The following is a 136,658-nucleotide window of genomic DNA, read 5'->3' on the forward strand; positions in this document are numbered from 1 at the left end:
TGTCCTGTGTTTTTTTTATCTGTCTATTAATGGACACTTAGGTTGATTCCATATCTTGGCTATTGTAAATAATGCTGCAGTGAACATATGGATGCATGTCTTTTCAAACTAGTGTTTTGAGTTTCTTCAAATAAATACCCAGAAGTGGAATTGCTGAGTCCTTGTTTGTCTCTTGTTATAGCATTTGTTTTAAAATCTGTATCGTCTGATGTAAGTATTGATTGCTACCCTTGCTTTTTTGTTGGTTTTCCTTTGCCTGAAATATCTTTTTCCATTCCTTTACTTTCAGTCTATGTGTTTTAATACCTAAAGTGGGTCTTGTGTAGGCAGCATATGTATGGGTCTTGTTTTCTTATCCATTCAGCCACACTCCAGCTTTTGATTGGAGCATTTAATCCACTCATGTTTAAAGTAATTAATGATAGGAATGTAGTTATTGCTATTTTATTATTCACATTTTTTACCTTTTTTTCTTTTTAAAGAAATCCCTTTAACATTTCTTGTGATACTGGTTTGGTGGTGCTGAACTCCTTTAGCTTTTTCTTGTCTGGGAATTGAGAACCTTTTTCACTGTGTGGTTTAGGGAACACTGGTCAAGTCTGGAAAGCACTGCATATTTAATTTCCTTTTACTCAGAACACTTCTGATACCATTTGTTTGGGTTTTTTTCTCACACCAACCAGCTCTCCAACTTTCTGGACACCAACTAGGTGTTCAGCAGTCCAGTTCCATTCTGATACTAGTCCAAACCCACAGGCGAAGGGCTCAGTTCCAGATGACTCCCTACCTCAGACACCAGTTGCAAGTCTCAAGTTCGGCACCTGTACTTCTGACCAACCAGCTATGAATTCAAATTTCCTGCAATCCTCTTAGGTTCAATAATACGCTAGAATGACTCAAAGAACTCAGCAAAGCCTTTTTACTGTAAAAAGAAAAAGTGCAAAAAATCTGTAAAAAGTGCAAAAAAAAATGTGCTATTCCTAGGTCAGTCTGGACAGAGCAGTCAGCTTAAAATCTGTAAAAAGAAAAAAGTGCAAAAATATTGCTGTTCCTAGGTTAGTCTGGACAGAGCAATTAGTATCAAAAAACAACTGTTTCCTATGGGTTCTCTGGGAAACATTAGAGGTTCACTGTAGAGGAACATGACAGGCTGTTTCTGTGTCTACAGTGGCCCGGTTAGCATCTCCGCTTTTAATAGACTAGGCCATATTGTTCCCTTCTTGAGTTTCTTAGTTGGTTTAATATGGTGGCAGACCTTGGTAAGTAGTCTGGCAATTCAAATACTTAATAGTCCTTGCTTTGGTTATGACTATGGTTAACTTTAGGTCACTATTTTAGAGTGTAACTTAGGACTTGCTGGAGGGAAAGAAGTTCATGGGAGGAAGAAGCCTCAGCGATGGAGAAGGGGCTGGTCTTTCATCTTCTCCCATGTCTTCTGGCAGGGCCCCCGCCACAGAGGAGGACAAGAAAGCGGCTGAGAAGAAACGGGAGGACAAAGCCAAGAAGAAGCACGATAGGAAATCTAAGCGTCTGGATGAGGAGGAGGAGGACAATGAAGGCGGGGAGTGGGAAAGGGTCCGAGGCGGGGTGCCCCTCGTTAAGGTGAGGATTTTAGAATTAAAATGAATTGGGAAACAGTTGGGGAGAGCATACAGGTACAGTCTAGTTGGGTTGGGAGAAAAAGAAAGAATGGTTTTCTATTGGCTTGCACATGACAGGCTATGTGTTGCCTAGGAGAAACCAAAAATGTTTGCCAAGGGAACTGAGATCACCCATGCCGTTGTCATCAAGAAACTGAATGAGATCCTGCAGGCACGAGGCAAGAAGGGAACTGATCGGTAAGATTTGTGGGCCTTGGCTCTGGGCTTGCAGGGTGAAAGCTGTAAGAAACAGGGTAGAGGTTTATGGGCAGACAGTGCTATTTGGGGAAGATCTGTGTGTGGCTATAGTGGAAGGAATGGTATATTTGGAACATTCTGGTCCATTTTCTGCCGTTTACTCTATCTCTGACCTTAAACCAATCATTTAACCTTTCAGGACTGTTTTCCCATCTGTAAAATGGGAATAATGCTCACCTTCAGTCATTCAGTGACTGAAGAGGATGGTAGATTGTTAACATTAATGCTGTTTCTATTTTCAGTTTCTAAAGGAGAAGAAAGTGGGATAAAGGTGGGGAGGATAGGAATAATAGAAATGAGCCCACCTTACTGGTCTGAAGGGGTTGTGCTGCATGACAGGATGAGGCTTTTTGACTTGTCTCTAATGCCTCACCTGTTTTGTACCTTTCCAGTGCAGCCCAGATTGAGCTGTTACAGCTGCTGGTTCAGATTGCTTCTGAAAACAATCTTGGGGAGGGTGTCATTGTCAAGATCAAGTTCAATATCATTGCATCTCTCTATGACTACAACCCCAATCTGGCCACATACATGAAGGTGAGGGCAGCAAAGAGGAACATCCCAGGGCTGAAGCTGGTGGGTCAGGGGAGGGTACTTCATGTCTTAAAACTCAAGGGCTGTGGAAACAGCCTTGGCGGTTGAAGGCCCCAGGGATTCCTGGTGAAGGGGCTCTTGGGAGGCATCTGCTTATTCCACCTGCACACCTCTGATTGCCTTCTGATTTCTCGGCAGCCCGAGATGTGGCAGAAGTGCCTGGACTGCATCAATGAGCTGATGGACATCCTGTTTGCAAACCCCAACATCTTTGTTGGAGAGAACATTCTGGAAGAGAGCGAGAATCTGCATAATGTTGACCAGGTAAAGAGAGGGATTAGCAGGCTAATTAGAGAGGTATATGTTGTCTGCTCTGGGAAAGCTCAGTAGAGATAGAAGGATTAGCAGGGCTGAGATCAAGGCTGATATGTTTACTCCTCCTCTACCTTTTCAGCCGCTGCGTGTCCGTGGCTGTATCCTAACTCTGGTGGAACGGATGGATGAAGAATTTACCAAAATAATGCAAAATACTGATCCTCACTCCCAAGGTAAGCCTGCGCAAGTGTGGGTGTCAGTGAGAGGAAAAGTGCAAGGAATTATACTAGAGTGTTTGGAAAGCCAGCCCTTCCTTACCCCCGCATTCACACTGGAGGACCTAAGACACTGGGCCCCACCCCCATAGCTTCTAATTCAATAGGTCTGGGTGGGGCCCCATAATTTGCATTTCTGACATATACTAGGTGGTGCTGTTGGTCTGGGGACTGCATTTTGAGAATCATTGTCCACTTGGCTTGTTTTGCTTGGATTAGAGGCATTGGGATGGGGAAAATAAAGGACATTACTCAGTAAAATGTGAATGCCCATATGTGCCCACTGAGTCAAGGGTGTAATGGTGAACAAGACAACTAGGGATGTCCTTCATGCTCATAGAATTTACATTCGGTGCTGGGGAAAGGCAATTCGAATAAATAAACGAGGTAAATGTAGGTGATATGAAGTGTGAATTAGAAATTCAAATTGGGACGTAGTAGAAAGCGACTGGAGTAGTGGCTGCTTTAGATAATGATCCTTAGTAGGGGCCGTTTGAAGTGAGATTGGAATGAGGAAGAGGAGGAGTTAATCAAGGGAGGAACTAGCAGAAGAGAACACCTGACAGGAGGGACAGAAAGTGAGCTTGGCAAGTTTCAGGCAGGATGGTGTTTTCAGAGCACAGCAAGTAGACTTCCAGTGGGTGCAGGAAACATATACAGAGGCACCCGGACTGATCAGTGACAGATGGCTGGGAACGCTTGGGTGCTTGGCTGAGCTGAGGGTGGGTGCTCTCCTTCTCAGAGTACGTGGAGCACTTGAAGGATGAGGCGCAGGTGTGTGCCATCATCGATCGCGTGCAGCGCTACCTGGAAGAGAAGGGCACCACTGAGGAGATTTGTCGCATCTACTTGAGGCGCATTCTCCACACCTACTACAAGTTTGATTACAAGGCCCATCAGCGGCAGCTTACCCTCCCTGAGGGCTCCTCAAAGGTGTGTGCTTGGCCAAGTGTCACAGGGAAAGGAGTGTGTCACTCTGTTCTCCATGTCTGTCAGGACTTGATGGCAAGTCTCCCATTCCCTGGGGACTTCCTGAGGTGGAACAAGGAGGGAAACGGGGGACTAGGGTGAGGCTGGGTGGAGTCTCATCTTTGGTCGCTAAAGCCTGCACCATTTAGAGCCATTGTCTTTGCCTGCTCTTTTCGTCCAACGACATCACCCCCTCACCAAACCCTGTGCCTTGCCTCCCCCCCAGTCTGACCTGGATCAGGTAGAAAATGAAGGTGAGGACTCAGCTGTGCTGATGGAGAGATTGTGCAAGTACATCTATGCCAAGGACCGCACAGACCGTATCCGGACGTGTGCCATCCTCTGCCATATCTACCATCATGCCCTGCACTCCCGCTGGTACCAGGCCCGTGACCTCATGCTTATGAGCCACTTACAAGACAACATTCAGCACGCGGACCCTCCAGTACAGGTAGGATAAGAAGGAGGCACTCTGGCACTGGTGGCAAAGGGAAGACCAGGCTGGGCCCCGTCTTCTATTTGGGCAAAGTGGCTCAACCAGATTAGCCATCTGTCTGATCAATGCAGCTATAAATAGACATTTCATCAAATGCCAGCAGACTTTGATCCTCCTGCACGTTAACAAATTTCCTACTGTTCAACAGCATTAGAGTCCTCTGGGATAGAGATTTGGGTTCAGCTAATGTTTATTATATCATTAAATGTCTGCTTCAGCACATTAGGAGATCATCTTGTTTTCAAAAGATGAAAAAAAAAACCCTTAAGTTGTCAAACTAATTGTAAAGTCAGAGACCCAAATGTAACGTGATGTGTTGGGGCATCACAATGTGTATAGAGGCAGTTTTATTGTTCTACTAATGTTTATGACTAATGTTTATGACAGTGGAACCACTAATTTTGTGTATTGTGATTGTGAGGATATTTTTACATAGGAGTACTAACGCTGTGTCTTTAAATGTGAGTTTAAATAATTGAGAAATATTTGTGTGGAACATTTGAAGAACTTATCTGGTGGTGGTTTTTAAATAGCACTCCCATTTCTTTTTTATTCCATTGTATGAATCTGTTTTCCTTCTTGATAGATAGCTGGTTTGGGACTATTATAAATGAAGCGGCTCTGAACATTTACGTTTAACTCTTTGTGTGGGTCTATGTTTTCTCTTAGGTAAATACTTAAGAGTGGAATTGCTGCATCATAGAGTAGGTGTATGTTCAGTTTTATTATAAAACTCAAAAGTGGTTATACCATTTTATACTCTTACCAATGTGTGTTTATACTGCTACCAATAATGTTTGGTGTTGTAGGTCTTTTTAATTTTAGCTGTATTGGTGGCTGTATAATGGAATCTCATTGTGGTGTTAGTTTGTATTTCCCTGCTAACTGTTGAAATTGATTAATTTTTTGCCTGTTTGCCCTGTATATATCTTATTGCATGAAATGTCTGGTCAACTTTTGCCCATTATTTTCTATCAGGATTATATTGAATCTATAGATCAATTTTGGGAGAATTGACATCTTAACAACATTGAAACTTTTAGTTTTCCATGTTATCTCTTCAGTTTCGCTCTGCAGTGTTGGCAGTATTATACATCTTTTTAAAAATTATTCCTGAATATTATGTGATTTTTGATGCTATTGTAAATGCATTTTTTTTTCATTTTCCAGTTGTTTACTACTACCATATAAAAATACAAGTAATTTTTGTACCTCTGTATTTTACTGTTTTGCTAAATTCATTAGGTCTAGTACAGTCATGCACTGCTTTGACAACGGGAATAGGTTCGAGAAATGTGTCATTAGGCGATTTTGTGGTTGTGCGGACATCAGAGGATGCTTACGCAAACCTAGATGGTATAGTACTACACACCTAGGCTATATGGTATACCACCGGCACATGTATGTTCGTCATTGATGAAAATGTTGTTTTGTGATATGTGACAAAATATTAAAGAACCTATTTTATAGGTTCTTTAATATTTTCTACTGAAGTAATCATGTCACCTGTGTATAGAGGCAGTTTTATTGTTCTACTAATGTTTATGACTTTACTTTTTTATTTCTTTTTTGCCATGGTGATGACTCAGCTCTAATGCTGTGCAGAATAGAAGTAGTGAGAACAGACATCTTGCCTTGTTCCCATTCTTAGCAGCCAACATTTCACTATTAAGTATGTTAGCTGCAGTATTTTTGTAGATGCCTTTTCACAGATTGATCCTAAACAATAAGTTGATCCCAGGTCTCAGATCCTAGTTAGATGAGAATTTTTGTTATAAATAGATGTTGAATTTTGTCAAAAGCTTTTTCTGTGTTTATTGAAATGCTAGTTATTTCTCTTTTATTCTGTTCATGTGCTGAATAACAATGATTTTAGATTTTTATACCAGCCTTTCATTCCTAAGATATATTCTACTTGGTCATGCTATGTTATTTCTTTGCTATGTTGCTGGGTTCTGTTTGCTAATATTTTTTTAAGGCTCCTGGCATCTATGTTCATGACTGATATTGACCTCTATATTTTTGTTGTTGTCAATACTAAGTCTCACCCCCTCACCACCAAAAACAAAAAAATCTGGACTGCTTATAATATTCCCTACCTTAATTAGTGGCAAGTCCATCTCTTCAGTTGCTTAGGCCAGAAACCTTGGTGTCATCCTCGATTCTGGTTTTTCTCATGTACTAGATCAGCTTCCCCAGCCATTTCTATTCAGAATCCATGTCTGAACACTTATCACTTCCACTGCTACCCTCTGGTCTAAGCCACTATCATCTTGGTCTCTCTCTGCTTCTGCCCTTGTATCCTTTCAGGCTATTTTTAACAAAGTAGCCAGAGTAACCATGTTAAATTAAGTCAGATTATATCATTTATTTGCTCAAAACTTTCCTGTGGTTTCTCATCTTAAAATTCTTAACATACGCTTGCCCATCCTGCCGTTTACGATCACACCTTTTATCAGCTCTAGCCATATCGCACTCTCTGTTCCTCAGATACACCTGGCACAATTCTTGCACAGGGTCTTTGCATTTGCTTTTTCTCTTTTCTACAATGCTTTTCTTTTCCCAGTTATCTTCACAATTTGCTCTCTCCTTTTTTTATTCTTTATTTAAACATTCTCTTCAAAATGAGGGCTTCTTTAGTTATCCTACATAACTAAGCTCCCAACACTACCACCACCACACAAATTCCTTTCTTAATTCCCTCCTCTGCTTTATTTTTCTCCTTAGCACCACCTGCATATTGTGGTTATTTTGTTCTCTATACCCCACCCCTAGAATGTAAGCTCCATGGATGGACAGGGACTTGTGTGATTTGCTCTCTGTCCCAGGCAGCTCAGCACATCAATGTATCATTTGTTGTGTGTTTGTCTATTAGTTGAATGAATAAACAACTTGCTTCGTGGTGGTCAGCTCTGAGTGCATTTCTGTTTCTTTGCTCCCAGATCCTATACAACCGCACCATGGTGCAGCTGGGCATCTGCGCTTTCCGGCAAGGCCTGACCAAGGATGCCCACAACGCCCTGCTGGACATCCAGTCAAGCGGCCGGGCCAAGGAGCTTCTGGGCCAGGGTCTACTGCTGCGCAGCCTGCAGGAGCGCAACCAGGAGCAGGAGAAGGTGGAGCGGCGCCGGCAGGTTCCCTTCCACCTGCATATCAACCTGGAGCTGCTGGAGTGTGTTTATCTGGTGTCTGCCATGCTCCTGGAGATTCCCTACATGGCCGCTCACGAGAGTGATGCCCGCCGTCGCATGATCAGCAAACAGTTCCATCACCAGCTACGGGTGGGCGAGCGACAGCCCTTGCTGGGTGAGTGTGAGGTTTTGTAGAGGAGCAAAATTTGCTTGTTCATCCCTTGATTATTTTTAATCAAAGGATTAAGAGAAGCTAAAGGGAGTAACTTTCCCATGAGATGAATCCATTTGTTTTAGTCACATCTCCATGTAGAACCTAAAGGCATCCTTTTTACTAACTAGTCTCTGTGGTACCATAGGCTGCATTGTTCTAGCCTACAAATTAAGCTCCCTGCTTCCTGTTTTCTCCCTTCAGTCTCTCTTTGTCAGCATTATCATGCAACCAAATTTATGATGTTATACACCCCCAACACCTTAGAAGTTCTTCACTGCCTACAGAATAAAGTTCAGTCTCCTTGGTCACTGAGTTAAACTCATGACCTGACTCTAATGATATTTCTTATTTAACATAAGCTTACATAGTACTTTTTTTTCTGTCCGGCACTGTTTTATAAATAATTCATTTTCTCTTCATTAGTAACAACCTTGTGATGTATAGGTACTATAATTACTCCTTTTTCTTGATTAAGAAACAGGCACAGAATTTAACTGACCTACTCAGCTTTAACATAATAACATGGCTTCTCTGAGTTTTTTTTCTATTTTTTCCCCTTCATGCATATTATTTTCCGCCAACCTAAGCATTCAGGAATCTAGCATTGGCTCTTATCACTTCTGAAAGAGCTGATCAGTCAGTCCAGGGGCTGGGTGAGTTGTGATTTCACAGGGAAAGGGATGTGCACTGTGCTCTTCCTGTGGGGTTGGCACATAGGAGGCTTGGCAGGTGAGCCAGACTTAACTCTCCACAGCTACATTCCCTACAGATTTGTCCTCTACTGGTTGGGTGTGTGGTTGTGTTACGTGTAGGTGCCCTTTAGGCAAATCTTGTTGGGCTTGTGTAGTGACACTTTGTTTTAGAAATTTTCCAGTGAAAATCTCTGTTTCCATCACCTCTTAGGGCTGTCTGGTTCACCACAGTTTCTGCCTCTCAGTTACTGCAGTGGAGCCAAAAGCCAGGTTCTGTTTCAGCTGTGCACTGCTGTGTGGTTTGTAGAGAAATATTCTTTGAACCTCTGACCTTTCCTTTTTCAGAGTGATAGAATGAAAGCTAATCCACAAGGGTCGTGTGCCTTTTCTTATACTTATCCCTTTTCATACATTTCTACACGGGCCTGAACCATGTACATGGTTGAACTTCTTGTCCCTGTTACAGGGTCAGCCATGTTCATGTTTCCATACACCTGCCATCTATTCCAGCCTTGGAGCTTTTATACTTTGTCTACCCTGAATTCAAGCTACTCTTGTTTGCCACGTCTGTCTTCCTGGCTTCTCTCTCAGGACAGTATTTAGGGGCCCAAGTCCATAATCAGCACATGAAACCTGTGATTTCACAGAAGTAATTTAAAGTGAAGCTAAATTTTTTAAGGAAAAGGAGTGAGCCACTTTAAAGAAAAAAAAAAAAAACAGTGATACACGGATATGGCAAAAATCATGAAGGTAGTATAAGATGGAAGGAAGTTGCATAAATACTGTTCCAGTTGAGATGTTAAGTTTTTTTCAGGTCAAGGAGCCTTACAAGAATCTGAAGAAAACTGTGGACCTTTCTCTAGAGAAATGTACATGAGGAGACACACAGCAGTTTGTCAACTTTTTCAAGGGGCTCAACTAGTCCATTGAAGCACATCATGGATTAATTTATTAGTCTAAATCTAAATAAATTTCTTCTGACATTAAGGGACTTTGTACAATCACAAAGCTGTTTAGTAGAGAGATAGGAGAGTCTCCAGTCTGGTTGTTCGTGCTCCTGGCCTGTGTTCTTCCTTGAACAGTGCTCATCGGGGCAGGAGCCCTGGTCCCAAGTGTCCCCAGGCGCTACCTCATTCCCAACCTTTCAGGTCCCCCTGAATCAATGAGGGAACATGTGGTCGCCGCCTCAAAGGCCATGAAGATGGGCGACTGGAAGACCTGCCACAGTTTTATCATCAACGAGAAAATGAACGGCAAAGTGTGGGACCTTTTTCCCGAGGCTGACAAAGTCCGAACCATGCTGGTTAGGTGAGCAGAGAGAGACTGTGATGGGGGGAGAAGAAAAGAGTGGTTGGTCTCCTTCCCTGAAGATCTCTCCCTTCTCCCCATAGAAAGATCCAGGAAGAGTCTCTGCGGACCTACCTTTTCACATACAGCAGTGTCTATGACTCCATCAGGTGAGTTGAGTGCTGAGGAAGCAGAGGGGCCCCAGCTTTGTGGTCAAGGGTCCTAAACTGCCTCCTGCTGCCTTTCTCCCCAGCATGGAGACACTGTCTGACATGTTCGAGCTGGACCTGCCCACCGTGCACTCCATCATCAGCAAGATGATCATTAACGAGGAATTGATGGTAAGGGCGGGTGGTAAATTGGCAGGTGGAGTCATGGTAAGTTCAAAGTCGAGGGGTCTGATCCGTGTCATGTCCCTTTCTCTGGCTCATTCCCATCAGGCCTCCTTGGACCAGCCAACGCAAACAGTGGTGATGCACCGCACCGAGCCCACTGCCCAACAGAACCTGGCTCTGCAGCTGGCGGAGAAGCTGGGCAGCCTGGTGGAAAATAACGAGCGGGTGTTTGACCACAAGCAGGGCACCTATGGTGGCTACTTCCGAGGTGAGTGCTTCCATCTCCTCCATTCTCCCAGGGTCCTGGCTCCCTTTCTGCCTCCCCTGGCATTCACTCCCTCCCCTTCTCATCTCTCTCCTACAGACCAGAAGGATGGCTACCGCAAAAACGAGGGCTACATGCGCCGGGGTGGCTACCGCCAGCAGCAGTCTCAGACAGCCTACTGATCATGCCACTTCTGTCCCCATGGCCTCGACCATTCAACCTTTAAGTCCTGAAACATCCCAGTCATTAAAGGTCTATTTAGAGTCATTATAGTTCCTGTTTGTCTGCATGTCACCACAGAGGTGTGTTGCACAGTCATTTGGTAATTGTATTTCTTAGCTTCTACCACATGACAGGCACAGGGCTCAGGATACAGAGATGACTTGTACATATTTCTGACTTCAAAGAGTTTTCTGCTCTTTTTTATTTAACAGAAAATCATAAAGACATTCAATAAGTTATAATAGGAGCATAAATAGTGGTGGATATGTTGAAAGGATGTGAGTGTGGTGCATAAATATCAAGAAAAAGCATGATGGAGGAGGCAGTAGGGATGGTTGGACCTTGCTGGTGGATGGCTGGTGTTTCACCAGGCAGGGAGAAGGGACAGTGTGTCTAAACCCGTGTGAAGTGTGCTCTTTGGACCAGTGTGGACCTGGAGTTAACCTGTCCGTGACAAAACAGGCTCCACAGTTAAGTGTAGGCACTGAGGAATTTTGCTATTGCCATGACAGCTAAGCATGATTGTTTTTCTAATTTGTGTGTATTTTCAAAAGTATTGATCTACAGTAGATTGGAAACTTTTTATAATCTTCACATTTGTGAAACATTGATGTAGACAAAGGACTAAGAGCAAGAGCGGAGTGCTGGAGGAGGAAAAGAATATGGTTGGTATAAATGTGTGGATTATGTGTGGGATAGAGACTTAAGCTGGGGCTATGTCACGGAGACTTTAAATGCTTTGGACTTTTGGAAACAAAATGCACAAATGGATCCAGTTTTAAGAATGGTAATGGAGTAGCATTGTAGAGTATGGAATTGGAGGCAGAGAGTCAACCAGAAGGTAAAAAGCATCTGAAGCCAGGGTGGTTAGGATCAGAGATGAGGAAGGGATTAAAGAGGGATGTTTGTAACAAGTGGTAGGCTTTCTGTGACCAGATGAATCTGGGAATAGTAGGAGTCACAAATGACAGATTCTCCTGACTGGGGATAGGTAGATAATAAGACTTATGAAGAAGTAGTTGGAATATCCTTTGTGTTCAGGAATACAAGAACAACAGGTATGCGGGATGGGCCGAGACATTGAGTTTGAGGTTGTTTGGGATACAAGCAAGGCACCTGGAGATTATAAGAGTTTGGGATGCATATTAATTAGGCTATAGGCTAAGCTGCTATAACAAAGGGACTTCAAGAATGTTTCAAACAAAATACAGTTGACCCTTGAACAACATGGATTTGAATTGTACAAGTCCAGTTGTACGCAGTTACCAAGGGATAACTTTAGTTTTGAGGAAGTCAGAGTTATGTGCGGATTTTCAACTGAACAGGGAGTCGGCGTCTCAACTCCCATGTTGTTCAAAGGCAACTGTAGTTTTCTTCTCGTGTGGCAGTCCAGAGATGAGATGGGTGAGTGGTCCAGGCTTGGGGTTAAGCAGCTGTTCAAGATCATCTAGGGACCCAATATTTCATTGTTTTACTGCTCCCATTGTTCCCCCTAAATGGTTCTCATCTACATGGTATAAACTAGGTGATCAGCCCCATATCCTTGTCCAAGCCTGGAAATTGCACTGATATCATCGGCTAGAACTAGTCTCATTATTACCACCTTGTGGGGAAGACTAAAATGCCTCTAGCTGAATAGTTGTATGTTCATTTAAACTTGGGGAGTTCTGTCACTAAAAGACAGTGCATACTGGGATGGTGGGGGGAGCAATTACTAGTCTATCACAGAAGAAAAAGAAGATTTTGAAGTGAATGGCTTTTTAAAATACGGTAGTAGGTAAATTTATCAGCCTTATTGATATTATCGACTGCCTACATTCTAGGTGTGCCTTACCTCATTTAATCCTCTTAGGATAACCCTATTATTATCTACATTTTATAGATGGGGAAACTTGAGGCCCAAAGATGTTAAAGTGATTTCCCTGAGATCACATGGCTAGGAAGAGAGGAAAATAATGCATACCTGACTCTAGCTCTTAACTATTATACTTAGAACTAATTATTTTTCTAGAATGGGCAGCATAGAGGAGCAGAGAGCTAAGGACCAGACTCTCAGTATGTGAGTAGTGGGTGAAAGAAAAGCTAGAGAGAGAAGTGGCCAGAGAGGTAATAGAACTAGGGAGGCGAGGTGAAGGAAAGGCCGAAGAGCTTATGCATCCCTGGGGTGGGCTGCCTTGTACTAAATTTGGTCAGTTTAGCATTTCTGGACAGGAAGCAAAGCCACTGTGTTGCCCAGTTCCAGGGAATACCTTTCATTTTCCAGTCTGTGAATAGTAACCATCAAAGAGGGTTGTCAAAGCTTTAGATGGTAAATATTTTAAGCTTGGCGGGTCACATATGATCTGTCACATATACCTTTTCTTCTTAACCCTTTAAAAATGTAAAATCCATTCTTGGCTAACTGATCATACAAAAACCATCCACAGACCAGAATTGGCCCATTCTCTGTCCTAGATACTGGGCTGGCGGTTCCTGGAATTTTACTGCATGACATTGACAGAAGCCTAGAATATGTGAGACATTGTTTTGCCTCCACTGTGGCCTTTTGGAGAAAGGCAAAAAGATAATCTCTCCCAAAGCATACCTAACTGAAACAGTAGCTTTCGTAAACAAAACAAAAAACCTCAGATTCAGAAACTTGAAGTGTGAGTTTGAGCACACCTTAGATGAAATGTAGCAGTTTTTGTAAAAACAAACCCAAATGCACAAATGCTTAGAAGTATCTTTCCAGCCAAGTTTAAGCAAATTTAAATGAAAAAAAGATAGTGTTTTGAAAACAAACTCTGAAAATAATTTCTCAAATTTAAGTTTGAGCTTATCTACCTAAAACCCAGTAATTACTGTGCAAGCGAACAGATACAAATGTTCACAAAATTAACTTTTCACGGTGAGTTAATTGTACAAAGGTAGCTGAAACAATAGTCTATGAAAACAAGATCAGATTCAAGAGTTCTCAAAACCAGCTCCCCATCAAATCTAGGAGATAAAGACAATTACTGTTAAACTCCAGTCTAAAAGATTATCTCAAAAATATGTTCAGGCAAATTTGAATGAAATAAGAATAAAGCATTTGTTGTGAAAATTAAGTACAGATTATAAATTCTCAAAACTTCCTACCATGAATTTGAGCAAATGTAGCTGACACAGCTGTTTTGTGAAAGCAAGCTCAAATTCAGTCTTCTCAAATGTAACCTCCCAGCATCAGTTTGAGGAGAATTAAATGGAAAACAGTATTGGCTCTTGTGAAATTGTGTGAAAATAACAGGTTCATGAGTTAGCAAAAGTTGCTTCCCAACTTGTGCTGGCCAAGATTCAAGCCCACTATAGCCTCTCCTACCGACTAAAACTAAAAATTGGAAAAAATAGAAAAAGTTACCTGAGGACTCTGGAAAATAAAAACAGAGTAGGGAGGGGAGTCCTAACTTAAGCAATCCATACAGAGGTGTTTCTTGGTATTTTTACTTTTTCATGGCTTTTACCTCAGATCAGGCTTCAAAAACCCGGAAAGAACCCATCTAAGCTCTGGCCAGACGACCTGGGAAAAGAGACCCTATGAACTGGAGAACAGGAAATTTTTTTTCCTTTTTTCCCCTCCTGACCTTCCCTCTAGGACAGGTGAATGTTGCAAGACTGTAACAATTTGGTTCTGGCAGCTAAAACTGGGCAGAGGAACCAGGAAAGGACACTGTCTGAAGAAGGGTAATCACCATTTAATTTTTCTTTTCCTGTTTGGCCCAAGCGTGGCCCTTCCGTAGAGCTGTATCTGTAGTGGTGGTACAGGCAGCTTAAACTTCTAAAGAATCCTACCTTTCTGAAACAAAATTATTCATGAGTGGATTTCAACACAATCTCATATTTCCAACATAATATTCAGTATGTCCAGGATACAATCCAGAATTACCAGGTGATCAGTTCTCAAGGAAAAAGTAAATAGATAGATGCCAACCCATAGCAAAAGTGTAGAACAACTATTATAACAGTACTGCATGAAATAATATAAACACCTTAAATGGAAAGATAGCTCTTATTAGATCCTCAATGAAATAACAAGCAAACTAAATCTAACGCCATATTAAAAAGTTTATATACCATGATCAAATGAATTTATCACAAATGCAAGGGTGGCTCAACATAAGAAAAATGAGTCAATGCAAAATACCACATTAATAGGACAGAGTTGAAAAACCCATATAATCAGGTGAATTGATGCAGAAAAGTCATTTGACAAAATCCAAGACCTTTTCATGATAAAAACACTAGAAATAGAAGGCAACCTCCTTAACATGATAAAGGACATTTCTGAAAAACTGACAGCCAACAACAACAAAAACTCAGTAGTGAAAGACTGAAAGCTTTTCCCCCAAGATCAAGAACAAGACAAGCATATCCACTTTCACCATTGCTATTCAACATTGTACTAAAAGTTTGAGCCAAATAATAGTACAAAAAGAAAGAAAAAGGTATCCAAATTGGAAAGGAGGAAATCTCTATTCACAGATGCTAAATATAGAAAATCTGAAAGAATCCACAAGAAAACTAGAGCAAACAAATGAATTCAGCAAAGTTACAGGTACAACATTAACATGAAAACTAATTGTGTATATATCAAAGGACACAACAAGGTGAAAAAGCACACAAAAATGAGAGAAAATATTTGTAAATTATATCTGATAAGGAGTTAATATCCAGAATATAAAAGAATTCTTTAAAACTCAACAACAAAAACAATTTAAAAATGAGCAATAAGACTTGACATTAATCCAAAGACACAAATGGCCAATAAGCACATAAAAAGAAGCTCAAAATCACTAATCATCAGGAAAATGCAGATCAAAGCCATAATAGGATACTACTTTACACCCATTAGAATGGCTACTATCAAAAAGAAAATGTAGGTGAGGATGTGGAGAAATTCGAACCCTTACACATTGCTAATAGGAATGTAAAATGATGCAGCTGCTGTGGAAGAAAGTTGTTCGTCAAAAAGCTAAACAATTACCATGTGGTTCAGCAATTTCATTCTTAGGTATGTACCCACGAGAATTAAGAATGGGGGACTCAAATTGATATTGTACACCAATATTCATTGCAGCATTTACAATAGCAAAAGATGGAAACAACTCAAGTATCCATCAACAGAAATGGATAAATAAAATGTGGTATATTCATGAAATGGAATATTATTAGCCTTAGAAAGGAATAAAGTTCTAGTACATGCAACATTGTAGATGAACCTTGAATACGTAATGCTAAGAGAAATAATGCAGACAAAGGACAAATACTGTATGATTCCACTTATATGAGGTTTCTAGAACTGGCAAATTCATAGAGACAGAACAGAGGTTACCAGGGGCTGGGGCAGGGAGAAATGAGTTATTGCTAATGGTTACAGAGTTTCTATTTTGGGTAATGAAAGAAAAAGTTTTGGAAATAGATTGTGATGGTTTCACAACATTGCAAGTGTACTTAATGCCACTGAATTGTGTACTTTAAAATGGTTAAAAATGACCAAAATCCAAAACATTGATAACACAAATGCTGGCAAAGATGTGAAGCAACAGTAAATCTTATTCATTGCTGGTGGGAATGCAAAATGGTACAGCCACTTTGCAAGAGTCTGGCAGTTTTTTAGAAAACTAAACATATCCTCCAGCAATCATGGTGTTTATACTCCTGAGTATTTACCCAAAGGAGTTGGAAATTTCTTTCTACACAGAAACCTGTACATGTAGCTTTATTCATAATTGCCAAAACTTTGAAACAACCAAGCTCCTTCAGTAGATGAATAGATAAAATTGGTACATCCAGACAATGTGGTACACCGGAATTACTCAGCACTAAAAAGAAGTTTACTATCAAGACATGAAAAAACAGAAGTAAATGCATGATTCCTAAGTGAAAGAAGCCAATCTGAAAAGGCTACATATTGTTCTATTCTAACCATGACATTCTGTAAAAGGTAAAACTATGGAGACAGTAAAAAGATCAGTGATTGCTAGGGCTCAGAAGGAAAGGAGGGATGAATAGATGGAGCACAGGATTTTTAGGGTAATGAAACTACTTACTCTGTGTGATACTGTAATGGTAGATGCATGTCATTATACATTTGTCCAAACTCACAGAATGTATAACACCAGAAGTGAACCCTAATGTAAATGTGGACTTTGGGTGATAATGATGTGTCAGTGTATGTTCATAAATTGTAATAAATGTACTACTTTGGTGGGGACATTGATAATGAGGGAGGCTGTGCATGTGTAGGAGCAGGGGGTATAATGGGAAATATTGGTACCTTCTGCCCAATTTTGCTGTGAACCTAAAACTACTCTTAAGAAATTAAGTATTTTTTTTAATGGTAAACTTCATCTAATGTATATTTTACCACAATAAAAAGTGGATCAAAGACATAAATACAGAACTTAAACTGTTAGAAAACACATTGGGAGAAATCTTTGTGACCATGAGCTAATCTTTGTGACCATAATACTAAAAGCACACTCCATTAAAGAAGTGATAAATTGGGCCTCATCAAAACTGAGAACTTGTATTTTTCAAAAGCCACTGTTAAGAGAATGAAAAGACAAACTACAGAGTGAGAGAAATTTGCAAATCACATATCTGATGAAAGACTTACCCAGAATATCTAAAGAACACAAAACTCAAGGAAACATCCCAATTTAAAAATTGGTAATAGGTTCGAGCAGACACAACACCAAAGAAGATATATTGATGGCCAATAAGCATATTAGAAGGAGGCTTGGCATCATTGGTTATTAGGGGAATGAAAAATAAAACCATGAGATACCACTGCACATCTATTAAAATCTCTAGAGACTGGCAGACCTGTTTTTGGATGGGGGTGGCTACACAGCCCAAACCTTTGCTCCAAAGACCACATGGTGTGTCTAGGTCAGGCAGAGAGAGAGGCTAACAAATGTCAAACCCCTACTTGGGTTGAGGCCAGGCTCCGGGGCTACAGGAGGCATAGAACGTGGTAGGAAGGGGCACGCAGTCCAAAGTTGTGGCAGGCCCACCGATATACACAACCTGAGTGATATTTCAAAGAACACCTTTTTTTCTAACTATGAAAGTCACTCTTACTGTGGAAAACTTGGAAAATACTAGAAAGTGTAAAGATAAAAAGTCATGTAATTTAAAAATAAATTCATATCTCACTACCCATAGGAAATAATCACTGTTAACATTTTGGTGTTTTTTTTCTGGTATGTACATATTAATTTATTACCAGATTGAGATCATTCTGTTTATTCTGCTTTTTTTTCCCTCCCCGGACATAACATGAGCTGTTTTCTAAATTCCAGCTGATCTTCTGGTTTGAGAGGTGAGAGGGCATAACTGGCCAAAGGAAAGGCCTTAAGTCATCTGAGTTCAAATTCCAGCTCCTTTTCTTACAAGGTATTGCCTTTGGGCAAATCATTTCCCCTTTCCAAGCCTCAAGCTTTTTCATTTGTAAAAGAGAGAATCCTATCTCTTTATTGTAGGCGCTGTGTAATATAAATGAGATAGCATGCTGTGTGTGAGTTCGGTTCCACATACAGTGAAGGGCTGGTGTTGACATTTGTACTTCATCACATCTTCAGAAGGATGCAGTGTTAAGATGGGGGCCCTCATGGGAGGGAGGTGATTACATGGTGACCATAACTGACACTTATGGGGCCCCTTGTAGAGCCGCATCAAGTGCCAGGCTAGAGGATGTGGAATGTAACCCAATGATGACCAGTTTGGTGTTGCTCTGTGCCGCCAGGAGTCCACAGCCTAAGTAAAGGGAGAGAAGGCACAGACTGTTGCAAGCGTGGGAACCAACCTGCCCTTTGAGGCTTTCTTCCACTAACCTGCCCTGGGAGTCACTTCCTTTCTCAGGACCCTACTTTCTTCACCTCTCAAATGAAGAAGATAGTTTTCAAAAGATGAAAACAAAAATTGTTTCAGTGCCCATTATGTCTCATTATCTAATTTTTATTTACTTTAAAAAATTATTGAAGTGAAAGTAACCATTTTAAAGTGAACGAATCAGTGGCACTTAGTATATTCACAATATTGTTCAGCCACCATCTCTATCTAGTTTAAAAACATTCCCATCATTCATTAGCATTTTCTCAACCCCTCAACTCCTAGTAACCACGAATCTGCATTCTGTCTTGATGGATTTATCTATTCTGGATATTTCATATCCTTTGTGTCTGGCTTCCTTCACTTGGCATGTTTTAGAGGTTCTATCCATTCTGTAGCATTTATCAGAATTTCATTCCTTTATTATTGAATAATATTATATGTATATACTAGAATTTTTTATCCATTCCTTGATGGACATTTGGGCTGTTTCTACCTTATTGTACCTAATTTTATCCATTATCTTTTTTTATCCTCACCAAAACCCATTTTTAAAAGGAGGAAACCAAGGCTCAAAAGGTCAAGGATTCCCCAGAGAGCTGGGGGGAGGTGGGGCAGGGCAAAGCCCAGAGCTGGCCTCCTCACATCATTATCACGTCATGGTGAGGTCTGAGTTTTTGATGAACTCTGATGGAGGTGTGGCCTGAGTAATGAGAGACGGCTGACCAGGGAAGCTTTCTTGGAGTATGTGGCATCTGAACCATATTCCCTTTGAAGGAGAGATAGAGCCCCTCCCTCCAGGTCTGCCGAGCCAGGATGGCTAAGAACCCAAGCCAGCAGGTGGGATGGATCAGCAGGAGGGTCTTGGTACACATATGAGTATGTTCTGTTGACCTCTGGGGAGCAAGCCACGGATCTTTTCGGGAGAATTTCTGACCTGGCTATTAAGATTCTTTTGGAATGAATCACATTCTTTTTAACAGGTAACCTTGTTTCCTTGAGACCTGGGGATACCTACCTTTGGGACTGATGTTTTACTTCCCAGTCAGTTTCTTATTGGGGTTCAGGGGGGATTCTCCTTTGTTCTAGTCTAGGAATCACAACTAATGCCTACAGGGGCCAGTAATAAGTAAGTAATGCAACAGAACAAGATCAGTGAGAAAGGGCAACGATGTTCAACTAAGAGGCAATAAGGAAATGTAGAACGTGAATAAAGAGTTTATACCCTATTTCAGGAGACAGCCCCTCAGAACATGGGCCCAGTGTTGCCAGAGCTGATTTTTCAAGAGGCAGAAATCTGGATTTTATTGTGAAATCTCCTGATCTTATGTTGCTTTTTATAAAACACTTTACTGATCAGCACTTTGAAGGACAAACAAAACATCTGCTATATGTTCAGCCCCAGGGCTCTCAGTTTGTGAGCTCTGCTCTTATCACAGTTATTAAGTGTCAATGAAGTGTTCAACCACAATTTATTGAGGATTTCATGCAAGCCTTTGTGGAAGGCATTAGGGAGAGTCAGTGAATGTCATTCATTCAAACATACATTTATTGTGTACTTTCTCTATGCTAGCCCCTGATCTGGGCCCCATGAACACATATGAACAAGTCTCTTAATTAAGAGACCAGGGAAAGGAAGTGCCACCTCAGTGCTCTGGAAAACAGACCCTTTAGTCAGAAGAGAAGAGAAAGATATTGTGAGGATAGTCCAGATGGTTGTCACAAAGCCTTTGGTCCCCTCTTCGGGACCAAGGAACTCTCAGATCCAATCACCAGGCCCCAAGTGCCCCCAAGTTTGAGTGCGAACAGGTATATTTTTCTGCCTTTTAGTCCTCCCTCTGACATTCTTGACCTAGGATCTGTCTTAATCCTCCGGGCCCCCTTTATTTCCCTGGGGGCGCTATTCCTTCACAAAACACAGTGCAGGGGCCACTCACCTCTTCCTATAGAAGCAGCAGAAGGCCACATCACAGCAGCTTCTGTGACTTCAACCAACCCTCCCTATCCTCATAGCCCTCTCAGCCTCCCCTACCAGCAGGGTTTCATAGTCTCAGCACTCTCTGTAAACAGAATCCCTTGGGAATCTTTTAAAAATACTGATGATTCAACTATTTATAAGAGACATAGTTATATTCAACGACACAAATAAGTTGAAAGTAAAAAGAAGTTATACAAGAGAAAGTCGGAGTGTCTATGATGTCAGACAAAACAGACTCAGAAAAAAATTGTCACTAGAGACAAAGGACATTTTATAACGATAAAAAGGTCAACCCATTAGGAAGATATAACAATTATAAACATATAAGCACCTATGACATTAGAGCCCCCAAAATACACGAAGCAAAAATTGAAAGAATTGAGAGATACAGACAATTCAACAATAAGAGTTGGAAATGTCAATACCCCACTTTCAATAATAGATACAACACTAAAAATCAATGCGAAAATAGAAGACTTGAATAACACTATAAACCAACTAGACCTAACAGGCATTTACAGAACACTCCATCCAACATCAGTAGAATACACATTCTTCTCAAGTACATTTGGAACTTTTCTCATGATAGAATGTATATTAGGCCATGGAGCAAATCTCAATAAATTTAAAAAGATTAAAATCATGCAAAGTAAATTCTCTACCCATGATGGAATTACATTAGAGATCAAGAAGAAAAGGAAATTTCGGGAATTCACAAATATGTGGAAATTAAATAACATGCCTAAATAATCAATGGATCAAAGAAGAAATCACAAAGGAAATTAAAAAGTACTTGGAGGTGGAAGAAAACAAAAATACAACATACCAAAAGTTAGAGAAATCATTTAAAGCAGTACTTAGAGGGAAAGTTATAGCTGTAAATACCTACGTTTAAAAAAAAGAAGAAATATCTTAACTCAATAACCTAAACTTCTACCATAGGCTATCAGAAAAAAGAGAAAACTAGACCCTGGGCAAGAGGGAGAAAATAATAAAGACGAGCAGAAGTAAAACTAGAAATAGAAAAACACTAGAGAAAAATCAATGAAACCAAAAAATCTTTAAAAAAATCCACAAAATTGGTAAAGCTTTAGATGGATTGACCAAGGGGGAAAAAAAAGAGGACTTAAATTACAAAACAGGAACAAAAGAAGAAATCACTACCAGCAGTACAGAAATAAAAAGATTATAAGGGAATATTATGAACAGTTGTAGGCCAACAAATTAGATAACTTAGATGAAATGGATACATTCCTAGAAGAACCAAAATGAACTCAAGAATAAATATAAAATCTGAAGAGATCTATACCAATTACAGACATTGGACATTTTTCATAAGGAAAATTCCAGGCCAAATGACTTCACTGTGAATTGTACCAAACACTTAAAGAAGAACTAATATGAATCCTTCACAAGCTCTTCCAAAAATCAAAAGAGGAGGGAGAAAGATGGCAGAATATAAAGCTTCAAGAATCCATCTCCCTACCTAGACAGCAATTGTACTGGCACAATCTGTCTGATGTAATTATTTTGGAACTCTAGAGTCTATTGAAAGCTTTCAACTTCTAGGGGAAGGCTTGGGTGGTACATTGCATTTAATTTCAGTCTATTTCAGCTCTTAGCTTAGCAGCAGCTACCCCTACCCCACCCCCCAGCCCTGTGGCAGGCAGCAGTGCACATGTTCCTGGAGCAACTTGCATGTAGCTTGCAGGAGCCAGGTTGGGCAATAAAGACCCTGTTTTTCAAATATGGGGGAATCTGTGTTCTTATCACTCATTGGTGCTTCTGACCATGAAGTGCACACACGGAGGCAAGCAGCTATTATGTGTGCACACGCGCGCGCGCACACACACACACCATTGTTGCAAGCCCCTCTCTCTCTGGCTGAAGCAACTTCCAGAGGATTTAAAAGATAATTATCTTTTTCCCCTTTTATTTTTCTCTTTTTCCTCTTTTGGGAGCCAGACATTAAAGATGAGGACATTCAAAAGCAACCACATATTCAGGAAAAATTAGAAACTCATCTTGGAATCCCAGGGAAAGGTGCAGGATCAGAAAAGACCTGAGGAGACCTTAAATTTACACCTCAGGCTGATTCTAAGCACAGAGATGGCATATAGCAATCAAAAAACAAAAATAGGATATGGTTCCATAGTGTAGCAGTTAGCACGTTTGCTTTACATGCAGAAGATCCTGGGATCACGCCCCAGTGGAGCCACAGTCCATGGTCTGTGGCCATCTCACCCTGAACAAGCCTTATGTCTGATTTTGGAAGCTAAGCAGGGTCAGGCCTGGTTAGTACTTGGATGGGAGACCACCTAGGAAGACCAGATGCTGTAGGCATAAATAATAATAATAAATAATAAAAAAATAAAAATTAAAAACAGCAAACTCTAGGGAAGGAGGAGAATGTGATTTCCAGTTACCACATTATTAGATTCAAAGGTCCAGTTTCCAACAACAACAGAAAAAATCACGAGGCATTAAAGAAACAGTGAACAGTAAACTGGTCCATTCATGGGAGGGAAGAAAGAAAACAACCAAAACTGCCCCGGGAAAGACCAGATGGAAGACCTACCAGACAAAGATTTTTAAATAACTGTCTTCCAGATGCTCAAAGAACTAAAGAAAGATGTGGGGAAAGTAAAGAAAATGATGTATGACCAAAATGGAAATATCAAAAATGATAGAATCTAAAAAGAACCCAAGATTAAATTCTAGAGCTGAAGAGTACATAACCGAAATGAAAAATTTATTAGAGGAATTCAAAGGTAAATTTGAGCAGGCAGAAAAATTAATCATAAAATTTGAAGATAGGACACTTAAAATTATTGAGTCGTTAGAATAGAAAGAAAAAAGATTGAAGAAAAGTGAATAGAGTCTAAGGGACCTTTGAGTCGTCATCAAGCAGACCAATATGTGCATTGTGAGAGTCTCAGAAGGAGGAGAGATAAAAGGACACAGAGATTATCCGAAGAAATAATGATTGAAAACTTGCCAGATTTGATGAAAAATATGAATATAAACATCCAAGAAGCTAATGAACTCCAACTAGGTTGAATTCAAAGAGACCCACACCAAGACACATTATAATCAAGAAAGACAAATACAAAAAAAGAATCTTGAATGCTGCAAGAGAAAAGTGATTTATCACATACAATGGATTCTCAATAAGATTATGAGCCAATTTCTCATTAGAAACTTTGGAAGCCTGAAGGTGGGATGAGATTACTACTAAAAGAAAAAAATTACTAAAAGAAAAAAAACTCAACCAAGATTTCTATAGCCAGCAAAACTGCCCCTCAAAAGTTGGAAAAAATTGAGACATTCCTAGACTTTTAAAAAAGCTTAGGGAGTCTATCCCCACTAGACCTGTCCTGCAAGAAATGCTAAAGGGAGTCCTGCAAATTGAAGTGAAAGGACATGAGACAGTAACCTAAAAGTATATGAAAAAATACAGATATCAGTAAAGGTTAATATATGAGCAATTATAAAAGCTAGTATTAACAGTGGTTTGTAATTCCACATTTTGTTTTCAACATGATTTGAGACTAATGCATTTAAAAAGCAATTATTAATTTGTTTTTGGACCATAAGGATGTAATTTTGTGACATCTATAACTTGAAAGGAATGGGAATGGAACTGTAAAAGAGCAGAATTTTTGTACTTTAGTAAAGTTAAGCTAGTATACATCAAAATGAGTATTCTAACTTTATAATGTTAAATTTAACTTTACAGTATTAAATCAAAACAGTAAGAGGGGCAGAGATGCGAAATGGGAGGGCTATTTTGGCTGTAGAGCCACCTCCCCCACCTGAGGAAGGAGGGGTCCTGGCCACACACTGGGCTCCCGAGCCCAGGGTTCTAGTGCCAGGAAGAGAAGTTCCCACAACCTCTGGCTGTGAAAACCAGTGGACATGGCAGCTGAGTGAGACAAAGGCCTGTGGGAAGTGGATACCTCCCTCTTAAAGGGCCCATGCCCGGCCTTACTTGCTGACAGACTTGCTCACTCTGCGCTCCAGTGCTGGGGAAGCTGCTCGGGGGGTGCCAGGAACATACGGGGAGGCACTGAGCTGTCGAGCTTCAGGACAAGGGCTGGAGGGGCAGCTGACTCCTGGACAGAAGTAAAGGCAGAAGCCATTGCTCCTTTGTTGAGCCCTCCCTCCTTCCAGCCTGCACGTGCAGGTGCCATCAAACTGGGTAACACAGGTCACTCCACTCAGAAAATACCCTGAGACTCCGGCTCTCCCAACTTGTGGGCCCACCCAAGCCACTTCCAGTAATTTATTCCATATAAATGAGCTGTCTTGGCTCCTGCTGTGAACTTTCATAAAATCTCTCAAATGCCCACAAAACCCAAAAAAGCAGCATCTGGCTTCAGCGTGCCCCATACCTCTTGTTGTGAAGCTCCAAGGCCCGCACCAGTGGCAGCTGGCCTTGCTTTCTGACTTGGTCCCTTGAGGCACCTATAAGCCCAGGACAAGTGACAGCCATATGTGGACTCTTACCAGGTGACCCCAGAGGTGCACAGTGGTGGCTGAATTCGGGCTGCAGCTGGACCCCTCCCAGATCTATGCCAAAGGCCCTTCAGCACACCAACTACATAAAGCCACTCTATTAAGACTGGGAGACTTAGGAACCCTACCTAATACATAAAAACAGACACATGGAGGCAGCCAAAATGGGGAGAAAAAGAAGCATGTCCCATTTGAAAGAACAGAACAAAGCTCCAGAGAGAGTTCACCAAAATGAAAACAAGCAATATACCAGATATAGAGTTTAAAATACTGGTTATGTCTACAGCCATGCCACCCTGAATGCATCCGATCTCATCTGATCTTGGAAGCTAAGCAGGGTCGGGCCTGGATAGTACTTAGATGAGAGACCACCTAGGAATACTAGGTGCTGTAGGCATTAAAAAAAAAAACTATAAGGATGCTCAAGGAACTTAAAGGAAGAGTAGATGAACTCAGTGAGATCTTTAACAAAGAGATAAAAAGCATAAAAATGGAGATGGAAAACATAATAAGGAGTGAATCAGAGATAAATACAATATCTGAAATGAAAAGTACATTAGAGGGAATCAACAAAGTGGGTAAAATGGAAGACTAAATCAGTGACATACAGGATGGGGTAGCAGAGGACACCCAATCAGAACAACAACAAGAAAAAAAAATCCCCCCAAAATGAAGATAGTTTAAAAAGCCTCTGGGACAACGTCAAACTAACAGCATTTGCATCATAGGGGTACCAAAAGAAGAAGAGGTACAAGGAATTGAAAACCTATTTGAAGAAATAATGATGGAAAACTTCTCTAACTTGGTGAAGGAAATAGACATGCAACCCCAGGAACTTCGGAGAGTCCCAAACAAGATGAACCCAAAGAGGCCCACACTAAGACACAGGTTAAGTTCCAAGAGAAAATCAATTAGTTACATACAAGGGAATGCCCATAAGACTGTGAGCCAATTTCTCAACAGAAACTACGGGCCAGAAGGACTTGGCGCAAAATATTCAAAGTGATGAAAACCCAGGACCTACAACCAAAATTACTGTAACCCAGCAAAGTTATCATTTAGAATCGAAGGTCAGATAAAGAGCTTCCCAGACAAGAAAAAGCTAAAGGTTTTCATCACTACCAAGCCAATATTACATGAAATGTTGGAGGGCCTTCTTTAAAAAGAAGAAAAAGATATGTATCAAAAATCTAAATAAAGAGTGGCAATAACGACATATCTATCAGCGGGTACTTCAAATGAAAAGGATTAGATGCTCCAATCGAAAGACAGGGTAGCTGAATGAATAAGAAAACAAGACCCTTACATATGCTGCCTACAAGAGACTCACTTCAGACTAAAAGACACAGAGAGACTAAAAGTAAAGGGATGGAAAAAAGATATTTCATGATGGACCTAGAGGGTAGTGTGCTGAGTAGAGTAAGTCAGATAGAGGAAGACAAATGCCATATGACTGCACGTTCAGATGGAATCTAAAGAACAAAATAAACAAACAAACAGAAACAAACTCATAGATACAGAGAACATTTTGAGGGTTACCAGACAGGAGGGAAGGGATTAAGAAGTACGAACTGGTAGTTAGAAAATAGTCATGGAGGTAGAAAGTATAGCATAAGAAATATAGCCAATAATATTATAATAATTATGTATGGTGTCAGTGGGCACTAGATTTATTGGGGTGATCACTTTGTGAGTTATATAGATGTCTAATTACTATGTTGTACACCTGAAACTAATATAGTATTTATATGCCAACTATAACTGAAAAATAAAGTTATTAATTTAAAAATATATGAAGTAAAAACTGACAGCATTAAAGGGGAAAATAGACAATTCTACAATAATAGTTGGATATTTCAATACATCACCTCAATAATGTATAGAACATCATACAAAAGATAAGTAAGGACATAGAAGACTTGAACAACTTAATAACTAGATCTAACAAACATATACAGAACATTCTACTCCACGACAACCGAATACACATTCTTCTCAAGTGCATATGGCACATTCTCTAGGATAGACCAATGCTACACCACAAATTAAGTCTCAATAGATTTTTAAAAGTAAAGTATCTTCTCCAAACACAACAGGATGAAGGTAGAAATCAATAACAGAAGGAAAACTGGAAAATTCACAAATTTATAGAAATTAACATTGTTAAAAATGCATTAAAAAATCAAGATAAATTAGAAAATACTCAGAGATTAAGGAAAATAAAAACATAACATACCAAAATTTATGAGACATGGTGAAAATATTAAGAGGGAAATTTATAGCTATAAATCCTTACATTTTAAAAAAGAGTAATCTCAAATCATCAACCTAACTTTACAACTTAAGGAACAAGAAAAAGAAGAACAAACTGAACCAACTCAAAGCTAGCAGAAAGAAAGAAATAATAAAGGTTAGAGCAGACATAAATGACAGAGAATAGAAATACAATAGAGAAAATCAATGAAGCCAAAACCTGGTTCTTTGTAAAGATTAACAAAATTGACAAACCTTTAGCTAGATTGTCTAAGAAAAAAAGAGAAAATTCAAATTACTAAATTCAGAAATGAAAGTGGAGATACTGCTACCAATTCTACAGAAATGAAAAGGATGATGAGAGTACTATGAACGATTTATGCTAACAATTTGAAAGAGTTAAGTGAAATGGACAAATTCCTAGAAACACAAAACCTACCAATGCTGAATTGTGAAGAAATAGCAAATCTGAATATACCTATAACTACTGAGGACATTGAAACAATAATAAAAAAAGTCTCCCAACGAAGAAAACTTCTGGACCTGCTGGCTTCAATGGTAAGTAAATTCTACCAAATATTTACAGAAGAATTAACTGCAATCTTCATCAATTTTTTTCAAAAAATTGAAGAGGACAGAATACTTCATAACTCATTCTATGAAGCAAGCACTGCCCTGATACTAAAGCCAAACAAAGACACTACAAGAAAGGAAAACTATAGACCAATATCTCTTATGAATGTTGATGCAAATTCCTGGACAAAATATCAGCAAACCAAATTTAAAAGCATATTAAAAGGATTATATGCTACGACCAACTAAGACTTATTCCTGGAATGCAAAGATGGTTCAACGCTTGAAACTCAATCAATGTAATACATTACATAAAAAGAATGAAGGAAAAAGTCACATGATCATCTCAATTGATGCTAAGAAAGCATTTGACAAAATTCAACACCGTTTTATGATAAAAACACTCAGCAAACTAGGAAGGAAACTAATTCGATATAATAAAAACCATATATGAAAACCCACAGTGAATAACATGGGTCAGTGATGAAAGACAGAAAGCTTTTCTTCTAAGATCAGGAACAAGGCAAGAATGCCTGCTTATGTTACCTTAATTCAACATTTTAGAAATTCTAGTTAGAGTGATTATTATAGTTATAAGTTATTATAACTATAAAAAAAGAAATAAAAGGCATCCAAAATAATAGGAAGAAGTAAAATTATCTCTGTTTGCAGATGGCATGATCTTATATGTAGAAAACCCTAAAGATTACAAACACACACACACATACTTATTGTTTGAACTACTAAACAGTTAATAAATGAGTTCAGTAGCATTGGAGGATACAAACCCGATATGCAAAAATAAGTTGCATTTCTATATACTAACAATGAACAATTTAAAAAGGAACTTTTTAAATTAAATTTATAAAATTCCTTTTATAATAGCATCGAAAAGGAGGTAAAAGACTTGTACACTTAAAAGTACAAATTATTGCTGAAAGAAATTAAGAAAACATAAATAAATGGAAATACATCTCATGTTCATGCATTATAAGAGTTAGTATTGTTAAGATGTCAGTACTACCTAAAGTGATCTACACATTCAATGCAATCCCTATCAAGATTCCAACTTTTTTTTTCTGCAGAAATAGAAAAATCCATCCTAAAATTCATAGGGAATCTGAAGGGATTCCAAAGAGCCAAAAAATCTTGAAAAAGAACAAAGTTAGAGGACTCACATTTCTTGATTTCAAAACTTACTATAAATGGACAGTAATCAAAACAGTGTGGTAAAAGCATAAAACAGATGTATAGACCAATAAAATAGAATGGAGAGCCCTAAAATAGACTCTCGTATGTATGATCAATGATTTTTTCTCCTTCTTTAATTCTCCCCCACACTTCCACTCCTGATGCATGGATGTTGCCATTTCCCCTTAAAAACTGGATCTCTGAGGGCAGGGCATCTCCTCCCACACGCTCGAGGTGTGCACCCAGGGCCTGAGGCACCCGGGGTATGGTCTGTGGCTCTACTTGGGGCATGAACCTAGAACCTTCTGCGTGTGAAGCAGGCATACTAACCACTACACTATGGAGCCACCCCCTGGTTAATGATTTTTGACAAGTGTTCCAAGACCATGCAATGGAGAAAGGGCAGTCTTTTCAACAAACTGTTCTGAGAAAACTGGACATCCATGTGCAAGATAACAAAATTGGACCCTGACCTTATATCATATTCAAAAATTAACTCAAAATAATTTTAAGACTTGTTCTTATTGCTGCATGTACTGCAAGAATGACCATTCTCAACAAATAGACTGTCGACATTCCAGAAAATGTAGGCATCACTCTGAAGGGACGCACAGTTACCGTTAAGGGCCCCAGAGGCACCCTGTAAAGGGACATCAATCACATCAATGTAGAACTCAGTCTCCTTGCAAAGAAAATGAAGAGGCTCTGGATTGACAAATGGTGGGGAAATAGAAAGGAACTGGCTACTGTTCGCACTATCTGTAGTCATGTACAGAACACAATCAAGAGTGTTACATTGTGCTTTCGTTGCAAAATGAGGTCTGTGTATGCTCACCTTACCCATCAGCACTGTTATTCAGGAGAATGGTTCTCTTGCTGAGATTTGAAATTTCTTGGGTGAAAAATACATCCACAGTGTTCAGATGAGGTCAGGTGTTGCTTGTTCAGTAGCTCAAGCCCAGAAAGATGAGTTAATTCTTAAGGAAATAACATTGAACTTTATCAAATTCAGCTGCTTTGATTCAACAAGCCCCAACAGTTAAAAACAAGGATATTAGAAAGTTTTTGTATATTATCTGTGTTTCTGAAAAAGGAACAGTTCAGAAGGCTGATAAATAAGGTCTAAGATATCCAGCTACAGAAAAGCCAAGATGTCAGAAGATTCCTCAGACTTATCTGTGATATTTTAAAGGTACAATAAAAGTTGTGTATTGAGAAAAAATAATTTTAAGACCTAAACATAAGAACCAAATTTATAGAACTCTTAGAAGAAAACATAGGGGGAAATATTCACAATACTGTGTTTGGCAATGATTTCTTGGATATGACACTAAAAGCACAGGCACCAAAGAAAAGTAGGTAGACAGGACTTCACCAAAATTATAAACTTTGTGTATCAAAGGTCACTATTAAGAGAATGAAAAGGCAACCCGCAGAATGGGAAAAAGATTTGCAAATCATTTATCTGATAAGGAATTCATATCCAAAACATATAGAGAACTCCTAAAACTCAACAACAAAAACAAACAACCCAATTAAAAAATGGGCAAAGGACTTGATTAGACATTGCTCCAAAGATGATATACAAATGACTGATAAGCACATGAAAAGATGGTCAACATCACTAGGGATCATTAGGAAAATGTAAATCAAAACCACAATGTGATACCATTCACATCCATTAGGATGGCTACTATTTAAAAACAAAAACAAAAGCAGAAGTAGAAAATAGGGAGTGTTGGGGAGTATGTGGAAAACTTGGAACACTCATGTATTGCTGGTGGGAATGTAAAATGGTGCAGCCATTGTGGAAAACAGTATGGCAGTTCCTCAAAAAGTTAAACATAGAATTACCATATAATCTAGCAATTCCATTTCTAAGTATATACCAAAAGAAAAAAAAAAAAGAAAGAAAGAAAAAGAAAAAGAAAAAAAAGAAAGAAAAAAAAAGAAAAGAAAAAAAGCAGGGACTCAAAGAGATATTTGTACATCCATGTACACAGCAGCATTATTTACAGTAGACAAAATATGGCAATGACCCAAGTGTCCATAAATAAATAAATGAATAAACAAAATGTGTTACACACACACACAATGGAATATTATTCAGCCAGAAAAAGGAATAAAATTCTGACATATGCTTCAATACGGATGATCCTTGAGGACATTATGAGTGAAATAAGCCAGTCATAAAAAGACAAATGCTGTATGATTCTGCTTAGATGAAGTACCTAGAGTATTCAAAATTATAGACGCAGAAAGTAGAATGGTGGTTGCTAGGGGCCTGGAGGGAGGGCAGAATAGGGATTTAGTGCTTAATGGGTACAAAATTTCCGTCTGGCAGGAAGAAAAGAGATCTGGAGATGGATGGTAGTGATAGTTGCATAACAATATGAATGTATAATACCACTGAACTTTACAATTTACAATAGTTATGATGTTAAAAAAAAATAATGAGGAAACACAATCCAACTTATGCTATGAGACCAGTTTTACCCTAGACACAGACATCACAAGAAAAGGAAACTACAGAGCAGTATCCCTTATCAATATAGATGCAAAAATCCTTAAAAATATGTTAGCAAACAGAATCCAGCATCATATAAAAAAGATTATATTCCATTCTGACGCTGTAAAGAGCTTGAAAGTCATCACTCCCATTCTCACGACAAGAAAAGAAAAGCCAAATAAACTGAAAATTAACAACTCTTCTTAAATCCATCAAAGAATAGAGGTCAGAGGACAAACTAACACTTCGAAAACTGGAAAGACAGGCAAATACAGAGAATCACAATTTACCAAGCATAGAAGCAACTGGAACCAGGAACTGGTAGGAAAACTTAAACTGTAATCTATAAACTGCTAGAGGCTGAGTGTGGACTAGCTTGAAGTTTAACTCCTAGAGGCTCAGTCTTGGTAGCGGGGGAGGGGCACTCCTACACTTGGTGACTTTTACCTCTAGGAGCTCACCAAGTTTTCATGATGAAGACTGGATAAAAATTCCCTCCTGCTTCCAGGAGGAACAAGAGAAAAGTAACAGAATGCCCAGAGCATTCTGTTCTCTATCTGCCCTCAAGGGAAACCACTTTACCAGAGCCTAAACTATGTTGGGGAATGGAAAGACCCAACTTAAGCCCTCTCTGACCTTCCTGTCTCATCTCAATGTGGGGAAAGCTGAGATCTTATAAAGAACACAAACAAGGCACAGACCCAGTAAAATATTGAAACCAAATCATAGAATTATAGACTACTTCCCCTCCCACCATACCTTACCACTACATCAGAAAGGCTCCAGTATAACAGGATTACAGCTGAAAGGACTGCAAGGCTCAGACTCTATTTTAGGAGTTTAGGAGTTCGAAAAACAAGAGGAAAGACTGCCTCCCCATCCCCCCGCCCCAAAAAAAGGACACTCAAGAAAATTGAAGGCTTGGACACCTACAACTACAGCAAGCAATAAACACAGCATAACTCCTGAACACAAAACCTTACACTAAAGGCCTGTGTATTTCAGTTTCATTAGCGAATACATCATGTCTGGCTTACAACATCATGAGGCAGGATAGTTAGCCTAGGGAAGTTCCTCCTCTCCTCCAGGATGTGGCTCCGGAATTTTTCCTTAGTCCTTTACTCAGTCCTTTCCCTGTGGCTCTGGAATTTCTCCCTTGTCCTTTATTCAGCCCTCTCCCTGTTTTGATTTCAGGTGTGAAAATTCAGGCATGATAAACAAGCCAAGGCCAAGAGACAAGGTAGATGGTCTTGGACTGCCCCCTCCCCTCCAAGGTAGCATGGAAAACAAGCCAAGACTGGGAGCCAGGACAAATGGTCTTGGGACACCTCCACCCCCCAAAAAACAGAAGCTCATAATTCAGACAGCTTGGGGCAGACTCTCCTAGAGTTTGCCCACACTTTAAAGTATGTACTTTAAAGCTTTGCGCAGTGGCAGGATCGTAACCAATGAGGTTTATCCAAGCATAATTATTGCTAGTTAAAGTGTGTACTTTGCTTTAATAAAACTTGTGCTTTCCTGCTTGCTGTTTGTCATGTCCTTAAATTCTTTCTAGCAGCTTAAGACAAAATCTGATCACCAGAGCTCCAGGTCAGGGTCCCTGTTTGGATTCCGCCTCATCGAGCTCTCTGGCATCACTAAGATTATAAGGCATGTTAAAAGGCAAAAAACAGTCTATGGCCATGCCACCCTGAACGTGCCCGATCTCGTCTGATCTCGGAAGCTAAGCAGGGTTGGGCCTAGTTAGCACTTGGATGGGATTCCACTTTGGAATACCAGGTGCTGTAGGCATTTAAATTAAAAAAAAAAAAAGGCAAAAAACAACAAAACAAAACACAGTCTGAAGAGACAAAACAAAGAACTAGACTCATATGTAGTAGAAATCTTGGAATCAGATCAGGAATTTAATGACTATGCTAAGGGCTCTAATGGAAAGAATAGATGGCAACATGCAATAACAGGTAGGTAATATAAGCAGAAAGATTGAAACATTAAGTAAAAATTAAAAGAAAATACTAAAACCAAAAATACTTGATGAAAATTAAGAATACCTTTGACGGGTTCATCAGTAAACTGGACACAACAGAGGAAAGAATCAGTGAGCTTGAAGATATATTTATAGACACTTCCCAAAAAATGTGAACAAAAAAATTATGAAAAAAAAAGAGGAACAGAATATCCAAGAACTGTGGGACAATCACAAAAGATGTAACATACGTGTAATGGGAATACCAGAAGGAGAAGAAAGGAACAGAAGAAATATCTGAGAATTTCCCAAAATTAACAACAGACATCAAACCACAGATCTAGGAAACTCAGAGAACACAAACCAGGATAAATACCAACAATTCTATACCTAGACATATATTGACACTGCAGAAAACCAAAGGCAAAGAAAATCTTGAAAAGCCAGAGGAAATAAAACACCTCACAAACAGAGGAACAAGGATCAGAATTACATTAGACTTTTTTTCATAAACATGCAAGCAAGAAGAGAGTGGAGTAAAATAGTTAAAGCACTAGGGGGGAAATCCTACAATTCTGTATCCAGTAAAATTATCCTTCAAAAGCGAAGGAGAAAAACGGTTTTCTCAGACAAACAAAAACTGAGATAATTTGTAACCAGTAGATCTGCTCTCAGGAAATGTTCAAAGAAGTTCTTTAAAATGAAGGAAATGATATAGGTCAGAAACTCAAATCTCTGTTAAGAAAAGAAAGAATGTTAGAGAAGGAGTACATGAAGGTAAAATAAAACCTTTATGTTTTTTATTCTTAATTAATCTAATAGAGAATTTTTGTTCAAAATAATAATAGCATCAATGTATTGAGGGATGACAGCTATGGAGAAGTAAAAGAATGACAACAATGATACAAAAGGATAGGAGGGCGGAAGTGGGAATACTCGGTTATAAAATACCTGCATTATCCATGAAGCCATATTTGCAAATGGGCCTAGATTAGTTGTGACTGTATACTAAAAAGGCTAGGGAAATCCTAATACCAAAACCATTAATACAGGAAAGAAAAACTATAGGCCAATATCTCCTGAACATAGACGTAGATACTCTCATCCAAATATTAGTGAATTGAATCCATCAATGTTTAAAAAGAATTATACATTATGATTTATTCTAGAGATTCAAGCCTGATTCAACATTTGAAACTCAATTAATATAATCTATCACATCAATAGGATAAAGAAGAAAAATCATATGATCATGTGATCATATCAACAGATGCAGAAAAGGCATTTGACAAAAACCCGTTCACTCAGCAAACTACAGAGAGGAACAAAAACCTGTAGCTAACATACTTAATTGTGAGAAACTAGATGCCTTTCCGCTAAGACTGGGATTTAGGCAAGGATGTCCCTTCTCCCACTAGTAGTCAACATAATACTGGAAGTCCTCGCTGGTGCTATAAGACAAGAAAAGGAAATAAAATGTATACAGATTGGGAAGGAGTAAAGCAACTGTCTTTGTTGCAGATGACGTGATTATCTATATACAAAGTCCCAAAGAGTCAACAAAAAACTCTTAAATAAGAAATGATGTAGTGCCAGGTGGGTGCTGGAGTAATCAAGAAGATCATTTCATGGATTGTATAAATGTCTAACTTTTTAAAATTTTAAATAAAAAATAAAATAAATGATGTCCACTCTTACCACATCTATTCAAACTAGAGTTTCTAGGCAGGGCAATAAGATGAGTTTGAGAAGAACTGATGTTAATTCTTCTGTTAATGTTTGGTAGAACTCACCAATGAAGCCATCTGGTGCAGAGCTTTTCTATGTTGTGAGGTTTTTCATTAGTGATTCAATCTCTATTCGTTATAGGTCTATTCAGATTTGCTATTTCTTCATGATTCAGTTTTGTTTGATTTGTGTTTCTAGGAATTTGTCCATTTCATCTAGCTTATCCAATTTGTTGACATACAGTTGCTCATAACACATTCTCTTCTCGAGAATTTGAAATTATAATATCAAGCTGATTCTAACTTATGCTTCCTCTTCCTCCCTCTTTCCTTCCTCGCAGTTCTATATCTTTTCTCCCTATCTCTTATTAGCTACTTTCCATTTTTCAGCCTTTCTGGCCCTTCACTCATCTTCGACTTGTCTCTTTTTCTTCTTTCCCCGACTTCCCTTTATCCGTCCTTCCCTTCCAGGTTCCCACTTCCAGATATACCCAGAGCTTCACTCATGGATCCATGGAACTTCTTTGCACTGCACATATGTTCTTTCAGCATAAGGGCTGTCATTGGTCTGGTTTATTCCAGATACACTGGCATGCCCCAGACACATTTTGGCCTAATTTCTAGAAGTAGAGCAGAAGGAAGAAGAGGAGAACGGTTCTAACAAGGCCTTTCTTTCAGATTTTATTCCCTATTGATACCCCAAAGCAGTATAAGAACTCCACGGTTCCAGCGGCATTTTCAAGACATCGATATAACCAGTAAGGAACAGCACATTGAGACCTTCTTCTGGGTCACTGGTAAGGAAGCATCCCCATACCCACTCCCTCTGGTTTCTTTCACATTTTTCTCTGAGTCCTCTTAATTACAGTCAAAGGCTCTATTTCCTCAACCTACCTTGTCCCCAAGAGAAGATATTTCTTGGGGCTGACCACTCTCAAGCTTTCAGATCCATCTTTCTATCACCCTCAACTGACCCATAATCCCACATCCCCTGAGGTGCCTGCATCTGAGATAGAAGATTCCAGACAAATGGGTGGAAATGTTTAGAATAATATATTCTTCCTCTTTCTCTTTTCACACTCCTCTAGCTGCTATCCCACCCCATTCCCTTGTTCGCAGTCTAGGTATTTTCAAGGGAGACTACCATTCTTTTCTGACACTTCAAAGGTTTCTATGTACTAGGGGTCCTCCAGGCCTGGTGGCTGTGGAATGGGAAGGACTACCTAGTGACCGATGCTGGATTCTCCAAACAGACCTGGATGATACCTCTGACCTGGAATTGCTCTAAGCCTGACCCTATAGCCCTAAGATAAGGAGCTAACTTTATCTTTCATGTGGTCCACCCTGGGGCATACCTCGAAGCAGATACTGTGATTGAAGTTCAGAGAATGTGCAAAGCAGTTTACAGAGCCTGCAGATGAGGTTAAAGAAGGTATGGAAAGGTCAGTGAAGAGTTCAGAGAAGGTACAGAGCATGGAAAGGAGAGATACAGGAGAAGGTTATTGAGAGAAAGTCTACATGAGGAGTTTGTAAGATAACAAGTTTATTTTCAGCTTCTAATTCTCCTCTGGCCTATAAACATGAGCAGTCAAAATTTTATACTGTAAAATGTATCCTCTCAGCTCTGATCCCAGCTCTAGCTTTTATCTTCTCCTTCCTGTACTCTGGTTTCTCTTCAGATCGCATAAATCTTTTGCCTTTTACTATCTTCTCCTTCCTTTGCTTTATTGCCAGATTTACAGAGAACAGTCTCCACGTGCTTAGCTAGCTCCATCACTCTTCTCGACCTCCCACTGCCATCAATTTCACCCCTTCATGCCTATAAAATTGCTCTCCAAATTGCCACATCAAAATTCAGAATTGTTAAAACTCCTTGATTCAACCCACACTTATTGAACTCTTTGTGGACCAGACACTTGACCTGTAGCAGTGGTTCTCAAATTTTTTGTCTCAAGTGGTTCTCAAATTTTTTATACTCTTAAAAATTATTGAGGACCCCTATAAACTTTAGGTTATGTGGGTTATAGCAATCGGTATTTATCCCACTGAAAATTAAAATTAAAACTAAGATGTTATTTAAGTGTTAATTTATCATTTAAAAATGCCAATATAAAATAACTACATTAACGTAAATAATATAGTTTAAAAAAATAACAACTATATTTTAAAAAAACAAATTTACTGAAAATAGCTTGTTTTACATTTTTGTAAATCTTTTTAATGTTTGGCCTAATAGAAGGGAACTGGCTTCTCATATCTGCTTCTGCATTCACTGTGGCTTGCTTGATTGTGTTGTTCTGGTTGAAGCTTACAAAGAAAATCCAACCTCACTCAGATATGCAGATGAAAAACAAGAGTATTTCTCAATGTGGATATACTTCTTTGATATAACACCAAAATTTGACAGTTGTTTTTTAAAAGGTTAGTTACAAATGTGGGAGGTAAAACCTTATCAATGAACATATCATACTCTGTCATATTAAAAGCCATTGGTCTATCTTTACAACCAATTTTATTGGGGGAAAAAAGTATTGGGAAGCTGTTAGGATCTTGAAAATGGATATGTTTTTGAAAAAAATTCTAATTTTCACTTAAAAGGTATCACTAGCAACACCGCTGGTTTTTTTTCTTGGTGTGCCAGGCTTACTTGGTTCATTTTTAAAGACATGTCTGCCAGATACCCAACTCTAAATAATAGCAATTTGTTCTTCATTCTCATAAGTAAAAATAGTGTTTTATTTTTTTTAAAAAAGTGACTCGTTCGGCTCACAACTGCATCTCACAAGTGACTTTCCCTGAGATAACCATTGCGACTCACTATGCAGCAGAAGTGCTTTATCTGTATTTCCCACTTTGACATGCAGAATATTAAAAAGATAGGCATTCAAGGGGTGAGACAATAAAATTGATCATTTTTAATGCTTCGAAAAGGTCACTGAATTTTTTTTTTTTTTAGGTGAGGCAACCCTTGATTGACCTCACAGATTGCAAGGACCTCATCAGTTTACAATCCCTTATTTTTTTATTTTTTTACACCTACAGCACCTGGTCTTCCTAGGTGGTCTCACCATCCAAGTACTAACCAGTCCCGACCCTGCTTAGCTTTCGAGATCAGCCAGGATCGGGCTTGTTCAGAGTAGCATGGCTGTAGATGGAGGACTTTTTTTTTAAGTGCATACCGGTGAAGAGTACTATTAGTATAGTGTGCCAGTTATCAATTTTTTGCCTCTCAGCTGCAAATCCATGAATTGCTCTGCTTTCTACTGAGTTGGAACTGGCAAACATTTCTTGACAGTAGAGGGCGTTGGAGTGATTCTGGAGGAAGAAGGTTCTCCTGGTTCTTCTAGGTTTGTTTGTTTTTTTTCCCTCTCTGCTGATTGTGGCAAGCAGCACCACACAGGACTCCTGGTGGCATTTCACTTTTAGCTTGCCAGTCCCAGTTCATGGTTCCTTGCCTCACACTAGCACCCCAATGAGAGGGTTTTCTGCTTCTGGTTCTCTGGCCACCAGCCTGGGTCTGATGCCTGGGGCATCCCAACAAACTTCTCCACTGGGCTGCAGCCACATCTCTCCAATGAGGTCTGAATCCCAGACTTGGAGAGGGCACTTCCCTTTCAAGTTTGTTCCTTCCTTGGGTATTATTCCTCTGGCTTTATTTTTTAGAGTTTTCTTTTATTCACACTTAGTAGTAATTCCTATAAATAAACTTCCTTTTTACATTACTGTGTGGTTTCTGCCTCATGATTGGATCCTGACTGATACAGAATTAGTACCAAGAGTGTTGCTAGGAGACAGACCCACAGGATGGAATTTTGGGATTGGTTTGGTCATTCCACTGGGTTTGAGCACTGTTCTGAGCTCCTTGACAATAGGAAATAAGATGTTGGTAATCCATGACATGCAGTGGCATCACAATTAATCAGGCTATCACCTGTGGCTTATTTCGATGAAGTACCAACTAAAGTACCTGCCTGCTACAACTGGCTGCTGCATTTGACTATTATATCAGTAATGATGACTGTGGTGTGGATTCTTCTTCAAAGTGCACTGGATTGCTTACAGAGAGAAAATGGCAAATTCAGGTCTTTTAACTGTCAGCTCACGTCACAATCTCAGAACCAGAGAGCTTCCATAATAGCCCTAAAAGTATCTATTATTTTTCATGGCCACAGTGCTGATTTTGCTTGCAATAAAAACAAAACTTAAGTGTATAGAGAAGTTCTCTTTCCAGCCAAGATGGAGTAAAAGGGACCAAATTTACCCTTCCAGGAATAAGTAAAATTCTTTTTTCACAGAATACATGATCATCATGTATAAAGTCCAATGGAATCCGAAAAATGATATTAGAACAAATAAGTGAGTTTGGAAAGGTTATGGAATACAATATCAATGTACAAAATCAATTGTATTTCTATATTTTAGCCACAGAAATAGAAAATTAAAATTTAAAAATACCATTTACAACAGCATCAAAAATATGAAATACTTAGGAATAAATCTAACAAAAGTTGCGAAGACATATGTGCTGAAAACTATAAAATATGTCAGAAAAATAATCTCAATAAACTGAGAGCTATACTTTGTTCATGAATTGGAAGACTCAAATATTAAGATAGCAATTCTTCTCAAATTGGTCTATAGATCAATTTTCAAAGTAATATCCAACTAAATTCCTATAGACTTTTTTTTTTTCGTAGAAATTGACAAGCTATTTCTAAAATGTATATGGAAATGAAAACTCAAAGCAACTCTGAAAAAGAAGAGCAAAGTAGAGGGCTACCACTATAGTAATTTCCAGTATCATTATAAAGCTACAGTAATTAAACCAGTGTAGTTTTATTGTAAAGATAGGTAAATTGGGTTCAGTCCTCGAGGCATCAGTGCTCTGTGGTTTTGGAAGCTTCTTGCGTGTCGGCCTGTGCGCGCATGCGCCGACATGGCCTCAAACAACTATACCCAACAAGCAACCCAAAGCTATGGGGCTTACCCCACCCAGCCTGGACAGGGCTATTCCAGCAAAGCAATCAGCCCTATGGACAGCAGAGTTACAGTCAGTCAGCGGACACTTCAGGCTATGGCCAGAGCAGCTAAGGTTCTTATGGACAGACCCAGAAGAGGTATAGCACTCAGCCAGCTCCCCAGGGATATGGCTCAGCGGGTGGCTATGGCGGCCAGAGTTCTCAATCTTCTTACGGGCTGCAGTCCTCCTACCCTGGCTATGGCCAGCGGCCAGCCCCTAGCAGCACCTCGGGAAGTTAACAGTAGCAGTCCTCAGAGCAACAACTATGGGCAGGCCCAGGGTGGGGGCTATGGTCAGCAGTCTGGCTATGGTGGACAGCAGCAAAGCTCCTATAATCCTCCTCAGGGCTACGGACAGCAGAACCAGTACAACAGTAACGGTGGAGGTGGCGGAGGTGACAACGGTCAAGATCAATCCCCCATGAGGCGGTGGTGGCAGTGGCTACGGGGGAGGCCAGCAGGAGTGAGGGGACTGCGGCCCAGGAGGGGGTGGTTACAACCACAGCAGTGGTGGCTATGAACCCAGAGGTTGTGGAGGTGGCTGTGGAGGCAGAGGAGGCATGGGAGGAAGTGACCGTGGTGGCTTCAATAAATTTGGTGGCCCTCAGGACCAAGGATCACATCATGACTCTGAACAGGATAATTCAGACAATACCATCTTCATACAAGGCCTGGGAGAGAATGTTACAATTGAGTCTGTGGCTGATTATTTTAAGCAGATTGGTATTATTAAGACAAATAAGAAAACTGGACAACCTATGATTAATCTGTACACAGACAGAGAAACAGGCAAGCTGAAGGGAGAGACAACGGTATCATTTGATGACCCACCTTCTGCTAAAGCAGCTATTGACTGGTTTGATGGTAAAGAATTTTCTGGGAATCCTATCAAGGTCTCATTTGCTACTTGGCGAGCAGATTTCAATCGAGGTGGTGGCAATGGTTGTGGAGGCCGACGGCGAGGAGGACCCATGGGCCGTGGAGGCTATGGAGGTGGTGGCAGTGGTGGCAGTGGTGGTGGTGGCCGGGGAGGATTCCCCAGTGGAGGTGGTGGTGGTGGAGGACAGCAGCGAGCTGGGGACTGAAAGTGTCCTAATCCTACATGTGAGAACACGAACTTCTCTTGGAGGAATGAATGCAACCAGTGTAAGGACCCTAAACCAGATGGCCCAGGAGGGGGACCAGGAGGCTCTCATATGGGAAGTAGCTATGGAGATGATCGTCGTGGTGGCAGAGGAGGCTATGATCGGGGTGGCTACCGAGGCTGAGGCGGGGACCATGGGGGCTTCCAAGGGGGCTGGGATGGTGGAGACAGAAGTGGCTTTGGCCCCAGCAAGATGGACTCCAGGGGTGACCACAGACAGGATCGCAGGGAGAGGCCATGCTAGCCTGGCTACTGAGGTTCTGGAACAGTTTTTCTTCCATACCAAGTGTTACTCTCATTATTTTGTAACCTTGTAACTCTTGATCACCCACAGATTTTTTGTGTCTGACTATGCAATTGTAACCATATCTCTGGGTCACATTAAAAACTATCATTTTAGTTTAAAAAAAAAGATAAATTGATCAGTGAAACAGAATAGGAAGTCCAGAAACAAATCCACACATAAATGGACAACTGACTTTTGCCAAAGGCACTAAAGCAATGCAATGGAGGATAGCATTTTCAACAAATGGTACCAGAATAATTAGATATCCATGTGCAAAAAAAAAAAAAAAAAAAAAAAAGACTTTTATCCATCCATACCTCACACCATATACAAAAGTAACTCGAAAATGATCATAGATCTAAATGTATAAACTAAAACTGAAAATTCCAGAAGAAAACATAGGAGAAAATCTTTGTGACTCTGGATGAGGCAAAAATGTCTTAGATTCAACAGTAAAAAGACAGTTCATAAAAAAACAAATGTTTAAATTCGATATCATCAAAATAAAAAACATATGCTCTTCAAAAGGCACTCTTAAGAAAAGATAAGCTATCAACTAGGAAAAAATCTTCTCAAAGCATATATCTGATTTAGAATGAAGAACTCTCAAAACTCATTAATGATAAGCAAATAACCCAATTAAAATATGGGCAAAAGATTTGAACAGACACCTCACCAAAGAAGATATACTGATGGCCAATAAGTACATGAAAAGATGGTTTAATTGCAAATTAAAACCACAATGAAATACCACTCTATACCTATTAGAGTAACTAAAATTTAAAGACTGACCATACTAAGTGTTGGCAACGACATGGAACAACTGGAACTCTCATACACTGTGGGTAGAAACAATTTGGCAGTTATTCTGATTTTAGGTTTTTATCCAAGAGAAAAGGAAATATATGTCCATTCAAAGAATGGTACATGAAGGTTCATAGAGACTTTAATAGCTAAAAAACTGGAAATAGCCCAAATATCCATCAACAAGTGAATGGATAAACACATTGTGACATACCCATAACATGGAATGCTACTCCACAATAAAAAGGGATGAACTACTGACTCACAACAGCATAGATGAATAATTGGGCTGAATTATGAATAAAAGAAGCCAGACAAAAAAAGAGTGCAAACTGTATTATTCCATTTATATAGAACTCTAGAACATTATATGTGACTTCTACCTTGGAAGAAAAAAAAGTATTTAGGCTGAAATGAACTTAGTTACCTTTAAAATGCGTCAAGGAACTATGACTGATTAAAAGATCAGTAGAGGGATGGAAAGACGGATAACTATGTGATAAGACAAGTATAATAAAATGTTAATGATACAATCCTATTCACCATAAATTTCAACCATTTCATACTTTTGAAAAATTCTATAATACAATTTTTGGAAAAAATGACTAGGACTATGGGTTGAGTGGCTTATTTTTGAAATACCATAGACTCCAAATGGAAATGTCAAGTAGGCAGTTGGATAGATAAACATAAAGTTCAGGATACAGGTTACAACTTGAGATATACATTTGTGAGTCGTCAGGGTTTGGATTGGAGATTGGCAAACTATAGCCTGCAGGCCAGATCTAGCCTACTGCCTATTTTTGTATGTATCTGAACTAAGAATGGCTTTTATACTTTCAGTTGGTTGAAAAAAGTCGAAGAATAATATGTGAAAATTATATTAAATTCAAACTTCAGCGTCTATAAATTTTATCAGAATACACCCATGTCCATTAGTTTACATACTGCCCGACCCTGCTTAGCTTCTGAGATCAGACAAAATGGGGCACATTCAGGGTGGCATAGCCGTAGACATGCTGTGACTTTTTAAAAAGTTACCAGGGCATAATAAGAAAAGTGGCACTCAAATGTAAATGTAGTGTTTATTATTTAATAAGGCTATTGGTGTGCTAGATGAATACAATATACACTGACCTTACCAGATTAAGGACTCATCATAATATTCCTCACAGGAAAGCAACAGTCATAAAAAAATAGAAAATTTAAAGTAGAATATTTCACCACAGCAGAATTTCTTTATAAAAATAAAAAATAGAAAAGAGACTGGAACCAAATCTAAGTAGTTCATGTGCTAGCCAGGCAAGGGAATCTATTTACCAATGTGAGTTCATGAAATCATATTCAATTGCAGTAGCCAAAGAAATGTGTTTGGAGAAAATAAAACTTGCTTAAGACTATTAACCACTGAGAACAGTTGCTCAAAGAGGTGAAGAAATCAACATCAATAACTAAAAACAGGTGAATGATTTCAAGAGGTTTTTCTTGGCTCTTGATGACTTAACAGACGTTACCAACATTATTGGTGTTATTTGAGGAATCAATGATGAGTTTTAAGTGACTCAAGAATTAGCCTGTCTATGGCCATGCCATCCTGAACAAGCCCGATCCTGTCTAATCTCAGAAGCTAAGCAGGGTTGGGCCTGGTTAATACTTGGATGGGAGACCACCTTGGAATACAAGGTGCCGTCGGCATAAAAAATTTATGTGGAGCAGAAGAAGCCTTAGTTGGACAAACTTAGAAAGCTTGTGAAAATGTAAAGTGTATAAAGCCTATAATTATTATTCATATTATTCATCAACAGGTACTTCACAGAAATTATTTGAATCGATTATATGATATTGAACTAGTATTGTCAATTGTGAACTTTGTTTTTGTGGGCTTAATCATCATCAGTTCCAGGATTTGTTGTTAGAAATAGAAGCTGAATATCCTGACTTACCCTACCACATAGAAGTTTGATGTCTTAGCAGTGCTAAAGCTTTACTGTGGGTTTTTGAACTTGGGGCTTAGATTGAAATTTTGCTGAATGGAAAGAACCACACTCAGCTACTACTAGCAACCACTGAATGGCTTTGATAACTAGCTTCTGTTGCAGACTTGACAATGTTTCTTAATGAACTCATCCTAAAATTACAAGACAAAATAGCACATACATCCATAACTTGTACTGCTGTAAAGTGATTTTGATAACATTGTTTGAATCACAAGTAATGTCAAGCTGCTTTATGCAGGATGTCAAAAGTTAAAACAAGAAACAAGATCATCATTCCCACATAAACATGTAGTAGCTGTATTTTCCAAGCTCAAAAAACAGTTCCAGCAGCATTTTCAGGACATCGATATAACCACAAAGGAAATTTTCATATTTCAAAATCCATTTAACTGTGCAATTAAGCCAAGTCTACCTAACGACTGGAAGTAATCAAACTGCAATGTCACAGTGTCATGCTAAAAAGCAAATATCAAGAGAAGAATCTAATAGAATTCTACAGATGCCTTCCAAACGATGAATACGCTTGAGTAAAATCATAAGTTTGTGTATTGATTGTATTTGGCAGTACTATCTGTGTGAAAAAACATTTTTAAATCTGAATTAAGAGGAAAACGTTTGTGATAGATTTTAAAGATAAGGGACACTTAACTTTGAACTCCAATTAAGCAAAATGTCATACCAAAAAATATCCATTATTTTCATTAGTAGATTTGTGTTACAAAGATTATTATATTTTTAATTTTAATAATTTTTAATTATTATACTTTTAATTTTACCAATAAAATTTATTTTCTTTGTTATACAAGTACCTATATAATATTCTCATTTTTGTTTGTTGTCCCACCACACCCAAAATTATTTACTATTTGGCCCTTTACAGAAAATGTCTGCCAACGCCTGCTCTAGAAAATGCAAAAAATCTATAGAGACAGCAAATTAGTGGTTGCTTGTGGATGGGGGGCTTGCAAAGGGGCAAGTGGGAGAGATTATAAACATCACGAGGAAACTTTTGGGGGATGGATATGCTCACTATTGTGATTGTAAGTAATGGTTTTACAGGTGTATACATGTCAAAACATAAAATTTGCACTTTAATCATGTGTAATTTATTGTATTTTAATTATACCTCAATTAAGCAGTTTTAAAAAATTAATTTTGAGTTGATAAAGTACAATGACTTCAATTCAGTTTCACAACTTTCTTATGTGTTTTTCTGGGCACTGATTAGGAAAGAACGGGATTCTGAAACTTGGAATAGGGATGCCTAATTGAACCACGATGAAACTGATAATCTTAAATACCCAAATTTTCTGAGCCTCTCATGCCAGTAGAACCATCTCAAGGGGAGCAGTGCTCCTTCCTTGAAAACTCTGTGACAACCTCTTCTGAGACAGATTCCTTGAAAGGGGATGATTATCCTTAAGAGCACAACTACTGCTGTTGCCATTAGACCCATAACGAGGGTCAAATCTCCGTGTGCTCCAGAGGATTTAGGTGCGCACTATAACCCAGGAGGAAATAACATATAGCAAAATAAGTGCAAGACTTGCTAGTATTTATCAGCAGAAACCTGGGGAATGTGTGTAGAAAACGACCCTAACGGTGTTAGACCAAGTAGAGCAAAATGCAGCACTAGGTTGCATCAAATTCATTGATATGGGTGTACTTACTAGAGACTCTGGATTTAATGCATTGACTCATGCAGCTGGAGGTGGCCCTAACAGTTTACTTGGTAAGCTGACTGAAACCTGAACTTGACAGTGGCCTACCTTTAATGAAGTTGAGATGCCAGAACTTCCCTGCCATGGTGTAGAGTAGAAAACCCAAAGGCTTAGGGACATAGGAATATTAGAGTATATTTATCATGTGAAATGAACATACTCACCCCCTAACTATATTCCACAAGAAGGCCTATAAGACACTTCCTTCACTAAGGCATTGAGAAATGCATTGGTGAGAAAAGCACCTGCATTTTTATTTTCAAATAATTTTTAATTGCAGTTGCCATATATTAGTTTCAGGTGTACAACATGGTGATTAGACATTTATATAACTTACAAAGTGGTCACTCTGCTAAATCTAGCAATGTCACAAGTAATGTCAAGCTGCTTTATGCATCTAACACCATACATATTTTTACAATATTGACTATATTCCTTATGCTATACTTTATCTCATCATAACTATTTTGTAACCACCAATTTGTGCTTCTTAATCCCTTCCCTCTTTTCACTCACCCCCACAATCTCTCTCCCATATGGCAACCATCAAAAAGTTCTCTGTATCTATGAGTTTGTTTTATTTATTCTTTAGAGTCCACATTTAAGTGAAATCATATGGCATTTGTCTTTCTCTGACTTACTCTACTCAGCACAATAACTCTAGGTCCATTCATGTTGTTCCAGATGGCAAGATTTCATTTTTTTATAGCTGAATAATATTCCACTGTATATATGTACCACTTCTTATTCATTCATCCATTGATGGACACCCAGGTTGCCTTTATATTTCAACTATTGTAAATAATGCTGCAATAAACATATGGATTCATATATCCCTTTTAAGTAGTGTTTTGGTTTTCTTTGGATAAATACCCAGGAAATGGGATAATTGGGTCCTTCTTTGTCTCTCGTAACAGCCTTTGTTTTCAAGTCTATATATTTTCTGGTATAAGTGTTGCTACCCCAGCTTTTTTTGTTTCCATTTTCATGAAACATCTTTTTCCATCCCTTTACTTTTAAGTCTGTGTCCTTCGATGTGAAGTATGTCTCATGTAGGAAGCACATGTAAAGCACCTGCATTATTAAAAAGCTCTGTTGTTGCTCTTTGTGTAAACCAGGTATTACTGTGGAGGATGGCACCACTGAAATGGGCTCCTGATTTCAGTGGGGATAATAGAAACCTTCATTAGCAGAGGCCACATGACAGCATATTGCCGCTGAAGATGGGTGTGTCTGCTCTAAAGGGCAGCAGAGACATACCAGTTATCAGAATGCCTTAGCCCCACTGGCAGTGGCTAATTGATCAGCATGTTTCTAAAAATGAATAATTGGCCAAACTACTGTTTACTAGTGACTGTATGTTAGGGAGAAGAAAATATCCAGACTTTTTGAGGATACTAGATACTAGCTCTGAACTGACACTAATTCCTAAGGACCCAAATGCCACTGTGGCCTACCAAAGTGGGAGCTTACAGTGATCAGGTAATAGATGGAGTCTTAGCTCAAGCCCAACTCAGAGAGGGCTCAGCTGACCCACGGTCCCACCCTATGGTTATTTCCAAGTTCCTGAGAATATAATCGGAATAGACAACAATGGCAACTGGCAGAAGCCCCACATTAGTTCTATGATTCATGGAGTAAGAACATTATGGCAGGAAGGGCTAAGTTTTCACTTAGCCCTGCAACATCCATTTCCTATCAAGACAGGAATAGAAGCAATATCACATCCCTGGAGAAACTGCAGAGATTAATGCCACCCTCAAAAACTTGAATGGCAGGAGTTTGACCTGCGCAGACATCAGATGGATCTTGGAGAATGACTGTGGACTACTTTAAACTTAATCAGTTGGTGACTCTAACTGTAGCTGCTGTCTCAGATGCAATATCCTTACTGGAACAAATCAACACAGTCCCTGGCATGGTGGAATGGCTTACTAAAGATTCAGTTATGGTGTCACTTGGAAGACCACACCCTAAAAGGATGGGGTTCTATTTTACAGGATAGAGTATATACTTTAATCAGAGACCATTATATGGTGCTGTCTCCCCTACAGCCAGAATACATGAGTCTGAGAATCATGCAGTAAAAATGAATCTTGCTCTTCTCACTATTATACTTAATTACTCACTTGCAGAATTTTTGCTTATCTTGGCAACTTTGAGCTCTGCTTAATTTGTGTGTGTGTGTGTGTGTGTGTGTGTGTGCGCGTGTGTAGTAGGTTACATATATCACGTTCTTTTCCCCCATACTACTTCAGTGTGTATTTACTATAATATACTTTTACATATCTATAGAGTTATCACATTCAGGAAATTTATCAAAGATGTAATACTTTATAACCTATATTCCAAATTCATCGATCTTCCCCATAATGTCTTTTGCGGGGAAGGAACAGTGACTATCTTTTATAGCACTTTTTTCCTAGATCTAGGCTAGGATCAAGTATTTCACTTGTTAGTTGCTTTAGCCTCTTTTTAAATCTGGAACAGTTCAACTTTTCTTTGGCTGTCATGCCACGGACATTTTTGAGGAATACAGTCATTATTTCTCCTGTATGTTTCTTCTTTTAATGTGTACATGTATATGTTTATTAACAGTATTAATGCATGGGTTCTTCCTTTATTCAATGAGTTATAATGTTACTATACTTATTTTGATGCTCAAATTGTGACAGATTTGGCCTCTTTAAGATGGCTCCTGTGTCTCTTTCATGCCCTTATAATTTTTTTTAGTACTTATTTTCTGGCTCAAGCTCATCTTCAAGCTCATTTGGTACCTTCTTTACTCCTGCCCAGGCTGCAATCAGCCATTTCTTCAAGGAGCCCTAGGTCCTTTCTGTAGAATGATATTTAGAAAGCAAGATTTGGAACTAGATATGCGTAAATCCATCTATCCGTCTATCTTATTTTTTCCATAAATTCTATACTGATAATTTCCATTCTGATCCTCACAAAACTTTTGGTCACTTTTCTCATTCCATATATGTTTCTCCCTACTTCCCCAGTGAGAACCCTGGCTCTCAACGTCTATATATTTACTCATGTGCTCAATCCACAACACAGCCAATAGTTTCAGAATGGTCAAAGCCTTGCCCTACAGCAAACCTAAGAATAATTCAAGATTTATTTGCTGTTATTTTTTCTTTAGACAGAGGGTGCTTGAAAGTTCCTTGAATCAGTCCTATTTTTTCCCCTTCAGTGTTATTTTTATTAATTTAAAATAGAGTTGGGTTCATTTATTTACATCTATATTCGGATTTTAGGTACCCATAATCTCTGTTGATTTAATTTTTTGAATATGTTGACCATTAACATGTGTTGAAAAGTCAAAACCATATGAAAAGGTATACTCAAGGAAGTTTGCCTTCTCCTTAATCAGAGCTCTGTGGCTTCTTCCTTCAAGAAGAATGTAACCAAATAACCAAGGATCTCTCATTTTCTCTACCCATCTTAAGTAATCAATTTTGTTTTCGGTTTAGTTGAGTTTTTCTTTGCAAAAATTTGCAGATACGTTTATGTTTTCTTATTTCCCCTTCTTCCTTGCACAAAGGTACTTTGCTTTCTTCACTTAACAATATATTCTGGAAATCACTCCATATCAAGTCAGTGGTATAATTTCTAAATTGCATATAAGACATTTCATTCATTTACCAATTGAGTGACTGTGTGCCAGCCGAGTTGGAAATGAATAAAATACAGTGGACTCTAGTGGAAAGGAGAGGCAAAATTATCACAGTGCTCTGAGAGCCCAGAAGAGGGAGTCAATAACAGGATGTTTGAAAGGACTTGACAGCAGAGCTTGAAGAATGAGAAAGTAGGTGAAAAACAGCACATGTAAAGGCAGAGTTGAATAAGAGCAAAGCATGTTGTGGAAATGGAAGCTTAACAGGGCTAAAACTTAGAACTGAGTGTGGGAAGAGGCTGTGGGTGGGGGAAACAGGAGTGTCCATAATGAGGCTGGAGAGGTGGCATGGCACCAGGTGGTACAGGTAATGCCAGGAAAAAGCTGGACTGTTATTTAGCTATTCAGGTCTTTAAAATACCACTCAGATCCATTCACTTCAAAGTACCTAATTGACTGCCTGCATTGTGCTAGGTACTGCAGGAGCAGTAAGATCCCAACCCTTAGGGAGCTGCTACTAGCAAGAAGACAGAATTCAAGGAGCTCTTAGAGAAAGTGTGGAAAATTGCAGGGCAAGCACACAGGAAGGGAGCCTAACACACTTGAAGCTAGAAGTGAGGCAGGAGTGAAGGAATACTTCACGAAGATTAAGGCAGATTTTTATCTAGGTGTGTGCATTTTGTGGGGGAAGAGGGTTTGAGAAGAACTCCAAAGCTAATGCCCAGAGTGAAGTGAGTCTGATATTTGAATTAAGTCCACAGACTTAATTATTGCTTTACTCCATTCTCCACGTGGCAAAAAGGCTTTTAAAATACAAATCTTACCTCTTCGTTTTCTGTAAAAGGCTCCCCACTGCTTTGAGGATAATGTCCCTCTTAAAAATCTGGTCCCAGGTTACTTATGTCTCCAGTTTCATTTGTTTTTAACCTCCACCCTCTTTAATTTTATTCTCTAGCCATGCTGAAGTTTTCTTAGCTTGTTCCATTCTGTTCCCCCTGCCTAGAAATCCATCACCCAAACCTGGATTAGGTGTCACTCCTGCTTTCATCTAACTGAAATCTACCACTAGCCTGAACTGAGGGCAGGAAGTGGTTTAATTGGTTGTATCCAAAGCATCTAGCCCAAATAATTTTAAATGAATGAGGGCAGACGGGTGGAGCATTTTGAACTAGACCCTAGGAACTTTGTCCTTCAGTCTCTTTATTACCACCACAGTTTAAGGGTTCATTCTAGCGGATGGAGAAATCATTTAGGTTTAAAATAATTAAAGTTTAAAATAATTTGGGATTAGGCGCAGACATCTGCAAAGATCGGCGTCCTCAAACCGATAACCTTAATGCCCAATAGTCTTATTTAAAATAGATAAGGTAGAGAGTAGCTCCTAATGAAACCCACCATCGCCACGGAGGAGCCACTTGTCTAGTCCCGGGATTTTTTTGCAATTTGACTCCGCCCAAAGGCCTCCAAATGGCGGAAGAACTGCACGCTGTCTTGATAGCTCACACTACTGCGGAGGCATCCTGACGCTACGCCGGCGGCGTGGGCGGGGCAGCCGGCTCTTCCTCTCCGCTTCTTCGGCTCCTCCCCCAGCGCTTCACACGCTCATTGTGAAGCGACAGCGGCCGGCCGCCTCTAGGGCTGTGAGAGACCTAGAGACCCTAAATCCTTGGCGCGCGTGAGCGCCCGCGATGCTCCTTCCCCATTCCAAAGCCTAGGGGCGCGAGGTTCACCTTTCTCTATTCTCCCGCCCGAGCTAACCGCCTCGGTGAGCGCGGACAGCGCGCCGCCGCTCCCTCCCCTGCCCCTCCCCCTTCGGGAGCTCCCGCCCGCGCGCTCTTCCCCCTCCCTTTCACCGGCGACGCGCACGCGCGCCAGGCCGGCTCGCGCCCTCTCGCTTTCCTCCGGCCCGCGAGACCCCCCTCCCCTTCCGCCTCGCGGCGCTTTCTCGCACCGCGGTCTTCTATATCCAACCCCGACGCCGCGGGGCTCCCCCCCGCCCGCCAACGGCGGGTCCCCAGCTTCCCAATTCCCCTTGCTTCCCGCGCTCTCCGGCAGGGGCCTAGCCCCGGCCTCCTCTCTCCCTCCCTTCCCCCTAATTCCCCTTCCGGACGCTGCCATCATGTTGAAGCCTCAGCCGCCACAACAGACTTCCCAGCCCCAGCAGCCGCCCCCCACGCAACAGGCCGTGGCCCGCCGGCCTGCCGGGGGCACCAGCCCTCCCAACGGCGGCCTCCCGGCGCCCCTAGCCTCTGCCTCGGCTCCCCCAGGGCCTCCCGCGGCCGCTTCCCCCTGCCTGGGGCCTGCAGCCGCTGCCGGGAGCGGACTCCGTCGGGGACCCGAGGGCATCTTGGCACCGCAGCCGCCGCCGCAGCAGCAACATCAAGAGAGGCCAGGGCCAGCGACCATCGGCAGCGCCAGGTGAGAAGGGGTGGGTTTCTGGGCGCGGGAGCCCCGGCTGCGGGGCGGTGGCGACTCGGTTCCGGCCCGGTAGCTGAGACCTGATTACAGCCGCGCGTGACGGGCTCCTAGCCTGGCTGCTTTTGAGGGGTGCCAGGGGGATTGGGGAACCCTCCGTGGGGCTGGGGGGTGGGCCCCCTCAAATCCTAACAGGTCGGAAGAAAAGGGTTCCCCGGCAGCCACTGGGACATTTAGGGGCCCTGCTCCACTCTCAGAGCCTAGTCAGGGCTCGCAGCTGGGCCTAGAGGGCAGGCAGGGCGCATCCCTCCAACACCGTCGGAACGAAGAGTTGGGGGGGTGAAGAGATGATCGGGGTCCCCGGCTCCATTACCAAGGAGGGTCTCGCGGTCCCGGTTTTCAGCCAATGGGGAGTCAGCTGTGGGAAGGGGTCCCCGGCCATAGCCAATGGAGGGGGGCGCGCGGCCCACAGTTTGGCCAATGGGGAGGGAGGGACTTGGGAGCGGGTGGCCACCTCCCCTTTCCTGGTCTGGCCAGTAGGAGGGGAGCGGGGTGGGCGGGGGGACGGAAAGAGAGGCAACTGGGAGGACTGCGGGCCGGGAACCTCCAACGCGTGCGCGCGCTCATTACGTACGTGTGCGTGGATGCTCTTGTCTTATGACCCAGGCGTTCGCGAGCCTGGGGTAACATGGGGCAGTGGCCAGGAGTGTGCATGGAGGGAGTTCGTGGCTGAGTGGTGGACACCCCACTCGGGTTCTTCTGAGTATGGGTTAATGGAATTGAGCGTGGCGATACACGCAGGCGCAGAGGGTTCTGATAGCGGGAGGAGGGTTTTTGAAGAGGCCCGTGGGCTTTAGTGCGCAGGCGCAGAGCGGGCGAGGCCTCCCTGTGGATGGCTCTTGCGGCTGCGCTGTCCCCCAGCCCCGCCAACGGCCCTCTCATCACCCTCCTCAACCGCCGGTTACATCAGCCAGCGAGGAGCAGGGTTACCAGGCCATTGATGACCCCTCCCAGAGTGGGTAACGGGCTGAATGAGTAAAGAGGTCGAGGGGGTGGGCTATAAAGGGAGTACCCTCCTCCCAGTGCTTGAGGGGTAAAGTTGCTGAAAATGATTGTCTTTCCTATTTCGGAGGTAATGTGCTTGAGCTAGGTACTTCCGAATCTGCACTCTCTGTTTTCACCTTTATATTTGAGGCGGGTTATTGGTTATTGAATACTTTATCATTGGTCTGTTGGAAGCATGCAGCCCTGGCCTCTTGGAGAAAGTGAGATGGTTGTGTCGAATATGCTGTTAAAGCAGTTGACAACAGTTGTTGAGGTTTGTTTTACTAGCATTAGGAAGAAATGTGTTTAATGGCTTGTAATGCTTATTCCTTTATGGGATGAGAGTTTGAAAATCTTGTTAATTAATCGTAGCCTAAATCAGCATCTTCACATGGTATGGTTTTGGGATACAAAGTCCTTTGTAATTAATTGTGTAAGAGGGATTGAACAAATTTAACTTAGTTGTTTCCTTACAGGGGACAAAGCACAGGAAAGGGACCCCCACAGTCACCGGTGAGTGCCTTTTCCTCCCCAAGTTAGAGGTGTAAAAGACACGTATGTTGAGGTGCAGAAATTGTCAGGTGGGTTCAGAAGACCAGGGGGCCCAGCACATATAGGTGGGTTTATATGGAGTGTGGGCTTTTAGAAGGAAAGTGTGGTGTTGACTGGCTATTCCTCTGTTTCTCTCTACTGTGTTACTGACAGGTGTTTGAGGGTGTCTACAACAATTCCAGAATGCTGCACTTTCTTACAGCTGTTGTGGTAAGTGGATACCTAACCACTGGGTTGTTTGAGGAATGTATTGCATCTCTTTGCTGGAGACACTTCTTATTTTTCCCACTCTCCCAGGGCTCCACTTGTGATGTAAAGGTGAAGAATGGTACCACCTATGAAGGTATCTTCAAGACTCTGAGCTCAAAGGTCAGTATACTCAAATTAGCTTGTTTTTAGAGTTGCATGGAAGGAGGATGATGAAATAGTCTCATTGAAGATGTGGATTGAGTGGTGTTGGTTAGTGTTTTGGCCATTAGTTATTTCTGTGCTGAAAATAGTGCTGCAAGCTTTGAAAGACATGGGTGTGAAATTTGAGGGCTGGATGCTTTCACTGTTAAAATGCTTAATTTTAAAATATAAATTTTTAAGTTTGGGACTTTCGCCAAGTCCTGTGGCTGATGTTGAGAAGACATCACACGTGTTGGGAAAAGTTTAGAAAGGGTAAGAGAAAAATAGTCATATTTTTGCTTTCATGTTTCTTTATTACTGACCTTTGGGTGTTGGAAAACGGGTCTTTTTTAGTTTGAACTAGCAGTAGATGCTGTGCACCGGAAAGCATCTGAGCCAGCAGGTGGCCCTCGACGGGAAGACATTGTGGACACCATGGTGTTTAAGCCAAGTGATGTCATGCTTGTCCACTTCCGAAATGTTGACTTCAATTATGCTACTAAAGGTACTATGGCAGGCTGTTATGTCAGAGCCACTTTCTGTGAGCGGAGGGCATAGAGCAGTTACAGGATAACTTGATTTTACCCCCCACTCCCACATATCACCACCCTCTTTACCATTTTTTTTCTGAAGAAGACTGCCGGATTTTTCTTGAGAATGTGTCTTGATGTTTAAGATAAAGTAGGATGAATTAGGTGTATGTTTTGGTTCTTCATATTTTCTTTGTTTTCGGCTTCTTGCTGAACTATTAAGATGAGGCTTTTTATGTTGGCGCCTGCCCACCACCCCCACTTACAAGCCCTGAGACACACACGCTTTTCTCTGCTTCTGAACTATTTGGGGAGGAGGGGGTTGTAAAGAAAGAAGGAACTGACACCTGACTCCTGATCTTCACCTCTGCCCCCACAGATAAGTTCACTGATTCAGCCATTGCCATGAACTCGAAGGTGAATGGAGAGCACAAAGAGAAGGTTCTTCAGCGCTGGGAAGGGGGTGACAGCAACAGCGATGACTATGACCTCGAGTCTGACATGGTACAGTTTCCCTCCCTGACCCTGCGAGCTAGGCAGCCCTGCTGCCAGTGTGTGGGGTATAGGCACTGACATCATTCCTAGAAACGAGTTGCTGCTAGGGAGGGAGGAGGAACATCTTTCACTATTGCTTGCTCATGGCAGTCAGATTTCAAATGGAAAGGTACAGAAAAGAACAAAACAAAAATATCTGTTCTCCTACTATGTGTGATTAACTACTTTTAACATTTGCTTCATCTTTTAAGAAAAAGTATAGACAAGAGTAAGTACCATGTAAGCCCATTTCTCTTCTGAAAAACTACTGTACTTTGATCATTTAAAATTTCTCATGAGTAAATCCATTGCTATTTAGCTATTTAATTTACACAAGAATTTACTCTTCCTGTCTGTTTTTGAATGTTTTATGTTAATACATAGTTCTAGTTCGTTGCTTTTTAACTGTTGTCTACTGTTCTGTTTGTATACATGCCTATATACGTATATCTACCAAATCGTATTTATCTCTTTCTTTACTGATTGGTGTTCTGTTGCCATTATTTTGTTATTAAAAATAGTGACTTACTGAATTTTTAGAACATGTACTCCCATGCATGTATACCGAAATTACTCTGAAAATGGATTTGTTAGGTCTCAAGGCTTCAGTTTTCCTAGTTATTGCCAATTTGTGCCACATTTGGTAGTTCTAGTTGATATTCCCACCAGCCATGGTTTTTTTTTTTTCACTCTTGGTTTGGTTAGATTTTTAAATTTATCAGCCTGATGGAGAATGACAGGTCATTGTTGTTTTCCTTGCTAGGATTTTTTTTTTTTTTTTTTTTTTTTTAATTAAAAAAATTTTTCAATTACAGTTGACATTTAGTATTATATTAGTTTCAAGTGTACAGAGTAGTGGTTAGACATAAAATTTACGAAGGGATCCCCCCACACACACACAGTTTATCTAGTAACCACCTGGCATTTTATATATATAGTTACTAAGTAATAGTGACTATGTTCCTTCTGTTATATTTTACATGTCTGTGACTATTTTGTAACTACCAATTTGTACTTCTTAATCCCTTCACCTTTTCATCCAACCTCCCAACCCCGCTCCCATTTAGCAACCACCAGTTTGTTCTCTGTATCTGTGAGTCTGTTTCTATTTTGTTTGCTCATTTTATTCTTTAGGTTCCATACATAAGTGAGATTGTGTGGTACTTTCCTTTCTCTGACTTGTTTCACTTAACATAACATGCTCTAGATCCGCTCATGTTGTCTCATCTTTGCTGGGTTTTAAAACATTCTCCCTACTCCCTTCCTAGTCTAATGGATGGGATCCCAACGAAATGTTCAAGTTCAATGAAGAGAATTACGGTGTAAAGACCACCTATGATAGCAGTCTCTCTTCTTACACGTGAGTATCTTGGTGGTGCAGTTTGAGGTGTGGGGTCACTAACCAGAAGAGCAGGTCTCTAGGTGAAACATAGCTTTTGTTCATGCTTTTCCTGGTGTCCAGATTGCCCTCTCCCCACTCCTGTTGTGCTCCCTCAAAGGTTTTATCCTTGATCCAGGCCACCTCATGGGTGGAATTAACTGCTTTCTTGTCCATTTGTCCTCTAGAAATTAAAACATACTTGAATATGTGCGTAAGTGTCCCTCAGATTCAGAGAGGACCATTAAATATGCTGAGTTGCTAAAGGGGTTAACTACTTACATACCTGAGCTTGTGACAGGACTAACAAATGTTTTTCCTTTTTCCCCTTTTGTACCCTGGCACTGGGATGGTGGTGGTCTGTGTGGTGGTCCTCTCAGGGTGCCCTTAGAGAAGGACAACTCGGAAGAGTTTCGTCAGCGGGAGCTGCGTGCAGCCCAGTTGGCTCGGGAGATTGAATCGAGCCCCCAGTACCGCCTGCGGATCGCTATGGAGAACGATGATGGGCGCACTGAAGAGGAGAAGCACAGTGCAGTCCAGCGGCAGGGGTCAGGACGAGAGAGTCCCAGCTTGGCGTCTAGGTATTGTCGAGGGCAGCCTGGCCTGTTTGGGGCTCATCGTATGGGCCAGGGCTTGGACCGAGAGCTTTGTACATTCTTGTTTTAGCTTCACAGCCATATGAGATATAGATTAAGAAATAGTTATTCCAAATTTCAGTCTAGAAAACTAGAGTGGTTAAGTGATCTGCCCATGGTAATGAGGCTAAAGATTATGGATTTACAGGAAAAAAAATTTTTTCAGAGTTTCGGTATGTATTTTGTGTGTGTGTGTGTGTATGTGTGTCTGTACATCCATCCATATCTATGTTTTATTCTTTGTGAAAATGAAATCAAACTCTGCATGATAATCTGTATCTTGTAAACACCTTGAACTACAATGTTGTGATACTTCTTTTTTCATAGGTCAGGAGTGGTGGAATTGTGGGGCATTGGCCAGGTTGGTCAGGTCAGGGTTGACACACAAAGTCATAAGCCTGTAGCCACAGAACATTTAACCAGGACAAATCTTCAGGTGGGATAGTGCAGAAAGCTGGAGCCAGGCATTTCGTGTGTGCGTACTTGTGCATGTGTGTGTTGGAGTGAGAGGTGGACTTGAGAAAGAAGGGCTTCATATTTCCAAAATATATGGGTTTTGCGGCTACTTGACCTTATTTGAACTTTCTTTCCCAGGGAGGGAAAGCATATCCCTCTACCTCAACGAGTTCGGGAAGGTCCCCGGGGAGGAGTTCGATGCAGCAGTTCCCGGGGCGGCCGGCCTGGCCTTAGCTCTTTGCCACCTCGTGGCCCTCATCATCTTGATAATAGCAGCCCTGGCCCAGGTTCTGAAACACGTGGTATTAATGGAGGTGAGTTATGAAGCAGACATGGGGATCGGGAAGCGGGGACAGTAAGGAGGTGGGAAGGGTAATTGAAAGGACTTAGATGGGTTGGAAGGATAACGCGTTGGTGGTAATGTAATAATAAATACTCTCCCTCTTTTTTCTCCCGTCTTTAAAAAAAAAATAGGCCCTTCCCGCATGTCTCCTAAGGCACAGCGACCTCTGAGAGGTGCTAAGACTCTATCTTCACCCAGCAGTAGGCCTTCTGGAGAAGCTTCTGTTCCACCCCCTTCTGCAGGTAAAATTTCAGCAGTGTTAAATGAATGGATAGAAATTTGTGGAAGGATATAAATGTCAGTGTTTGGAGTGCTCTCAAAGGTGTTTTGGGGGTTTGGATTTATGCTTTTTAGAAAAGAATTTTTTAGTTTCCTTTGTGCAGAAACCCCAGCATAGCAATCTATAGGTGTGCCTGGTGGCAGATGTCTTTTGTTTAAGTTAGTTGCCAGCATTTAAAACAAGAGAAATCATAGAAAATTTCCAATTTCTTTTGAAATACAGGAAGTTCTGCCAGCACTGACCTGTCTTGCTGTATAGCTCCAGTTGGCTGGAACTGAGTCATGACTATCTCTTTAAATCTTTCATGGTGCCCATGAGGCCATTTTACCTGCTTATGTTACCTGTCTTGCCCTTCTAGGCATTTAGGTTTGTGGTATATAAAAGAGTAGATAAACTTTTCTTGGTGTTTCTAGTAAGTCCTCTGTACCCATTGCTTAGTGACCAGCAGTAACCATTCTACAGCTTTCCCTTTTCTTTCAGTGGGCCGGATGTATCCCCCACGCTCCCCCAAGTCGGCTGCCCCTGCCCCAGTCTCAGCTTCTTGTCTTGAGTCTCCCATTGGCTCAGCAGTACCGACCTCTTCAGCTTCCATCCCTGTGACATCATCAATTGTGGACCCTGGAGTAGGCTCCGTTTCTCCAGCTTCTCCAAAGATCTCACTGGCTCCCACAGATGGTAAGAGCCAGATGGTTGAGGGCTGTGGACAATGTGAAGTGTGGTTCTGGACAAAAGGACCTTCAGGCATCTGTCTCTTCTTGCTCAGTAAAAGAACTTTCGGCCAAGGAACCTGGGAGAACTCTGGAGTCCCAGGAGCTGTCTCGGATATCTGGGAAAGGTGAGGATTGTTTTTATCTGCTGACATCTAATACTCCTTTGATCAGGAGAGCATTTCAGTTAGGAAAGTTGTTGGAATTTAGAAACAATGTCTATTAGTTCTTTGATCCTAATTTCTCTGATAAGATTCTCAGGAGCTCCTCTTTTGTTTTTGGTTGTTTTGTTATGTGTAGCTACTGGCACTGTGTAGCTACTTTGAGAAAAGAAATGTGTATTTTCTCTTTTACTGTTTCTAATAGTCTCTGGCCTTCAGAATGAACAGAAACGCTTTCAACTGGAAGAACTGAGAAAGTTTGGAGCCCAGTTTAAGGTGAGAAGGGTGGGAATGAGCTAGGATGTTAATAACTGAAGTTGAAGGAGGTGGGGGGCGCTTATGGAAGAGGCATAGGATTAGGTGAATTAGAAGTGATGAGAGCAAGGGTGAAAGAATGAAGCAGGGCCTGGGGTCTGGACTAGACAGTGCTGTATGTGTGGTTCTTTCCTTTCAGCTTCAGCCCAGTAGCTCTCCTGAAACCAGCCTGGATCCTTTTTCTCCTCGGATCTTAAAGGAAGAGGCCAAAGGGAAGGAAAAAGAAGTTGATGGTCTATTGACTTCAGAGTCCATGGGGTCCCCAGTCTCCTCCAAGACAGAGTCCATATTGGATAAGGAGGACAAACCGCCCCTGCCACCAGCAGGAGGCACTGAAGGGCCAGATCAGCCCCCACCACCTTGCCCAAGCCAAACCGGCAGCCCCCCAGTGGGCTTCATCAAGGGAGATGACAAGGATGAGGGCCCTGTTGCTGAGTGAGTGGAGTGGGGAGCTGGGTGGGTGTCGGAGAATGAGGAGCGAGCCATGAGGATTTACTTTATTTTTCTCTTACAGACAAGTGAAGAAGTCAACATTGAACCCCAATGCCAAGGAGTTCAATCCCACAAAGCCTCTGCTGTCTGTGGTGAGATGGGATAGGAGAATATGGACTTTGGTTTCCACAAAAGAGGTTTGGGAGTAGGGTAACAACACTGAAGAGGGAGGGGAGCATTTGACTGTCAGGCAGTGAGAGAGGAGACATTGTGAAAGTATAGAGATAGCAGCAGTTGGGCTGGTTTGGTGAAAACAAGTTTCAGGACTGAGTGGCGAGGAATGTGATGTTTCTGACAAGTATTTATAGGTTTCTCTCTGGGACTTAGCATTTGGCTCAGGGAGTATCTCAACATGGTAGTTATGAGCATGGCTTCAGTTAGGCCCACCAATTTTGGCTTAAACCCCTGCACTTGTAAGCTTTGTGTTCTTGGACTAGCCACGTAATTTCTCTGTTTCCTCATCTATAATTTTAGAGTGCCCCCATGTCATAAAGTTTGATGTGAGGCTCAACCAAGATAAAGTGTAGCATGTGTTTAGCACACAGCACTCCACGAATGCTGTTGCTATATAGGTGGAGGCTGGGGAGTGAAAGCAGATAGAAAAATTGTGAGATATTTTACATATGTTGTCTCTCATCTCTTACAGAATAAATCCACCAGTACTCCAACTTCTCCGGGGCCCCGTACTCATTCAACTCCCTCCATCCCGGTGCTGACAGCAGGCCAAAGTGGGCTGTATAGCCCTCAATACATTTCCTACATACCTCAGATCCACATGGGACCAGCTGTTCAGGTAAGAAACCAAGTGGGCCCAGGTTAAGTAGGAGGTTTGGTTGGGCTAGCTGAGGGACCAGGTCGCACGTGTTCTGGGCATTTGTAAATAAGTCGTTCAGCCTCGTCTCCTTGTTTCTAGGCACCTCAGATGTATCCATATCCTGTATCCAACTCAGTGCCTGGACAGCAGGGCAAGTACCGGGGAGCAAAAGGTGAGCAGGGTCTGGAGAGGCAGTCAGTGGGGCTGCCTAATACCTCCTGGAAGATGGCGCTTGAGCTCTGCACTATTTTCCCCCCACCCCCAGGCTCCCTGCCCCCCCAGCGCTCGGACCAACACCAGCCAGCCTCAGCCCCTCCAATGATGCAGGCCGCCGCCGCTGCTGGCCCACCTCTGGTGGCTGCCACACCTTATTCTTCCTACATCCCCTACAACCCACAGCAGTTCCCAGGCCAGCCCACCATGATGCAGCCCATGGCCCACTATCCCTCACAGGTGACTTGAGGCACAGGAGGGACATGGGGATGCAGGAGCCCTGCTAGAGATCCTGTCTTCTTCACCTCCTAGACTCAGAGGAGCTGGGTGAGAGAGGCAGGCAGTGTTCTGAATGGTGGTGTCAGATTTGAGCTTTAGTCCTGGCTCCAGTAGGACCCGTGGCAAGGCACTTGAACACCCAAGCCTTAGTTTTTTTCTATAAAGTGTCGATAAAGTAGCATCTACATAGTTGGGTGATTGTGATTGTTAAACAAGGTAGTTGTGACAAAGCCAGAGTAGTGCTGTGCACAGGTTATGCCTTCCAAGTCCTTTGCTGTGCCAACCATTTCTCTCCTTGCCACTCTAGCCGGTGTTTGCCCCCATGCTTCAAAGCAACCCACGCATGCTGACGTCAGGGAGCCATCCTCAGGCCATTGTGTCATCCTCCACCCCTCAGTACCCTTCTGCAGAGCAGCCCACCCCCCAAGCCCTTTATGGTGAGTTCTGCTATACCATCCCCCTCCCCTCCAGGCTGTGCTCCTCAGCTCCTCCAGTGTGCTCAGCACTTATTCTTTCCCTCTTTCCTGCTGTAGCCACTGTTCACCAGTCCTATCCACACCATGCCACGCAACTCCATGCCCACCAGCCGCAGCCGGCCACCACGCCTACTGGGAGCCAGCCACAGTCCCAGCATGCAGCCCCCAGTCCTGTCCAGGTGCCTGCCATGGGGGATCTGAGTGACTGGGGCAGGAACGGGTGGTTGGAAGTGAGGGATAGAGCTAGGGGTAATTCCCCAGTGGGGTGGTCAAGAGGTCAACAGATGAAAGGCCTGGGTACCAGAAGAGTGGGTGGCACTCACCCTTCCCCTCCCCCTGACAGCACCAGGCGGGGCAGGCCCCACACCTGGGCAGTGGACAGCCACAGCAGAATCTGTACCACCCAGGGGCCCTGACAGGCACGCCGCCTTCTCTGCCACCGGGACCTTCTGCCCAGTCCCCTCAGAGCAGCTTTCCCCAGCCAGCTGCTGTGTATGCCATCCATGCCCACCAGCAGCTGCCCCACGGCTTCACCAACATGGCCCATGTTACCCAGGTAAGAGCCCAGAGGGACCCACTTCCTCTGGGTCTGTTCTGCTGTGAGGACCTTAACCATGGGACTATCCCATTCCTGAGTCTGTGGTGCCACCTTTACTTAGTGCTCCCAACATTAAAGACTCTCAGCCTGTGTCAAGGTCCTTTGGTGCTCCTAGCTACTTTCTTTTTTCTGCAGGCCCATGTCCAAACTGGAATCACAGCAGCCCCGCCCCCTCACCCTGGGGCTCCCCACCCGCCCCAGGTGATGCTGCTGCACCCACCCCAGAGCCATGGGGGCCCCCCCCAAGGCGCAGTGCCCCAGAGTGGGGTGCCTGCACTCTCAGCTTCCACACCCTCACCCTACCCCTACATCGGACACCCCCAAGGTGAGCAGCCTGGCCAGGCGCCTGGATTTCCAGGAGGAGCCGATGACAGGATTCGTGAGTTCTCGTTAGCTGGGGGAATTTGGCATGGAAGAGCTGATGGGCTGCAGGTGGGGCAGGATGCACGGGTTCTGGGTGGGGAGTGAGGGGTCTTGGAGGCAGGGCTGTCCCACAGGGCGCCCGCCGACCTGCACCTGTCTGTGAAGTATGTAGGGTGGGCAGAAGCCACAGTCGCCGCCGCCAGGGGCTTGCTCCTGGCTCTGTCCTTTGCTTCCCTCCGTCCTCGCTCAGTTGTGATCCAGCAGCCCCCCTCCCCACTGCCTCCCCAGCTCTCAGTGACCCCGACTGTCTCCTGACTTAGCCGAGGTAAGGTCAGCGCAGCAGACAGGGCCAGGCTGGGGTGTGGGGGGCTGAGCTGGGCACACGAGTAAGGGCTCTGGCTCACTGGGAAACAGCGTTTGATCTGTGCTTCTGACAGCCCCATGAGACACCTTGAGGAGGCCGCTCCCACCCAAACACTCCCCCCCACACCCCACACTGGACGGCATTGGATGAAGGGACAGCTGCTTGGGTTCTAATGCTCCTGCTCTCTTCTCTTTCCCCTCCAACCAGTTCAATCTCATCCCTCCCAGCAGCTCCCCTTCCACCCCCCGGGGAACTGAAGATTGTCCTGGCCGCGACCTGAGACCTCCATGAGTGGAGGGAAGAGTGATCTATGTCTCTTCCCCCAGCAGCTCGGACCATCCCAGCCCCCCAATCCTCACTTTCCCCTGCCCTGGGGCTGGGGAATTCCTGCCAAGCACCTTGAATGGGAGGGGCCTCAGTGGGCAGGGCCAGGGTCCAGCGGGGTGGGAGGTTCCTTCTCTGCCCCTGCCCATCCCCACCCCATCTTGCCCTCCCATCCTCTTACCTCTCCCCTGCTGGAGACGGAAGATCTTTTATTTTCTATTATTTATAATCTCAGACTTGGGCCCCCTGTTCTTTCTTCCCCATTAACTTGAGTGACCTGCGTGAGAGACAGATGCCCCACAAGGATGGTTGGACAAGGACTTTTACTTTTTATTACATAAAAATACTATAAAAAATTTAAAAAAAAAAATAAAATTTTAAACTAACTTAACCTGCCTGTAGTTTTCTCTTTGGGGAGTAGAGTAAGATAGCTGTCAGTCTTAAATGTGTGGGATGTGGTTCCAGAGACGGGCATTGTAGCTCTATAGCCTGAGGATGGTGCCCTTTTGGCTACAACTACTGCACAAGTCACCCAACCTCCCAGTGACTTTCTAAGTGCCTTGTGAATTATGTTCACTGCTTTACACTGAAAAGCACTTTAGTGTACATGGCCACTGGAAACAGGCCTGACTGGTGAGAAGTCTTGGGTGCAGGTGAGACCTATAAAGGCAAAGCTGCTAGTGGAAGAAGAGGGGGTTGGGGTTTAGAGGAGCAGGAGCTAAACGGGATTAAGGACAGGACAAGAACAACCAAGCTTGGGGCGAAGAGGTAGAAAACACAGGCCTCAGAGGTGTTTTTTTTTGAGGTAGTTTGGAATTCTTATCTGACCTGACCTTGGTCATCTTGTCTGTAAAATGGAGATAATTTCACCCTTAGGGGATTGTGAGGATGGAACTGGTGCTCAGCAGTAGGCAGGGGCATTTCAGCTCTGACCAAAGCCAGAGAAAATTGGCTGAGACCAAGACAGGACAGATGAAGATTAGATACTGGGAAAGAATTTCCAGGGTGTGAATATCTGAAATCTGGTGGACACGGGAGTTGAGGGAGGAAGGGGAGGTATGAGATAAAAGAAGAAAGGCATTGTCTGTAGCAGCTGATTGGCTGCTACATTAGGCTGTTTTGAGGTCCCAAGTTAGAGCTATCTTAAGGGATGTCTGTTGGGGTTGGGCAGTGATGGAAAAAGCAGGCACAGGAAATCTTTCAGTTGGGCTGAGGGGACACAGATGTCTAGTACTGTGATATAACTGTGTTTACTGAGTAGTCCTTTTGATGCTTTATGGAAGGACTGTAGATTGGTTTTAACTTATCTTACCCCTAAGAGCAGAAATCCTGAAGTTGGAACTTCACCTCCAGTAAGGAGTCCCCCTGAGACTTTCTAGCTTCACCTTGGACACCGAGGGTAAAACAAGCAAACTTGCCTTAAGTCCTCCTTCTCTTGGGCCTCTCTCTGGAGTCATAGATGAAGTTCTGTTTCTCAAAACTGCTCTCAGTTTGGAGGGCCTCCCCTCTTAGGACTACTTATCAGTAGGTTGTCTGAATATACTCATTTGTCAGGATCCACGTTTGAAAGGTGGCCATTAATCCCCGCTGAATGTTACTTCTGTTTGGAGTCAGCATCCTCATCGGTTATTTTAGGTTTTAAAAAAATCTCAGCATTTTATCCCCTGTATATTTGATAAACAGCCTTTTTCTTGATTTTAACCCATTTCCCACTTGCCCTAAGAATACACGCTGGCAGTGCTTGAGGCAGTAGCGTTTACCCCTAGATAACTTATGGATTACAGTCCTAACCTTACCCCCAAAGTTTGCCATGAAATATCTTGCTTTTTTTTGCATCGCTCTAGTGTATCGATAGTTTTTGGAAACGTGACATTCTATTTATAGCATTCTGTTTTTAGTAGTGGTGTTTCTATTTACGAAATACTGTTTAATTCTTGATTGCTGAAAATGCTAAATCCTAGAAAATGTAGCATTCCTATGCATATTAACACTGGCAGCGAGCAGCACTTCTTTTCAAATGTGAAAAGGGTTAAACCTCAAAAAACAAAAAGAAACCTTCATTCTACAACTTTCTCAAGCCTGTTTAGAATTAAGACAGTGGTTAATCAAGTACCTCTTAGGTGCTGGTTCTAGTGGTAAGATACAGTCTCCAGTGTCAAAGCTTAAACAAGGGTGGCTAGACATTAACAGCCTAGTAGATAAATACTCAAGGAAGAAATGAGGTGGATTTGGCACCTGAGCAGAGCCCATGCTGGCTCCAGGTGGTAACAAAATCCTTTCCATTGTCTCCCAGGAGGATAGCCAGTCTTTGGCTTCTCCCTTAAATTGTCACAGCAGTAATGACAGCTTTTTAAAAAAGGAACTTTTCCAGCCTACACCACAGAGATGAACTGAGGCTAGAGAGAACTCAGTTAAAATGGCTCAGGGATATCTCAAAGCCCATCTGTCCCAGGCTTCAGCTCCATTTTTATATACCTTTATCGTTCCAACTTATACAAAGGACAGGAGACCCAGGCTAGCTTACTATTCACAGAACAGTTTATTGACCTACCTCACCGGGCAGGCTACATGGCCTCTTCTGGCAGGGAAAGTGTCAGTCTAGCGCAACTGCTAGGTTACAGTCTATGCCCTGGGAAGGGGGCACCAGAAGGAGCGAACACTGGCCAGTGCAGCCCTGAACTCAAGAGCCTGAGCAGAGGTGCAGACTCAACTCCACTTGAGATTCTTGTCCTCCTCAGTCATGACTGGTGTGTCAGTGACAAGGCCAGTGCCGATGGTCCGGTTGCCATCTCGCAGGGTAAAACGCTGACCTTTTTCTAAGATCATTGGTTGCCGTAAGATAAGGCTAAGCTTCAGGTCCTCCCCAGGCATGGCAAGCTCCTGGAGGGGGCAGAGACAGGAATTATGCATAGCCTTCAGGATGCCTTCATTCCAACTGTTTGCTGGCTACCTAGGTTCAAGTTTATGGGGAAATGCAGCAGGATGATTCTGGGGACAGCTTCATTCCAGCAGTCAGGCAAATGCAAACAGCATATGCAAAGGCAAAAAAGGACCAGTGACACTGTTCTTAAGGTACACTCGGGAGAAAAAATGTTGACATTTTGGGTTATGCAGGTTTCTTAGTCACGGACTTCTTTGAGCCCTATGTATAGAAACACTCGAGAAGAGGAATCCTTTTCTGGGAAGTCTTCCTGTGGGTAAATGCCAGTAAAGCTACATTTTTAGCCTAGGGAATACTGGATGAGGGCTTGCTCCCCCTAAATCCATTGATCCAGACCCTTCCATGACTAGTTTCATTTATATCTTCAGTCAGCCTCTCTTCACCTAAGGAAGTCCCCATACTGTCATAACTTTGGTCCTGTGAGGCAAAGCTTATATGAAGAGTGCCCCTTCTGCTCCTTCACATTCGCTATATCCACCATACCTTCCCTGGAGGCAAGATGACACGACAGGCCATGTCCCAAGTCAGGGAGAACATGACAGGCATGAAATGGGACACAAAGGGCTTGTGGCGGCCACCTTCCTCTTTGCTGAGGATGTAAACCTGGAAAAGAACAAGTGACTAGAAGCACTGCTTCTCTAGGGGTCAGTTTGGCTCAGGCCGGCCCACCATCATCTGGAGCCCTCACCTGTGCCTCCACCTTCTGGTGGGGCTGGATGGAACCTGGCTTGGCCATGACCAGGCCACGCCTCAGGTCTTCTCGCTTCAAGCCTCGAACTAGGGCCCCAAGGTTATCACCTGCCTCTGCCCTCTCCAAGCTCTTATGGAACATCTCGATGCCTAGGAAGGAGGAGAAAAGACAAGGGAGGATGGTCTGGGTCAAAAAGAAGGCACAGGGGATCTGTAAGAAGAGAGGTCATCCTGGAGCCAGCTCCTGGGTCCCAAAGCTTCCTTCCTATACCTGTCACCACAGTGCGAATGTTCTTGTTATGTCCCAGGAATTCACACTCATCTCCCTTCTTCAAAATTCCACGTTCTAGCGTACCTGTCACCACTGTGCCCCGGCCTGGGAGGGGACAAGACAGAACATCAGAGACCCTGGGTGAGGCTCTTGCTAGGGAAAAGAAAAATCAATGAGCACAGTCCTCACCAGGAATAGAGTAAACTGACTCTACAGGCAACAGGAAAGGCTTCTCCAGATCCCGGGTGGGCACCGGGATGTGAGTGTCCACAGCATCCAGCAGCTTCTGCACAGACTTCAGGCCTAGTTCAGGGTCACGTTGCTATGGGCGGAGGTGACAGGACTCTGAAATTTTCATTCTGCTTATGAAGAACCACTCCCCAAACTCAAAGCAGAGCTCTAAGATGCCCATCCAGCCCCATCCTTTGCCACAGCAGCCCCTGCCTGACCCTGCCTTCACCTCAAGGGCACAGAGGGCAGAGCCTATGATGACTGGAGTCTCTTCCCCTTTGTAGCCAAATTCAGTGAGCAGTTCTCGGATTTCCAGCTCCACTAGCTCCACCATTTCAGAGTCCTGGACGGCATCTGCCTTGTTCACGTATACCACCACATGCTCTACTCCAATCTGTAGACAGAAAGAGAGATGGTGTCCTGAGTGGCCCAACTCCTCACTTTTCATCTTTCCACTCCTACCCAGGCTCTGCATACCTGTTTGGCCAGTAATAAGTGCTCTCTGGTCTGGGGCATGGGGCCGTCATTGGCTGCCACCACCAAGATGCAGCCATCAAGAGGGGCAGTGCCTGTGATCATATTCTGGGTAAGGAGAGGAGAGGAAACACTCAGCCTACGTGAACAACCTCCTTAGCTCCACATCCATCTAGCCAAGAACAGCAGTTAGGAACTGAGGCTCACCTTTCTTTGCCATGAGGAGATGGCAGAGAAAAGTGAGCCATGCGCAGAAATCCATGATCTCAAACCTATACATCTTCAGCATCTGAACCTCCTCCCCCACAAGTCTAATATTTTTCCTGACAGGAGGCAGCTCCTGGCTGTCCCCAGCAATGCTCTCACCTTAACATAATCTGCGTGACCCGGGCAGTCTGTGTGGGCATAGTGGCGGGCGGCAGTGCTATACTCCACATGGGCTGCATTGATGGTGATACCACGGGCTCGCTCCTCTGGAGCATTGTCAATTTCCTCGTACTTCTTATACTTGGCCCCACCTCCCTCAGCTAAAACTAATGGAGGGAAGAGAACACACCTCTCAGCTAAAGTTGCAGAGATAGAAGCAGGGTTCAGGCCACACCCCTGGGTCCTTCCCACCTAAACAAGGGACACCCTGGGATGATAATCCCCTCTCTCAACTCCTCAGCAGAGGTAACCGAGACAGAAATGTTAAAAGTCCTTAAGATCCCGCCCAGCGTCTTCTCTAGGATAAAGCCTCTGCTCATGAGGCTGTCCCCATAGTTGGAGGGTGGCCATTCAGGGTCCCCCCAATTTATGCATCACAAAGTTCTTCATGTTCAGGGGAAATCTGTCTCTTGCATCTTCCAATCTACCGCCCACCCGAATTCTGGGCTCCTGGCACTAAACACCTCCAGCAGCCACTCTGCTGGCCCCGCCTCCCTGGCTCCAGGTCCCGCCAGCAGAGCGGGCCCTGCCGGATGCCCCCACTCCAACCCCGCTTACTTTTCGTGATGGCCGCGGTCAGTGTGGTCTTGCCGTGGTCCACATGGCCAATGGTACCCACGTTCACATGGGGCTTGTCGCGCACATAGATCTTCTTAGCCTCCACCGCCAGGCCGCGGCACAAGAGAGACAATGCCGGAGCCTTCGGCGGCCGCAACAGACCCTGCAGTAGTGAGGTCGGACCGGCGCCCAGCCCTGCCGAGGCAGAGGTTTGGAGTCAGGGCGCGGGTCCAAGCCTGGCCACTCCCGACGACCCCCACGGGTCCCCAGCCCGCCACCGTTCTCCCTTCCCCCTCACCGCCGAAGAGGGGCGTCGTGCGCAGCAAGGTGGTAGCCGCCATCGTGGTCGGACTCACGCCCCGAGGGCCTGGTACCGAGTACCGGGTGCCCGCGCGTGCACTAAGGAACGATCAATGGCAACTGGAAGACACTTCCGGCGGAAGTGAAGGCCGGGAGGGCAAGTCTGGGCGCCTCTAGCCGCCAGTTTTTATGGCCAGCTCCGCCGACTTCCGGGAGCGGGACGGAAGACGTCCAGGAAGGTAGATGCTGGCGTCTCAGGGGCGGGGCGGTATGGAGGTCTCCATGACGTACGCGGACCTCGCGGGAGGAGGGAGTCCACGCAGTCCTCTCTGGAGGCGCCGGGAGAGGGAGGTGTGGAGCATCCCATGTTACACCAGCGTCCCGGAGGCTCCCGAGTGTTGGGGTTCCCAGGGCGGGAGGCTGTATTTGCACTTAACATGGGAGTCCGGTGGCACTAGACCGGGTCCAGAGGGAGGGGCCCGGCCTCCTGGAGGCAGAGGCGGCCGCGGTGAAGACTGCTCAGGAAGATCCTTGCCCCAAACCCCCTACGCGGGTCAGATGAGAGATCTGGCGGCCCTAGTGCCGCAGCTGGAGGTAGAACGAGGCCCAGCGGCCAGGCTGAGGAAGACGATCCTGGGTGCCTTTTCGGGGGTGGGACTCAAGAGTGACCCATCCCTCCTTTGAGCCTTTGTTTTCTTATCTGTAAAATGGGAATACAGTAGTAATATCTGTATTACTGATGTCTGGCTCTGAGAGGAAATGAGTTGAGGAGAAGGCGAGAATGGGGTCGTGGGACCTCCAGGTCCCAGAGCTCTTTACCCTCAAATACCCGCCCTCCTGGCTCACAACCTGCGGGGACAAACAGAGCTTTGCGGTCCGGCCTGTTGCCCCTCAGCAGCCGAAAGAGTGGAGGGTGGGAGGTGGGGGGAGGGAACAAAGGAAGTCGAAAATGTGACTTTAGGAGGCTGTGAATTTGGAGAATAATTTTTCTTTTTCATATACAATCATATAACTGTATATGACTACAGTTAAAAAAAAGTATTTGTGCCAAATCTTGAACTCTTTAAAAAAGATATTCTTGAAATCAAATGGCCTTCCATTTCTCCCTGGCAGTCTGTTCATTCTGTTATGTCCCCTGCTTAATAGCCATTTTCCATCTTCCTGCAGACAGGCCCTGATTTTGTTCACAGTGGCCCTTTCCCCTGTTCCAGAATAAATCTGACGGGTCTCATCCACTTCTGGTGGTCCTATTATCCTTGCCAAGAGGTTTGGTTAGGGTTGAATGTGACTCCTTTGGGGCCAATCATTAGTAAGAGATGGGGGGGGGTGCTTCCAAGAAAGGGTCCCTCATTCTCAAGAAGGAGACACCAAAGAAAGGGACCTTCTTCTGACTCTGAATGTCGGCTGGATCTGGATGGAAAGCCTAGAACTACTGTGCCCATTTTGCTCCTGGGCTGTGATGCAGCCAAAATCCAGAAGAGGCCAAAGCAAAGAGGATCTTAGAAGGCTGGACTCCTTGTATGTGATGATGATGTCCTATTGTTTAAGCCAGACTGTGTCAAAATTGTTTGTTATTTGCAGTTAAATACATCCTAACAGATACTCTCTTACAGCACTTGGTACCAAGACGGATTTCTTGTCTGAGACTGAGTGACTTGCATAGGGCCAGGACTAGGCTTTCTTTATGTTCATATTCTCTGTGCCTGGCCACCGTAGGCCTCTGAATATTTGCATTTTAACTATTAATGAACCTTCCAAACTAAAGGGTGCCACCATGTGGTGCCCCAGACTTAACATAATCTAAAACAGGATTCTCGGTTATCTCCCACACTCTCCTTACACATCTAATAAACGGCACCACCATTCTCCCTTCCCCTCACTCTACACCTTACCCAGTACTCAATCCTGCTAGTTCTCTCTCCCAAATATCTCCTGAATGTGACCACTTCTCTCTATCTCCACTGTTGACACTGTGGTTCAATCTGGCATCATCTCTTATCTAGGTTACCTCACGAATTCAATGGGTCTCCCAGCTTCTACTCTTATTCTCAGTACCTGTCAAATCTATCCTCCACACAGCAGCCAGATCAGTCTTTAAAATGTGGATCAGAGACTAATCCCCCCCTCAATGACTCCTTATGATATGACACTTAGTATAAAATCCAAACTCCTACTTGAAATGGGTGAATTGTATGGCAGGTAAATTATATCCCAATAAAGCTGTTATTAAAAAAAAAAAAAATCCAAATTCCTCCTGTGGCCCACAAGGCCTGCAGGATCTGGCCCCTGCCCACCGCTTCGACCTCATCTAGTATGATTTTCCTCTCATTCCCTCCCAGCCACACTAGCCATCCTTCAGTTCTGCGAACATCCTACAGTTGTTTCTACCTCAGGATCTTTGCAGATGTTTTCCCTTGTAACTTTCTCCATAACTCATTCTTTTTCATCATTCAGGTCCCACCTGAGATGTCACTTCTATCTAAAGTAGTCCCCTTTGATTTTCTTCATAGCACCTAAATATCCAAAATTATCTCAGTTTGCTTGGTGGTTTGCTTTTTTTTCTGTCTCACCAGATCATGACAGTAAGAACTTATTTTTTACTCTATGAACAGTTCCTAACACTTATTTTTTACTCTATGAACAGTTCCTAACACTCAATCTACAGGTGAAAAAGTACTTGTTGAAAGAATTGTATTGAGTCATTTCAGTTGAGCATTTGCATTAGGCTTGTAAAGTTTCCTGATGTTTTTAATAGAAAATTTTGTATTCACATTCATTTTAAAAACAAAGGTGAATCACTGTAACTTTGGGGGCCTCTATTATCTATAAACTGGGGAAAGAAGTACAAGGTTAGACTGTATAATTTAGATTTCTTATAGCTCTAATTTCTAAAAGGAAGGGATGGGGTCAGGTGTAATTGAAATGAATAATGGCCTGACAAGCAACTTGGTGGCAAATCAAGGACTAGGACCCAGAGCATTGTCCTCAGTGCCACTCAGATGACTTTTTGGAAGCTCAAGGGCATCTTTCACTCTTCCCTAGCCAGCCTGGCAATACCTCCTCAGAAAGTTGTCTGGATATTGTCCTTGGCACTAGCCCCACGCATTACCCTGGCCAGTTTGGCATCAGCCCTCTCCCAGACCACTGCACCAGTCTCCTCTCTGCTTCCAGTCCCCCCTTCCCCCATTAGCCACATACTGGCCCTTCCAAACACAGAACTCTGATTATACTCATGTCACTCAGATGCGGCCAGAGATATTTCAGTTGGAAACACTTGGTGAATGTCACACAAAAGCTACTAGGTAAAAGGCACTCGAAAGGTGGCCTAGGTGGGTTGGCCATGCCTGGCTTCCTAGAGGAGGAAACAATTTGAAGCCTGAAACCAGAGGGAGGAATATTGACTAAAGTGAGGGAAATGGTGTGTGTAGTTTCAAAGACAGAGCCTAAGTAAAGCTGGAGTACTCTAGGCTGTCAAACTGTCCTGATTGAGCAGAGAATGATTTGGAGGGGCAGGAGATCCAGGTTGAAGCACCAAGGCTGACTTTGACAACCCAAGAAAGAAGGCAAAATATGAGAAATTCCCTTCTTTTTTGGAGGGTGGAGGGCCAAGATGACCTCCAGAAGAATCCACAAGCAACCACTTCCCCTTCCTTCAGAGACCCTGGTTTTCCTTTGAAGAGCCACCCTCCACCATCAGCCCATGGATTTTCATGAGAGCTGAGCCCATCTCAATCTCACGTGGGTCCATGATTCAATGTTTATCAGTCAGCGTAATCTACTCCTTGTGGTTACAAGTGTTGTTTCAGGGTTAGTATTCTGTTTCAACCCCAACTGGTGTACTGAAGTTCAGTTCTGGCACTAACTGCCCAGAGTTAGCACAGACTCCACAGGTTAAGGGCTCAATCCTTCCCAAGACTGCTCCCACTTTAGATGCCAGCTGCAAGTGGCATCTGCACTTCTGACCAACTGGCTACAGATCTTGGTGTTTCCCATGAGCCCCCTTAGGTCATTTGCTAGAACAACTCACAGAATACAGTAAAATGCTAGACGTATTAGTTTTATAATAAAGGATACGCAAGCCAGGAACAGCCAAATGAAGCAACATGTAGGGTGAGGTCTGGGAGGGTCCAAATGCAGGGCTTCTATGCCCTCTCTCCATGGAATAGGCATATCACTCCCCTGAAACATCAATGTATTTACCTACCAGGAAGCCCCATTGAGCTTTGTTGTCCAGAGGTTTTATCGGAGTTTCATTACTTAGGCAAAACTGATTAAATCATTGCCATGTAGCTGAACTCAATCTACAGGCCCCCTCCCCTCTCTGGAGGTTGAGCTGGTTCAAAATCTCAACCCTTCTATCACAAGGTTGGTCTTTCTGGTGACCAGCCCCCATCCTGAAGCTGTCTAGAGACTTGCCATGAGTCACTTCATTAGTAAGAACTCAGGTGTGACCTAAGGGGCTCATGAATAACAGACACTTGTATCACTTGGGAAATACCAAGCGTTTTTAATTTTCTGTGCCAGGAACATGGGACAACAATCAAACAAATTCTCTATTATACAACAGTTGGTCATTTGGTGACCTAAGCTGAGCTGATGAGATTCATCTCTATTGCATTTGTTGGAGCTATTGGGAAATCTATGATCTTTTTCTGCTACAGTTGTTAATATGGTAGAATGTAAGCTTGAAGCTGCTGGTGACCATCTTCCTACCTATGAGGGTACTACCTGCCTGAGAATGAAGATAGTCCAGAGGAAAGCAGAGCTAAGAGAATGAGACCAAGCTCAAATGGACATTGAGCTTCTGGCTCCAGTCATTCCTGAAGTCATTCTATCTCTGACTTTTAAATTCTATGAACCAATTAACTCCCTGTCTTTTCATGTTTAACCTGAAAGCATCCTGAGTATTACATTCCCTGTACCTGAGGAAGAGGTATTTCTCTCTTTGAATACCTTGGCTTAACCTGGGCTCTGGATTCCATCCTTCTCACCTTCCTTAAACCTCATTCCTTCAGTTAGCATCCTTTCTACTGGCATCTTTCTCCTCAGACTTCTGACATAATCGGGTCTCCCTCAGGTTATAAACAAGCAAATCTTTTCACATTCTTAAACTACAACCCTACATATCGCCGTCCCTTTTTGGCCAAACTATGTAGAACAGCTCTCCACATCCCTCTTCCATCTTGTTCACCTTCCATTCATTCCTCAATCCACTACCATTTGGCTTCTGCTTCCACTACTTCCCTAAAATTATTCTCACCAAGGCCACTCAGCAATAGTAGTCATTAATGTCTTCTATAGGAGACAATAGCCATGTCATGGATCCCTGTTTATCATTTGTGTGTGATGTATTTGCCCATTCCGCCCCCCCCCCCCACACACACTCTATACTCCCATGCCCCCTGGTCTTTGGTGTGTGGTTTCTCTCCATCTCCAACAGTTTTTTTTTTTTTTTTTTTGAGGAATGCCCTCAGGCTACTGGAGACTGCCGTGATAAAGTGCATGGGAATTTCCCAGGGGTAGTCCTTGGTCAACAGCTGAGCACTATTGGTATATGAAAGGCCCAGCTCCCTTGTTTCCAGACAAATCTGAGGGATAACTTACATCCAGAGCTCCCCTGTGAGATCAAGATGAACTACTCTGCCTAGGATCACATGCTCACTTGTTTCTTCTCCTTCCCTCTTGCTTGTCCTACTCCTTTACTGGTTTCTCCTGGTAGCACTTTTTAAATAAATCACTTGCACACAAATCCTTATCTCGGTCTACTTCTAGAAAACCTAAGACATCATCTCAGCTCTTTTTACTCTTCTTTCTTTGCCTGCTGTTAAATGTTGCTTGTTACCCAGAATTAAGTCCTGGCCCTCTTCTCTCTACATTTATTACATAGGCAATCTCATTCATGTCCATAGCTTGAACCACTACTCATATCCAAACCTAACTCATCATCACCAGCCTCTTGCCTTCCTTGTATTTCTCAGCTGTGTCTCTCCTAGACAATGATGGGCCAACTACAGAAGAAGGGTGTGTAAGGATATCAAGGAGGAAGAAGCTGACCACAGAATTAAAGTCCTTTTCATTGACATTTTCCTCTGAACTGGGAAGATGGGTGGACAGAGATGGTGGAGACCTTAACAGAGGCCATCTGTGAGCTATGTTAGTTTGTTGAGAGCAGAGAGAGAGTTGGAGGATTAAGAATGGCTAGGCGAGAGCTTGACCAATGAAATTTTACAATTCCATGTGGCAGCCTCAGTCTTGAACAAACATTCTTGTGTGAATCGAGGCATTTACGCTTCTCCAAACCCTTGGGTCACTTGCTTCTGTGTTTCAGGATGACCACTTACTTCACACCAATAAGCTAAAGTTGACTCTGGAAGTTTTATTGAAAAATCTCAGAAAAAAGTCATGCTCCTACTGGACTTGCTAAGGTATTGGGACTTAAGTTTGGAGCTATGGAAAGCCATTTTGCCACTAAGAGAGAGGAGTCCAACATATGCATGGGGAAAGCAGGGCCTAAAGAAAGTGAACCACAAGTTCCTGCTATCTTTTGGCCTTTTTATTCAGCTGGCCCTGAAGAAGCTTAATCCACTCTGGACTTTTCAATTGTTTGAGCAAACAGATTCTTTTAATGCTTAGGCCAGTTGGAGCTGGTCAATGAGAGATAGGATTGATAGAGGATCTCTTTGTGCTCATGATTTCAACTACTCTCTACACCTTAATGATTCACAACTTCTGTATCTAGCCTTGATGGCTCTCCTGAGCTCCAGCTTTTACATCCACCTGCCTCCTGAAGTCCACAAGCACATCCAAAACTGATTTCATTATTTCTGTCCCCCATCTTTATTTCCTGACTCAGATTGGAGCAATCTCCAGTCCCTTTCCTCAGAGAAGCCAAGGTCGCAAGTTCAGGCTCCGCCCCCTCGCGCGGCCTCACCAAGGTCACCCGCCTTTTCTTGCCCCGTTCCTTGGGGGCGGGGTCCGTGAAGCCCTCCGCCTCAGGGCTAGGCGCTCTAGGCAGCAGGCCCGTCAAAGAACCTCTCATCTCGCTCGTTTCCAGTACCCTGTGGCCACTCTAGCCTTCAACAGGGCCTCGGGACTCTATCCTCTAAAGTGGCTTCTCTATGGTAGACTCTTCTCCTTTGTCCCAAATTTCTTCTGGGAGGACGATCTGTTGGGCCCCAACTCTCTCCTAAGGCTGCTTCTGTCACCGAGCCCTCCAAGAGTTACACACCCCTTAGGTCTTAAGGGTTGAGCGGAGTGGGAGAATGGCGGAAGTGAGTGTGAAGGTGCCCTTCCCTCTCGCTGCTCTTCTCTATGGTCGCTTCCTTCGGTGACGGGAAAGGGGGTCCCGGCGCCTGCGCAGAACCAGGTTGGGAGCTAGTTGCGGAGGGGGGGCAGGGAGCGGGAGCTGCCGCCGCCACCGCCGGAGCTAACCGCGGGGACCGAGATGCAGGTGGGACCGGAACCGGAACCCCCCTCTTCAAGTCCCTCTTCCCTCTCCGCGACCCGGCCCTGGCGCCTGCGAGGGGAGCAGGGTGGGAGAGGGCGTGGGAGGCCAGAGGCAGGAGGGGCCCTCGGCCCCGGAGAGTGTAGCAGGCGGGGCTGGTCCCCAGGAGACTGCGGCCCCGGGGAATGGGCGGGTGAAGGGTGTCCAAGGAGTAGGGTCGGGTCACAGTGGACTACACCGAGCCGGGAGGGTCCGAGCCAGGAGCGGAGCCTGCACCCTCCACCACCCGCTCTTCGGGAGATACCAGAACTGAGCCAAGAGGCAGGTGCACCGGGAAAATGTGTCAGAGTTCTGCTTGGCAGAAGAGAAACTGAGTCACCAGCTCAGGAGCCGCAGGGTCAGCGGGCCTGAGGGGGCTGGGTCTGCCTGTGGTGCAGAGGGTTGGGTGGGCCTGTGTAAGCCGAGGTGGCCTCTGCTTGGAGATTGGGCTCTTTGCTGTGTCCGCACCTCTTGGCTCAGTTCCCCTGTGCTCCATGACTCTCGCATCTCCTGGCTTCGTTTCGTTGGTTTGGAATTGTCCCAGTGGTTGGAGCCATCTGAGTGTGTAGTGCCTAGTCCAAGGAGGAAGGGGAGGGGTGGCTGACTGTGGGTCTGAGCAGGAGTCAGGTTTTGGGGAGACTTCTCTGAGCTGCCCTTGTCCCAGTCCTGGTGCCAGTCATCTTCCAGTAAAGTATGGGGGAGGAGCACTAACAAAAGAGCCATGGGTTGTATATTCCATGCCCAGCTCTGCCATTTGCTAGTTGTAAAAACTTGGAAAGCTTCTCTGATTTCTCTTTTAGAAAATTGGAACCGGTAGACATAGTAATGATGGCAGTCATTTATTGTGTGCTTGCTTTGTGTCAAGCACCGATGTGTTCCATTTAATTATCCCAACAATTCTAGGGTAAAAGATCATTAGTTCTGTTTTATGCATACAATCACTGAAGCTCAGAGAGGACATGTAATTTGTTCAAGATTACACAGCTAATTGGTGGCAAAGCCTGGATTTCATCCTAGGTCTAACTCCATAACCCATGGCCTTAACCAGCAGGCTAACCAGCCTTTAGGGTACACTCCTCAGTGAGAGAAGAGGGAGGTGAAAAGTCCTAGTTCCCAGCTCCTTGTTATGTTTTACTTACTTTATGGTCAGCAAAAACTTACCCTGACCCAACCCATAGTCTTTCCTCACCTGGTGCTGCCGCCTCTGAGCCTCAAACTGAAGGGGCACCAAAGAAGTGGGCTATAACCGTTCCAAGCCTTCCTCACACAGTGCTTGGGTGCTGAGCCCTTGGGTTAGCTTTTAAGACAATTGCTGTTTCAGTCCATCACCCATCCACCCTCCTCAATGAGCAACCTCCCTCCTCAGAGCTGGACCTCAGGATACATGAAGCAGGGTCTCTAAACTCTGCAGGCCCAGCTCCCCTGAGAGCTGGGACAGTAAAGGGCTATGACTAAGGCTGGTCCAGCCAGCCTCTGGGGACAAAGACTATGCAGTGGGAAAAACAGTAGACTCGGAGGTCTGAAACTCTTCTGAGCTTCGGTTTCCTCACCTGTTATAGAAGTTATTAAAACCTCTTACAGGGAAAGGTAAGAACAGCACGTGGGGAGCTTGTAATAACTACTGGAAGATCTGTTTTAGAGAAGGGATGTGACGTGAAGGGGATTCCTTTTTAGAGGGAGGTGCTCCGCAGCTGTTTATCACTCCTGTAACCAAAGCCTGGGAAAATGGATTGGGAAGGCAGGATAGGTGCAGGCTGGACGCTGGCTTGTGGGGTGCGAGGGTCTGGGAAAGGGAAGGGAAGCAGTTTGGTGTTCTTCCCCATTGCTCTCTGAGGAGTCTAGACCAGAGTGGGGAGTCTGGCTTGGGTGGGGCTCTGCCCCCAGTCCCACCTCAGCAGTGACTCGGTATATGTGCCTCTCTTCCTTCTGCAGCTGCTGCCGCTCACCCCGTGTCTTCTGGCCGCTTCCCTCTTTGCTGCCCCTCCCCACAGGCTCCCCCTCTCCACCTCCTGGGGACCATCATGAATGGTGCCCCTTCCCCGGAGGATGGGGCTTCCCCCTCTCCTCCCCCCTTGCCACTACCCCCTCCCCCTAGTTGGCGGGAGTTCTGTGAGTCCCACGCCCGGGCGGCTGCCCTGGATTTTGCCCGCCGTTTTCGCCTCTACCTGGCCTCCCACCCCCAATATGCAGGGGCGGAGGCTGCCTTCTCCCGCCGTTTTGCTGAGCTCTTCCTGCAGCATTTCGAAGCTGAGGTGGCCCGAGCCTCTGGCTCCCTCTCACCGCCCATCCTAGCTCCTCTGAGTCCTGGTGTGGAGATCCCACCACATGACCTGTCCCTTGAGACCTGCAGGGTAGGCGGGCCCCTGGCTGTGCTGGGCCCATCTCGATCATCGGAGGACCTGGCCGGCCCCCTCCCTTCCTCAGTCTCTTCCTCATCTACAACCTCCTCGAAGCCGAAGCTAAAGAAGCGCTTCTCCCTCCGTTCCGTGGGTCGCTCCGTCCGCGGTTCAGTTCGTGGCATTCTGCAGTGGCGAGGGACCGTTGACCCTCCCTCCCCAGCTGGGCCCCTAGAGACTTCATCAGGCCCCCCAGTTTTAGGTGGAAACAGCAACTCCAACTCCTCTGGCGGAGCTGGGACCATTGGCAGGGGACTGGTTAGTGATGGAACATCCCCAGGGGACAGATGGACTCACCGTTTTGAGAGGCTGAGACTCAGTCGGGGAGGAGGGACTGTGAAGGATGGAGCAGGGATGGTGCAGAGGGAAGAGCTGCTGAGTTTCATGGGGGCTGAAGAGGCAGCCCCTGACCCAGCTGGAGTGGGCCGGGGAGGAGGGGCATCTGGGCCTACCTCAGGGGGAGGAGGGCAGCTTCAGTGGCAGAAGTGTCGCTTACTGCTTCGAAGTGAAGGAGAAGGAGGAGGAGGAAGTCGTCTGGAGTTCTTTGTACCACCCAAGGTGAGGCCCAGAGGAGGGTGGTGCCTGGGAGCAAGTGGTTGAGCTGCCAGAGTGGTAACAGCCACATCCATAGCTTTTCTTGCTTTGGTTTTTAAAGCAAGCTCCTGACTCTGGATTAGTAGCTGTGGGCATGACTGAAAAATAGTTGTTATTCCCTCTTGTCTAACTCCCTTAAGATATAGAGGGAAAGATGAATTTCTGGAGGGAAGGGAAAGATGCTGTCTGCCCACTGAAAATCTGGATCTTGTTCTCTTCCAACCTAGGCATCTCGGCCTCGACTCAGCATCCCCTGCTCTACTATCACAGATGTGCGGACAACCACAGCCCTGGAGATGCCTGACCGGGAGAACACGTTTGTGGTTAAGGTAGGAACCCTGAGTTCCCCTGCCCTCTTGGAGCGCTTGCGTTGGGGCGAAAGCTCTTACCACCATATAAGCAAAGGATCTTGGTAGAAGGAGGTGCCTAGATGTCAGATGCCTTGGGAGTATGTCCCTGGGGCTGCAGCTTTTCTGGGAGGAAGAGAGAGAGAGGGAGGATGTTCTTGTTGTCATTAGGGGTGAATTAAGGCCTCAGGACCTGCAAACAGCCTGTGGGCCTCCTCTTGTTGCCATAGGTGGAAGGCTCCTCAGAATATATCCTGGAGACAGCTGATGCGCAACATGTGAAGGCCTGGGTGTCCGACATCCAAGAATGCCTGAGCCCAGGGTGAGGAGCCTGACTTCTGTCACTGTGGGACCAGGGGTCGGGATTGGGAGCAGCCTTGTGCCACTCACCTAGTGACTTTCCTCTTAGTACCATTTTCCCTGTCTCTGCAGACCCTGCCCTGCTACCAGTCCCCGTCCCGTGACCCTCCCTCTGGTCCCTGGAACCTCTTTTCTTACAAGGGAGAACACAGACAACCTGGAGCTACCCTGCCTGAATCACTCAGAGAGTCTGCCCAGCCAGGATTTGCTGCTGGGACCCAGCGAGAGCAACGACCGCCTGTCACAGGGTAAGGTCGGAGCATTAGAGAGCTGTGAACCTCAGAAGCTGCCATGCAAGACCCCTTGCTGTCAGGTCCCAGACCCTCTCTCCAGACTACTGTGTACCCCATTCCTACTCCTCAGCTACCCACCCCCACCCTCCCAGTGTTTGTCTTCTGTCCCTGAACATGCCAAGCCACTGTTTGTCATTCAGGACCATCAGCATCGCCACCCCACACAAAGCCCCAAGCAAACTCCTGTCTGACCTCGTATGCCCAGCCACACCACCTTTTCCTTAAGCCTTGAGCAGAGCTGCAGATAACAGTTTTCTTCACCAAATTCCGAACACTTTGTACACATCTTTGTTTTGCTCTTACTCTGTCTCTGTGTGTGTGTCAGTGGCACCAAGTTTCCTTTTGACTGCCTGTCCTTCTGGGCTTGACCAGACACACGCATACCCTTACCCGCACACATAAAAACATGAGGACTTGTGTCTGCCTGGCCCCAGTTAACCTCTCTGGACTTCGCTGCACTCTTTCTCCCTGACCCTCTGTTCTGAATTTTAGTTTCACAGTGCCTAACACACAGGTTATATTCAGTGACTAAAATGAATTATAGAACCTTAAAAATGGAACGGACCTTACGAGTTCCAATCCCCTTGGTTCACAGGCAACTGATACTAGGGAAGGAAATGGCTTTTCTGATGTCATCTGAGAGTCACTGACAAAGACAGGGGCTGTGCCAGCTTGATGCTCGAGCCACTGCTCTCTGCACTGCACATATACCTGTCCTCTGAGTATGACTGTGTACACGTTCCTGTAGGCTCAGGCCTGCACTCAGCAGACATTCAGAAATGATCTAGTACCTACCTATCTGTGTTGGTCTCTGGGTCACGATGGGAGAACGCAGACATCCCTGAGATGAGCTATTTGTCCTACACGGGCTCACAGTCTAGCTGAGTTAGCAAGACGTCATTCTGAAAAGCAGAACTCTGAAATGGAGAGCCTGTGCTTCGTGTCCTCTGAGCAGTACAGTGTACCTTAGGACCTCAGAGGAGGAAGAGAATCGGGGAAGGTGGAACAAACAGGGAATACTACACAGAGAAGATGAGGGAAAAGAGCATGGCTCGGAGGAGGCACATGGTGAAAGTAGAGACCTGAGGTGCGGAGAGCCCAGGAGATTTGGAAAAATTAGATGGGATAATTGGGCTAACATAGAGGATAGTAAATATGAGTTAACATGGGGATCAAATTGGTTAGGTTGGGGAGATTGCTAGAAGGAGGATCTTCGATGCCTCTCAGAGTTGGAGGCTTTGTCCTGCTGGTCAGACAGGATTTTGACAGCAAAAAAGAATAGCTCTATTAGACGGGAAAGTAAAGCAGCAGTGCGCTTCTAGAAGTGGAAGCAGCCTGAGCAAGAGAAGAGCAGCTCAAAGGGCTCAAGGGCCCAGGATGCCTTTTTAATGCAAAAATATTTAAGGGATTCTGCCACCCGCTTCTGCAACAATAGCTGTAATTTCAGCTGTCGATTAAAAAAAGAGGCACTCGTAGATTCTAGGACCTCCTTGCACTAACTGTAGTCGCTGAGCATTGTGTGAAACATAAATTAGGAGTTCTTGGGGGAAGAAATCAAGGGTCTGTGCCTGGAGAAGAAGGATCCAGCATTTCAGCCGGTGGACCCTGCCAGTGCACACAGGGCAGGCTGGGTGGCGGGAGGCAGCGCTGGCAGACCGGTCCTGCCAAAGAATAGCTTTTCTAGTTCTCAACTTTGCCCTCATACATTTTTTTCTAGGGGCGTATGGTGGCCTCTCAGACCGTCCGTCGGCATCCATCTCCCCCAGTTCCGCCTCCATTGCCGCCTCCCATTTTGACTCAATGGAACTGCTTCCCCCAGAGTTGCCCCCCCGCATCCCCATTGAAGAGGGACCCCCAGCAGGGACAGTTCATCCCCTCTCGGCCCCCTACCCACCCCTGGACACTCCGGAAACAGCCACAGGTACCAGAGGTGTGAGTGCATTTCTGCCTTCATGCCCCGTTGTCCGTCAACCTGAAACTCTTTTCTTTTCTTGGGATCCTGAGGGATCTTACTGAGGGGGAGGGAAGCGACGCAGGAAGGGAAAACAAGGCTTTTCTTCTCCAAGGATGAGGAGGCTTCCCTGACACCCCGATTTCCCTCCCTCTCTCCTTCCCAAAGGGTCATTCCTGTTCCAGGGGGAGTCAGAGGGAGGTGAGGGGGACCAGCCCCTCTCAGGGTATCCTTGGTTCCACGGGATGCTCTCTCGACTCAAGGCTGCCCAGTTAGTACTGGCTGGAGGCACCGACTCGCATGGTGTTTTCTTGGTACGTCAGAGTGAGACGAGGCGGGGCGAATACGTCCTCACTTTCAACTTCCAGGGCAAGGCCAAGGTGAGTGACTAAGGAAGAGGCCCTGTTCTTCACACACAGCTTGTGGGTGGAGAGGGGGCACATTTCTCTCCCAGGGAGATGGCCCTGTAACTGACAGGGGCTTGGACTCCCGCTTCATCTTGTTCATCCTGCCCTCAGCACCTGCGTTTGTCACTGAATGAGGAGGGTCAGTGCCGGGTCCAGCACTTGTGGTTCCAGTCCATTTTCGATATGCTTAAGCATTTCCGGGTGCACCCTATCCCTCTGGAGTCTGGAGGCCCCAGCGACGTTGTCCTTGGCAGCTATGTCGTGTCCTCCCAGCGACAGGGTGAGCAGAGCAGGTCTGCAGGGGAGGAGGTGCCCGTGCACCCAAGAATTGAGGAGGTGTGTGTGCCAGAAAGGTGGGGTTGGGGGGCTTTGAGGAGGAGAGGCTTTGTTAGGGAGAGCAGGGAGAGAAAATTCCTGTGTGTCGGGGTATCAAAGGGAAAGAAGTATTCTTAGATGAGATAGGAAGGCAGAGGGCTCCTGGTTGGAGCCGGGGAGGAAGCTGCGAGTGGGTTGGTGCATTCCCATTCCATCAGACTCCTCTGTTCCATCATTTGTCTGTCACCTCCCCCACCTTGTCTTTGCCCGTCCTCACAACCTTGCCTTGGGCCTGCCCTTTTTGGGAGTGCTTGGTCTGATTCCCCCTCCCTCTTCCCTTGATATTTGATGTCCCTGTCTGATCTCTCCCTTTTCCCCGTCCCAACGTCCCATCTGTCCCCACATTGCCCCTCCCCCCCAGGCCGAGAGCAGGCCGGGAGCCATGCAGGGGTGTGCGAGGGAGATCGATGCTACCCCGATGCCTCCTCCACCCTCATGCCCTTCGGAGCGAGTGACTGTGTGTAAGTGTGGTCCTCTTCTCACCATCGCCCATGATCCATCTTCCATGGATGGGGGGTTGCTCAGGAGATGGGGCGTGGGGAAGATAGCACATGGCTCCTGGGGGGATGAGTGAAAGGGAAGCTGCTACAAGAGCTTGCCTCCCTCCACAATCAGTTTGTCTTCTTACCATTCCTATCCAGAACCGAACACCTCCCACAACCCACCCCAGCCCCCTGAACCCCCTTCATGGACAGATCCCCTACATCCTGGGGCAGAAGAGGCGTCGGGGGCGCCAGAAGTGGCGGCAGCAACAGCCTCAGCAGCCAAAGAGAGGCAAGAGAAAGAGAAAGCGGGCAGTGGAGGGGTCCAGGAAGAGCTGGTCCCCATGGTTGAGCTGGTCCCCGTGGTTGAATTGGAAGAGGCCATAGCACCAGGCACAGAAGTCCAGGGAGGTGCTGGTTCTGGTGGGGCCCCAGGGGCGACCCCGATGGTGCAGCTCCAGCAGTTACCACTAGGGGGCGATGGAGAAGAAGGGGGCCATCCCAGAGCCATTAATAACCAGTACTCCTTTGTGTGAGACACCCTGCCCCACCCTTTCCCCACTCTTCTTGTTCCCATTCCTCAGTTCCTGAGATGGGCTGGGCAGGGACATAGAGGAGCGGTAGGTCTCCCCTCCCCACGTGCTTCTTGACCTTTGATGGCCAAGGGCATATATGTTGGTACAAGAAGAGGTTCGAGAGCCCTATTAACTCCCCAGTTCATACACTACAAGTCCTCTGTCCCCTGGGCAGGGGAGTTGGGCTTCATTACCTCCCTAACGGGCTCTTATGGTCAGCCCCATCCCTGGGGGACATTTCCCCATTAACCACCCCCCGCCCCCAGCCTAGTCCAAGGAAGGGTGAGGGGGAAGGGCTGTCAGTTACTATTAAGGTGGTGGTTGTTGTTGTTGTTTTAAACAAAATGGAGAAGCATAAATAAATAAAAGGGTTTATCTCAGTTCCATCCTGGTGGCTGTGGCCAGTGTTTGCAGTGGGGGCTGGGACAGGTGGGTCAGGAAGGTAGCCCACTCAGTGTTGGGAACCCCAAGGCTGAGAGGCTAAAGGGCTGGGTTGGGTTGTGTCCCCACTGCTCCCCAGGCCTGTACTTTTGGCCCATCGTCCACTGTGTTGTCCAGTTTGTGGAGCGGTAAGTGCAGTGCTGCTCAGGGTCTCCAGCCAAATTCTCTTAATGGAACAGACAGTGAACAGCAAGATTGACAGTCTCCAAGGACAGCTCCTGCTCTGAATTCTTTAGTCAAGGCTTCCTATCCTGGAGAGAAAGCAGGCAGATCATGGGGATGGGGCGGGGGCGAAGTGGCTTTGTTGGGAGAGATTTAATGTGGCGGCCACAGCGTCTAGCTGAAGAGGGGCCTAAGGGTAGGCTGACCGCCCCACTTCTCAGATCCAAGCTGGGAAGGTGGAGGATAGATGGCAGAGAGCACTGGCTTCCACTCCTGGCTTTGCCCCTCATTTGCTCTGGGCCTCAGTATCCTCGTTTGTAAAGGGGGAAGTTTCGTCTAGGTGGGAGCTGCTGATATGATTTGCTTGGCCTAAATAATGTTTCCATTGGAATTTCATATAAAAGTTCCGATTATTGGCTTCTCTTGAAAATCAGAATATCCAGGACATGGTTCCATAGTGTAGCGGTTAGCACGTCTGCTTTACACGCAGACGGTCCTGGGTTCGTACCCCAGTGGAGCCATGGTCCATGGTCTATGGCCATGCCACCCTGAACAAGCCTGATGTCTGATCTCGGAAGCTAAGCAGGGTCGGGCCTGGTTAATGCTTGGATGGCAGACCACCTAGGAAGACCAGGTGCTGTAGGCATAAATAATAAATAAATAATAGATAGATAGATAGATAGATAGATAGATAGATAGATAGATAGAAAATCCGAATATCCAGCCTCACACTATCCACCTTCCACGTGTGCTGCATCCTCACCAGACCACTTTACTCACATCAAGTACCTGGCCCTGTGGGTATTTGAGTTTGCAACAATTCCCCTCTTCCTCGTGTTCCCCTCCCCACTGCCACCCCTTTTAACCCAAGCTCTGCTCTCTGAACTGTGGCTCTGCCCTCCTCCAGTGGAGGGCACCCCTAGGCTTCCCAGCTCTACAGGTTGTGGGTGCCAACGAGGAGGGGCCAAGTTCTGAAGACTCCCACCTATTTTCTTGGCCCTCTCCCCTCCACACCTCCATCCAGCTCTGCCTCTTACCATTGTTCCTCTCACTTTCCCTCCCAGGCAGCATGGACCCTACATTCTCATGCCCCTCAGCTTCTGCCCCCACCTCCAGGCCCTTCCCATGCTTATGACCTTGCTATTCTGGGCCTTGTGTCCTATTGGGAGATGGACAGGAGACAGCTGGGCTCACAGGCTACCCAGGCTGGGGGCTGGCCGGGGGGAAACCTGCTGGCTCTCTCAGTTTTGTCTAATCCCTGGGACTCCCCCAAACCTTGGCCTCAGGAGACTGGGAATAGAATGGGCTTTACAAAGGTGGGATGGTTTGGGGATTTGTGCTATATTCTCAAAATGAGATGATGAGTGAAGGCCGTGGCGCCCCAGTGTAAGCAGGACCTGATCCTCTTCTAATCTAGCAGCAACTGGTGCTCTGAGGCTCCCCCTCCCCCTGAACACTGACAGCCTTCTGGGACTTGCCCGCTGAAGATGGGTGGGGGAGGGGCACAAGGACTCCCACCCACCCCCAGATTTGCTGGAGAACCGTGAGAGACGATTTTCCTCTAAGCCCTTATGTATGGTTCAGCTGAAGTTCAGAACTGGTCAGGGATTGGCTGGGCTCTATCGCCATGTCCTTCAGAATTAGACCTCTCCCATTCTAAGCTTCAGCCTTCAGAGAGGAAAAAATCCTTCCAACTCAGCTTGGAGACCCCAGTAGGAAGGATCCAAGAGAGCCAGTGCCTCGTTGCTAGGCTCTCCTCCATCCCAGGTCATAGCCCCAGCCTCCCTGATGGTGATCCTTTTGCAGCTCTTGGCTGGTGGCTTTCCCTCACTGGCTTCAGTTTTCCCCTCTGGGAAGTTGAGAGAGGTAGAAATGACTAACCTTAAAGGGCCCTGTTGGCAGCAATGTCCTGTAAAGCCTGCCTTCTTTCCTCTGCCTCATGTGCTCAACTCCCTTGAAGCTGTGATCCGTCCTCTCCCCCTTCTCCATGTTTGGGCATTCCTGCTCCTTTAAGACAGTGACCCTGTCACTCCTCCAGGTGGTGTTGTGAAGAAGCCAGCCAGTGCAAAAGGTTTGGCAGATGCTGAGCTTGACTGGCCTAAGAAGGTGGGTGGGTGCTGGGCCAGGTGGAAGTGCCTGTCGATGGACACTCACGCCTTTGTCTGAGCCCCCGCCTTGCCCAGGTCACAGCAGGATTCTGCTTCAGCGGAGGGGTTTATTAGAGCCACGAAGGAGGGAAGGAGCACCGTGTCCTCAGCTCAACCTGGAGACTGCCCTCTCCTAAATCCTAAGTGCCATCCACCCCTGCTGGCCGACCTACTCCCCAGACATGGGACTTCCTTTTCCTTGCCCTGCTATCTCCTGTGCTATTGTCTGCTTAGGAACTTGAGCATCAGAGGGAAGCAGTCTTGAGAACCCATTCAATGGTCTATAATCCTCACCTGTTTCGGGAAACAGGCCTGAACTGAGGAAGGAGTTGAGGTCAGGGTCATGAAGGTGCTTTTCCCTTCACTGACCTTTCACCATCACTCTCATCGAACTTCTCTGGCCTCCTTTCCTCCCCCACCCGCACCCCATGCTGCTCTCCTGCTCCTCCAGCAGCTGCCCTGGTAATAACCAAAAGATGCCCCCATCCCAGAGCAGAGGTGGGGGTGGGGGGCTCAGCAGCTGCTTCTCTGAGGAAACTGACACCAAGGCCAGCCGCTCAGCAACAACTTGTGGCTTTGCACCCAGCCCTGGGCCCCCACCCACCTGGCTGCCGCATGCCAGCTCCCTGCTGTCTCTTTTCCCCACTGCTCCTCAGACTTCCCTCTGACCCTGGCAGCTCTATTTCTGCTCCCCTAGCTCTGTTCTGTCCTTAATTCCCCTAGACGTGTCCCCATGCTTTTGGTCGGGAGTCTCTGCTTTACCAGCTTCCCCAGGCTCCTTGATGCCATGTCCCTTATGCTGCTTCTGATGGGATGTGCCCAGGGCCTGAGCACATAGCTCTGATCCTCACTCCCTTGAGGACAGATAGTTCACAGCCAGGTGGAGTGCAGACTGCAAGCCATCTGGGGTCTGCCAGGTAAACCCCTTAGGTTAAAGAGAGCACAGTGTGGGATGGAGGTGACCCTTATTCTATGGCTTGGGGTGACCCCCACCCCTATCCTAAAACGCTTATCCCTCCTCCTCTGCCATCAGCACATTCTGTAGCCTCTTGGGTTACTTTGCTGCCTGGGTATCCCGTTTTCTTGGGGGGGTGGTATTCACTGTTAGGAATGGGGGGGCCTTGAAGGCTGTGTTCTCAGAGGCTGAGTTAGACTGATGGGGGCGGGGGGAGTTTAGGGGAGAGACAGGCAGTCCTGGCTTTGCTCACTAGGGCCTGGACACTAAATCCCTTGTTGATGGCTGCAGCAACCCCTCCCTAGGGTAGGGTTACCATCCTCTACCCTGTCCCCTTGACCCTCTCCCCTCCCTGCTTCCTCTGGTCCCTCTAGAGCCACTTCCTTTGGCCCACAAAAGATGTTCTCCCCCTCTTCAATCCCCTGAAGGTTGGAGTATCTCTGCTGCCCTTTCAGCAAACTAGGTGAGGAAGGAGACTGGCAGTAGAAACAAGTTTAGGGTGGATGAGATGGGAAGAGGGGTTGTGAGGAAGGTGAAAGGTAAAGAAGGGCTGAGAGTAGAAGTGGGCTCGAGAGAAGAACTGGAGGGATGAGTCTGGAATAGGAAATAGGAAATTCAGTGCAACTGAGAAAGCCTGGGCAACTGGGGAAGGGGTCAGTAGCAGAAGACAGACAGTGAAGTCTCTCCCTGCCCCCACCCCTTCCCTGGGGCTGGGGCCACCTTAACTTCCCTTATGAGTGACATCTCAGGCTGCAGCCCCACTGTTCCCCCTCTGTCAGCAGAAATACCTCTCTCTTCTGACCCCTCCTGCTGGAGTCTCGGCCAGCCAATCCCTGATCTGGGGGAGGGGGGAGTGTGGCCCCCCCCTCACTCCCTCATAAGGACCAACTGGGGACTGGGCAGGGAGGGGTGGCCGGCTGCTGCAAGTGGGACTGGGATCAGAGGTTCGTGGAGGGAAGAAAGCCCTGGGGGCGGGGACAGGAGAGAAAAAGGAAGAAACCCAGACAAACAGGCAGGTGGACACACTGAGGAAGGCCCCCTACGCGTGAGAACTCCGCAGAAGGAACACACCGCCCCCTGGCCTCCAGGAAGGGAGCACAATGGAGGCTGCACACTCCAAGACCACAGAAGAATGTTTGGCCTATTTTGGGGTGAGTGAGACTACAGGCCTCACCTTGGACCAAGTTAAGCGGCAATTGGAGAAATACGGCCCCAATGGTAAGTGTCCCTTGGAAGAAAAGCTGCTGATGCCCTCCTGCACACCCCCAGCACATACACACACTGGAGCTTCCCCAGGGTGTTGGGGAAGAGCTGGGCCATGGTCCAACGACTGCAGGAGGGAAGAGGACTGAGAAGACAGGGTCCCTAAGACCCGCAGTTTGGGGAGGCTTTGTGGGATGACCTTGGAGAACCTCAGAGTCCTGATGCGCGGGGCATTAGACTGAACCCCAAATGAATTTGTCCTTTTCTTCTTTTTCCCTCGGCAGAGCTCCCTGCTGAGGAAGGTAAGTTACTGCAATCCCTGAGCTGTCATAGGGGACCCCCCATCACCTCTGTGCCCCACTCCATTCTCCTTGCCTTTTCCCTACTGACTCCTGGGGCAAATATCCCTCCCCAAAAGTTAGAGTCTGGCTGGGGGAAGAAGTTTCCAGGCACTGTCTCCTTGAGGCATCCAGCCCTTGAACAAGTGCCCACCACTTTGAAGAGCCTGTTTTTGGAGTCCTGGCAAGCTCCCTCAGCCCTTCTCAGTACCAAGTAGCCTACCCATCACCCCAGAACCTTCCTGCTCCAGGCTGGAAGTCAGGGCACTCTCAGTCCCTGGACCCCAGCTTTCACCTGGAGCCCCAGCTGTTCATCCACTGGAGCTTAACCCCGGGGCCCTCCCCTTGCCTCTTTCCCCCAGGGAAGTCCCTGTGGGAGTTGGTGATTGAACAGTTTGAAGACCTCCTGGTACGGATCCTTCTCCTGGCCGCCTGCATTTCCTTTGTAAGTGTGCGAGAGCATCTAGGGGCTGGCTGGGGTGTGGGATGGGGCACCTGGAGAGTGCTGGGCAGGGCGGGCTCCGAATCATAGGCTCCTGTCGTCCGAGCCCTCAGCATCCTATTCTACAGACCAGAATCGAGGGGGTTCTGGGATGGGTTGCTCATTTGCATTCTCCTCTGTCCTCCTCTACACCCCACAGGCAGGTTTTATTTTAAGCTTTAAGGGTATTCACAGCCAAAACACTGAAGCTAAGCCATCCCCCGAAGCTTCCAGGCCTTCAAGCGCTCGGGTTACCCCTGAGCGCAGGGCTCCCCAGCTCAGACACTGCTGCCACTCTGGGCCACCACTAGTCCCTGCATACCGAAGTGCAGGAACCACTCCACCAATCCTGGAGCATCTTCGTGCCCCTGCCCCGCCCCTCTGGTGCTGATTGGCCAAGGCAAAGACTCCCTTCTAGAGGCAGGAAAGAGCTGCTGGTGCCAGGTGACTCCAAACGCTCCTGAAGTCCCAGACCTCTCACCTGTCTGTCCTTGCCTCCCCAGTGGGGCTAGAACTCCTGGGATCCCTCTCCTCACCATCTTGGCCTGACCTTCCACTTTTTCGCACTCCCTGGGCCCCTCACGGCCTAAGGGCTGCCCCCACCCCTTCCTCAAGATCCTACCACCCCTCCTGCCCAGAGCTTCCCTCAGCACCCACTGTCCCAGCAGTCCATCCTGAACTTTGAAATTTCTCCCTTAACGTCTTAGTCCTGCTGGAAGACAAGACTCGAGGCAAACAAGTCTCTCTGTCCCCTGTTCTTGTTAATGGAGGTCCCATGGGCCCCTGAAGGCAGAGCCTCACTTCTCCCTTCTCAGATTTGCTCCTTGACATTTGCCTGCGACTGTTGCTTTTGCCTGGCACAGGCAACAGCTGGGGTGGGGTGTGTACAGGAGGTCCCGTAACACTATCCCCCCCAGCCTGTTCCCTCATGAAATTAGGTCTTCTCTGCCTTGGGCTGTGTGTGTGTGTGTGTGTGTGTGTGTGTGTGTGTGTGTGTGTGGAAGTGGGGGAGGCTATGGGTGGGCCAGGCGCCTGCAGGGACCACAGGGTTTTCCTACTGAGTTGTCTCTCCAGTGGATGTAGCCTGGAGGCAGTTAGCCTGGGTGTCCTCTGAGCTTCATTTACAAGCCAAGGACTGTCAGGAAAACCTGAAAGCATTCTTAGATAATCCTTGAGTGCTGCGTGTCTGTGCCCGCCTGTTCCTGCTGAATGTTAGTGGCAGTGCTTGTGTGAGAATGCGCCTTGGAGTGTTAGACCCTCCAATCCGACATGCGCCTGCAGTACCCCTGTGACACCCTGCCCCGTTTGCTCCTGAACATGTTCCCACCTCCGTTTGCTTTCTTTACCTGTTTGAGGGGCTCTATTACCTATTATTCTCTCTTGCCCTGCTTCCCAGGTGCTGGCCTGGTTTGAGGAAGGTGAAGAGACTGTCACTGCCTTTGTTGAACCCTTTGTCATCCTCTTGATCCTCGTTGCCAATGCCATCGTGGGGGTTTGGCAGGTTAGTTTTGACCCCGCCTCACTCCTTCACATCCTGACACTGAACATGAGGCCAACCCCTCCCCCCCACACACACACCCGTAACTTCCCCTGGGCTTGCCTCGTTCTGTTGTCCTATGGCTCAGTTTGGAAATGGGACAGAGTGTTGTAAAGAGGTAGAAGATTGGTGTTCCCACTGTCACTTGCTATATAATCCTGGGCAAGTTCCTTTATCTTTCTGAGCCTCAGTCTCATCATTCATAAAACGGGGCTAACAATTCTGCCCTCAGAGTTGTGGCAAAATATAGCAAGACTGTGAGTGTAAAAGTGCCTGGCCCTGTGCCGAGCACGTGGTCAGAGTTCAGCAAATGCCAGTGTGACTGTCTTCCTTCTCTTACGCTGCCACCCTCTGCTTTTCCTGTCCCCTGCTTTTTGATTTTCTTTGATTCTCTTTTCTTCTCTCCCTAAAACCCTCTTAACTGTTTTTAGTTGTAAGTGACAGGTTCTTACACACACACACACACACATACACACACACACACACACACACACACATTGACCCTTACTGTGGGGTTTGTCTACTTCCCTGTGCCAGGAGCCAGGACTGCACAACCTCCTCCTTCCTCTGTGACACCCCTATCGCCCCCAGGACTCTGGCCCCTGCCCTGCCATCTCTACACTCTCTCCACCCCCTAGTCCTCCCCTGCCAGTCTCCTCCCCTTCCACAATCTTTATCCCTCTGATGACCCGCCTCTCTTCCACCCTGTCCCACCAGGAGCGTAATGCAGAGAATGCCATCGAAGCTCTGAAGGAATATGAACCCGAGATGGGAAAAGTCTACCGGGCTGACCGAAAGTCAGTGCAAAGGATCAAGGCTCGTGACATTGTCCCCGGGGACATTGTGGAGGTGGCTGGTGAGTGACGAGAATGAGTGGTCCAGGATGGGAGGCCTTGGGTTGGAGGCCAAGATGATGTGCATGTTGGCAGTAGGGGTTGGCCAGCTACTGATTCCGGTGTCTAGGAGGTAGCCTGGATGGCAGAGTCTTGCCTTCTCCTTCCCAGACTCCTCGGGAGGTCACCCCAGGGCACTGTGGCCACAGCAGCGCCACCTCGTCAGAGTCTCAGCAGGAACAGCCAGTCCTGTCCCTGAAGCTGCAGGCAGACCCCCTGCTCCCCCTCCTCTCACTCAGCCTTGCAAGCAACAGGTGGAACCCAGTCCCTGCCAACGGTCCTGTCTCCACCCCCCTCCTGAGGCCTGGCTTCCCTCTCCTTCCACCCACCCCCAAGCTTGGTCAGCCTTAAATCTTGACCTCTCAGTGCCCTTGATGCCTCTCAAAGGGGAAGGAGCGAGGGTAGAAGGGAGGAGGGGGGGCCAAGGCTTGAGCCCCCGACCATGTAAGGGAAACTCAGGCCCCGGCAGAGAGCACGGGACCTGGGAGGAGGCAGCTCAAGGAGGGGCCCCGCCTCTTCGGGAAGGGACACTTAATGCCTGGCCAGGGAGGGGTGGGGGCCAGGTGGCTAAGATTACTGGGATTCTGCCCCCTTCAGCGGTTTTTATATTTGCCCTGTGCAGGCCTCCCCATATCCCCAGGCCCCTGGCATAGTGGGGATGTATCTTTCTCAGCCGGTTTCCTTCCACTAGACACCTATGTCGCCATCATGGGAAACTCGGGGAGAGGGAGGAAGGGCAGGCTGAAGACCCCAGTGCCCCATCGCAGGGCTGCTCTGCTACGGTGACAGTTTGGAGTCAGCGCCATGAATGTCTATAAATATCACTTTGGCTTGGGTGACAGGGTGTCCCGCCCAACTCCATGGCCAACCTCCTCCCTCCTCCGTCAGCTTCCTCTGGCACAGGAGGAGGAACCTTAGAAATGGGAAGGAAAGCCCTCAAATCCTGTCCCCGGTACCATCCTTGGGACTAGGCAGGATTGGGCAGAGGTCCTGGGAGGCATTTCGCCTCTTCTAAGATCTCCAGTCTGGCGGGGCATCTGCCTTGCAGCCTCTCCCCAAGGTGGCTTCCTGTACTGACCCATTCCTTCTGCGCCTCTCCCTGGCCTCCCCCACTCCTCAGCTCTCTGCCGTGTGTTGCTTCCCTGTCCCCCCCTACTCCTTGTTCCTTTTAGGCGTCCCCTTCTCACCTGCTGTGTCCCCAGCTCACTCACCTGGCTTCCTGCCTCCCCTCAGGTGCTCAGACTGGGCGGCAGGTTCAGATGTGCGTCCTCTCCGTGTGGATCTGCAGACCTGTGCCCTCTGCCTCAGCTGCTCCTCCTTCTCCTGCGACTTCCCTTCCCACACATCCCTCTCACTTACTCTCTCTTGCTTCTTGCTCTACCTTTTGTCTTGGTTGACACTGATTTCCTCAATTCCTATATTTTCTCTTCTTTCTTCCTGCCTTTCCTGGCTGGTCCATTTTATTCTCGTCCCCTAACTCACGTCTCTCCAGCTCACTTTGTTTTCTTTAGTTCTTTTCCTGTCTTTCCCTCCTCATCTTTCTCACTCTCTTCCCTCTCTGTTTTGCTGTCTCCCGTTCTCAGATTTAGTTTCTTGTTATAGAGCTAAATTGTGCCTAAATTTCCCTTCAGTTGTTCAGTGTGAGTTTATTGAGCACATACTACGTGCTGGGCTCCATGCCAGTCCTTTCCCTCACAGGGCTCACAGACTGATGGGGAGGAAAGCTTTCAATGAGGGGGGCAATTGGAATGAGCGTTAAGAGGGAAGTGCTTGTTGGGGCTACAGGAGCATATGCTGAGGGCCTGACTTAAGCCTAGGGGCAGGTACCCAGCCCAGGTGACCTCCCCGAGACCTGAAGGATGAGGTGAGATAGTCGGACAAAGATTGAGTTTTTCCTAGGAAGGAAGAAGAACCCTTTCACAACTGACTTCATTCCTCTCTACTCTCTCCGTAGTGGGCGACAAAGTCCCTGCAGATATCCGCATCCTCTCCATCAAATCCACCACCCTCCGGGTTGACCAGTCCATCCTAACAGGTCTGGGGGCCTAAGTGGGAGGGTGCATCAGGGGGTGTAGGGATGAGAATGTGGTGAGCAGGAGCTCGGTGGACGGACAGGAATGAAATTCCAGATGGATAAAAGAGAACACCGACAATAGGACCTGCTTCTGGCTCTGTAGTGGCAGTGAAGTCAGCACTGCTTAGCCTTGTTCACTGTTGTAAGACAAACCCAAGGGGTCATGGGAGAGGGCGGGACATTTGTACCATTCTCCAGATGGCCATAAACCCATCTCTTCCTCGCAGACGTAGGGACCCACTCACCCTGAGAACTATCCTGTCTCCTCAAAAATCCTCAAGTGAGGAGCCATAGATTCTAGGACAAGATGGAGGATTCAGATGCACTTAAAACACAGCTGCTTCTGTGTCTCCACTGGGAGAGAGAAGGCAAAGAGCCAGGGAGCATTCCCCGTGGTCCCAGGAGGCAAGGCAGGGCTGGCCCAGGTGACTCTCTGAGCCCCTGCCGCTGGGATGAGGGAGGCAAGGTCCCACGGGTCGGAGCCTCTCCTCCCCAGGAATACGCTCTACAGTCGACAGTGCACTTTCACATACGTCAGCTTATTTATTTCACCAAGACCTTATTCTGAAGTGTATGTATTATCATCCCCATTTCACAGAGGAGCAAACCAAGGTTAAGTGATCCAAAATCATGTAGCCTGTAAGTGGTCAAGCCGTTACTCAGGTCAAGGTCATGTTACTCTAAGTGCTGTGGATTTCCCATTTGCCTCCAGTGGCTTCTTCCAGAGTCCAGACTCCCTGCAGGATTGCCGCTTGGTCTTTACCAGGCCCTGTCCTGCAAAGCAGGGAGGGAGCTAGGGGTGGGAAGTACGGGAGAAGGACATGATGTCATCTGAAAACTCCTTGTCTCGTACTCCACAGGCGAGTCTGTATCTGTCATCAAGCACACAGACCCTGTTCCTGACCCCCGAGCTGTCAATCAAGATAAGAAGAACATGCTTTTCTCGGTGAGCCATCCCGAGCTTGCTGTTGTGTGCTCCAGCCAGAGGCCCTGGTCCGGGAGAGACATGGTGGCGTGAGAAGAGATGAGGCCCACAGGTGGGGGATGCAGCATGAGGGTTGCCTCTTGCCTGACTCCTTGCCTCTTCTTCACCTTCCCAGGGCACCAACATTGCAGCCGGCAAGGCCTTGGGCATCGTGGCCACTACTGGTGTGAGCACTGAGATTGGAAAGATCCGTGACCAGATGGCCGCCACCGAGCAGGACAAGACCCCTCTGCAGCAGAAGCTGGACGAGTTTGGGGAACAGCTCTCCAAGGTCATCTCCCTCATCTGCGTGGCTGTCTGGCTCATCAACATTGGCCACTTCAACGATCCCGTCCATGGGGGCTCCTGGTTCCGTGGTGCCATCTACTATTTTAAGATTGCCGTGGCCCTGGCTGTGGCTGCGATCCCGGAAGGTACGGGAGCCTCTCTTTCTCCCCGCACTTTTGCTAATCTCATCCTCAGAGACCCTTTTTCCAAATAAGGTAACACGGGTTCCAGGGATCGGGACCTGCTATCCTTGGGGGCCATTCCTTTCTTCGCCTGTTATCGTTCCCTCACCCCCACTTTCCCCCGCAGGCCTTCCTGCAGTCATCACCACCTGCCTGGCCCTGGGCACCCGCCGGATGGCAAAGAAAAATGCAATCGTGAGGAGTTTGCCCTCTGTGGAGACTCTGGGCTGCACCTCTGTCATCTGTTCTGACAAGACAGGCACCCTCACCACCAACCAGATGTCTGTCTGCAAGGTCAGAGAAGCGCGGCCACCTCCCACTCAGGAGACTCTCCTTGGGTGAAATGAGCCCTCCAAAGATGGAGTTACCTGTTCATCACTGACCGCTTCTCACTTTGGCCTGGGAAAGAAATGCTCAGAGGGCAGTTAGAGTGCCATCCTGCCAGCTGTGAGAGGGATCAGAGAGATAGCCAGATAGCTCCCTGCCGCCACCACTGTGTGCCAGACCCTGCCCTGGGTTATCTCTGATCTTCCACAGCAGCCCCGTCAGGATAAGGTCTCATTTACTCCATTTTCTGGAGGAGGAAACTGAGGCTCTGGGAGATTTGGTACAGTTAATAAGTAGCAGAATTGAGTTTCAAATCCAAGCCTATCTGGTCCCAGAGCTCCTGCCTGTACACCAGACTGCCCTCCAGGATGGTCGTTTGTGGCGGGCCGTGGTGGGGCCCACCCACACTAATCTCCAACAGCATGTCCTAAACCAGGGCTCCTCATCTTTTTGGTGCCTCACATTTTTGGCAGACTGGATCTATTCTCAGTCTAATATTTTAAATGTATAAAATAAAATACATAGGGTTCTGTTTTTAAAATCTATCAGATTACAAAGGAAACCAGTGATTGAAATACAGTTATCGAAATGTAAAAACAAATTTGTTACTTGGTAACACTTATGCTTCTTTATTACTAAATTAAATAGCAGGTCCAGTAGTGGGTGAGAATTACCACAACGTTGAAGCTGAAGAGCAGATGAGCATAAGTGCAATGAGATAGGAAGGTATCTGTGATTATGTTGGTGGCAGAGTCACAGATTTCACTAATAATAATGCAGTTAATTTCTGCATTTCTAATTGGAAGGAAATGCTAAGTGTCAGAAAATAAAAGGTGTCTTTTTTTTTTTGCCATTAAAGTTCACAGACCCCTTGGTGGGGGTGGGGGTAAGGGTTGGGGTCATCATCCCTGGACCCAAGGCGAAGGACCCTTGCCCTAAACAGAGTTCTTGGAATAGCATGTCCATGAGATAGAAATTGTTCTGGGGAGCAAGGGCCATGTGGTCAGACCAGGGTGAGAAAAGCTGCACCCTCGGCCCCTTGGGGAGACCCACAGATCTTTCGGCATTTGAAAGCCTCAGAGAAGGCTAACTGTAGAGGGTGGATTCCACTTTGTTTAACCCAGAGTTTCCCAAACCGACTTGACCACAAAACTGTTTTGTGGTGGAACATATCTCAAATCCTGTTGCTTCCACGCTTGCTCTGGGTCATGCCGGGCTGCCCCGCTCTGGGCATCACATACTCTACACACCTCCAAAGCACAGGCTCCCAAACCAGGCCACAGGCTTGTACAGCTGGGCTCTTGTCATGTTTCATAAAAATGAATTCATTGCCCACATTCGAAAGTCAAGAGATTTCATAGGGAAATAACCTGAATTTCTTGCTGTTCCTGCAAAACTAGAAGATCTGGTCACAAGTGGCTGGGGCTTTCGATGTGCTAACAGGTGAACTGGTAGCCACAATCCCCACACCTTATTGTGCATGTCTTATTTTATTAACTGATCTAAAGGAGCCAGCAGCCTGTGGTCTGCAGTAACTTTTTTTTAAGGCCACTAACAGAACATGGAGAATGATTGCAAGGGAGTGGTGGGAGAGGGGAGGATGCAGGGAGAAAAAGGAGAGGCAAGTGTGGGGGATGGTAGGAAGTTTGGTTAGTTCCTGCAGGTGGCTGAGCAGAGGGACGTTAGGAGCCGGGCCTCCCCCAGTGCAGACTACCTTCAGGATGGGGAGAGCTAGGCATCAGCGCGCATGCCCTTCTCCCCTGCAGATGTTCATCATTGACAGGGTGGATGGTGATGTCTGCATTCTGAATGAGTTCTCAATCACCGGTTCCACTTATGCTCCAGAAGGAGAGGTGTAAGTCCCCCCGAAGTCCTCCTCAGCTCCTCACACCCCCTCTGCACACACCCCACCTCTCCCCCGGGGCCCTCCCTCCAGTTGTGTCTTCCTTTCTCTTCCTCCCCTGACTTTGTTCTCTCTCCTACCTTATTTCCAAGTTGCTTGCCATCTCCCTGACTGTGCCTCACTGCTTTCCGCATGCTCTCTCTACATCTCATTCCCTATTCTTCTCTACTTGTCTTTTTTCTTTCCTTCCTCCCCACCCCACTGCCAGCCTGAAGAATGATAAGCCAGTCCGGGCAGGGCAGTATGATGGGCTGGTGGAGCTGGCCACCATTTGTGCCCTCTGCAATGACTCTTCCTTGGACTTCAATGAGGTAATCTCTACACTCCTGAAGCAGTCCCTCCTTCCCCTTCCAACTGGCTCAGAGTCCAGGCATCTTCAACAGGTCACAAGGAAGGGGTTTGGGGAAGGCAGACTCTTGTACCCCTGGGTGTAAGGGGAAGGGAGTGGCTTGCTCCCTTCCCGTTCTAGGCAGCAGGTGGGTATGATAAGTGGGAGCAAGGGGCCAGGAGCCCAGGGCACCTTCTTCCTCCACCTCCTCTGCTTCTTCAGGCCAAAGGTGTTTATGAGAAGGTAGGTGAGGCCACCGAGACGGCACTCACCACCCTGGTAGAGAAGATGAATGTATTCAACACTGAAGTGAGAAGCCTCTCGAAGGTGGAGAGGGCCAATGCCTGCAACTCGGTGAGTCTGGCCACTCCCTCCGACGGGGTCCTTTTCCACCCCGCCTTGCGTAGGCCAAGCCCCAAGGAACCTCAGGAAGTAGGGCTCTCCACTCCCCCAACCTCAGCGGGCTGGATAGGGCCTTGTGCCCCATGTAGGATCCCAACCGGGACAGGCAAGGTGGCTTCTCCACAGCTTTCCTTGCTCAGGCTGACTTTGGGGAGGACCTGCTGCCCCTGACCTATACCGCTCTTTATGCTGCCCAGCTGCAACATCATTGATGAATTTAAGATCACTTCCTCCTCTTGTGTCCCTAGTTGAAAGGGACAGAGCTGGACATAGAAACCACAGGTGACCCATCCTGGGGCAGCCCCGACTTATTATCCCTTTGTCTCTAGAAGCACACTAGTTTTCATCAGTTCTCAGGACCTGATTTAGGATTTGGGAAATTTGACTACTGCATATGCCTCCACTTTCCCTTGTCCAAATGAACAAGCCCAATTCTATTTCTCTCACTCTTAAGTTCTTGCTATTAATATTTACTCAGTATCCACATTGAATTCCTCTGGGACGTCATGTTCCCCTCATCACCCATTCTTATATATGCACGATGCTCATTGCTGTTTTATTCGATATGACAAAAATAACCTAAATATCAATAGGTATTTGACATCTATTTTAATCACTTAAAAAATTTACAAATGATAATATAAACATGAACTTATTTTTTTTATCTTATTTATTAGTTTTGTTTTGTTTTATTTTGTGGAGAAACAGCTATGATGCCTTTGATGAAAAAGGCTCTCATTCGTTTTTACCGAGTGCTTATTATTGCATTCCGGGCGCTAGGACTGCACTGTCCAACAACACGTCTCTAGAAGCACACATGTGGTTATTTAAATTTAAATTAATTAAAATCAAATGTAAGTAAAAACTCAGTTTTGCAGTTGCACCAGCCACATTTCTTGTGCTCAGTAGCCTTTGCTCAGTCTCACCGTTTTGGACGGTTCCGATAATAGAACGTCAGATCATCACTGAATGTTCGACTGGACCGTGCCACACGGCACATTTTGTTTCTGCTGTGCTTTAAACCAGACGCTAAGACAGTAGCAGCACTAGCCTTGGAATTCTCTCCATTAGTGCTGTAGGTACCACACTTAGCTTGACTCGGTTTGGGGTCTGCTTGGCTTCCTGGTCCTTTTCGACTATGTTTTCAGGGTTCTAGGGCTTTTCCCTTCACATACAGCAGTATCCCTCTTTTCCCATCAGGCTCACGTCTGGCCTCTCCCTCCCTGTCTCCTCTCTCCCAGGTGATCCGCCAGCTAATGAAGAAGGAATTCACCCTGGAGTTCTCCCGAGACAGAAAGTCCATGTCTGTGTATTGCTCCCCAGCCAAGTCCCGGGCCGCCGTAGGCAACAAGATGTTTGTCAAGGTCAGAAATCAGAATGTGCCCTAGCCCCTCTTCTTCCTGAGCCTGAACCCCTCTCCTATCCCTGCCCTCCCATTGTGCCCTGGAAGGAAGACAATCATCTCCGAATGCTGTTCTGGCTTGCTAGGGTGCCCCTGAGGGGGTCATCGACCGCTGTAACTACGTGCGAGTTGGCACCACACGGGTGCCCCTGACAGGGCCAGTGAAGGAGAAGATCATGTCTGTGATCAAAGAGTGGGGCACTGGCCGGGACACCCTGCGCTGCCTGGCCCTGGCCACTCGGGACACCCCCCCAAAGCGAGAGGACATGATCCTGGATGACTCTTCCAAGTTCGTGGAGTACGAGGTGAGCAGATGGAAGCCTCCCATTCCTTTGTCCTGGAGTCATGTGCCTCACCCCTTCCACCACCCTTGTCATGTCCTACACTGTCATGGGTCCCAGGATCACAGGACATTAGAGACTGAAAGAAACTTAGGAACCATCTCGGGCTACTTTGCACGGGATCTGTGGACCTGTCCGTGATGAGGTGAGGTGCTCGCACCAGAACAGAAATCAACTCGATGACCAAATATGCTCAGGTTCAGCTGACACGTTTCCAGAGTGAGATTTTCTTGATGCAAGAAGCAGCGCCTTGACCTGCATTCTGGCACAAGCAACTTTTCTCGTAATGGACTAGCTCTCTGAATAGCACCAGAGTTCACTCCCTCTGTTTTATAGAGGGGACACTGTGGCCCAACAGGTAACACAGATTTGCTCAAAATTGTAGAGGAAGTGAGTGGTCCCAAAAGTAGAAACCACCACCCTAACTTCCAGCTTGAGTTCTTTCTGTGAAAGATGAGATCTGCCACCTACGATGTGCCTGGCACCGCCAAACCTGCAGGTACACGTGCAGCAAGGATGCTTCCGGCCTGAGCTTACGAGGCCCTGCTGAGATTTGACTCTCAGGTCCGGAGCCGGCTCTCCCCACAGCTCACTGACCTTTCTCCCGAGTTCCCTGCGAGCTTCCTCCCTGGCTCTTCTCCGAGTCTCTCCCTGACCCTGTTGCTCTCTGCTCTGTCTTTGCAGATGGACCTGACATTCATTGGCGTGGTGGGCATGTTGGACCCACCCCGCAAGGAGGTCACAGGCTCTATCCAACTGTGCCGTGATGCCGGAATCCGAGTGATCATGATCACTGGGGACAACAAGGGCACAGCCATTGCCATCTGCCGACGAATCGGCATCTTTGGAGAGAATGAGGAGGTGGCAGACCGAGCCTACACTGGCCGGGAGTTCGATGACCTGCCCCTGGCTGAGCAGCGGGAGGCCTGCCGTCGCGCCTGCTGCTTTGCCCGAGTGGAGCCTGCCCATAAGTCGAAGATTGTGGAGTATCTGCAGTCCTACGATGAAATCACAGCTATGGTGAGAAGACTAATGGGGCCACCCAGGCTGGGACCCATGTGGAGTCCAGTGTGGGGCAGTCTGCTTAGTGTCCATTGAGACTATCGCCTTTGGGAGCTGGGGGCCCTGGTCAGATGCACAGAGGGGTGCGTGAGAAGGGCCAGGTCCCACCTTCCCTCTCCCCTCAGACCGGCGATGGTGTCAATGACGCCCCCGCTCTGAAGAAGGCCGAGATCGGCATTGCCATGGGCTCTGGCACCGCTGTGGCCAAGACCGCCTCTGAGATGGTGCTGGCCGATGACAACTTCTCCACCATCGTGGCTGCCGTGGAGGAGGGCCGGGCCATCTACAACAATATGAAGCAGTTCATCCGCTACCTCATCTCCTCCAACGTGGGCGAGGTGGTCTGGTGAGCAGCCAGGGTGGGCACCCAGAAGGAACCAGGGCTGAGGGTGGGGGTTGGCCACAGGTCTAGGAGCAGGACCGACATGCAACCACCTCTCCCGGACAGCATCTTCCTGACAGCCGCCTTGGGGCTGCCTGAGGCCCTGATTCCTGTGCAACTGCTGTGGGTGAACTTGGTGACTGACGGGCTCCCGGCCACAGCTCTGGGCTTCAACCCACCAGACCTGGACATCATGGACCGGCCCCCCCGGACCCCCAAGGAGCCCCTCATCAGTGGCTGGCTCTTTTTCCGCTACATGGCAATTGGGGGTGAGCTGGATGGGACCCCCCCAATCCTTCCCAATCCTCAGGACTGACCCCCTCTCTGGGACATCAGTCCCCTCCCCGTGCCCAGTGCGGCCACCCCATTGTTCCTTTTCCTCAACCAGCTGTTCATGGCCATAAGGCCCTCTGATGCCTCCCGTCTCCCTGGCCCTGACTCCCCAACCCCCATCTTCTCTCTGCCACAGGCTATGTGGGTGCAGCCACTGTGGGCGCGGCTGCCTGGTGGTTCCTGTATGCGGAGGATGGGCCTCGTGTCACCTACAGCCAGCTGGTAGGGAAGGGCTGAAGAGAGGGGACAGAGCAGGGGCGGGAAGCAAGAGGATGGCTTGGAGGCGTCTGTGGGGTCCCAGTTCCTGCCCTCTCCTCCTGCAGACTCACTTCATGCAATGCACTGAAGACAACCCTGACTTTGAGGGTGTGGACTGTGAGATCTTTGAAGCTCCTGAGCCCATGACCATGGCCTTGTCCGTGCTGGTTACCATCGAAATGTGCAATGCTCTCAACAGGTGGGGCCGGCCCTCCCTCCCGCTGATGCCTGAGTCCTCTACCCTTCTCCTCACCACTCTTTCTTCTTGTGTCTCCCACTCTGGCCTCTGCCCGGCCATCCACTTGCAGCCTGTCTGAGAACCAGTCCCTTATCCGGATGCCGCCCTGGGTGAACATCTGGCTGCTGGGCTCTATCTGCCTTTCCATGTCCCTCCACTTCCTCATCCTCTACGTTGACCCTCTGCCGGTAAGCCTTCTGGCCAGGGCCACCTCCGCCTGTTCCCCACCCCACATGGAGCCTCTGTAGGGGTCTGTGACCACTGCAGCTGGAGGCACCAACAAAGGGAAGAAGGTGGGGTCAGGTTGGGGCAGTGCTGGGTCCTCTGGCTCCTGCCTACCCCCTCCTGAGAAGGACACTTGTCCTTCTCACTGCCTCTGACCACCCCCTCTCAGATGATCTTCAAGCTTCGGGCCCTGGACGTGACCCAGTGGCTCATGGTCCTCAAGATCTCATTGCCAGTCATCGGGCTCGATGAAGTCCTCAAGTTTGTTGCTCGGAACTATCTGGAGGGTAAGATGCTCCCCTCCTCTGAGCCCTGTCAGCCTCTGGGCCCTGAGCACAGCCCCCTCCATCTGCGCTGCGAAGGCGCCTGCCCCCCTACCCCACTCTTCCTTTCCAGGTAGGTGTATTCTTCTTGGTCCTGGCAGGACCACTGTCCACCAGGGAGGTGCAACCAGGCCCCTTTTCCCCTCCCATCTCTGCCTGGTGCAGACACATTCTCCTTGGCATCCCCGCAACCTCCTCAGCCCTCTTGGCCCTCTAAGCCTGCCTCTTTTCCTCAATAACGGCTGTCTCTCTGTCCTCTCTGGCCATAGGATAACTCGTTTTCCCCTCCTCCATCTCTTTGAACCGTGTCACAGGTATCGCCCCCCTTCTTGCCCTTGCACCAGCTGCTGTGCCCCCCACCCAACCCCTTCTCCCCCTTGGGTGGCACCCAAGGTCACTTGTGCTCGCAGCTCCACCTGGAGCCATTGCTGCCACTGCCACTGCGGAGCTTCCGAGCTGGATGGGGGGCGCTGCTGCCCCTACTCCAGGGGCCGCACCGGCCCTGCCTCTGGGCACCACCTGTCTGCTGGGCTGCGCTGCGCTGCGCTGCGGGCGCTGGCTGGGCGCTGCGCTGCGCTGTCTGCCGCTGGGGTTGCAGTGGTGGGGAGGAGTGGGGTCCAGGGACACAGGTGAGTATTGGGACGGGCAGTGGAGCGACCCTCCAGGTGAATCTGTGGGGAATGGGGACAGAGCCTGGGAGGGACTCTTCCTCTCCTCTCCTGTCCCCTGGTTCATCTCTCCCCTTCCTCCTTCCAGATCCAGAAGATGAAAGAAGGAAGTAACCAGCCCTTTTGCCCCTTCTTCCCCGATAGTGACGCATCTTCAGCCAGAGCTGTGGCACAGACCCCACGTTCTCTTTCCCCTTCTACATTCTTGTTTATAAACACGTTCCCTTCAGTCTCCTCCCCCCTTCAGCAACCCACCCTCCCTTTTCCCCTTGAAAAACCTCCTTTACCCCAACCCCGTGGGGCTTGCAGGGACAAGGCGACTGACTGAGCTGAGCTGCTTATTTATTGAAAATAAACGACAGAAAAGTCTGGCCTTGCCTCCATGCACATCTTTGGGCCTGGGTCAGGCCCCGGGGGACAAGCATCTTAGTGTCATGCAGTCCAGAAAGCAGCTGCCTGTCCAGGGCACACATGTGGAGGGAGGCTCCCAGCCACCACTCACAGCTCGGCTCTGCCTCAGGGAAAGGGACAAAGGACGGGTTGGCGGTCTGGCAGTCTGGCTAGGGGGCAGGGGCAGGGGCAGGACGGTTGGGGCTCGGGAGGCAGCATAGCAGCCAGAAAGCCGCAGGGCTGAGCCTGCACCTTTGGTTCCAGGAGGGAGTTGGGACCCTCATCCAGTGTCACCCTTGCGAGCAGAAGGCTCAGCTCCTCCTGAGAGGAGGCCCTGGAGGGACGGGGCAGTGATGGCCCTGTCCCTGAACCCCAGGCTTGGAGAGGGGGAAGACAACATTGTGAGGCCCCCAAAGCCTAGGCCTCATGGTTCTGCAGTGGAGAAAGACAGTCTCCCCAGCGGGGGTGGGTTCTGGCCCCTCAGGTGTCCTTGATGTCCCTGATGTCCCTGAGGGGCGCCTCGTCCACGATGCTACGCACTTGTTCCAGACTCTCTGCCTGGCGGATCCGTTCCAGGCGCACCTATGGGGTCCAGCGAGGGAAGCAGAGGGGCCTTGGTGGGGAAGTGCAGCCCCCGCCCCATCTGCCAGCCCTCCAAGGGGCAAGGGCCAAGGACCAGTGGACCCAGGGGCCCCACCTTCCCTGACCCATGGTGAAACCAGGTTCAAGGGAAGAGATGAGTTCTAGGGGGGCAGCCTGAGGAAGGGGACAGGGGCAGGTGCAGCTGACATGAGCACACCTCACACCCGTGTGCCAGGCCCTGGGCTAGGGGCTCGCCCTGACCAACAAAGACAGACACACGAGGGCTTTAACATTTTTGAGCAGTAACTCAGGAAAAAGGATCGTGCCAGCCCCAGAAGGAAGAGGACTCCTCTAATGGGGGACTGCCCTTGCATGACCCAGGACAAGTCACCTGGAGTCATGGCAGTCTTTTGGGGAGGGGACATGCCATACCTGCAGGGCCTGGGAGAGTCTTACGAAATCCCTCTGCACCTGTTCACTGGTCTCCAGCTCGGCCTGCAGCCGTAGCACCTTTGCCCTCTGTTCTGAGAGGAGGTCTGTGAGCTGGGCCTGGGGGGACAGGACACAGGCTGAGGCCTTGGGCCAAATGGGAGGGTGTGTAGCCAGCTGGAGGGGTAGTCCATCTACACCACCCAACTCTGACCTCTCCTGTGGGGTCTGAGCTTGGTGGCTGCCTTCCTGCCACCTGGCCTGAGGCAGACACAAAGGGCAGGAGGGTCCAGTTAGGACCTTCTCCACTCTGCCACCCCGTCCACGTCATCCCAGTCTGGCCTGACTTCTGCCTCACCTTGCTCTGTTCCTGCTGGATTCGCTCCATCTCCGTCCTCAGGCTGCACAGGGAGGCTGGGAAGTCAGGCAGGGGCAGGACGTCAGGCCCACGCCCTCCCTCCTTCGCCCACCGCACCCCCGCAGGGCCCCCGTGCCTACTTACCCTCTAACACTTCTGTGTGGAAAAGAAAGAAAGAGGTCAAAGCTCATTCTTGCAGTCTCCTCTCTCCCCTCCTGGTGCCCAGGAGGTCCCCTGTGGGGAGGTCACCCTCCCCAGGAGCAGGGGTGGCGGGGCTCGGCTCCCCTTCTCTCACCTGTCTCCTCCCGCTGCACCCTCAGCTGCCCCTCTAGGCTGGCCCTTGCTGCCGTCTCCTCCTCCAGCGCCTCCCGCAGGGTCACGATCTCAATCCTAAGGCGCTCGGCCTCATGCTCCCGGGCCTGCTCATGGGCCTGCACCTCCTGCCGCATGCAGCGCACCAGCTGCTGCAGCTCCTGGAAGAGATGCAAGTCACCTGCTCTGAGGGGCAGGAGGGGCGGAGGTCATAGGGGCCACCAGCAAGATGGCGATTATGGGGCAGGGAAAGGAAGGGAGGAAGGAAACTTAAAAAGGGGGAAAAACCCAAATGGGTGGGCAAGGGTTCTGCGTAGTCTTCAAACTTTTAATAAATTATTGACAAATTCAATAAATGAACAGATCAATGATGACAGCTTGTTATGAACCAAAGGTTATAATGAATTCAATTTTACGGATCTTATGTCACTTAAAAATAAACCAAATTACTGCTTCTTTCGTATCAAGCATTCTGTTAACTCTTTCTAGTCTTGCCAATGCTGGGAAGGGGGTGTGGTCTCATTTTTCAGATGAGGAAACAGCCTTAGAAAAGTCGAGTTGGCCAAGGAAACGCAGCTAACACACAACAGCCTGAATCTGTCCTTTAGTCTCATGATCCCGAGCCAGTGCTCTGTTGTGCATGGAGAGGAAGGGCCGATAGGGTGGTCCCCAGGCTCTCGGCACCCACATTCCCCTTACCGGGACCGAGCTGGGCAGCAACTCCTCCTGGCTCTCATCCTGCTCCAGGCCCCGGGGGACTGAAGATGGTAGCTGCTCAGCCCGGAGCCCTTGGTTCTCCTCAGTCAGCCGCTTTACCTCGTGGCTCAGGCACTTGTGGGAGGTGGCCAGCTCTGCCTAGGGGTAGACAGTTAGCATGAGGTGAGGAGGGGGACAAGATGTCTCTAGTCCCCTGTGAAGCCAAACCCTGAATCTTCTTCCAGACATTGCTGACAGCCAGAAAACCCACACACTCCTCCTCTTCTAAGAAAAAAAGAAACACCCTTTATTACATGTCTTTGGCTCTCAAGCTTTTTATACACCCTCCTCCGTGACACAGAGGTCACACAGTGGCAGCAATGGCCATGTCAAGGGTTTTATTTGGTCCACATGTTTTTTTAAACATTAAATTAGTTGTGCTAACTTTAAAAATTGGGAGACTATGTACACATATTCAGATTTTCTGGCTTCTCTTGACAAATCAGAAAAGCTGGCAGCCTCGAGCTTGCATTCCCACGTGGCTACGGTCGGCGGTGTGGAGGAGCAGCAGCCCCCCATGCGTGGTCCCTCCGTTTGCCATGCTTCTCCTTCCTGCCTCACACCTGGCCCAATTCAATCATTTACATCTCCCGTCTAATCTTGGGAAGTATCTGATTTTGCAATCCTTGCTTTTAATCCTCATGACTCTGTAAGCTAGGTCTCATTACCTCAATTTCAAAGTGGCAAGGCTGAGGCTCCCAGCTCATAGGATCAGATCAAGATCAGAAAGTGGGTGCATGGTGGGCTCTGTCTGAATATCAGGCATCTCAGGCATGGCCCCTGCTCTGGCCACAGTGCCAGGTACCCTGGACACGCTTTTACCTACTTGGCACCAGGTACAGCCAAAGCGGCTGGAGAGCAGGACAGATGCCTCAGCCTTCCATGTGCACCCCCTCAATCAAATCCCATCACATTCCTCTCCCTTCTACCCCAGGCCCCAAGCTCTCACCATCTGCAGCTGAACCCGCTCCTGGGCCTGGCTCACAGTCCCCTGCAGGGTCCGCAACAGCTGCTCTGAGTTCTGGACCTGGGCCAAGAGCACCTGCATCTGTGAATGAAGAAGGGCAAGGGTGACATCAGGGTCCAGGAGGAGGCAGGCAGGCAGCCAGAGGCCCTGCTAGGGCTGAAGCAGAGGCTAGACCCACCTGCTTGGCACAGTCCTCATTGCTTCGTCTCAGGCCCTCTTGCAGCTCGTCCCGCTCACGGCTGATGCTCTCCAGGTCCTTCTGTAGCTGCCGGCCCTGCAACAGACCCCGGTCTCAGTCTCAGCCTCCAGGGGAGGACTCTCTCCTCACCATGGCTTTTGCATCTCAGTGGGTGGTGCCATCGCCTGCACAGTCACTCAAGCCAAAAGCCCAGGAACTGACACTGACTCTTCTCTTTCTTCCACTCTCCACATCCAACCCACCAGCAGGCCCTGCCAGTCTGCCTGCAAAGTAGATTCCAAATCTACCCACTTCTCTCCATCTCTGCTGCCATCTCCTGGTCCTAGTCACATCTTTCTTCTAAACCATGTCAAGCGTTTCCCAACTGGCCACTTCTGTTACCCACTCCCCGACTGCGGTCCAGTCCTATACAGGGGCCCGCGTGATCTGTTAAAAGTCTAAAGCATATGTGATGACAGAAAGAAATCAAACTATGGGAGGCGAGCACACAGTGTAAATATATATATGCCTTACTGTTGGAGTACAGCTGAAACTTCTTGGATTTAGTTAACCAATGTCACCATAAAAAATAATTTAATTAAAAAAAAAAAAAAAGTCTAAAGCAGAGCAAGACTGTTGCTGGCTTAACCCCCTAGAGGCTTCTCACTGATGTAGGCTCCATGCCTCTGTGGCTGACCTGTGGACCCTGACTTTTTTTCTGATCTCATCTCTCTTCTCCCTCTTGGTGGTCTTCCCACATGGCCTGTCCATCCTCGGGGCCTTGGAACTTGCAGTTCCTTCTGCCCTCAATCTTCGAAGAGCACCTCATTTTCACCATCCAAGTTAGTCTCCGGCACTGCCAATCTCTACCCCATGATCCTATTCCTTTGTTCTGGGCGCCTCATCCTATGACATTGACTTCCCCATGTACATGCCCATGTACATGTGTGAGTCTGGCTCCCTCATGAGGAGGAAGCGCCAAGAGAGTGGGAGTTTTTACTGTGGAATCCACAGATCTGGTTCAGGACCTAGATATAGTAGGTGCTTGGTAAGTATATTTGGTGAAGGGAGAGACGGGATGCACGCACGCAGACAGGCCACTCCACTCACCTCCACTTGCAGCTGCTCCCACTGGGTGTCTGGAACAAGCTGGTAACCAGGAGGGGGCAGGTAGATGCCCTCAGGGACCAGAGTGCCCGTGGACACCAGAGAGGCTGTCTCTTCCTGCTCTGAGCTCAGGCCCTGGCGGCTACGGGGCAAGGACGCACTGCTGCCAGCCCCACCACCAAGGGAGAAGGAGGAGATGGAGGCGCTGTCATCACAGTTGTGGGCAAAAGCCTCGGCCGCCGCACCCCCATCTCCGCTCAGCTCCTCCAGAGGTTCCAGCGGGGGAGACGGGTCCCGGGACAGGGGCAGCAACTCCACGGAGCCGTGTAGGGAAGGGGGATGCTGGGGACGTCTCTAGGAAAGGGGGACAGGAGAGGCTGGGGGGCCAGGGGTCCTGCAGCGCCCCTTCTTCCCTCAGTGCCCCCCAGCCGTCCCCTCACCTGGATCTCTTGAATCAACTCCTCTGCCCTCAGCAGTTTTGCCTTCAGCTCCTCTATCTCCTGCTCCATGGGCAGCACAATCTCTCGAAGCTTCTCTGAGTCCTCATGGGCCTGAAGGAGAGTGGGGGGTGCTGGGCAACAGACCCCATACTGACGGCAGGAGCCCTCAAGCTCATTTAGAGCTTTCTGACCAAGCATATCAGCTCTTTTAACTGTCCCAAGAAGGCACTGTCCACCCCCATTTTAGAGATAAGAACAGAGGTTCTGGGAGCTCCATGACCTGCTCCAGGTCACATGGTAGGTAAAGGAGCCAGAGTCACGACCATCTTCCTGTTGCCCATCTGCTCACCATACTTTTCTTCCTCAATACCCATTTTTTTCTTTTATTATAGAACCTCATATTTTTAGTTGGATACATGGCCTAAATTCTAGAATACCATCCACATTTCTCAGCTTCCCTGTGACAAAGCATTGCTACATGACTAAGTTACAGCTAATGAGATGTAAGCAGATGTGCCATGTGCAACTTCCAGGACAACTCTTTAAAGGAAGAGGTTGTACTTTAATCTTCCTCTTCCTTCTGCCTGGCTAAAATGTGGACATGATGGCTGGCACTCAAGCAGTCATCTTGGACCATGAAGCAGTAAGCTACCTATGGCAAAAGAGCAACATAGGAGGAGCCTGAGTTCCTAATGACATTTTTTTTTTTAAGCGAGGCAACCCTTGGTTGACCTCACAGATTGCAAAGACCTTGTCAGTTTACAATCCTTCATTTTTTTATTTTTTACACTTACAGCACCTGGTCTTCCTAGGTGGTCTCCCATCCAAGTACTAACCAGGCCCGATCCTGCTTAGCTTCCGAGATCAGACGAGATCGGACCGGACTTGTTCAGGGTAGTATGGCTGTAGACAACTTTTTTTTTTAATAGGAGTTTATTTGAGCCAACATGTGCTGGAAAGCAAGATCCCAAATGCTATGGAGAGTAACGGTTTTTCAGCTTCCCTAATGACTTGTCGAGCTGCCATATTAGTACTGGATATATCCCTGGACTTTAAGAAAAATAAACTCTTATTTTATTTAAGCTACGGTTGACTTGAGTTTTCAAGCCTCATCCTAAGTGATATGTCCTCCCACAGTCCCATCACCACCACACTGCTGGCTATTTCTTTTGGTCTCTTCAGGTTTGGGATCCTGCTGAACTTGCACAGGCAACAGTCTCTGGACATCTCCAACTGGATGTCACCCAGGCTCCTCTACCCTAGTACAGCCAAATCTGAACCAACTCACGATGCCATTTCTCCTCCCACAAGTGCTAGGTCAGCAAGAATGGCCCGACTATTCACCAAGCTACCCAAGGCAGAAAACAGCCAGTCACCCATCCTCTTCCAATTCATGCCACTTCTACTTCTTGAATTACTAAAAAGCCATCTTAAACAAGCTCAGTCTAACCCTCCAAATCTCTTATGTGAACTGTTGCAAGAAACAGGATAAGCCTGTGTGGCCTAAACAAAACACTCTGATCCCATGTGAAGCCCTGGAATCCATGCTCTGCAGACGCCCAGGCTGTGGAGGGACAGTGACTGAATGTAGGAGTTGGGCAGGGACTGGAACTCCTTCATTCTAGGCCTGCTGCTCCTTCCGCTGTCCCAAGTGGCTTTCACTTAGCAGAGCCCTCTCCTTTACCACCCTGGGTAATGGCTCCTGGAGGAATACTCTGAATGCAAGCAGCAGCTTCTGTTGGGAGAGTGTGCGCTGGATGCTTTCCTTTCTTGGGCTCCTGTTTTGATCACTATCTTTCTAACCAGGCGATTTATTTCATCTCCCCAAGCCTCTGTATCCTCATGCATAAAATGAGTTAAGTAGCTACTTCACAGGGCTGCTGTGAGAATCAAAGGAAGTAACAATGTGAACTCACTTTGAAAGATGAAGACTTTGGTAATATGCGCTTCCTACTACTGTTAATAACAATAATAAAGGAGGTGATATACTATAAAGATTAAGAACAAAAACTTTAGAAACATACTGCCTAAGTTCTTAATTCCCAAATCCTTTTTTCATATGTATAACCCGAGGAGAATTACTGAATTTCTTTGAGTCTCATTTACTCATCTGTTAACTGGACCTAAAGACCTCATTTTCAGGGGAAAAACAGAAGAGCCTGAGTCTGTCAAGCGGTTATCAAGAATGCCTAGTGCATGAGAGGTATCCTTAAGTGTTAGCTCTCTTTCCCCTACGTGACAGTCCTTAATTTGCGGGGAAACTAGTAGTGGCAAGCCAGGACCTCGCTAAGTAGAAAGCCAGCATGTGCTATACCTAGACTGATGACTGGGTGCCCTGCTTCCAGGTGCCTGGGAGTGGCACGCCAACAGTCCCTCTGGCCCACAGCCACCTCTGGCTGCCTCAACATCTTTTCAAATCCTGAGGGAGGGGAAAGGCCATCCCGACTCCAACCTTTTCCATCTGTTTCTCCAAGGAGTCCAGGGGGTGAGCCCGGGACAGCAGCTGCTTCAGGCGGCCCAGCTCTCGCTCCTTCTCCTCACAGTCCTGTTGCTGCTGCTGTCGCTCCTGCTTCAGAGAAGTGATCTGGGCTTCATAGCTGCTGATGGAGTCTGGTGGGGCAGGAAGAGCAGAGGGGAGGGAGGGTCAGTGCACTGGCGAGTAGAGGGCTCTCCATCACTGACGTGCCCTGCAAGGCAATTTACCATAGCGATTAAGACAGTGGGCTTTGTGGAAAGACTGCCCTGGGTAATCAGTTAGCCATTCTGCATCAGTGTCCTCGGCTGAAAAATTGGGACACTAATGATTACTCCACTGGGTTGTTACAGGATCAAAGGAGATGATATCTGGAAGGTGTTCAGCCTTCTTCCTGGTATATAATAATGCTGAAAATATGATATCTATTCCTATTAATATATACCAATTATAAACAATATATAGTAATAGTAATATTTATTTTTTATTTGCATAGTTATTTATTTTAACGTATACTAACATTAGAAGTAAAGGTTCTGCCGAATCCAAACAGTCCAGCCAATAGCCAGGCAGCACAACTTTATGAGGAAAACAAACGAGAATATGAAAAGGGTTTCCGCCATTGTTGAACAAAGCTGGAATGAGTCATAATAGCCAAGTAACTGTTAATCTTTTTCATCATCATCGTGTATAATTTAAGGACTCTGCAGTAAAAAAAAAAAGTCCTTTAGTTTAGGACCTATGAAAGCTTGTGTTGATAATGTACTTTTTATTGTATGGTGTGTACTAAGTTAAATTTGTTATATAGCCTGTTTAAAAAAAAAAAAAAAAAAAAGGAAATAAAGGTTCTGCTACCAGAATGCCTGGGTTCAAATCTTATGCTGCTTTCTAGTTGTATGACCTTGGGCAAGTTATCTAACCTCTCTGGGCCTCAGAGCTTCCTCTGTAAAATGAAGATGGATAATAGTTCCTACCTTACAAAGATTGTTATGAAGATTAAACACTCATAAAACATTTAGCTCCGTGCCTGACATATAGTAAGTACTCAACAAATGTTAGCCGTTATTATTATCATTATTGCTATGATGATGATTCAGGATAGTTTCTCTTATAGGTGCAGAAAATTTCCTCTAAAATAAAAGTATATAAGTTTTTAAAAAGTGGATCTATTTAAAGAAAATTATTTAGTAAATAACAGGGTAAGTTATAGGAGGAGACAACCACACTGCACGGGTGATGTGTGGATACCTGAAATATAGGAAATACGGCCCCAGAGAAGTCTAGTGCCAGGAGCAGTTGTTTGAAAGGGAAATGATATGGTGGAATGAGAATTTCAGAAAGCTTACTCTGGAAGCCAATGCCAAGGCCATACTATAGAGGGAGACCTATGAGAAGGCTAGGGCAACATTCCAGAGAGTTGTCAAGAGCTTCACTACAGCGGTGGCAGTGGAAGCAGAAGGGTGAGACAGGGCTGGAAGCTATTTCAGAGACTCTGGCCTCTGACTAGAGGACAAGGGGAAACTAGGAAAAGAAGTTGGGGGATCTGAGGCAAGGGGTGGTGCTGCATCCCAAATACATATAGAGGTTGTGAGGGAGGGAAAGAAGTCAGTGTATGGGGGAGGGGTTCTGGGTATGGATGTGATGTAGTGGTCCCTGGGGAAGGAAGGAAACCAGAGGATTAGACTCACAGAGAGGCAGGGCCTAGGGCTTAGTCTGAAGCTCAGAAGCTTGAATAAGGGTGGTTCAGGGAACTGAGAAGTTGCATCTTCAGGGGGACAGTGATCAGTGAGGGGCAAGGTAACAGGTAGAGAAGCTCAGAGCTAAACTTAGCTGGAACAGACAGAGCTGCTGCTGGCACAGACAGTGCCTCTGTGCAAATTAAAAAGGGGCTCCCCTTCCTCTGAGCCCATAGGCCTGCCCTGTCCAGGCAGCCCTGCTAACCTACTCCATATCTTGTCTGTCCTCCTGACCCCTTTCTGGTCACGCGTTCCTCCCTTATGGGGCTGATGGAGAGTCTGGGAAGAGACCCTGCCTCACCTTTCAGGATGGCCTGCAGCGAGGCCACCTCCTCTTGGCATTGCCGCTTCACTGCAGCCACAGCCTCAGCCTTCGTGCTTTCGCTCACCTCGGCCACAGCCTTCATGGTCTCCATTTCTGCCAGGGCGCCTGCCAGCTCAGCCCGAAGTCGGCCGAGCTCCCCTGACTCAGCTTCAACCTTTGCCCCTTCCTGGGGCTGGAGATCCAGCACTGTGGGGGACAGGGATCAGCCTCTCTTCCCATCACTCCAGGATCCCCAATAACCCAAGCCACCAAATCCGAATGTCCCGCGACCTAGTAGTACCGCAGCCAAGCAGTACTGTAGATCCTCACCCCTTTTCCTAGCCCCGCCCCGCTCACCTGGCCCCGCCCCTTCCCCGCCTCCTTCTCACCTAGCTCTCCTCGTGCTGCCTGTAGGCCCGCCTCTTCCCAGTCCCTCAGTTAACCCAACCCCTTTGACACGACCTCCTTCTAATGTCCCCGCCCCCTTCTTCCTTGGGCCCCACCTCTCACCTGCTGCTGGCCCTACCCCTCCGCCCGTGACTCCATGCCCCGCCCCTTCTTTGCCGGCGGCGTGGCCCCGCCCCTTTCTCCAGGCTCTCCTCACCACCCCCATCCGCCCGCTGCCGAGCTCGGCCCCGCCTCCGGCTTCGCAGCCCCTCGCGTGCACGGACGTGCCTCACGTACCAGACCCCGGTCGCAGTCGCCGGCCATCCTCGCCTGCGGCCGCCGGCGCAGCTGCCGCCATCGCCTCCGCGCAAACCGCGGGGTCCCGCACTCCCTGGTGACGGCGCTCGCCGCTTCCGGGTCCTCTCGGCTGTTTCCGGATCCGCTCGGCTGTTTCCGGATCAGCCTGGCTCGACGCCGAGGCCCGAGTCAAGGGTAGGGGATTGCCGAGACTCGGCCGAAGGCTTCCGAGTCGACACCCGGCTGCGGCCCCAGGTCCCGCCCCTCTCCGCCCTCTTCGGGCTGTTGCCGTTCGAGAAGGATACTAGTCCTTCAAACTCCAAAGTTCTTTTGTATCAAAGGCCTGCTGGCGTCTGCTCGTGACCTTAGAAACTCTGTTCAAATTACACCTCCTCCAGCGAAGCTCTTGCAGTCTCTCGCGAGCTCCGGAGCCGGCCCTTAGCTCGGCCCGTGGCCGCCCTTCCGCTGGAGCCTGGCTCGCAGTACAGCAAGTTGTGGCCGGGCCTCCCTGTACCTCCGCCCTCGTGGATCGTCCCTTGGGGCAGGGCTGGGTCAGCTCCACTATTCTGGGCGCTCGAGTTCCCGCGTAGTCAGGAACTTCCACGTCCCCACCCCCACTTTGATATTCATCCAGTCACCGCTTCCTGCTAATACCCTTCCCCCTCCCAATGCCTCTTAAATCCCTCCTCTCTTCTCCTCTCCCTCCCCACCGCCACTGTCCTAGGTCAGGCTGTAATTATCTGTGACCTCTCCCTCCAACAGCCAGCCTGACCTGACATCTTCCATTGGACGATGTCCAGCAACTCAAATTGAAGTCCATAGTCTGATTCCCTTTCTCCCAAACCCTTTTCTCCCTCTGTAGAGCCTGGAAGTCCTGTAAACTCTACTCCTAAGGAGTAGAGCGGTCCAGAATGCTTGCTTTTTTCATATCCAGCGCTAAAAAACAGCCCTTGTCCCTATCATCTCTCTCCTGAACTTCCACACTGCCTCCTAACTGTTCCCCCGGTGTGGCTTTTTGGCCTCGAGTTAATTTTCAAAGCAACTAGCGTAATCTTTGTAAAACTAGATCGTGTCATCCCTGCTTAAAATCTAGTTCAATTTGAAAAGGGCAAAAAAAGACAAGAATGGACATGTCACTAATGTCACAGATAGCAAATGTGCACTTGAAAAGATGTTCAACATCATCAGCCATTAGGGAAATGCAAATTAAAACCACAGGGAGATATCACTGCACACCTACCAGGATGGCTAAAACAAAGGGTGATAAGGCTAAGTGCTAGTGAGCATATAGTTTTCTCATATATTCCTGATGGGAATGTAAAATGGTATAATCACTCTGGAAAAGAGTATGACAGTTTCTAACAAAACTAAGTATGACCTTGAACACACCAAGTTTTTCTCCACCTTGGGTCTTAGCTCAGAGGTCTTCCCTGACCAACCTGTCGAAACTAACCATCCCCAGTCATCCTCCACCATTAGATTACATCAGAGACTTATCACCGAAATTGTTTATTGGTTAGCTTGTTTATTACCTGTCCTCCTTTACCCTTCTGTGGTCCCAAAACTTGAATCAAAGCTCTATGTCTTTCTTGTTCCCCAGCACCTAGCACAGTCCCTGAAAAATAAACATAGTAAATAAACATTTGGTGAATGAGTAATGAACACTTTCCTTACTGATCTCTCTGGCTTCCCTCCAATTCCCCTTCCACACTACAACAAGGAGGAGTTTTAGAAAGAGCAAATCTGGCCAGGTCAATGCCTGGCTTATAAATCCCCAGTAGCTTACTGCCCTGGGTAGCTTCTTGTCCTCAGGACTCCCTGTATATGTGGCAGGATTTCTTGGAAAGGGGGTGAAATGATGAATATAAATAAGGCTCCAGTCAAGTACCAGGCTTGGGTTTTATCCTGAGGCGCTGGGAACCATTGAAGGTTGTGGAACAACAGAAGCACATGACTAATATATGGAGGGCACTCTCTTTTTGTGGAGTGTAGTTGGGGAGCAAGAAAGATAAAAGACAGCAAGCCCACAAAAGAAACTGTTTAAATGGTTCTAGTTGGGAAGGGAAGAGTGCAAAATGAGGGAAAAGTTGGTTCTAGAAATGTATAAGCTAGAAAATGGACTAGCCTTGGTAGCAGTGCATGGGGGAAGAGAAAAAGTTTTCTTTCACTCTTCCTAACTTCCTTCCTTTATACAACAAAACTTATCAAGCATCTACTGGATGTCAGTGAATAAGATAGTAAAGATCCCCGTTGTCCCAGAGGTAACATTCTGGGGCAGGAAGCAGAGAAGACTAACAAGCATACTTTAGTATTGAGGCAAATGCTGGGAAGGAAATAAACAGAGTCAAGGAAGGCCTCTCTGAGGAAGTAACACTTGAACTGAGACCTGAGTATAATGAAAAGGAACAGTGCAAAGGTAGGGAGTGAGGGGCAGAGTGGTGGAGAGTTGATGTGGAAAGTGTAGGTGGGGCAGCCTCAACCAGGCCTTTAGAGGGCATGGTTTGGAGTGTTTCTTTTAGGTAGACGAAAAGCTACTGAAATAGTCTAAGCAGGGAACTATGCACTCTAGCAAGACTCTGCCCATGAGGCGCCTGGGAAGCTAATGACGGGGTTAGAGATTTTGTTGAATGAAAGGCAAAAAAAAAAAAAAAAAAGAAAAGAAATGAAAGGAAAAAAAAAAAAAAAAAAGTCCTGCCACCTCATCCTCTCCATTCCCCAATGCCTCACTCTTCCCCCTGCCAGCCACCCAAACCTGACCAAAGGGAAGTGGGGGCCCTGCCAGCTGGAGGGTGGTCCCTTGGGGTTTGCCTGAGGTAAACAGGAAGCCACAGCTCAGTGACATGGCCCTGGGAACAGCCAACTGAGAAAGCAGGTCTCCTGGGTCCCTGGACCCTTTCCCTGAGTGCAGCAGTGAAAGACACAGATACACAGAGAGGAGGGAGGGAGAGAATGGAAGGGGAGAGGAAGTGGGAGGGAGAGAGGGAGGCAGGGGGAGAGAGAGAGCACAGAAGAAGAAAGAAAAAAGAAGAAGAGCAGGAGGAAGAGGGAGAGGGAGGGAGAGAGAGAAGGGAGCAGAACAGGTTTAAGAGTCAAGACTCCTGGGCTCTCGTGCTCATTGTACTACCTGCTCAATGTGTGATCTCAGGCAACACCCTGCTCTTCCTGGGGCCTCAATTTCCCCATTTCTAAATGGGTTCCTGCCATAAGGAAACAGGGTCTTCCTGGAGAACTGGGAGAGAAAGGGGGATTAATCGTCAGTCATTTCTCAGGACCACTGCAAAGGAGTTACAGTGGCAGTCTGGCTTGAGGTCTTAGCCATTAGTTGATACTGTTTCTCATTAATTAAGGGCCTACTATGTGCTGGGTGCTGAACTTAGGTTGCCCTGTTTAATCTTCACAAGCAATATTTTGATAGTACTATCATTATCCTCAGTTTTCAGAGAAAGAAACTAAGGCTTAGACAGATGAAGAAATTTGGCCAAGTGGCAGAGGTGGAGGATTCAAACTCAGATCTGAGAGATCCCAGAGTGTGTAATGGGTGGAAGGTGGTCCCAGAAATGTTGGTCGAATGAATGAATGAGGTGTGTATGTGAAGGGAAATGGAGTTAGAGCCTGAGGTCGAAGTAGGGAGTGGAAGAAGGAGGGAGCCCCTAAAACTAGATCCATTCATTCAATATTTATTGGGTGTCTACAATGTGCTAAGCAGTGTTCCAGGGCACCATGCTTACAGTGCTGAACAAGACAGTCTCTGCTGCAAGGGGCTTACTCTAGTGGGGGGAACAGAAAGTGAGCAAGCAGACACAAACAAGGTCATTTCAGGGGCAGTAAGTGCTGGGATGAAAATAAAACAGTGTAGCAGGAAGGAGGGGAGTTTTGTGGGTCTGAAGGGGTATATGGAGAAGGAGGCCTGAGACATGACCATCCCTTCCTCCCTGGGGGGACTGCCCGCCTGCCCGCCCCCGCAGACACCCATGGTTCAGTGCCCACCAAGTCCCTGCCTGCCCCAGCATCCCCTGCGCGGCCAAGCTGGTGCCTCGGGGAGTCTGGCCACCATGCCACCTCCTCTCCGCCTCTTCTTCCTCCTCTTCCTTACTCCTGTGAGAGTCAGGCTCCAGAAACCACAGCTGGTGGAGGCTAAAGGTATGTCCAAAGGGCACAAGTAGAAGGATTCGGGGCTGGAAACCTGGGTTCTGGCTGGGCGTCTTTGCCCAAGTAACTTACCCTCTCTGGGCCTCCATTTTCTTAATTGTAAAATTCAGGGAGGGGTTGGAAGGATTCTGAGGGCTCATCCACTCCCAATTGGTGGAGTCCGAGATCATTGGGTTTATAACCTAGTGTGAGGAGTGAAGGGAGCCAGAGGCTCCTCTCTCTCCTTCTCTCTCTCTCCGCAGAGGGAAGCAGTGCTGTGCTACCATGCCTCAAGGGTTCCTCAGATGGTCCCCCCCATCAGCTGGCCTGGAATCGGGAGTGCAAGTCGGCATCCTTGTTACAGATGAGTGCAGGGCTGCCAGGCCTGGGCATCCAGGTGGGGCCCCTGGGCATCCTGCTGCTCATCTCCAACATCTCTGACCAGATGGGGGGCTTCTACCTGTGTCAACAGGGATCCCCTTCCGAGCAGGCCTGGCAGGCTGGCTGGACAGTCAGTGTGAACGGCAGCGGTGAGGTCCAGGGCAGGGCAGGGCAGGGAGGGCTGGATGAGGAGAGGGAGGCCCACCACGGATGAAAGAGGTCTGGCCAATAAAATGGATCTGGAGGGAGGGGCTGGAGGGGGCTGAGGAGCAACAGAGAGCCAGGGAGCAGGGAGCTCCTAAAATTTCCTGTGGCTTTGTGACTTCAACACCGAATTGCTCCATATCTTTCTCAGCCTTGTTTCTCTCTGAGACTGTTTCTATTTATCTCCATCTTTCTGAGGTCTCTGTACCGCTCTGCCTCTTCTGGAAGTCTCTGTATCTGGTTCTGGGTCTTTCCCCAGGGGAGCTGTTCCGGTGGAAGGCTTCAGACCTAGATGGCCCAGGCTGTGACCTGGGGAATAGTTCCTCAGAGAACCCCAGGCTTTCTTCTGGTCTCACCACAAGCCCTCAGCTGTATGTGTGGGCCAAAGACCACCCTGAGATCTGGGTGACAAACCCTGCATGTGCCCTACCTAACGGCAGTTCTAACGAGAGTTTCCACCGAGGTAAGGTGCTGGGGAAATGCCAGGAAGTGGGGGGTCCAGGGACAGGATAGTGATTGGGTTTGCGGGGCAGGAGACCCCTAGGCCTATACTTTCCTAACCTTGGCTCTCCCTGCACCAGACCTTACTGTGACCTCTGGCTCCTCACTCTGTCTATTCTGTGGGGTGCCCTCTGCCTCCGTGTCCAGAGGCCCCATCTCCTGGATCCACGTGCACCCCAAGAAGCCTAACATCTCATTGCTGAGCCTAAACCTGAGTGAGGATGCCACAGTCAGAGAGATGTGGGTCCTGGGCACACTCAGAGGAGGGGCTGTTCTGTGGCTGCACCGGGCCAAAGCTCAAGATGCTGGCACCTATCATTGTTACCATGGCAATACAACCATTAAGATGCAGCTGAAGGTCACTGCCCAGTCAGGTAGGGTTTCTCCCAATTGTGGGACATGTGTGTGAAGTTGCTGGAAAGAGCTAGAAGCCAGTCAGCCTTGGCTCCCCCTCGCTGGTACCAACCTCAGCCTGAGCCTGAATCCCAGCCACTACATTCAACACTGACTCCACTTCCTTCCTCCTTGCTTGTCAGACATGGCTTTTCTGTATCTTCTCCTACCAATGGTTGCTCCTTCCCATCAGCTTTGGTAGAGTCTTCCTCTCTCTCCTGCTCCTTACCTTTGGAGCCCTGAGCTCTCTTCCTATCCCTGTCTACACTCTCTTGTCCTTGTCTATGCCCTTTTATCATTTGACCTCCTCTACTCCCTTGGCTCCTTGGGCCACCATGCCTTGGTGAACTGAATTCTAGGTTCCATACCCCCACATCTGGAATTGCCATTTGATGTTCCATGGACACTGCAGGCTCAACATATACAAAATCAAACTCAACACCTTCCCCAAGCATAGTCTTCTGGGTGGCCCTGTGTATGTGAAGGACTCTATTGCCTGCGTGTGCCCAAGCCAGGAATCTGGGCATCCTTTCTTTCCCTCATCCCATCCATCAAATTTGTCACAATGTTCTCCCCATTCTGTCTCCTTTCATACAATCCTACCATGCTACGCTAAGCACGATTCTCAAACTCAACCTCAACTTTCACTTCAAACTTATCTCAGCACCTTGCTACTTCCCACCTCTAATCTGTGAACTTGATTCTGCCCTTCACTTCGACCATGGCTGTCCTTACCTGCAGCAGGAAGCTGATCGTCATGCTCCTCTTACTCCTGACATTTCCTCCGATTATACTCATGGGTCATGGTTTGCTTAATAAATACTGTTCCAGGCCCTGTGCCAGGCTCTGGGGTGTAGCTTGGGACTTCGAGGATCTGTGTCTTATCCCCTACTCCCAGATTTATGGCCATTTGAGGTCTTGAGGCTGAAAGTAAGATGCTAGCCTCATCTCATTGCTCCTTCCCCCTAGCAGTAAGGCATTGGCTTCTGGAGACTGGTGGCTGGAGAGTCCCTGTTGCGACTTTAACTTATCTGATCTTCTGCATGGGTTCCCTGGCAGGCTTTCTTTATGTTCGAAGAGGTGAGTCTTGTCCCCCATCTGGTCTGCCAAACCTTATTCCATCTCCCTCAGAAGAGCCCACATTGACCAATCTGACGTCTCTCTCTCCTCCCATACCTCCCTCACAGACTTCAGAATCCTGCCCCCACCTCCTCTAAACGCCCTCTGAACTATCTTAGCCCCTTGGAAGTTGAACTCGCATCTCCTCCATTGACCCAAGTTACCTCCCCAGCACCCCCAGAATCTTCACCTGGCCAAGAAGCCCCTTCTCTGATCACTCCCCTTAACTCCCACCAGCCCTGATCCTGAGGAGGAAGAGAAAGCGAATGACGGATCCCACCAGAAGGTAATGACTCGAGTGCCCCCTCAGTCCCCCTCCTGCGCTTCCACTTTATGCTTTGCACTTACTGTTTCTTCTGCTCAGGGTCTTTTCTTCATCTCTGAGGTTGAAATACTGCCCAACCTTCAAAACCCAGCTCCAAAGCTACCTCTTTTGTGAAGACCTCCTTGGAGTGATCCCAGACCCCTCTGTAGGCTGTCCCAGGACAGAGGAGCTAATTACAAGTGACCACATTTTAACCTCTGAGGGCCTGGCTTGTGTCTTGAGTATGCGTCTCCCGAGTTCCTTCAGGCCTTGCCTCTCAGAGAAATTCCCCTTCTTCCGCCAGGTTCTTCAAAGTGACTCCTCCCCCGGGAAGCGGGGCCCACAACCAGTACGGAAACGTGCTGTCTCTTTCCTCGCCCACCTCTGGCACGGGTAGGAGGCACCGCCAGGTCTCTGGCCCCGAGCTAGAGTCCCACCCATTTTTCCCATACCTCCAGTACCACCCCCCCGCCCCTCCGCGATTTCCAAGTCTTCCCGAGCTCTCAGCTCCGCCTTCAGAAAAGAGCCGGTTCTGGGTTGCGGAGTCCCGCCCAGATTTGAGTCCCGCCCCTAGGACCCAGGCCCTCCCCCAGGACTCGGGACCCGAAGTCCTGTTCCGAAAGCAGAACCTCCCCTGAGAACTTGCGGCCACGCCCCTAGATTTAGATCCCGCCCCCTGGAGACCCGGAGTCTTCCCGGCGATCCTGAAGCATCCTCTCCCGCCGCTCAGCTGCGCGCACCTTTAGCCCTGACTCCCACCCCCTTCTCATCTCACTCGCCCCTCTACAACGCTCATCTCGCCAGGACGCGCCCTACGGTGGGCTGCAAGCCTGGGGGCCGCCGTCACGTCCTACGGAAACCCGCGCGGCGACATCGAGGAGGCCGGAGCCGAGGGGTCCCAGAGACCGACGGGAGCGGGTGATGGGGGAGGGGTCGTTACTCATAGTGGGGATTGTTGGAGCGGCCTGTGCCAGGATTAGGGTAGTGGGGCCTGGAGAAGCGGGGCTGTGACTTGGGTCCCAACCCTATGCCCAAACCTTAGGCCCGGAAGAAGAAGGGGAAGGCTACGAGGAGCCGGACAGTGAGGGGGGCTCCGAGTTCTACGAGAACGACTCCAGTCTTGGGCAGGACCAGCTTTCCCAGGGTAAGACTGTCCTCCTCCATGACGGCCCACCTTCTCAGCCAGGTCTGTGGACCCTCCCCGAACGCCCCTCCCTCTCCACCAGATGGCAGCGGCTATGAGAACCCTGATGATGGCGCCTTAGGTCCTGATGAAGACTCCTTCTCCAACGGTAATTTGGGGTCTTTGTGGGGGCCTCAGAGACTTGGGACGACCCACAGGGCTGTGGAGCTCCTACAGGGCAGGAGTGGCCCCTGGAGTTCTCTTTTTCTGCAGCATCTGATTCCTATGAGAATGAGGATGAAGAGTTGGCCCAACCAGTCACTAGCACAAAAGGTGTGTGTATGTGAGGATGGTCATATTCCTGAGGAGTGTGAGTGGTGGTAGTGGTGGTGGTGGTGTATGTGATCTGGATGAATAGTGACTTCCCTCTTCCTTCTCCAGACTTCCTGAGCCCCCATGGGACGGCTTGGGACCCCAGCCGAGAGGCAGTCTCCCTTGGTAAGAAATGCTTGGGACCTGCCAGCTTTGTCCAGATTGAGTCGACTTGGCCTCGGCTCTAACTCCAGGCAGAATGTTGACCTGGATTGTGACCCCAAACCCAAGCCCAATCCTGACCTTAGATTTGACTCTTACCTCTAACCTCAATACCTACCCCAACCCTAATCCTGACCCTAGTATTTACCCATCCCTAACTGTGAACATCAGCCCTGATCCCAATCCAATTCCAGCCTGGACTTTGACTTCCATGTCACCCCAGCTGCAAAGCAGACCTCAGCTTTGACCCCAGCTCTCTCTACAGCCTCCTTATGACTCTGACTTTGATTCCTTCCAATCTGTTCGTGACCCTTTCTCTGACCATGACCATAATCTAACCCATACCCAACTGAACTCTACAATTAATAAGGGCCCTGAACCTGATGCTAACCCTAATCACTCCTTCCTAGTACTGGGTCAAGCCTTCCAACTTATTCTGCCCCTCAGACTCCCTCCATATCAGGCTGCATTTCCTTTCCACAAGCCCTGAGCATGGTTCGCAGGCCTCCAACTCTCCATCCTCTGCCCATGCAGGGTCCCAGTCTTATGAAGACATGAGAGGAATCCTGTATGCTGCCCCCCAGCTCCGCTCCCTTCGGGCCCAGCCTGGTCCCAGTCATGAGGAAGGTGGGTGCTTCTGCTGTCCCTTGTCTGAAGCTAACCCCCTCTCACTCTACTTCCAGCTGTTTCACTCTTTCCTCATCATAACCAGATGCAGATTCTTATGAGAACATGGATAATCCCGATGGGCTAGAACCAGCATGGGGAGGACAGGGCCTCAAGGGGACCTGGAGCACCCGGTGATTCCCTTCGGGTGAGCTGGGAACTGCTCTCTAAGGAAGGAGGAGGAGAGAGATGAGCAGGGATGGAAGTGGGGGTCTGGCTCTCGGGGGCAGGAGGCTCCTAGACCCATCCTCATCACAGTTTTCTTCTACATAGCCTGGGCCTCCTCAGGCTCCTGAAATCCGCACTTGACTGAAATCTGGGGGCCCCATGCAGACGATGTCAACCTCTGGAGCGATGTCGCTCAGGATGGGTGTATCTGTGTGTGTTCGTGTACACAAGTGAAACTTCCAGTCCTCTTTGCACTACCCAAATAAACTCCATGAGCTCTTCCAATCTTGCAATGTAGTGCCCTTGTGTGGGAGAGGAAGGGAAGGTGAGGCTGGGTGTACTCCCATCCTCTCTCGAATCCGGGGAGGAGGGAGACCTGCATCCCAGGTACAACAGGGCCTTTTCCCTCCTGTGGCTTGGCCTGCGCCCATCTCCCCACTTGCCTGCCATTCCCACCATCCAGTTGTTCAGTCATTGTTCATTTAGCAGTTGTATGCTGGGTGCCCAGTGAAGAAGCAATCCAGGAATTGGCAGTCGTCACTGACATTTGTTGAACATCTACTATGTTCTAACATCAGTTAACTCATTTGATCTTTACAATAACCTGACAAGGTTATTGAGCACTTATGTGCCAGGATTGTATCAAAGTATTTTATGTACATTTTATGTATTTTACATTTGTTATGTATATATGTGTTATGTATATTAGCTCATTTTATCTTCACAACACCTCTATTTTATAGATGAGACCGAGGCACAGAAACTAAATAACCTGCTCAAGTCTGGCCTAGTTAATAAGTGCTGGGGCCCAGTCTTGAATTCTGGCAGTCTAATTCTAGAGCCTATACTTAATCTTGACACTCTCCCTTCCTAGGTGCAATTCTGCAGATGGGAAACCAAGTGTCAGAGAGGCCAAGTAACATGTCTAAGGTCACACAACTAGCATTTCACAGAGCTGGATCTGAATTCAGAAGTCTGGCTGCAGTTCAAGGCACTGTGCCTACTCACTTATCAACTGCCTACTTCTGATATAAACCATGAACACGAAGACTTTTTGAACTAAAAATCTCCAGGCTCTGAAACGATTATGTAGCAAGCTCCACCATACCCAAATTCTTGTCTCAGGTAAAAAACAAAAAAATCAGTCACTGTTATTCCTGATGTCTTCTGCCTAGTCTCCCTGCGACCAGTCTCCCTAGCTTCAATGCTCTTCTGAAACCCAGGACTGGCATCTGAAACCCAGTCTCTCTTCTGCTTAAGAAGTGTCAATGTCTCTGCAAGACTGACTAGATTTTTTCAGTATCTCTATTTTTATTTCTAGAATTCCGTTTCTTAATGAACCAGTTCCTTCTTCCTAATGTCCTGTTTTTATTTTAGAGACGTTATCCTTTATCTCTGAACCTTTAAAACTTACTTTATTTGTTTTAACACTATTATTATGTGCCAGGCATTGTTCTAATCAGTGCTTTACAAGTAGCATCTCATTTTACCTTTCTAACAGCCCTATGAAGAAAGTACACTAAAATTATTATCATCTTATAGATGAGAAGACTGACACAGAGGAATTAAATACTTCAATTGTTAACTAACTGTAGGCAACATACTTACACTCAATGAGTCTCAGTTTCCCCAACTGTAGCATTAGGGAAGGGACCTGGTATAGTTACTATTTGTACAATGGGGTGAATTCTCCCATGGCATGTCACCGTGGAAGGTTTCTTTGACTTCTTTGTTTTTTTCCTGCCTGCATGAGTCCCACAAGTTCCCTGGGATCCGTTGCCACCCCCTGGGGGGCCAGTTTACTTTGGCTTCTGCCACAGTCTTACAGGCTACACAGGTTTGACCATTTTACTCATGAGTTTCTCAGAGCAGATTTTTGCACCTGAGGTTTGGTCTGAATCCAAGTTCATAATTTGGTAGTCCTTGGGAGTCTCCCATCCAAGTACTAACCAGGCCCGACCCTGCTTAGCTTCCAAGATCTGACAAGATCCTGCCATTCAGGGTGGTATGGCCATAGACTGTCCTTGGGATTCTGATTTCCTGCTACGACTTTTTCCATCCACTGCCTGTTGAGTGCCTTGCTTCTATGCTGTAGCCCAGGGCCTGTGGATGGGTTTTTTCTCTGTCTTCTGTGTCCAGAAGAGGCAGCCCTTTCTTAGCTCCTAGTTTTGTGCAGTGCACCCAGTTTCAGCTCTCTGCTGTTCCCATGGCCTCCGCCTTGACTTCTGTTCCCATATAGGTGTAAAACTCCAATCCTAGGGATCTTAGCATCCCCCCATGGCCTGCTTGACTACAGCCCTCTCCCACTGTTGTGGATTTGATTTCCTTCTTTATTTTTTGCATGGGGAAGATTCTGTCTTGCTTTTGAGCTCAACTATCTTTAAAAAGAAAGAAAGCAAGAAAGCAGTATTCCTTGTTATATTTTCGTGTAACGTGTGTTTGGAGTGTGGGTGGTGAGATATGAACTTCTAGCATTTCCTTGGGCTTCTATCTTGAACGCAGTCCTCATGGCAAAAAATTAAAAATTAAAAAATTAAAATCCCAGGTCTAGCTTAGCATTCACACCCTTACCTTACCGTAAAGCTAAAATAAGCTCTTCCTATTGCCATAATCTCCGCCATTTCCTATTACCTTTCATCCAGTCTGCTTCATTTGTATAGGTTTCCTGCTTGTTCCTTAAGCATATGAGCATGTGACCCCTGGTGAAAACACCCTGCCTTCTTGAGGATGAATCCATGTCTGGGTCTTCTTTGTGCCTCTGGTAACCAGCCAGAGCATGACAAAGATCAGGAGCTCAGGAAATAAATAGGGAAGGAAGAGAGAATGAACGTCTGTGGAAAGTCCTGAGATTCAGGTGTGCAAAAGATGGAGACACTCCTGAGGGCTCTGCCACCCCAGGGAAGTCTCTGGGGAAGCTGAGGAACAGAGGTACGCCCACTGCAGCCCAGTGTTCTGGAATCTGACTGAGTTTGAATTCCCTTGCTAGCTGCTTGACTCAAGCTTTCTCTGCTGTAGTTTCCTGGTCTGTAAAATAAGGGTAATCATTAAAGCTACCCAAATGAATCTTAAATGGGATATAATGCACATGACAGTGGCATAGTAAGCAGTCAAACATTAACTATTATTATTATTTGGTATTTATTAAGGGCCTACTGTGTGCCAGGGACCAGAGGGCACCAAGACCATTCGCAGGTTTCTACCCAGGAGGAAACCACACTCCAGAGCTTCTCAGCTTCCCACCTTGGAGGGAGAGGGAGAGAAACAAACCTCTCATGTCAGGAGGTAGTTTTGTGAATTGCAGCAAGGACTCCACCAAAGTTAGGAAGTTATTCTCCTCCAGGAACTGGGGGATGGGGAGCTATCTCCCTTGATGTTTGCATTTCAAAAAGGTGGCTGGCTCCCAGTCCTGGAGTTCCTGAGTTATGCGACTGGCAAGATGCTTATTTAGCCATTATAAAGATATACATACATTTGAAAAGGCCCGAGAAATTCTGAAAGAAAAAGAGTGGGGTAAAGTCATGTCCCTTATTTTCAACAGGGAGAATTAAAACTCTTATTTTTCATTTGTATGTTTTTCCAGGTGTATGTAATGGGAGGGCGTTGTGTGGGTGTATGCTGTTTTGACATTTGTGAAAGATGTCTTTCGGGACGTCTGGTATGAGGGAGGGTTTGTATGCTGTCGGAGGCAATTCGTAGACTTGAGTGGTATTAAATTGTTGGTACAGGGTGCGTACTGTGTGGATTATGCACGAGAGGGGCGTTTGCGAGAGTAGGTGGCGTGGAGTGGAATTAGCTCAGAACGCGGTTGGAGGAAACAATAATAGAGATATCCGTGAAGTCTGAAGCCTAATTCGTCGATTTTAAAAAACAATCCCCAGTTCGTTTTCCTCATCCCTGTAGTCAGAGGGTTTGAGGACTACAATTCCCAGAATGCTCCAATAACCGGGAAAACGGATCTCTCCTGTGGGCGGGGCTGAGAGAAAGCTGGGCTGGAAGCGCGGCAGCCCGGCCAATGGGTGAGCCCGGCCGAATTAAAACCTACGCTGATTGCGCGGAGGCTCGTTGGAATCTTTGGCGCCTTGGTCTCAGTGGTGGGTGTGTGATGGGCGGGAGAAACGGCCAGTGAAAAAGCAGGGAGGCGGATCCAGAGGGTATGGGCGGGTAGAAGTGTTGACTAGCAGGCGGTTCGCCCAATGAAGGGCGGAAGTCGCGGGAGTGGGCCGGGCGAGTCGACTAGAGGCGGGCGACTAGCGGTCGGGTGTGTGCCATGTCGGAACCTGTGAGGAAGCGGGGTCGGAGGGCCCGAGGCGGCGGTGTCGGCCGAGGGGCTCGGGGGGCTCGGGGGGCTCGGGGGGCCCGGGGCGGGCGAGGCCGGCGTCCTCGCGCCCAGCGGTCTCCAGCCCGGAGCTCCCTGGACTCGGTAATTGTGGACTTGGTCAGCGACAATGATGAGGATATTCTGGAGGTCGCAACGGCGCGCGGCGCTGTGGACCCGGTAGAAGTCCCGCTCCCGGAGACCCCCGTGCCAGCCGCGCCCCAGGACGACAGCGACAGTGACAGCGAAGGGGAGGACGCGCGGCCGGCTGGAGCCGCTCCGGTCCTGGTCAGGCGGCGGCGGCGGCTACTGCTGGATCCGGGGGAGGCGCCAGTGGTTCCAGTGTACTCCGGGAAGGTGTAGCCTGGTTCCCGGGAGGGCTGGCGTGGAAGGGCTGGGTTTATGGAGTGCTGAGGGTAGGGTTCTGGGGTTGGTCTTGGGGGTCTAAACGGAAGTAGGAGCTAGGGCCTTGGAGGCAGAGAGATGCAGGATTCTTGGGGTTTCTGCAGACTGATGGAATGAGGGGGTTCGAAGTGTGTTGGGAGTTTGGGATTCTCGCAGGGGGCATAGAGAGGCTACGGAGCTGGCATCCCTGAGAGTTCAGTGAGGGGATGGAAGGATTGGACTGGGATTTGGGTCATGTTGGGTTTTGAGGTTGAGGCTCATGGCTAAGGATCCAGGAAGCTAGGTAGGGTATTGGGGCTGGAGTTTATAGAAGTTCAGAGAGGAGTGGGGGTTCCAGGAGGCTTGTGTCTCCAGGTGGTAGGGTGAGCTAGGGGGCTGGGATTCCCTAAGATTCTAAGATAGTGGGATGGCTAGCAACCTAGTAAAAAAAGAACTAAACCTGCATGCCTTAAGCAAAGGGAGTGTAGGAGTAAGGGCACTACAGTTTTGGATCTTGAGGAAGCTGGTCTCCTGAGTCCCTGGAGAAGGCTGTGGTGTCTACATCCTTAGGGAGAATTTGGAAGCTGGAGGAGGCCTAGGTGTGAGGGAAGAAGCATCCCGTTTTCCTTTTCAGTGGAAGGAGGACTCGGGGCTGATGCACTTTTGTATTTGCAGGTGAAGAGCAGCCTCCACCTCATCCCAGATCACCTGCCCCTCCTGAAACTCTGTCCCCCAGGGGCTGAGGAAGGTAAGGGAGGGCCTCAGGGAAGAGCTGCCCAACGCTAGTCTCTCTGAGGGAGTTTACATCCCTGTACTTAGTTGTTGCCTGAAGTTAAGGGAAAGGCATGAGAGGTGACTCTTGAGTCTTAGCCAGAAAAAAAGGTCCAGTCCTAAAAGGAGCCTGTTTATTAATCAGAAGGCACAGGAAGTGTGGTCAAACCACCCTTCCCCCAACTCGAATAGACATGAGTGTGCTAATATACAGATTTCAGGGTACCATCCCTGGAGATTCTGATTCTGTAATCCTGGGGACAGTGGAGGAGGAGGTGTTGAAAATCTGTAACATCTTGTTACGTCTGCAACAAGTTCCTTGGGTACACTCTGCAACTACCAGTGTGTCCTTTGAGTCTTATCAGGGCTGCCCAGCCTTTGTCCTCCCTCAGTGATGTGATTTTTGCAACCCACCCAAGGGCAATGACTAGGAATCGAGTCTAATAAGGAAGTGACCTAGTAGATAAATGCAGACCTTGGACCAAGACTTCTGTACCATGAGGGAGTATGATAGGGTGACGAAGAGCTGATTTAAGGACCAACTGGCCTCTGTGACCTTGGACAAGTTAATTTCTCAAAGCTTCAATTTCCTTATCAGGAAAATGGATATAATTGTGGACCTATGTCAAAGGATTTTAGTGAGAATTAATTAAAAGAGAATATAGCCCTCTTTTGGGCTACATGTATAGTTTAGGATAGTACAAGGCATGTGGAAATACTATATAAAGTATACCTCTGTCCTTGCCTCTCAAAATATGGGTCCAGAAGTGTTACGCATTTGCTGGAAGCTTGTTAGAAATGCAGAAGCTCGGGCCACTGGCAGTTGCCGTATTTAGCCAGGACAAAGTTTCTCAACCTCAGCACTATCGACATTTGGACTGGATAATTCTTTGTTGTGGGCTGTTCTGTGCACTGTTTAGCAGCATCCTGACCCTTATGCACTAGATGCCAGTATCACAGCCCAAACCCTTCCCCCACTTGTAACAACCAAAGTATTCTCCAGATATTGCCACATGTCCTCTAGGAGGCAAAATTGCCTCTGATTGAGAACCACTGACCCAGGATTTATCGTCATTGTTTTGTTTTCATAGTATTTATTTTTATGGTTAACAATGATCTTTTATTGGTGGCAAGTAAATAGAAAAGAGTGTCTATATTCTAGAATAATACCCGGTTTCTCATCATTTTACAATGTATACAAATATCAAATCATTATGTTGTACACCTGGAACTAATATGTTATATGTCAATTATACCTCAATAAAAAGGAAAGAAATACCTAGTTTCCTTTTATAAGGAATTTAAGTTAAAATAAATTATTTAAAGAAAGATATTAAACAAATAATGCAGAGATTTAGTGAAATGTGATAATGACACTCTTGGATGAAATTTGAGAAACATGGGGTTAGAAGGTCTATACTACTTATCGCTTTACCTCATTCCTCCCTGTCCCAAAGCTTGACTCACGTAGTCTCTCTATACCCACCAAATTGAGGACAGGAAGAAAATATAGAAACATTTTTTTAAAAATTATACTTTGACAACATCTGTTTTAATGCTTGGTTTACTATTACATATATTTATGTAATAGTATATACACGTATAATAGTACATAATATTACTAATAGTGTTATAATCATAGTATTAATAGTATTAAGTAAATATGTATTTTCTGAGTTGTATATTTAATATTTTATAAATATTTTAAATACTTTAGTTTTTATTTATCTTATTTTATTTTTTTAATTTTTTAGGTGAAGCAACCCTTGGTTGACCTCACAGATTGCAAGGACCTTGTCAGCTTACAATCCCTTATTTTTTTTAATTTTTGAAGCCTACAGCACCTGGTCTTCTTAGGTGGTCTCCCATCCAAGCACTAACCAGGCCCGACCCTGCTTAGCTTCCGAGATCAGATGGGATCGGGCTTGTTCAGGGTAGCATGGCTGTAGACTGGTATTTTATATTTGTGGGTACATGTGATCAAAAAAGTTGGAGTGGGCCACTTTCCAATTGTCCACACTTGCCACACTGTCTCATACCTTAGCACGAGGCTCAGACACTCCTGCGCCAATCTCTCAGATTCCAGCTCATGCTTTTCTCTGAGTTAGGCATTTCCTTTTTGACTCTTGCACCTTGAGCACTTTCCCAGTATCATGATGTGTGTCTGGGGTGCCCCACAGCAATCTCCTCCTTTCTGAGGACCTTCTGTACCCTGTGACTTGTGTCTCCTCGGCCTCCTGCTGCCTTCTCTTGGTTAACCCTTTCCACTGTCTTCTCCTCTGTCCCCAGAGGGGGATGTGGCAGATTCTAGCAGTCCCCACACTGAGGAATCCCCATGTCCAGATTCTCCCTGGAAGAAAAAGCTGAGGAGTAAAGATGAAGAAGAAGAAAAAGAAAAGCAGATGTCTCTGTGAGTAAGGCCGGGGCACGGAAGCCCTAGGGGCAGAAAAGGAATTGGAGGAGTAGTCTGAGGCAGGCAGGACCCTTGAGTGGTTCGTGAAAGGATAAGAAGGGGTGAAAGGAGTCTTGAGGCTTAGGTGAGTAGTGAAGCTCTTGGGAGAAGAGGTGGCCCACACGAAAGGATGACAGCGGACCCTGCAGGATGGGAGTGGAGTGAGATGGTAGTAATACAGGGTGACGTGGTAATAATGTGGCTCTGGAGACTGCCAGACTGCCCTTGTGGTTCACATCTGGCTAGCTGCCTCTTAACTGTTGTCTGTATGCTTCGCTTTCGTCTTCTGTAAAATGGGGATGATAGTGGTACCTGTGTCAGAATTTTTGAATAGATCAAGAGTTAACACCTGACATATGGTAAATGCTTGGTGTCTGTTAGATGTTGGCAGACACTCACCTAGGAAGTGACTTACTTGAAAAGGCATTTTCTTCCCTTTGTTTTCCAGTAAGGTAGATGTTACTGGAAAGTGTTCCTTCTTGATTCTCCAACTTCTCCTCTGTTCCCAGGGGTCCATAGATCATGAGGACGGATGTGGGCTGGGCTGTCTCCTCTTCCTCCATCTTGTCCCTTTCTTCTTTCTTCAGGGATCTGGATACCTCTCCTTTGCCCCCACCTCTGCCAAGGACAAAAAGCAGAAAACATACTCGGGCACTCCAGAAGTTAAGGTGCCGAGGGTAGGAGGCTCTGGCTGGGATGGAGAGGGGCAGTATGGAGGGTGGCCCACCCTAGCTGACCCAAAGTCCTTTCTGCACCCAAGGGAGGTGAACAAGCGCCTCCAGGATCTCCGTTCCTGCCTGAGTCCCAAGCAGCGCCAGGGACAGGACCACCTGAGCCAAGATGATGAGGTGGTCCTTGTGGAGGGGCCCATTCTCCCAGAGAGCCCCCGACTCTTCCCGCTCAAAATCCGGTGCCGTGCTGACCTGGTCAGATTGCCCATCAGAATGGTAAGTGCCTGAAGGGCCTGTGAGAGAAGGGTCCCAGAAGATACCTGTGGAGAGACTGACGTCTGGGAGAAAGGACTCTGTCTTCTGCAGTCAAATGCTCTATCCCTGAGCTATACCCCCATGATCTGACTCTGTCTTCTGTTGCCCATCCTGCCCTCTGGATCTGCCCAGCACTCATTCAGGCCTCCATGCCTTTGCACTCCCTGTTCCCGCTGTCCAGATTATCTTTTTCTCAGTCTCCCCTCACTTTCTGGCAAATTTCTCACCATTCTTTCAGGCTCCACTTAAGCATCCTAAGAAGCTTTGCTTGCTGACCCCCTCCCCAGGGTGCTGCCCCCTCCCTCTTTCCTTCCCTTTGATCCTGTGCTTCCCTCTTATTTAATGCTCTTAATATGCGTAATACTCTTTCTGCATTTGACACACAGATGTCACTCAGTCATTCTGCACTCCCCCAGCTTCCTGGTGAAGATTACTATTTTGGTAGGGATGACTCCATTCAAAAACAAGAATGATAACAGAAATGACCATTTATTGAGCCATAACCATGCATCGAGCAGGCAACTAAGCCAGAGGTTGCAAACTGACAGCCCATGGACCTATCAACAGTGCACCTTCTTTTTTGGCCGTGTAGAGTGCTTTTAAAACATGTGAGTTTATTGTCAACCTTTGCCTTGGATGATTTCATACAAAGGTCCAGATGTCTGGCTTCTCTTAAATAGGAAGTTGTAGTCCCATTGGCTGTATTCCCACCTGGTACCAGTCAGCTGGTGCTCTTCCCGCTCAAAACAGCTCGCCTGTTTAGATGTGGCGTGTGAGGTCCACTTTGCTGCAGTCCCCACCATTCCTTTTTTTTCCTCCTAATCCATGGTCGCTTCATTTCTTTATGTTGCTTGCCTGAACCCTTTATCAACATGATTTTATTCTATACTTTGTTAGGTAAATGTGATGAAACTTACAGCTGAGTAGCTCAGTGAGTAGCAAAGGCCAGAAGCTTGTGTTGGGGTGGAAGGGAGGTTGGGTGGGATGGAGCACATCAAGGCAGGAAGACCTCCTTTGCTTCTTGTCTTCCTCCCCAGTCGGAGCCCCTACAGAGTGTGGTGGACCACATGGCTGCTCATCTCGGGGTGTCCCCAAGCAGGATCCTCTTGCTCTTTGGAGAGACAGAGCTGTCCCCTACCGCCACTCCCAGAACCTTAAAGCTTGGAGTGGCTGACATCATTGGTGAGAGGAAGGCAGGGAGGTGGATCCTTGAGGAGACTTTTGCCACAGGGAGGGGATAAGGGGAAAGTCCCATGTAGGGCCCTGCTTCCAGCCGCTGCTTAGGCCTGGATTCCTGATCCTGCCTCCTACAGACTGTGTGGTGCTAGCAAGTTCTCCAGAGGCCACAGAGACATCTCATCTGCTCCAGCTGCGGGTACAGGGCAAGGAGAAACACCAGACGCTGGAAGTCTCACTGTCTCGAGTGAGTAGGAAAGATGGCTCTCCACGCATCTCACCCTTTTCTCTGCTGTCTTTCTTGTCATTTAATTGAAGATGAATTCCTCCTAGCCCTGATTCTCTGGAGACACTGCCTTCCCTAGTCTCGAGTTCCTGGATAGTCCTAGATAGTGGAAAAACCCATTCAGTGTCCCTCCCCTCTTCTGGAAACCTCTGCTCTAGTCTCCTAACTCCTTCCGGTTAAAATGGAAAGGACCCTTGGACAGTAACCACTAAAACCCACCAAAATAACAATTAAAGCCACACTTGTTAAGTGGCAGTCCCTGTTCTAAGGATACTTACTTCACATTTCGGATATTATTGAATTTCACAACAATCTTATATGAGAAAGCACCATCGTTACTCTCATTTAACAGATAAGGAAACCGAGGTCTAGAGAGGTGGGATAACTTCATAGTGTCCTAGGGCCGCTGTAATGAAGTAACACAAACTGGGTGGCTCAAACCCACAGAAATGTGTTCTCTTACAGTTCTGGAAGTTAGAAGTCTGCAATCAGGGCGTCAGCAGGGTCGTGCTCCCTCTGAGACTGGATAGAATCCTTCCTTCTAGCTTCTGGTGGTGATGGCTGTCAAGCCTTGTCTTGTAGCTGCATTACTCCAACCTCTGCCTCTTTTGTCACATGGCTTTCTCCCTGCGTGTCTCCATTTTCTCTTACAAGGACACCAGTCATTAGTGCCACCCTAATCCAGTATGACCTTGTATTAACTAATTACATTCGCAAAGCCCTACTTCCACATAAGGTCACATTCATGTTTATCGGGGGTTAGGACCACAAGATACCTTTTTTTGGGGCGGGGGAGACATTGTTCAACCCATAACACTTGCCTAAGGTCACACATCCAGTTAAGTGGCTGAGCCTGGTCTCCATTTGGGTCATTCTCATTCCAGCGTCTGGGCTCTCCTCGTCATTGCAATATACGCCTCCACTGGTAGGTGTGGGGCCTGGGTCTTGGAGAACCTGCCTGACCCAGAGCCTAAGCCTTGGGCTCTGTGGCCTGGTTCCCTAGAGAGGAACCCACTGTGCTTGCTTCTTTGTCCATTTGCCTTCTCCTCCATGGGCACTGCCTTTACTTGTCCCCTTGTCTTCCCTGTCCCAGGTCCTTTGTCTGTCCCTACAAGTTCTCGCTAATCTCTCTTTTCAAATTCTTATATCCATTTTTTCTTGCCTATCCAGGATTCTCCTCTCAAGACCCTCATGTCCCGCTACGAGGAGGCCATGGGACTCTCGGGCCACAATCTCTCCTTCTTCTTTGATGGGACAAAGCTTTCAGGCAAGGAGCTGCCTGCTGATCTGGGCATGGAATCTGGGGACCTCATTGAGGTCTGGGGTTGAAAACCCACTCCCTGTTTGGAGGCCCAGCCTGGACTTGGGGAGAATGACTGCCCCCTTTTGGCCCCATAAAGGCTAGCTGAAGCTGAGGTAGAACTTATTTTTAAGCCGAAGCAAAAATTAAGGTATGATATTTGACCTCTTCTCCTGTTGACCCTGGTTTCAAATCGTTAGTTACCTGGTTAGTTTTGTGGTCGCCATTGCTGCCCTAGGTAGACTGTGGCTCCATTCATATGGTGTGCTGAGTTTTGCAATCTCCTGG

General features: G+C 46.9%; 8 protein-coding genes, 2 non-coding genes and 7 pseudogenes across 45 annotated transcripts in view; 12 read left to right on the forward strand and 5 right to left on the reverse strand.

Moving 5' to 3' along the window:
- Window positions 1-10,814, forward strand: part of LOC105304575 (eukaryotic translation initiation factor 3 subunit C) — a 15,690-nt gene extending 4,876 nt beyond the window's left edge. The window contains exons 9-21 of one of the 2 annotated variants that reach the window (XM_011378755.2): window positions 1,443-1,602; window positions 1,735-1,838; window positions 2,291-2,432; window positions 2,628-2,753; window positions 2,884-2,977; window positions 3,762-3,952; window positions 4,215-4,439; window positions 7,427-7,790; window positions 9,670-9,829; window positions 9,913-9,978; window positions 10,062-10,149; window positions 10,249-10,411; window positions 10,508-10,814. In XM_011378755.2, the coding sequence (XP_011377057.1) occupies window positions 1,443-1,602; window positions 1,735-1,838; window positions 2,291-2,432; window positions 2,628-2,753; window positions 2,884-2,977; window positions 3,762-3,952; window positions 4,215-4,439; window positions 7,427-7,790; window positions 9,670-9,829; window positions 9,913-9,978; window positions 10,062-10,149; window positions 10,249-10,411; window positions 10,508-10,590 (1,966 nt within the window). In that variant the 3' untranslated portion in view covers window positions 10,591-10,814. The remainder of the gene's footprint in view (window positions 1-1,442; window positions 1,603-1,734; window positions 1,839-2,290; window positions 2,433-2,627; window positions 2,754-2,883; window positions 2,978-3,761; window positions 3,953-4,214; window positions 4,440-7,426; window positions 7,791-9,669; window positions 9,830-9,912; window positions 9,979-10,061; window positions 10,150-10,248; window positions 10,412-10,507) is intronic. The other variant, XM_011378756.2, reaches the window with a different exon arrangement.
- A 14,441-nt stretch (window positions 10,815-25,255) lies between these two features.
- Window positions 25,256-25,374, forward strand: LOC111731036. Its single transcript, XR_002776923.1, has one exon. It is a non-coding gene; the product is annotated as a 5S ribosomal RNA (ribosomal RNA).
- A 4,164-nt stretch (window positions 25,375-29,538) lies between these two features.
- Window positions 29,539-30,113, forward strand: LOC111730968 (annotated as a pseudogene).
- A 3,062-nt stretch (window positions 30,114-33,175) lies between these two features.
- On the forward strand, window positions 33,176-33,294 carry LOC111731010 (annotated as a pseudogene).
- A 4,935-nt stretch (window positions 33,295-38,229) lies between these two features.
- Window positions 38,230-38,349, reverse strand: LOC111731032 (annotated as a pseudogene).
- A 1,723-nt stretch (window positions 38,350-40,072) lies between these two features.
- LOC105304577 lies at window positions 40,073-41,652 on the forward strand (annotated as a pseudogene). Its single transcript, XR_897013.2, has one exon. The product of XR_897013.2 is annotated as an RNA-binding protein FUS pseudogene (transcript).
- Window positions 41,653-44,025: 2,373 nt separating this feature from the next.
- Window positions 44,026-44,144, forward strand: LOC111731026 (annotated as a pseudogene).
- A 7,230-nt stretch (window positions 44,145-51,374) lies between these two features.
- Window positions 51,375-63,843, forward strand: ATXN2L (ataxin 2 like). 22 transcript variants are annotated; one of them, XM_023522414.1, is made up of 24 exons: window positions 51,375-52,207; window positions 53,725-53,761; window positions 53,954-54,010; window positions 54,098-54,169; window positions 54,545-54,695; window positions 55,100-55,224; window positions 56,523-56,614; window positions 57,013-57,213; window positions 57,862-58,037; window positions 58,198-58,308; window positions 58,809-59,021; window positions 59,110-59,181; window positions 59,420-59,490; window positions 59,669-59,964; window positions 60,044-60,113; window positions 60,668-60,814; window positions 60,935-61,007; window positions 61,101-61,288; window positions 61,635-61,764; window positions 61,861-61,982; window positions 62,147-62,359; window positions 62,537-62,780; window positions 63,053-63,089; window positions 63,336-63,843. In XM_023522414.1, exons 1-23 carry the CDS (start codon window positions 51,909-51,911, stop codon window positions 63,082-63,084), a joined length of 3,192 nt encoding a protein of 1,063 aa, XP_023378182.1. In that variant the 5' UTR covers window positions 51,375-51,908; the 3' UTR covers window positions 63,085-63,089; window positions 63,336-63,843. The 22 variants fall into 22 exon arrangements, with proteins under 22 accessions (XP_023378182.1, XP_023378183.1, XP_011377076.1 ...); XM_023522415.1 differs by having other exon boundaries at window positions 63,359-63,843; XM_011378774.2 differs by having other exon boundaries at window positions 62,537-62,726.
- A 2,125-nt stretch (window positions 63,844-65,968) lies between these two features.
- Window positions 65,969-69,501, reverse strand: TUFM (Tu translation elongation factor, mitochondrial). Its single transcript, XM_011378779.2, has 10 exons — window positions 69,342-69,501; window positions 69,044-69,238; window positions 68,426-68,592; window positions 68,063-68,167; window positions 67,815-67,979; window positions 67,544-67,676; window positions 67,355-67,459; window positions 67,082-67,233; window positions 66,877-66,996; window positions 65,969-66,332 (listed from the first exon to the last, which is right to left on the reverse strand). The coding sequence occupies exons 1-10, from the start codon at window positions 69,382-69,384 to the stop codon at window positions 66,159-66,161; spliced, it is 1,359 nt and encodes a 452-aa protein (XP_011377081.1). The 5' UTR covers window positions 69,385-69,501; the 3' UTR covers window positions 65,969-66,158.
- A 6,852-nt stretch (window positions 69,502-76,353) lies between these two features.
- Window positions 76,354-84,992, forward strand: SH2B1 (SH2B adaptor protein 1). 9 transcript variants are annotated; one of them, XM_011378781.2, is made up of 10 exons: window positions 76,355-76,793; window positions 78,759-79,780; window positions 80,044-80,145; window positions 80,394-80,485; window positions 80,596-80,771; window positions 82,534-82,737; window positions 82,936-83,147; window positions 83,286-83,510; window positions 83,911-84,010; window positions 84,191-84,346. In XM_011378781.2, coding segments are annotated over exons 1-10 (2,274 nt in total). In that variant the 5' UTR covers window positions 76,355-76,654; the 3' UTR covers window positions 84,193-84,346. The 9 variants fall into 9 exon arrangements, with proteins under 9 accessions (XP_011377091.1, XP_011377083.1, XP_011377085.1 ...); XM_011378783.2 differs by having other exon boundaries at window positions 76,359-76,793; window positions 83,286-83,454; window positions 84,191-84,992; XM_011378782.2 differs by having other exon boundaries at window positions 76,652-76,793; window positions 82,534-82,746; window positions 83,286-83,454; window positions 84,191-84,364.
- A 747-nt stretch (window positions 84,993-85,739) lies between these two features.
- LOC111731033 lies at window positions 85,740-85,855 on the forward strand (annotated as a pseudogene).
- A 2,674-nt stretch (window positions 85,856-88,529) lies between these two features.
- ATP2A1 (ATPase sarcoplasmic/endoplasmic reticulum Ca2+ transporting 1) lies at window positions 88,530-104,834 on the forward strand. Its single transcript, XM_011378791.2, has 22 exons — window positions 88,530-89,529; window positions 89,799-89,816; window positions 90,215-90,297; window positions 91,730-91,834; window positions 92,588-92,726; window positions 94,718-94,798; window positions 95,698-95,783; window positions 95,938-96,235; window positions 96,399-96,565; window positions 98,365-98,453; window positions 98,710-98,812; window positions 99,052-99,183; window positions 100,473-100,595; window positions 100,720-100,938; window positions 101,659-101,994; window positions 102,162-102,382; window positions 102,485-102,687; window positions 102,888-102,973; window positions 103,075-103,208; window positions 103,318-103,435; window positions 103,642-103,759; window positions 104,552-104,834. The coding sequence occupies exons 1-22, from the start codon at window positions 89,412-89,414 to the stop codon at window positions 104,575-104,577; spliced, it is 3,003 nt and encodes a 1,000-aa protein (XP_011377093.1). The 5' UTR covers window positions 88,530-89,411; the 3' UTR covers window positions 104,578-104,834.
- On the reverse strand, window positions 104,789-115,801 carry RABEP2 (rabaptin, RAB GTPase binding effector protein 2). Of its 2 annotated transcripts, XM_011378790.2 has the most exons (13): window positions 115,180-115,800; window positions 114,493-114,702; window positions 112,435-112,592; window positions 109,983-110,093; window positions 109,546-109,896; window positions 108,436-108,531; window positions 108,240-108,338; window positions 107,234-107,389; window positions 106,518-106,695; window positions 106,367-106,378; window positions 106,223-106,278; window positions 105,868-105,984; window positions 104,789-105,435 (listed from the first exon to the last, which is right to left on the reverse strand). In XM_011378790.2, the coding sequence occupies exons 1-13, from the start codon at window positions 115,238-115,240 to the stop codon at window positions 105,334-105,336; spliced, it is 1,707 nt and encodes a 568-aa protein (XP_011377092.1). In that variant the 5' UTR covers window positions 115,241-115,800; the 3' UTR covers window positions 104,789-105,333. The 2 variants fall into 2 exon arrangements, with proteins under 2 accessions (XP_011377092.1, XP_023378211.1); XM_023522443.1 differs by lacking the exon at window positions 106,367-106,378 and having other exon boundaries at window positions 115,180-115,801.
- On the reverse strand, window positions 110,770-110,893 carry LOC111731019 (annotated as a pseudogene).
- Window positions 115,802-119,217: 3,416 nt separating the features above from the next.
- Window positions 119,218-127,404, forward strand: CD19 (CD19 molecule). 2 transcript variants are annotated; one of them, XR_002776902.1, is made up of 16 exons: window positions 119,218-119,319; window positions 119,571-119,837; window positions 120,152-120,355; window positions 120,474-120,767; window positions 121,756-121,866; window positions 122,143-122,191; window positions 122,514-122,602; window positions 123,014-123,127; window positions 123,252-123,353; window positions 123,436-123,501; window positions 123,606-123,665; window positions 123,774-123,830; window positions 124,401-124,493; window positions 124,579-124,680; window positions 125,575-125,825; window positions 127,361-127,404. XR_002776902.1 is itself a non-coding variant. In XM_011378793.2 (15 exons), exons 1-14 carry the CDS (start codon window positions 119,232-119,234, stop codon window positions 124,668-124,670), a joined length of 1,686 nt encoding a protein of 561 aa, XP_011377095.2. In that variant the 5' UTR covers window positions 119,218-119,231; the 3' UTR covers window positions 124,671-124,680; window positions 124,806-124,985. The 2 variants fall into 2 exon arrangements, 1 of the variants encoding a protein (XP_011377095.2); XM_011378793.2 differs by lacking the exons at window positions 125,575-125,825; window positions 127,361-127,404 and adding an exon at window positions 124,806-124,985.
- A 1,521-nt stretch (window positions 127,405-128,925) lies between these two features.
- NFATC2IP (nuclear factor of activated T cells 2 interacting protein) overlaps window positions 128,926-136,658 on the forward strand; it is a 9,571-nt gene continuing 1,838 nt past the window's right edge. Inside the window, exons 1-8 of one of the 3 annotated variants that reach the window (XM_011378795.2) lie at window positions 128,926-129,372; window positions 130,075-130,147; window positions 132,460-132,580; window positions 133,210-133,299; window positions 133,383-133,569; window positions 134,646-134,790; window positions 134,922-135,031; window positions 136,241-136,658. The exon at window positions 136,241-136,658 is cut by the window's right edge and continues 1,838 nt beyond it. In XM_011378795.2, the coding sequence (XP_011377097.1) occupies window positions 128,968-129,372; window positions 130,075-130,147; window positions 132,460-132,580; window positions 133,210-133,299; window positions 133,383-133,569; window positions 134,646-134,790; window positions 134,922-135,031; window positions 136,241-136,399 (1,290 nt within the window). In that variant the 5' untranslated portion in view covers window positions 128,926-128,967 and the 3' untranslated portion in view covers window positions 136,400-136,658. The remainder of the gene's footprint in view (window positions 129,373-130,074; window positions 130,148-132,459; window positions 132,581-133,209; window positions 133,300-133,382; window positions 133,570-134,645; window positions 134,791-134,921; window positions 135,032-136,240) is intronic. The other 2 variants (XM_023522453.1, XM_011378796.2) reach the window with 2 other exon arrangements.
- Window positions 132,003-132,121, reverse strand: LOC111731006. Its single transcript, XR_002776919.1, has one exon. It is a non-coding gene; the product is annotated as a 5S ribosomal RNA (ribosomal RNA).

The sequence above is a fragment of the Pteropus vampyrus genome, unplaced genomic scaffold (assembly GCF_000151845.1).
Source record: "Pteropus vampyrus isolate Shadow unplaced genomic scaffold, Pvam_2.0 Scaffold347, whole genome shotgun sequence".
Lineage (NCBI taxonomy): Eukaryota > Metazoa > Chordata > Mammalia > Chiroptera > Pteropodidae > Pteropus > Pteropus vampyrus.

What these genes read in the sequence shown, in the direction of transcription:
- ATXN2L (XM_011378758.2), top strand. Translation starts at nt 51,909, where the DNA reads ATGTTGAAGCCTCAGCCGCCACAACAGACTTCCCAGCCCCAGCAGCCG. An exon ending in GATGAGGGCCCTGTTGCTGA is followed by an intron (nt 59,965 to 60,043) that starts GTGAGTGGAGTG and finishes TTTCTCTTACAG; the next exon opens with ACAAGTGAAGAAGTCAACAT. An exon ending in ACATGGCCCATGTTACCCAG is followed by an intron (nt 62,360 to 62,536) that starts GTAAGAGCCCAG and finishes TTTTTTCTGCAG; the next exon opens with GCCCATGTCCAAACTGGAAT.
- TUFM (XM_011378779.2), bottom strand. Translation starts at nt 69,384, where the DNA reads ATGGCGGCTACCACCTTGCTGCGCACGACGCCCCTCTTCGGCG. An exon ending in GACCGCGGCCATCACGAAAA is followed by an intron (nt 68,593 to 69,043) that starts GTAAGCGGGGTT and finishes TCCCTCCATTAG; the next exon opens with TTTTAGCTGAGGGAGGTGGG. An exon ending in CATTCGCACTGTGGTGACAG is followed by an intron (nt 67,234 to 67,354) that starts GTATAGGAAGGA and finishes CCTCCTTCCTAG; the next exon opens with GCATCGAGATGTTCCATAAG.
- SH2B1 (XM_011378789.2), top strand. Translation starts at nt 76,655, where the DNA reads ATGGTCGCTTCCTTCGGTGACGGGAAAGGGGGTCCCGGCGCCTGCGCA. An exon ending in CAAGAATGCCTGAGCCCAGG is followed by an intron (nt 80,486 to 80,595) that starts GTGAGGAGCCTG and finishes CTGTCTCTGCAG; the next exon opens with ACCCTGCCCTGCTACCAGTC. An exon ending in CACTCCGGAAACAGCCACAG is followed by an intron (nt 82,738 to 82,935) that starts GTACCAGAGGTG and finishes TCCTTCCCAAAG; the next exon opens with GGTCATTCCTGTTCCAGGGG.
- ATP2A1 (XM_011378791.2), top strand. Translation starts at nt 89,412, where the DNA reads ATGGAGGCTGCACACTCCAAGACCACAGAAGAATGTTTGGCCTATTTT. An exon ending in CCGCTACATGGCAATTGGGG is followed by an intron (nt 102,688 to 102,887) that starts GTGAGCTGGATG and finishes TCTCTGCCACAG; the next exon opens with GCTATGTGGGTGCAGCCACT. An exon ending in TCTACGTTGACCCTCTGCCG is followed by an intron (nt 103,436 to 103,641) that starts GTAAGCCTTCTG and finishes ACCCCCTCTCAG; the next exon opens with ATGATCTTCAAGCTTCGGGC.
- RABEP2 (XM_011378790.2), bottom strand. Translation starts at nt 115,240, where the DNA reads ATGGCGGCAGCTGCGCCGGCGGCCGCAGGCGAGGATGGCCGGCGACTG. An exon ending in AGCGGGTTCAGCTGCAGATG is followed by an intron (nt 107,390 to 108,239) that starts GTGAGAGCTTGG and finishes GTCTACCCCTAG; the next exon opens with GCAGAGCTGGCCACCTCCCA. An exon ending in TGCTGCCCAGCTCGGTCCCG is followed by an intron (nt 106,696 to 107,233) that starts GTAAGGGGAATG and finishes CATCTCTTCCAG; the next exon opens with GAGCTGCAGCAGCTGGTGCG.
- CD19 (XM_011378793.2), top strand. Translation starts at nt 119,232, where the DNA reads ATGCCACCTCCTCTCCGCCTCTTCTTCCTCCTCTTCCTTACTCCTGTG. An exon ending in ACAGCTGGTGGAGGCTAAAG is followed by an intron (nt 119,320 to 119,570) that starts GTATGTCCAAAG and finishes CTCTCTCCGCAG; the next exon opens with AGGGAAGCAGTGCTGTGCTA. An exon ending in GAAGGTCACTGCCCAGTCAG is followed by an intron (nt 120,768 to 121,755) that starts GTAGGGTTTCTC and finishes CCTTCCCCCTAG; the next exon opens with CAGTAAGGCATTGGCTTCTG.